This window comes from Psittacula echo (genome assembly GCF_963264785.1).
Source record: "Psittacula echo genome assembly, chromosome: 15".
Taxonomy (NCBI): Eukaryota; Metazoa; Chordata; class Aves; order Psittaciformes; family Psittacidae; genus Psittacula; species Psittacula echo.
The window spans coordinates 4,472,286-4,583,113 of NC_137751.1; the positions used below are offsets into that span (position 1 = coordinate 4,472,286).

Here is a 110,828-nt window from a genome sequence, read left to right on the forward strand (position 1 = left end):
TCTGACTTTCAAAACAGTTGGGAGGGTTTCTGCAATGTGTGAGAGAAAAACTTGTCTTGGAGATGTGATTCCAGGTTGTTTCAAGCTTTCCAGATCTGACAAGGAGAGGACTGGTCCTTTGGGCAGGAGTGAACGGTGGCCTTCCTGGAACTTCACTTGCACTTGGAAAACCTCAAAAGTCAAGCTGGATACCAAGATCTAGTCCACTGCTTTCCTTCAGGCAACATAAGCTGGACTTACAGCCCAAGAGATGTTTGTTCAACCTGTTCTTTACATGAAGATGGAGACTACAGATCACCCCTTCCAGATGGGGTTTGGTTTGGTTTTTATATAGCAAATTTTCTTGTATAGAGCAATTGACAGTGGCAGCTTGTGCCTGAGCTGAGCAAAGCCTGTGCTTGGGCTGCTGCTGGAGGCGTGAAGAGAAGGGAGTGTGTGATTCCTGCCAGGTGGTTATTGTTCCTCTGGGGGGTTCCCATCCCACACTGCCAGTGCCTGTGATATCTTGTTTTCTGCTGTTGGTATCCTTGTGAGCACTGTGATGCTCTTACAGCTCTGGAGGTGGTATCAGGAGTCTGAGAGATCAAACTGTAACCCAAATGAGTGGCCACTTCTCTTGCTGCTGGGAACACCAAGCCCAGCTTGCTTCTCAACACTACCTGCAATGTCCAGTGTTTCCACTGCAGTTGTGCTTGCAAGGCCTGGATTCCCTCCTTCTTCCCCTTGGTCACCTCTCCTTCTCCAGCCTTTTCCGTCTCCTGTCGCATTTTGATTTTTTCTTATTTTTGTGCATGTCATAGAATCATAGAATCACAGAGTGGTTTGTGTTGGAAGGGAACTTAAATCTCATCCAGTTCCAACCCCCTGGCACGGGCAGGGACACCTTCCACTAGAGCAGCTTGCTTCAAGCCCCTGTGTCCAACCTGGCCTTGAACACTGCCAGGGATGGGGCAGCCACAGCTTCTCTGGGCACCCTGTGCCAGCGCCTCAGCACCCTCACAGGGAAGAGCTTCTGCCTAAGAGCTCATTTAACATTCCCCTCTGTCGGTTTAAAGCCATTTCCCGTGTCCTGTCCTTTCACACACAGACCTCTGTATATGCATAGATCTGTCCCTTTCTGTAGTTTGATCCTGGATGCAGTTTTGGCCCTGCTTTTGCTATGCTACGCACTCCTCACTCTTAGCACCCAAAACCCCTGTGTGCCCCTGCAGCTCTTCACCCCATGGCAGCAGAGCTGAGCTGTGATACTGTGGCACCTGCCTGTGCCATCACCAACTTTCCAGGGTTCCCGGAACCCAGGGCTGAGCAAAACCACTCTGAGAATGGTACAAGGTGTGCAGGACAGGATGGGCTGGATGTGGTAGAACACACCAATGTGGACCATCCAAAACTGCAGCCAGTGGAGAGGCCCCGTGTGCACAGGGCACAGAGCTTCCCTTTTCCCACAGTAGTCAGGTGCCTTTCTGGGTGCATTGCCTCAAGCACCAGTAGTGCAGTGTCCCTTCCCTGCTAACATCATGTCCTTGCTTGCTGGTATCTCTGCTTGACTGGGGCTTGACTGGACTCCTGGACATGGGCAGTGTGGAGACAGGAGTCCTGTCCTTGGAAAAGCAATGGCGCAGCATCCTCTTGTCATTCGGGCAGTTGAGATTGTAGACAATACTGGCTTTTCAAGAGCAACTTTTTAATGACTACTGACATGAAGAGAAGCACTTGGAGTTATGGCTGTTGGCATCATCTCTTCTCCCCGAGCATGGGGAGAAGGAACATGTGGCTTGTTGACTGCCAGACATGCCACAGTCCTCCCCTTGCCAGCGTCTCCTGATGGGCATGGGCAGCATGGTCCATGAGTGCTGCGCTGAGGCTCCTGCACAGGGAGCTGGGGCAGAGGGGCTCATCTTAACCAGCTCATCCCTGCCTTGCCTCCAGGATCCTGCCTCTCCCATGGACAGGATTTAACCTGTGTTCTTGGCGCTGAGGAAGGCTCCCTCAGTGCTGCTGCACTCATTGCCTCCAGTCCTGGCTTTCCAGTCTATTCCTCGACATATTGCTTCTGACAGCTGCTTCAGGATCTCTGTCCTGTGCCTCCAAAGGGAGCAGTGTCCCTGAAGTGGTAGCAGTGGATGCAGAATGAGTTAACAACTCCAGGTGGTTTCTGAGCTGCAGCCAAGCTGCAGGTCTTGCTGCTCCACTCCCGTGTCACGGGGAGCCTGGCCAAGCTCTGGATTTCGGTTGTCCATGCTGTCAGCCTTGCTCAGGGCCAAGGGCTTGCTCTTCTCTGCATTGCTGGTGAGGATTAATGCTGTATCTCCTCACTGTGCATTGCTTGAGCTCTCCCAGCAGCAGTTGCAGTCCAGTGTCTCCTGATAGAGGCAAGCCCTCAGGAACAGCAGGGTCGCTCTTAGACCAGCTGCAGCATCCACCAGCACCTTCCTGCAACCTCTGCTCAAAATACCGTGGTAAACTTTCCTGTGTAAGGGGAGCACATGCGACTCCTCCAGCTGCTCTGCTGCATTTGCAGTTGCTGTCAGTTGCCTCACTCACCTGAAAGCTCAGCAGAACATCAGGTGCTGCAGACACAGGCGCTGCTCAAGCCAAGTGTGCCTCTGACTTCTATTTCTTTGCAGTCCCTGTGGCTTACAGCACAAAGGAAGAGCAGCCTGAGCCTCCTCCGCTTGGTCCCTCCATCTCCAGGGCTCTTGTGTGGCTGCTCTCCCAAGAGCCCTGGAGATGCCTATGTCTCAGTTCTTAGGGTCAGAGGCTACTCTGCCCACTGTGTCAGCTCTTGCCATACTTGAATCTCTTGCTGTTTTCATCCTCTAAGATGTCAGGGCCCCAGGCATCTTAGCTTTCCCTCAGAGACATTTAAACCCGCTTAGGGTTTGCTAAGGCCGTTTCTCATTGAGATACAGGCTTCTGGTTCCAGGGATTATGTGCACAGAGCATGAACCTGGAGGACCATGGGGAGAGGTCTTTCTCAAGACACTTGGATTTGGATGGCTGGATGTTTTGCAGGGAGCATGAGTAAGGTTTTCCTGGGACATTCCTGGCAGTGTTCAAGGCCACACTGGATGGGGCTTGGAGCAAGCTGCTCTAGTGGAAGGTGTCCCTGCCCGTGGCAGGGGGTTGGAACTGGATGAGCTTTAAGGTCCCTTCCAACCCAAACCAGTCTCATTCTACGATGCCATTTCTGCTTGACTCTCACCTGGTTTAGGACACAAGGGCTGCTCCTGTGCAAAGCCACCCCCTCAACTGCTGGCTCTGGAGCCTGTGCCAGGAGTGTTGGGAGGACGAGGCCCGACCCCCGCACCAGGAGCACCCCAGCAGTGGCCGCCCCGTTGATGCTGGGTACATCCAGGGCTCGATGCGACCGGTGGCGCCGAGGGTGGCCCAGGTGGACTCTCTCGCCGCCCCTCCCGACTCCGCCGCTGCCGCCGCCCCGGCTCCCCCGCCCCGGTCCCGGTGGCAGCCCCGCTCCGCGCACGCGCGGCTCCCGCCCCTCCCTCGCGCACGGCCGGGCGCAGCGGCAGGATGAAGGACCGGACCGGCGAGCTGCGCGCCGTGAGTGGGGGGGCGCGGGTGGCGGGGGAGCCGGGGGGGGGCTGGGGCTGGGGCTGGCACCCCCGAGCCTCACGGCGACGTCGGGGCCAGAGCGGGGTTTTCCCGGGCATCCCCCGGGCTCCTCCCGCTCCGGTTCTCCCCGGAGACGGGCGGTTCGAGCGGCGGGCGCTGGCGCGGGGGGGGCACATCTCCCCCTGGCACCGGCTGCTCGCGGGGGCCGAGCCCCGGGGGGCTGCGGGCGATAAAGGGGACGTTTATTATTGCAAGCGGCGGGAAGGCAGCGCCCGGCGTGGGGTTGTGGGGGGTGTGGGGCTGCGGAGGGAGCTCCCGCGGGCAGAGGGGCCGAGCAGTGCCGGAGCCCCCCCGTTACCCCCCGGGGCCGCTTCACGCCCCGGCCGCCCCCGTTTGCTTTTTCATTCTCCGGGCCCCGCTGATGTCATCCGGGCTGGGCAGAGCCGGGGCCGCTCCGCCCCCGGGGGGGCACCCGCATCGCGCGGGTCGGCCTCCGCAGCCCCCCGCTACCCGGGCCCGCCGCTGCCGACGTCCGCTCGGCTCCCGGTGCGGTGCCCGCGGGGTGCGCTGGGAGGCTGCAGCCTGTCCCGGGGGAGCGCCCGGTCCCGGTGTAACCGCGCAGTGCCCCAGGGGGGGACACTCGCACCCTTCGGGACCCCCCGAGGGCACGGGGCCGACCGCTGCAGCGTGTGCGGGCAGCGGGGATGCGCGGGAGGGTGGCAGAGCTCGCAGGGCCAGGGCGCTGCTCCAGCATCCTCCCGCCCGGTGCCATCGCCCGGCGCTCGCTTTGCTGCTTTCCGTGGTTTGTTTTGAATGACTTCAGGGTCTGCCATCGCGGGGGGGGGCCGTGTCGAGCCAGGGGTGGGGGGATGCCAATGGGTGCCCGGGTCTGTCCCCAGAGAGACCCTCATCAGAGAGTTGCTTCAGCCGGGAATTTGGCTCCATCTGGAAAAGCCCTGGAGGATGAAGCTGGGATGATGCCAGCACAGGGCTCAGCGGTGGCTGTTGGGGTGAGGGGTGGTTGTTGGTGCTGAGGGATGGCTGTCGGGGCTGGAGAAGGAAGGGGCTATATAAAGAACTGCACCCCCCGCTCAGCCTGGAAAGCATCCAAACAGGGGGCTCTTTCTCCACCAACAGCACAGGCTGTGTAATAGGATTTGGAAAATAGGCTTTTTAATAATAATAATAATAGTAAAGATGAGCCCCACGAATGTCCTCTTGGCAGCCGGCGCTGGCTGGGAAGTGATGCCGTGGGGTATTTTAAAATCTCTCCATTCCTTTAAATACATCTTGAGAAAAATAAGACATATTCTTGCCTCACTCCTGCTGCTGATCCATATTCGTCAGCCTAATGCTGAAGGGTGCAGCATCCTCCTGAGGGCTCCCTGCTGCATCCGGGGGCTCCTGGGGATGAATGGGTGGAGTCCAGTTTGGAGCATCCGGATGCCCCAGAGCTGAGCAGGTTCCCATGCTGGGGCAAAGCCTGTGGGAAATGTGGGTTTCCAGCCCCGGTGGTGGCAGTCACCTGAGAGGAGCCGGATGCTGCAGTTGACAGAGTATGGGGAGTGCTGGGGCTGGTTTGGTTTGTGCTGCCAGCAGCCAGCCTCATCCACAGCCTGGGCCACTTTCTTCCGGTTTTAATGCAGCTTCTAAAATACGGCAGGAATGATGAAAAAGCAGATTAAAGCCATTGCTGGAGCTGAGGAGGGGGTGCAGGGTGTCACCGCCGTGCAGAGCAAGAGCTTCATGTCTTAATGGGATGTTTAAAATGGTACTTGAAATTCAAAGCGCTCATCCTGTGTCTTTTCTGGACCTTGGGGCTTTGGTTGTGTTCAAACTCGCTCAAGCTTATCTTGTGCCCTGTGGGGTGGAGGGTCATGGTGGTGCCCCCAGCCCTGCACCAAGCCAGGGACAGGAAATTCAGCTTATGGCTGAAAACCTTGCTCCTGATGTGGAGGCAGCACAGCAAGGCCTGGCCGGGGAGGATGCCCGGGAGGAGAGCAGCAGAGCTTTGCTGTCAGCTGCATGCGGGTAGGTGCCACGGCTTTGGCCATGAATGGTGGTTTCAGCCCATCGGGAGTGGGGCTGGAGCTGGTCCCCTTCCCTGAAACCCACAAAAGCAGCCTTGCTGCTGCAGGTGTTGGTGAAGAGCAGGGATGGGACAAAAAATACCCAAAAAAGAATTCATTTTGCTTTTGGGACAGTCTCTAAGCTGCTTGTCCCTGTGCTCTGGGCACCTATAATGTCTTTATTTGGGCTCTGCTTGTGTTGTGTTCTTGGAAGCTTGAGGAGGGTGGTGCTGAGGGTGCTGCATGTAAAGAGCTGTCAGCAGCTGCAGATGGGGGAAGATCCAGAGCTCTGCTGCCTGGGCTCAGCCGGGCATCCCAGCTGGGTGCTTCAGGGCTGCGAGTGGCCTGTGCTGCTCCATCCTGCCTGGGCAGTGTCAGAACAGTCTGGGTGAGATGTCAGGATTTCAGGGTGTGAAACAGGTCCAGCTGGTGAAATAACAATGAATTATGTTTTGAGAGAGAGTGGGAGGAGGTGAAGTGTGCGAGTGTCATAGGATCACAGGGTGGTTTGTCTTGGAAGGAACCTTAAAGCTCATCCAGCTCCAACCCCTGCCACAGACAGGGACACCTTCCACTAGAGCAGGTTGGGCCAAGCCCCTGTGTCCAACCTGGCCTTGAACACTGCCAGGGATGGGGCAGCCACAGCTTCTCTGGGCACCCTGGGCCAGCACCTCAGCACCTTCATGGTACCACGTTTCTTCCCTATGTCCAACCTTATGCCACCCTTGTCCTGTCTATACAGGCCCTGGTCAAAAGTCTCCATCTAAGCCCCCTTGAAGTCCTGAGCAGCCACAGGAAGGTCTCCCTGGAGCCATCTCTTCCCTGGGCTGCAGAGCCCCAACTCTCTCCCGTTTCTCCACAGCAGAGCTGTCCCAGCCCTTGGGCCGTTTTGGAGGCTCCTCTGGACCCACCAGGTCCATGCGTGTCTTGTGCTGGGGACCCCTGAGCTGGATGCAGAGCTCCAGGGGGTCTCAGGAGAGCAGAGCAGAGGAGGAGCATCCCCTGCCTCGACCTGCTGGTCACACTGCTGGTGATCAGCCCAGGAGACACTTGGCTTTGTGGGCTGCAAGCGCACACTTCTGGGCCATGTCCTGTTTGTCACCCAACAGTATCCCTGCGTCCTTCTTCACAGGGCTGCTCTCCATCCATCCATCCATCCTTCCATCCATCCATCCATCCTTCCATCCATCCATTCATCCATCCTTCCATCCATCCATCCATCCATCCATCCATCCATCCATCCATCTATTCATCTGTCCATCCTTCCATCCATCCTTCCATCCATCCATCCATCCATTCATCCATCCTTCCATCCATCCATCCATCCATCCATCCATCCATCCATCCATCCATCCATCTATTCATCTGTCCATCCTTCCATCCATCCTTCCATCCATCCATCCATCCATTCATCCATCCTTCCATCCATCCTTCCATCCATCCTTCCATCCATCCATCCATTCATCCATCCTTCCTTCCATCCTTCCTTCCATCCTTCCTTCCATCCTTCCTTCCATCCTTCCTTCCATCCTTCCATCCATCCTTCCATCCATCCTTCCATCCATCCTTCCATCCTTCCATCCATCCTTCCATCCATCCTTCCATCCATCCTTCCATCCATCCTTCCATCCATCCTTCCATCCATCCTTCCATCCATCCATCCATCCATCCATCCATCCATCCATCCATCCATTCATCCATCCTTCCATCCATCCTTCCATCCATCCATCCATCCATTCATCCATCCTTCCTTCCATCCTTCCTTCCATCCTTCCTTCCATCCTTCCATCCATCCTTCCATCCATCCATCCATCCATCCATTCATCCTTCCATCCTTCCATCCATTCATCCTTCCATCCTTCCATCCTTCCATCCTTCCATCCTTCCATCCTTCCATCCTTCCATCCTTCCATCCTTCCATCCTTCCATCCTTCCATCCATCCATCCCCAGTCCATGCTGGTACTGGGGATTGCCCTGAGCCAGGCACTGGACCTTGCCCTTGGCCTGGTTGAACTTCATGATGGTCACACAGACCCACTCTTCCAGCCTGCCCAGGTCCCTCTGATGCCACTCTGCCCTCCAGCCTATCGACTGCACCACTGCTCTGTGTCAGCTGCAAAGGTGCTGAGAGTGCTCCTCATCCTGCTCTGTCAGTGGTGAAGATGTCAGGCCGGCTGTGGAAGTTGCATTTGGCAGTTCCTGGTTCCAGAGTCCCCTCTTTCCAGCAACACTCAATTCCTTGTGCTTGCTCCCCAGTGCTGAAGGGAGAGGATGCCAAAGTACTACAGGCTGCTGTGAGATGTCTGCCTGGGCCAGGACAGGGTGTTTCAAGGGGACACAGGAGCTGCAGGGCTGTGGGGCTTGGTGGCTGCGTGGACCTGGATGGTTTGGGTCAGGGTTGCTGTCGCTTGAGGAGCTCCATGCACTTGGTGTTGCTGGTTGTTAGAAACACGTGGCTGGTGATTTCGGGAGAATGGGCTCTGCTGTCGGCAGTTCACACAGCCAGTGAGCAGAATTACCAATAGTTCTCGAGTTCTGGTGTCTGCAGCAGTCACTGGGCTCTGCTTGGGTGAGGAAAGACCATTTATCAGTTGGCAGATCCTCTCCCCATTCCCTACCAGACAGTGCTCACCTGATGTTTTATCTCGCAGTTGCATGGTGGAAGTGTTCCTTGAGATGGACACTGCCCACATCGTGGGTTTGGGTGCTGTAGGGAGAGGTTTGGCAAGGCCAGTGTCCAGGCCTGGTGGGTTTCAGTGGTGGCGGAAGCTCCTCCAGTGTGAGAAGGACTTTCCCCACAAAGGTGACAGGAGAACAAGGACAGTTTGGCCTGGAGGCCCCCTCTTGGGCCCCCAGCACAGACCTTGTGTGATGGGACTGGTCATCTGCCTAAGACTGGGTGGCTGCAGAAGTATTTGTAGGACTGAAGCCGTAGCAGTTGCTTGCCACAAAGCATGGCAAAGTGATGGTCACATTCCTGGTCACCTTCCATTTGGGTCTGAGGACTTGCCTTGCTCAAATGAGTGTTGACTGAGAACAATCCCTCTGGGATTTAAAGAGTTGCCCTTTATTTCATGTCTACCTTCTGTTCCTCATCATACCTAGCTTTTGAGTAGGGAGCTGGTTCCCAGCCCATGCCAACAGGAGAGGCATGAGCACAAACCCAGACCCACTGTTGCACGTCTCCAGCTTCAAAATGATTTCCTGGGCCCCTTTCCTCCTGCGCCCGTTCTCCTCTCTGCTGGCCATTTCCAAGGGCCTTTCTCCAGCAGTGTCCATGTCTGTGTGCTGTGCTGTTCCTCCCAGTGACTGACCCCATCCCCACTCCTGCCTCCACGTTCCAGGTTCAAGCACTGCCTCCTGCCCATGAGAGCTGTGGGGAGGTGTGCGTTCGAAACAGAAGGGTGCAGGAAGCAAGGCTTGCTCTGGGTCCGGCTCTGTGGATCCACCTCTTCCCTCCTGCAGGAGCTGAGATCTGCAGCGCGGGCACTGAGGACTTGCAGCCAGAGCTTGCTCCATCCCCTGCTATCAATAATCCCCACTGACGATTCCTCTCCTGGGGGCACAGATGTGAAGTGAAGCAAGGTTGCTGTTTGCAGCAGGAGTCAAGTCTCCTTGATCTCCATCTGGGCAGTGGGGCTTTGCCAGAGCCACCCTCTGGTGCACAAGTCCCTGCTGACCTCCAGAGACAGATACATTTGCTTATTTAAACTGCTATCTTCTTCCCTCTTTTAACCCTCTCGATTGCCTGGTGTGTTCTCAAGCTCTTCTGTTCAACTAAAAGGGTCACGTAAGTAGTTCAGCTGGTGCATGGTGGCCGGTGGCTCCATGTTTTGTGTGTCCGCAGCCCGCACAGCCGCCCAGACCAGCTCTGCTTTGACATCACTACGATGCTGAAAAGTGGTTTTTCTGGGGGCTGAAAGGAACAAAGCTGCTGGGGAAGGCTCTGACCACTGAACCGAGCCTGGCCCGACTGTGTCCGTGCCACAAGCATGTTTCTCTGGGATAGAGGAGCTGCTTCACTGGCTCCCCCATGCTTGTGGATAGCGGGATGGGGTGAGGTACGGCGAGACCTTGCTCCTGGGGTCTGCTGGGCCTGTCAGCTGGGCATGGATGAACAACCTGGGGGGTTCAGTCTGGAGAAGAGAAGGCTCAAGGGGGACCTGATCGCTCCCTACAACTGCCTGAGAGGAAGATGGAGCCAGGAGGGGCTGGGCTCTGCTCCCAAGGAACAAGGGATGGGACAAGAGGAACCGGCCTCAAGCTGCACCAGGGCAGGTTTAGATGGAGCTGAGGAACAATTCCTGCCCCAGAGGGTGCTCAGGCATTGGAACAGGCTGCCCAGGGCAGGGCTGCAGTCACCGTCCCTGCAAGTGTTCACAGCCCATGGAGACGAGGCCTCAGTGCCATGGGTTAGTGGTGGCCTTGGCAGTGCTGGGATAAAGGTTGGATTGATGATCTTGAAAGTCTTTTCCAACCTGACTGATTCTATGATCCTGTGGTGGGAGGTAACAGAGGTGATGTGCACTGAGTCTGCAACAACTGCCTTGATGCTTTTTGTCTGAGATGTTTCTCTGCTCCCCAGCACTTGTGGGGTCCCTGGTGTCTGCTGAGGAGCTCCAGGTCTAGTGCGCTGGGGGCTTGGTGCTCACACTGAAGTCAACCTGAATGCAGAAACACTCTTTGCCTCCCGAAACCTGGTGCCATGCTGGGGATGCCAGAGAGTAATTGAGAGGTTGGGTTCACAAGCCGTGCGTGTTGGCTGAGTGCTGGATGTCTAAAAGCGCTCGAGCCAAAGGGGCTCAGGCCAGTACCCGTTGGTTTAATTGCAGGTGTCTTTGTGCAGGCTGCTTGGGAGCTGTACAAATGTTTGTTTTGCTGTTTATCTCCCCGTTAACAAGATTTCTCAGGAAATATGCAAAGTGATCACTACAGGCAGAACATGTACAGTCAGGCTCATTAGGCTAAGTACTGTGATAAATTGCTACTTCCAGAAAATTACGTGGATTAGCAAAGAGGAGGAGAGTGAGCCCAAGTGGAAGATCCGGGAAGATGAAGTGTGCAGCAATGCCCTGGCTCCAGGCGGCTGCGGGGTGACCTGAACAAACTTGCAGCAGGGGATGGCTGGATGTCCTTGGAGCGCAGCACCTGCAGGGTTATCCTTGGAGGAGATCATGGAGGGGGAGGCAGGCAGGAAAGGACGCTGCGGGAAACTGATGCTGTGTCAGGAGCAGAGCAGGCACAGAGCCAGCGGGACCGGCCTGGGGACATTTAAAAGGAGGCAACTTTGGAAGCACAAGGAGCAGAAACTTTTGCTGAGCTGGAAGGCAGGGGGAGAGGGCAGGCCTGGTGTGCCTCAGGGCTGTGCCTCTGCCTTTGGTGGCTAATGCAGGGCTGGTGTTGGGAATAGGGGTGCTGCCTTGCCCCCCAAACAGGGGAGCAGACTGATGGCTGCAAGCAGAGGATAGGCTGTGGCATGTGGTGTGTCAGGGGCTCAAAGGATGGTTTGTGTTGGAAGGAGCCTTCAAAGATGACCAGTTCCAACCCCTGCCATGGGCAGGGACAGCTTCCACTAGAGCAGCTTGCTCCAAGCCCCTGTGTCCAACCTGGCCTTGAACACTGCCAGGGATGGGGCAACCACAGCTTCTCTGGGCATCTTCTGTCAGCGCCTCACCACCCTCATGGTACCACGTTTCTTCCCTATGTCCAACCTCACCCCACCCTCGTCCAGTTTAAACCCATTGCCCCTTGTCCTGTCCCTGCAGGCCCTGGTCAAAAGTCTCCATCTTTCCTCTAAGCCCCCTTGAAGTCCTGAGTGGCCACAGAAAGTCTCCCATTGTGCAGTACTTCTGCTGTGATGTTTATTGTGGATTTTCTTGTTTTAAGTCTTCCTTTTACATGCCATTGCTGTCGGGTTTTCCATCAAGTCCTGTCAGACTTTCAGTTTGTGGTGTGTGAAATGACTGCTCATTTCATTTTTCCAGAAGACGTGCCTCCTGGGAGGATTGGTGTCTCACCTGCATGGTGCTGAGGTTCCTTTATATGACCTAGGCAAGAGCACCAAGGCAATGTCATTCCCACTGAAGCATACATAGCCATTTGAGCAACTTGGTCTAGTGGAAGATGTCTCTGCCGATGGCAGGAGGGTTGGAATGGTGGATCTCTGATGATCCCTTCAAAACCAACATGTTCCGTAAGTGTTTGTATGCAGTGCAGCCTGGTTTGAAGGAGAACCATTTTATGAACTACCTTGATTTTCATATGTTGATCCTCTCCTGGTGACAAGGGCCATGTGATCTGTGGTGCCACTTGTGTTGCCTCCTCTGCCCAAGGCTTTCCTTCTCCTTTTGCCAGCAGCTTCCAGTTAGTGGGAAGTATAGTACAGACCCCGTGGTCACCACTGGGCATCATCAGGGCTTGGTAGTCAATTATAGAGTGCTTGGTAGATACAAAAGCATTGTGGTGATCCTGGCAAAAACCTCTCTTGAGTGCTGACCCTTGTGAATACGTGACAGAGTGGAGAGGAGAGTATTGTGGCTGCCACTGCTTCTGCTGCCCACGTGGAGCTCTGGTCTGAGCAGAAGCCATAACAAGGAGGGTGCCACTGTCAGAAGGGTGTTAGGATAAGTTTTAGATGAGCTAAGAGTCTGTGTGCTGGTGTTCACCCCATTTGCCCTTTAGCCACGATTGCAAATCTGTAAAGTGTTGGCTGTAAAGTAATGATGTTTTTCTAGTAGATCATAGTCCATGTTCTAGAGCTATGGGAGGAGGCCGGTGATGTCAGCCTTGCCCTCTGCAGGGCTGGTGGCGCGTCATTCACCTCTGTCATTTGTTTTCAATAGTTCAGTGGAATTTTACCTGCCTGCTTCTGAAGCTGAGCTTAAGAGTTGACCATGGCTCTGACAAGAGGGTTGGGCTGTGAGCCAGAGGGCGGGAGCGTAATTCTGCAGCAGTGAAAGCCAACACCTAAGGACAAAACTCTTGGAAATCTTGCTCTCCCTTGCACTGCTGGTGTTGGGAATTGGAAATGCCTGCTGGCTCATGCAGGTGTTGCTGAATGCTGAAGTCATTTGTGCCTTGAACTTTTATTCATCAGGAAGTTGTCAGTGGGAGGTATGGGCTGCTTTGGTGATTATTAGGATCATAGAATTATTCACTTTGGAAAAGACCTTTAGGATCATAGAGTCCAACTGCTAATCCAGCACTGCCAAGTCCACAGAACTGCTGCTCAGTGGCTGAGCCCATTGCTCCTCTGCCCTGGTGCAGCTCTGCTGCCTGTACCCCCTCCACAGATGGATCTGGATGCGGTCACATTCATCTGCAGCGCTAACAGAAGAGGGCAGGAGCTACAGCCTGCGCACAGCCATTGCTGAGCTAATAGAGAGCTCATTGCGCCCTGCTGCAGCTCGCCCTGCCTGAGCCTCCTGCTTTTTGGAAGAGAGCAGGCTCTGAGTCTATTCAGTTGGTTTGTGTTCTCTGCTGTCTTCCAGAAAGCGCCTGCAGAGGGAACAGGGCTGGTTTGAACCAGAGGGTTGGAATCTGCTCAATAAGTAATTTATTAGCAGTGTGCTTGTTGCAAAACCCACAGGAAACCCCTGGGCTCTGGACCATCTTCCCATTCACTGGTCTGTTCTGCAGGGCGGGTAGAGGAGGGTATGGCACTTCTGCTCGGCCTCCTCTTGGGATTTCAGCCCTTGTGAAAACACCTTCAACCCTGCGAGGCCCTGACAGAGGCTTTAGCAGCTCTGGCTGACCTGCCCTCCCCATCCCACTCCCTGTGCTCTGCAGCACTGGAGGCACCAGGGAGGCAGTGGCTCCCCGAGCCTGGCGTGCTGCCTGTGCTGCCTGCTGCTGCCTGGCCCCTGCAGCCTCAAGAAGTCAGCCCCACAAAAGAAGGGTTATCCTCACCTACACTGTGTGTGGGGTGAAAGCCCAGGGACCCTGAGTCCCCAGTGCTGCCTGAGAGTGCCCAAGGCAGGAGTGAGTGTCATAGAATCACAGCCTAGTTTGGGCTGGAAGGCACCTTAAAGCTCATCCAGTTCCAACCCCCTGCCATGGGCTCACACACCTTCCACTAGAGCAGGGTTGCTCTAGGCCCTGTTGATCAAACCCCTCTTGCTCTTCTGCTCTGGACATGCTGGTGGTAGAGCACCCGTCCCCAGTACCAGTGAAGTGGGGGTGATCAGCACTGCCATGTGGTACCTATATCAAAGTGGTCAACACCAGTGACCCACCAAAGCTGCAGGGCTTGTTACCTGCTGTAAGCTGGTTTTAGAGCTGGGCTCTAGAAAGGTGCTTAGACTTGCAGCTTTTTGCTGTGGCTCTGTTTCCTCTCCACCTTCAAGGAGTCTTGGTGCAGTCTTTGCTGCCTGAGGTTGCAGCATGTGTACCTGGCAGATGCAGAGATGGGGGATGCAGAGATGGAGGATGGCCATTTCGGCAGCTGGGGAGCACTGGGAGGATGATGCGCCTTGTGTGCTTATGTGGCATTGGGACTGCATGCTGCTTGCCTGTCACTGGCAAGCAAGCCTGGGCTTTTGAAGGCTGTGAATTATTTGCTGCTTGTGTTAAGCAGCACCAGAGGGTAGCTGTGACCTAGATCGGAGCTTTCCATGTGGCTTTGAAAACCTGGGATGCTCACAGCTGGGATGCAGGAAGCCAAAACACTGTCAGCTGAGTGGACATTTTAGGTGTCCTTAGGAAGGGTATTTTGGTTTTGTTTCTGCTTTGGCAGCAGTGTATGTGAAAACACTTCAAGCCAGGGTGAGAATGCCTGTGAGGGCTGGCAGTGTGCCTGGGCTGAGCTGCGGGATGGACAGAGATGCTGGGAGCAGGTGATCCTTCAGTGCCTGCAGCCTGGTGGCATCTCCTCCCCCTCGAGTCCTGCTCAGCCAATGCTGCTGCTCTCCTGCGCAGGGTATGTTGTTGGGGGTGGTGGGGCCCTGCGACCAGCCTGACGCTGTGTGTTGCAGGTGGCGGTGGCATGGAGGGTGTTTCCAGTGACGTGGGTTGGACAGATGGTGCCCGGAGTGACACGTGCCCTCCCGAGCAGCCGGCTCCATCTCTGTCATTTCCTCTTTGCAGGGCTTCCAGCTGGGCTTTTGTGCTCCTCGTGCTGTGCACAGTGGGGCAGTGCCAGGTCCTGCCCTACATAGCCACCACCGGGCTGTGCATCAGCATGCTGCTGTGCCCCAGGGGCCAGCTGCCTTCGAATGAGCAGAGCACTGAGACAAGGTGTGCTGTCATCCTGGCAATGCCAGAGATGGACAACTCGCTGCAGTGTCATGGAGTTTGGCCCATGCCTACAGAGCCCTGCTCTGTGAGGAGCAGGAGAAAGATGTCTCTGGATCTGATGGCAAAGCAACAGACAACACCGCTACTCAAACCCCAGCAACAGGCACTGCAGCCACTCCAACCACATTGAAAGACACTGCAGCTGCTCCAACCCCAGTGACAGACACTGTGAGTGTCGTTCACTCAGCTGAAGTTGTCTTTCACTCAAGACCTCAGGTTAGTGTTGCTGAGGTCCATCAAAATCTAAATGCGCCAACCCTTTTCTTGGCTGGTGACTTCTGCCTTGTCCCTGCCTTACTGGGCAGGCAGCTCCTGCCTGCTGACCCTGGTGTGGGGGCCTGGTTGTGGTCAAAATGGTCAAATTCTGAACTCCTGGTTTCTTTGTGTTCACAGAGCAGTGGGGTGAGGGCAGCACTGCTCCTGCTAATGCTTGTTGGGCTGAGGTTTTCATTTGAATCATGGTAGCTCTCCAATCTTGGTATCTTTGGTTAAGCATTTCACTTAGTGGTTACCAAAGGGTGCCATGAGCAGTGGTAAGGCTGAAAGCTGTGATCTCCCCTGGGTGACTCCCCAGATCAGTCACCCTAAGTTGAAAAGACAATTTAAGGGGGAAGGATAGATATTTCATCTGACTGATCTCAAGGTGAGCGGCATCTCTCTGGAGACCACACTGACGAGCTCTCTGCAAAGTGTGAAGGGGCTACAGGGTGACGTGTAACCAGCTGCAAAACATGGTACAGTTACGAGATGAGCAGAGACAGTTCTCTCTCTTAAATCTTCTGCATTCCACTGGTTCCTTCTCTAGTGAAGGTGGAGTAAAGGGAAACTTTTCCGACCCTTTCCCTCCATCATGTATCTGTTTTGGATAATACTCTTTTAAATGTCACCTTATACAGAGGACTGTAATTTTTCTTTCCCCTGTGAGCTTGTGTCCTCTGCCTTGCTGGGACAGGAGGCGTTTTCATTTCTGGTGACAATGACACACATGCTTCAGCAGACAACCCCTCATTTGCCTGCTGTGGCTTTACTAGTTCTATTGTATTCTCTGTTCTCCTACCTCTTCTGCACTCTGCAGCATCCCTTGTGCTTTCTCCTTGCAGCATCCTTCACATTCTTCCATTGCAGCATTCCTTGTTTCCCAACACTGCTGTTTGCAGAGGCCTTGTGCTCACGCACAGCCAAGGATAGCTTATAACATTACCCAGCTCTGTAAATGCATGGGTGTCACTAGCAGTGGTGTTTTGCATTGTGCCTTTATTGATGGAGCTGGCCATCTGCTGCTTTCTTGTTGTCCATAAGTGCTCTGGTGCCTGAGGTGTCCCATGCTGTGACTGGCATTTGCCCCAGCTCCTGGGAGCAAGTGAGCAGAGGAGAAAGGGGAAGGTGCCCCTGAGGGGCTCCTGAAATGGAGTTGCAAACTTGGCAGGAAGCACTTGTTGATGCCTCTGTCCGTGTCATTGCAGGCAAAGGACAGTGACGATGATGATGAAGTCACTGTCAGTGTGGACCGGGACCGCTTCATGGACGAGTTCTTCGAGCAGGTGAGAGGGTTTATTTTTTCTCCAGTGTAGCTCTAAAGTGAGCTCAGACCTCTCTGTTAGCACTGGAGGAGGCTGTGGGGCTGTGGTCCAGGCTCCCACCGCCAGCAGGGAGCAGCAGTAGAGGTGGGGAAAGGTCCCTGCCCTGGCTGATGCTGCTCAGCTGATGCTGGGGGTCCTTGGGGGTTACACTCAGCATGCCACTTAGCAGAAACCAGGCTTCCGCGCAGACCTGAGGCTGTCTTGGGCTCACCTGGCCCTATGGATGCTTTGCTGCTCCATGTGCTCTTCCAGACACCAGTTGGGGCAGTGGAGCCCGGCAGCCTTGAGCTGCCCAACCTCCAGCCTGCTGCTGAAGCTGACCGGCTCCCAGACTGCTCCTGGAGGCATCTCTGCAGAGTAGCAGTGTCTGCATGGGATTGGTTTAATTTTGTGCCTCTCGTTACCAAACAAGAGGTTGTCTTCTGGCATGTGGGTGGCTGTAAGATCTGCATGCAGATTTTTAGCACACCCTTAGCATGGCATGTGTGTAGGGGGTGTTAAAATGTATCTGTGCAGGCAATGAAGTGGGGAATGAAAAAATCTCATATGCAGGTGGAGGAAAATGAGCAAAGTTGTGGTGTGAGTCGAAGGAGAAGACAGAGCTGGAAGGTGGGCAGCCCAGCAGGCAGAGGGCACAAGTAGATGTTCCCCTCTCAGCCATACTGGCATGTCTCCTGGTTGAGAAGTGCAGGGAAGATGCCGGCATGGACTTGCTGGCAAACGTGGCCTCCCTGGCCTGTGGGATGAGGGTCAAACTGAGCTTCTCAACCCCTGGAGCAGAGAGCCATGGGGGACTGAGTCTGTCTTGTGCAGCCTCAGTAGTGCTCTCCGTGCAGAGGTGCAGTGCCTGGGCATCCATAGATCTGATGCTAATTTAAATAAGCCCCAAATGTTTCTCACTGCATCAAAAAGAATATAGGACACAGAGTCTGTATGACATTGCTGTGACTTCAGAGCTGCTGCTGTGATGTGGAAGGTCTGTTTTCACAGTGGTCCTACAGTTTGAGAATCCAACTGGAAAATACTTGTCCAGGAGGCTGTTTGCTGTGGTTCAGATGTGTCATGGTTGCTTTGGGATAGGGGTTAATAATCCCTCCCCTTCCTAAAGGCGCAGGTATCTCACAGAAGACCTCTCTGGTTGTCCCATCTCCACAGGTGGAAGAAATTCGAGGGTTCATCGATAAGATTTCAGAGAACGTGGAGGAAGTGAAGAGGAAGCACAGTGCCATCCTTGCCTCGCCTAACCCCGATGAGAGTGAGTGAGCTGTGAGCTCCGTGTCCCCGTGGGCACATGGCTGCATGGGGCTGGGCCATTTGTGGGGTGGACAGAGTGAGGCAGAAGTCCTCGTCTTCAGTGGCCATAACTGGAAAGCCACCAGCTGCCAAGGTGGTGATGGCCAGGGTGAGGAAGGGCTTGGACCTGTGTGGGGAGTTTGAGGGATGGCTGGTGACTCTGGTGTTGAGAGGTGGTGAGGGTTCGGAGAGGCTGCTGGAGGGAATTGCTGAAGGGTGAAGAATGAAAGGAGAACGGCTGGTTTTGTGCTGCTTGACCATTGTCTTGCCCCAGGTTGCCTGGGGAGGGGATGGGGAAGAGGCAGCAGTTAGAGAACAGGCTGAGCATCGCCTGCTTGGCCCAGGAATGGCGCAGCTCACCTGTGAGTGTGCACTTGTGACCCGACCTTCCTTGTCTTGAAGGACATTTTGTTACTGGCTGCCCAGAGTCTGTCCCCTCCAGGGCACTTGTCTCTAACTGTGAGTTGTTTCTGGAGCTCCCAGGAGGCTGCTGTGCACACATTTTCTTGTGTCCAGCCCTGGGACAAATCAATAGGTATTGAAAATTGCTTGGAAGAACTTGGCGCTTGCAAAATTATCTCATCCTCCCGTCTCCTGGCAGCTGCTCCTCAGCTAAAATTTACTTGGCCAAGCCTGGAAATGAGGGATCTTCTCAAGGAAATTCATGTGTCTCAGATGGCTGACAATGATCCTCCAGGCTCTGTTAGACTGCACTCGCACTGTAAGGTTTTGCAGTGTCTGTTTGTGTGTTTTCAGAGAAGAGCTGTCACTGCTTTGCCTCTGGCTGCTGGGCTCATACGGCATGCACTGGTGCAGGGACTGCTCAGGGCTGAGCCCCAGCTCAGGCTGCAAAGGGCATTTGTGGCCTAAAAGCATAATAATCTATTTAAAAGTCTGAGATCTGCAGTGAACAGGATACAGTGACATTGGCATGACTTCCAGAAGTATCCAGGACGTTGGGAGTGCTCATGGGTTTTTTTTATGGTGTTACCTTGCCTTGGTATCATAGAAAATTCAGTTTATAATGCCCAAACCTGTTTGGACAGCGAAATAAGAGCCTACACCTTGTTTACAGATAAGTGTTTTGTACTATTGTGGTGTGTCCAGGAGGTGCTGGGTCTGATGTATCAGGTGCTCAGTGGTAGGTACGCTTGTGGAATTGCAAAAACACGGCACTGCACCAGCTACTAAGAAGGAGAAAAGTAACTGTTGCATCTGAACCCACCGTGTAAGTGGACAATACCTGTGATGACAGTCAAGGCAAGACATTGCTCTGTACAGGGGGAAATTTTGTGCAGGATTTGGAGTGCTGCTTCTCCGCCCTGGAACAGCACCTTAGTTACTTATTAGTGATCTTTGTGCACTGTAGCATCATGTGAAACCTTCACTACAAGACGATGACTAGTCATCCTTCAGGGTATCAACAGAAAGGCACAGACTTCTCATTCTTGTCTGGAGGCAAATGTGCTCTGTGTGGTGCAGCTCAGTTTGGTGTGAGGTTGTAGCTTCTCCTTAAGCACCACTGGCAGGTCCCTCCTACAGCTGGAGGACCTTGGAGTGAGGCTTCAGAAGATCAGGGCAGAGCTGGGCTGGTAATTTGGGAAACAGATGAACAGTGGTTGGAGTTGCTCTTGGAGCACTGAGTGGAGAGAGGGAGGGAGAGAAGGATGTATGTACAATGTCTGCTGTCTGAATTCATCACTGCTTTTTCAGGGTCACTGACAGACTCCACAGGTACAATCCTACTGGAATCTGTTTCTTAAATGACTGTGTGCTAAGGCAGATGTAAGCTCTTGATGCTCTCCTGCACGTGTTCTTGCGTAAGAAGGTGAGGTCCAGGTGTCTGTGTGAGACCTAGATCTACCCACCTGCCCGACACAAGGCAAAGGTGTTGGGCTGGATCCATGTTGCACAGAGAGCTCACCCCTCCTCTCCCGTCCCCTCCCTTCCTGCCGATCCCTGTTGTGGCTGCACAGACTGTTCCTGGATCCATGCTGCCACTGCTGCCGAGGCTTATTTTGGTGCCTGGTGGGTGGGCAGCTGGCTGGCTTTGCTATCATGCCGGTGGGGTGACAGCCCCTGCCTGCCTGTCTGTGCTTGCAGCTCCAAGTTGGGCAGCATCATGTCCGGACTTGGATGGGCTCAGAGTGGCCAAGGAGCTGTATTCCTCCTTGACTGCTGCTACTTCTGACTTGAATTGCAGTCTTGGTAAACCTGTTCCTGAAGTCCTTCCTGGTGAGCTGCTGCATCTGTTGTTGCTCCTGGCACTTGCGGCAGGCTGTTCATCCTCAGTCCTTCGTCTGAGCCACTTCCCAGGGGAGGTGGCTTTGAGTGGCAAGTCGCCAGCTGGAGAGGAATGAAGTAATGGTTTTGTTGGGTTTTTTTCCTGGGGTGGTCGGGAAGGACTTCTCTGCCATTCGCCTCCTCTCTGTGTTGCATCCGCCCTGTGCCCTCATCGCTGTGTTACATGATGGATGCTGTTCGCTGAATAAATTGTCTCTGAGAATGTAAATCTTCAAATCAAAGTCATGTCTTTCAGCCTGTCAGCTCAGCCCATCTCCACAGGCTTCAGAAGACCCAATAAATATTTCAGATCTGGAAGCAGTCCCATTATGGCTCTGTGCCAGGATGGATGGGGGGCTCAGTTCCATGTACACTCGACCTCCAGTTTCATATTTTAAGCTGTGCAGACTCAAGGTGGTGGCTTTAGGCCCAGGTCCTGGGTGACTTTGTTCAGGCTCTCCATCTGCTGGAGGTTTGAGTTATTCAGAGAGTGGTTTCTGTAATTCCTAGCAGAGACATGTGCCCTCACCTTGGGGCTGGTGCACCATGAGAGACTGGAGGTGCTACTTGTACAGGCAGGAGAGGAGTGTCTTGGAACTGGTCCCATCACCATAAAACCTCTCTCCCAGCACTGGCTACCCTGGCTGCCAGCTCTCCTCCAGTTTCTCCTCCACATCGTTATCAGTTGGGGCACATCGTTCTCAAATGTGGACACCCAGACTGGCTGCAGCACTCGAATCTGTTCGCTCCAGAGGACAACACGGCAGAACCTGGGATTCTGCATTCTGACCTGCTCCTGGGGATGCAGCACAATGCTCTCCAGCAGACCTCATGCAATCCCAGCTTTGCAGCTAGATCTCAGCCTTCTCTTGCTAAATCTCCATTGTCTCGGTGTTGACGCGGGGGGATAATCTGTTATTTGCAGAAATGAGTTTAGGAGGGCTGATATGAGCAAGCCGTAAATCCTGTTACTGTGCTTTGCAGGATTACTTTGGCACTGCTGCATGCTGTGGCATGGGGAAGGCTTTGTGCTTTCTAGGCATGCCAAAAGCAGGGGGACAGCCAGCAGAGAAGGGCAGGGGTGTGGGTGGGAGGTAGAGGAGGGTGACCAGAAGTCCTGTCATTTCCTGGGTCCGCAGCATCATTCTGTGGGCACTGCTGCAACAAGGGGCTCCTGTTGTTTTGGGGGAGCAGTGTCCAAATCTATAGCTAACTTACTGGTAGTTGAAGATGTCAGGGGTGGTGTGCACAGCTGTGTTCCAGGTGGAAGGAAGGGGAGGAGAAGGATTTGATTAAACTGCAGATTTTAGGCAGGTGGTGGGAGCAAGCAAGAGGATGGAGCAGGAAATGCAAGTGCTGAAGGACCCTGAGAGATTTTACAGTGTGGAGAAACAGGAGCACAGCAAGAAGTGAGGTGAGCTGAGTCTGCTGGAGGAGGAAGGGCAGGTACCTGGCATGGGTGCTGTTGGCTGGGCTTGTTTGGTATGCAGTCACAGGCCGAGGAGTGGAGGCTGTGGCTTCAGCACAGGAGACTTTATGCTAGACCAGGCTGGAGTTTGTTAGAAGTGGCTGCTCTTACCCATTGGGTTGTGTCGTGTCCAGGCTGTGACAGTTGGAAACACAGAGCCCTGGTTCTGCTCTGTTGTCCTCTGGAGTGAACAGATGCTAGTGCTGCGGCCAGTTGGGGTGTCTGCAGTTTGAGAACGATGTATCTCAACTGATAAAGATGTGGAGGAGAATCTAGATGAGCAACCGAAGGGCTGGCAGCCAGGGTAACCCAGTGCTGGGAGAGGAGGTGCAGGTAGCAGAGCCCTGACTGTGTCAGCAGCACCCTGCTGAGCAAGCCCAGCAGGAGAATGGGTTTGATGTCAGGCTCGCCGCTGGGATGGGGTGCCTGTTGCATCCCTGACAACTTCAGTGGAGTCACCGTCCATGGAAGCATTCACAAACTGTGCAGACAAGCCCCTCAGTGCCATGGGTTAGTGGTAGACTTGGCAGTGCTGGGGAACAGTTGGACTGGATGAGCTTAAAGGGCTTTTCCAACCTGATTGATACTGTGATTCTATGACAGTGTGGCTGGAAGTTTGTGAGATACCTACAACCTTTTTACTTCTGCATAATGACCAAATAAAGACACCTAGAATCAGATTGTAGGATAGTGCAGGCCAGTTGTGCTGGCCCTTTGCATGGCAGCAGGTCTGTGGGGCGTGTGTATTTGCACCAAGAGGGGCAGAAACCACCACGCTCAAAGAGCGGCAAATCAAGGAGAATGCTGAAAATAGAGAGAATCTCCACTTTTGGCTTGGAGACCCAAACCGGTATCTTACCCAGTACTCAAAAATAGTGTACAGGAGCGTGGCCTAATATTGCAATGCAGTAAGGCAAAAAATATTCTTGGGGGAAGGTTTGGAATAGAATCCTGTTCCTTTTTTAAAAGGCAGTTAGCAGCGTGCTGCTGTACATTTAAATTGCTGCAATAATCAAGTGCTTGAATCATAGAATGTTGCTCCAAAACTTTTCAACACTCGTTTTAGGAGAAAATACTCAGACAGAAAGTATCTCCTGTTTTCCCACAAGCTCCCCCCATAATCCCAGTGTTTTATGCCTCACAACACCGCCCACCGTCACCATGTAGCTCCTGCCTACTCTCTTGACAGGACACGTCGTGCCAGCCCCCTCTGCCTGGTCTCTGCCCACCACACTCCTCCTGCTCCCCTGGTTTGCTCCCCGGGGCTGCTGCCCGCCTGCCCGCCCCTCAGCGCTGCACATCCTGCTCGGTGCGTGGGTGCAGCACCAGCGGCACACGGGTAGATGCCAATAGCGGTTTCTCTGTACCCAGGGAGATGATGGATCCCCGCAGGGGGTGCTGCTGCCCATTTGCCCTTACCTGGGAGCCCCACAGAGAGCAGGGTGGCCGGGGTCTGCCTTCTAACAAGTGCCTGGGCGCTGCCAGCTCCAGCCTGTGCAGGCAGAGCCGTGCTGCCTGCCCAGAGCTGGCTGCCTGTCTGGGAAGGGCTGATCAGCTCCATTGGCAGTCATGAGGAACATAAACATGTATACTTCACCAAATACACTTTGACAAAAACATATACTTTGTTATGTCTCTCAATCATGTGAGGGAATTAACTGTCAGCTAGGTTCCTATCTGTTGCACTCAGTCCTTTGATTCCTGATCATGACGGAGACACACCAGACACGATGTCTCATGATTGGTACCATAGACAGCAGTTCCATATTGTTAATAAAATAACAACTGTTATGCACACTGAGGGATGCTAGAGTTTTATTCTCACTACTGCTACTCATGTTGTATACATTCTCAGTACTATTAGCAAACAGATGATGAGCACTAAAAGGGTTACATTTGATAGGAGCAATACTAGCATTGGCTATAGTTACTACATCTTACTCCATTTGATGTTACACAAACAATCGTTTGTAGCATTTTCCTGACAAACTGGTTGTCCACAGATGTACTCCTGGGGAAAACGTTGAATTAGCTAGGAAGGCAAGGTTCATTCAGTTCATCCACATCTCAGGTGTAATTATCTTGTCTGGTGCTGCTTTTCCACCTCCAGCTCACAAGCGAGATGTCAGTCCTTTTCAGATACCTTCCTGGGGTAATGGCATCACCCAAAGTGGCCATAAGACATGCGGATGGCTAGGATCTGTAGTGTCTGTAAAACACAAAACTAAAGCATAATAATAGCATTCTCTCAAATAGCATTTATTCACAGGGACATAGTCCCATTTTTCTTGTCTGGATTTAATCACTAATACCGCATTGTCTTTTCCAGTGGCAATAATTTCAGCCAGCTAGGGTGGGCTGTTGGGTGTTTGGACCCAAACTTTAGCTCCACTATTCAATTGGTCAGTGGACCCAAATCCACAGTTCTCTTGAGCCATACTTTTCTGTGAGGCTTCCCCCTTACTCGTGCTTTCAACACAGGCAAAATTGACATTTGGGCAACACGTTTTCATGGCTGAATGAAGATATCTTAATCTCCACTAGTCAACAAAATCACCTTGATCTCCCCTTGATAATCTGAATCAATGATGCCCTCAAGTATCTGAATACTTTTGATGGCTAAAGCGGACTTTTTTTTTTATCAAACCACTTTTTTTTTATCAAAGTAACTTGATGGAATATATACTCCAATACCAGTATCAATGACACAGATGCCTCAGGTATTCAGTCTATGCATTTGTAAAACTTACAAATCTCATCTGGAGTTGCTTAATAAGGTGCCAAAGCTCTCTCCTTTATTTCCCAGTATGTGAGGGTCTCTGCTATTGTTAATGGTTTTATTTGTAAATTAGGAGTAGTGGCCCTCATTCAAGGGTTTCCGTTTCCCCAGTGGGTCTGTTGTTCACTGTATGTAGTGCTTCGCACAGACAATCTCTCCATGTGTTTAATTTGCCTCCCCCCTGTAGCAGCTTGGCTTTCGCTGCAGAATCATGGACTCAGAGTGGTTTGAGTTGGAAAGGACCTTCAAAGATCATCCAGTCCAGCCCCCCTGCCATGGGGGCAGGTTGCTCAAAGCCCTGTCCAACATCACCTTGAACACTTCCAGTGATGGGGATCCAGTGAGTGGGAACCAGATGTGTGTGACCAACAGGGGCTTCAGTTTGATGTTGAAAGCAGCCCTTATGTGGTGCTGGGTGTTGAAATTATGGTTCTCACAGGAGTCCCCATTAGAGTCTGGGGGGTGCTGGAAGTATTGGCTTCATGCCCCACTTCCTGAGTGGGATCATGGTGCTTGCTATTCAATGAGGACTTTGGGTACATTGTGAGGTTTCGTTGCCCATGGTTTTGCCCCCAGGAGAGGAGTGCTGGATGGCAGTGCTCCAGGAGAGCAGGGAGTGACGGCAGCTGCGTTTGGGATGGAACCGTGGCTGTACCATGTGAGGAAAGCTGTCATGTGTCCAGGGGTCACCCTGTGTAGGGCTTGGCTGGGGGCTTGACTGGAAGCTTCTCTTCAAGCAGCTGCAGAACCTCCAATCATGTGAAGGGACTGCTGTGATGGATGGTGATTGCCAGATGATGTCTCTGTCTCTTTTGGCTCTTATTTCTTACAATCCCAGTGTTAGGAGGTTGGACCATGGGTTCTCCCAGCACAGCCTCGAATTAAGCGTAAATGAGAACTCCTCTGACAAAAGAGGAGTATCAGAATATCTGCAAGTACCAGTGGAGTTAAACAGCAATGGAGAACCTGCACATTGCTTATGAATGCTGATGGGAAGCAAAGTGATGACGAGCTACGGTGTTGCAGCAGAAACACCCTAACCTGAGACCTTAGGGATTTGAGAGGTGTTCAGTTTGCATTTGGCTGGGGGAATGGGGAAAACTATTGCGGTTTCAGGCAGGATGGCTGCAGAGGCTCCAGCTGGGCAGCACTGGATTTGGAGGCTTTCAGAGGATAGACATGGCCCTGGTGCTTCCCCTGTGGTGACATTTCTGTATCCATGGCCTTGCTGACCTGCCCGCTGATCCTGCTTCAGTTCCTCTGGGTCCACTGGGGAGAAATGTCATCTGATGACAGGCAGCGTACACCCTGAGCTTGCTTTGAATGCCATCAGAGCCGGCTTAATAGGTTTAAGCTTCTTGCAGTCTCTTAGCACTGTTACTGAGCTCCCAGGCCCCACAGAGGTGGAGCATAACTGTATTTCCCTAACTGAGTTATCAGATTATTAGCAAAAAATGCAAATAAAAGAGCTGCTTTGATTGCAAGTAAGAAAACGTGTGTCTGGGGAAGCATTCTGCTGTGAGCACCATGTGGCAGAAAATGAAAGGGCAGCCAAGGCCAAATAATTGTCAGGGAAAGAAGATAAAATGCAGCTGGGATGTGGCTTCCTCTGATTTCTGTCCTGGGGCTCTCCCATGAACGATTTTTCTTAATCGTGTGAAGTTGTAGCTGTTAGAAGCATTCACTGAGTCACTTCCTGAGGCTACCTTCTTGTAGAAGAGCTCACAAAGAGTTAATGGATGATTAATTAGTTTTAAGGTAAATAATTAATAACTGGTGTAGGATCTAACTTGGCTTCTGATCTGTAAATACTGATGTCTGCACAGCTGAAGCGCATGAGTCTGGTCAACTGAAGACCATCTTGTGTAGATACTATTTATTACTTGCCTCCAGCACTTTGCAAACCACTTCTTTTACAGTTCTAATGAGAAGAGTAATCCATCATTCCTGGCTCAGATAACTGGCAGAGGTTGTCATGGCTGGTAATGGCATTTAGCTAGTAGTGGGTTTGACCTGGAAATCTACAATAACTGTGCATGGGAAGGGAAGTACAGCTCATGTGCCACATACAAGCTTGGCACTGAGGAACAGAGGAGATGAAGACCTTCCTGGTGTCCCCATCCTGATGGCAGTGCCCAGGGGCAGGCTGTGGAAATGGGAGCAAGATGTGTGTGGTGCTGATGGTTGAACACTTGGTCATCAGCAAGAGAAGTTGTACAGCACAGAGGGGAGATGCGAAATGGCACCAAGATGTTGCACCTTGTGTTGGAAAGGGGGTAAGCATCTCTGCTCTTGTGTTTTGAGCTCTCTCATGCTCCTGTTAGTGTGGCTGAGTGGGGTTGCTTGGTTCTGAGTACAGCCATGTTGTGACAATATGGATGAGAAGACTCTTACCTGGGATAAGGTGAAACCATTTATCCATGCCAAAATAAAACCTCATATCCTGGAAAAGGTGAAAGCTGCGAGGAGAAGCGCGGGATGAGTGAGAATTCTGCTCATTTGTTAACTAGCATTATTCCACTTTTTCTCTGTGGTGAGGGATCTCTGTACCAGGTTCACCCTCTGCCTTAGAGAAGAGCACTGGTATTCTGTCCCTGTGGTAAAACATGGTGTTCCTTAATTCAAGCAGCCTGCTTCTGGAAGGCTTCGTATGTACCCAGTTGTCCTTAGAGCCCTTCTGTTTTCTCCATGTGCCCCCCAGTTAGAGCTGGAGGCCATCAGGAGACGCATTGACCTGATAATTCCCTATAGCAGTTGCTACCCAGACCCAGCTGGGTAGTGTCTGTCCTCCCTGCCACAAAGTGCACTGGTGAGTCAGAGAGCTAGGTTGTCCCATGGTGGATCCCATGTCAGTGTTCTGGGAGGTTGTTGGTAATACATGCTACTGTCCCCACACAGGAGACCCACCCTGTGGGCACCCTACCCATTTCCTGATACTGTGTGAGACTGGTCAGATCAGAGATGTTGGTTTCAGTGCCCTTGATGTTGTTTTAGCCTTGTTTTGATGGAAGCTATCTCCAAAGCAGCTGTTGAGCGGGAGTCTGAGGGCATGGCATGACACTTCCTACAACAAGGCTTCTTTGCTGGCATTCTTATAGCTGTCACCTCCTTGCTCCCAGTCTGAGACTGTGGGAAGCCTTTTCCTCTTGGGTCTGCTCAGAAGTGGTGGGTACAAGTGTTGAAACTTCTTCCTGTGTCCCTGGAAGCAGAGCCATGAACAGGAACAGCTCCTGAGGAAAGTTTTAGTGGGAAGTTATCAAATGCTGACATGCCCACATGCAGAGCCTGTGTGATTTCCAGCCTTTCCCATGTGTCACGACATCACTCATTCCATGCCTGTGGTTGATGCTTTGAATATTGCTCAGCTTTTTCCTGCAGAATGAAAAGGTTTAGAGCTGGTTTTGTTTTTAAGGATGCTACTGAGCAGTTGGTCTGCGGCACTGGATGGGTTGTGTTGTGTTGTGTTGTAGGTTTCATGTTCACTGTTTTTATCTTCAGGTCTTACTTCCCACTTCAAAAAATGACTGCTCTTTAATGTCTTAAATTAAGTAAGTGCTGCCTGAACAGGTGTAATCATGAAAAGGTTCAGCAGAAAGACCTCTACCTCGGATAAAGAGCACGTGGGCTCAAGAAGGAGCTGACCCCTGGGAGTCTCTGGAGCTCTGAGAGTGGCTGCGGCAGTTCAGTGTGCATTAGTGCTTGCTCGGAGCCAAGCAGCAGAGCTGGGCAGACAGTGCAGTTTGTTTCTGTGGTTACTTCAATTAATCAGGGGATAGAAAACTGCAAGTTTCTCCTAAAAAGTTTCTGGGTCAAAAGCAGAGCAAGGGCAGACTTGCTGGAAGTGTTTTTCTGTGCTCCCTTTGCCTTTGGCTCCTTGGAAGAACTCTGATGCTGCCTTGCTCTTCCCAGCTGCTGGTGCTGCTGTTCCCAGGTAGCCAGGTCTTCTCTGAGTATTTTCGATAGAAGAAACAAAGTTCTTTTCTAGCAGAAAGGTTTTGGGAAGACGTGGCAACGGTAAGACTTTGGAGGCAGCCTTTTTTTAAAGGAGGAACAGTGGAGAGACCCCAACCCTAAATCTGCTCTCTGAATGCAGGCAGTAAAGCCCTGTCATTGTGTGCTGGAGAACATCTCCCCTGTTGTACCTCAGCTTGGAGGGAGCCCTGGTGTCTCTGTGTCAGTTCTTTTCACCTCATATACTGTTTGTTTTGAGGAAAGACAATTCAAACCTCATGCTGAGTCCTAAATTTTAGGAGTGAAGGCCCGCCTGAGCAAAAGCATGTGGTGATGGTAGGAGATGACACTATGTGTGTGGCATCCTAAGCTGAGGGGTACTCTTTGCAAAGTGTTCGGAAATGATGGGTGTAGTAATGTTTTTTCCATTGAGAGCTTAAAGGTTTTGAATAATGAAGAAAAACCTGTCATGTCTATGTCTTTGTAATGCCCTTTTTGCTAAGCAGGTTGGGTGTGTGACAGCGAAGTTGGGAATTTTCTGTACAGGTCAAGGCTTTTAGAAGAATGCAGCTGAGTGACTCATATGTGTTCAGTCCAAGTCAAAAATCAGGACACTTTTATGCAAGGCATGTTAACTTCTGTTGCAAATGCTACAGCTATAAGAAGTGCCTTATTCTTGGCATCCATCTGGATTCTTGCAGAGATGGTGCTTAGAGTGGGTAATGTGTGGATTATCTATCTCACCATGACCAAAAGGAATCTGGAGCTCCCAATCTGGAAGGTAATTCTGTGCCTTGACAGTACTGCAAGGGCTTTTAATAGCTTATAGTGCTACAGGAAGGCAGCCTGGTGGGAAAGTGATTTGAAGAATGTAAGCAGAACATCACCCACCTTATTTTCTTCTGAGTTTTAAGAATATCCTGTTTAGCAGTTCCACTTCTGCAGTGGTGGAGCCACATCAAATGCAGCAGCTCTCGAGAATTAGCTGTGAAAGGATGTGTAATTTTGTCCTGGGTTCAGCAGTAGCAGTCATTTTTCTCCTTCTTAGTAGCTGGTGCAGTGCTGTGTTTTTGACTTTCGGCCTGGGAGCAGTGCTGATAACACTGATGTTTTTAGTTGTTGCTAAGTCGTGTTTACTCTGACCAAGGACTTTCTGAGTCTCACACTCTGCCAGGGAGGAGGAGAAGCTGGGAGGAAGCAGAGACAGGACACCTGACCCACACTAGGCAAAGAGGTATTCCATACCACAGCACATCATGCCCAGTATATAAACTGGGGGCAGTTACCCGGAATGGTTAGATCACTGCTCAGTCAGGCTGGGTATCGGTCGGCGGGTGGTGAGCGGTTGTATTCTCTTCCCTTGTTATTTCCCTTATCATTATTATTATTGGAAAAAAGCCTACAGCACCCTGGATTCCCAGGCGGTCTCCCATCCAAATTTTTGCTCTTAATTGCAAATAAAATGATTCATAGAATCATAGAATCCCAGACTGGTTTGGGTTGGAAGGGACCTTAAAGCTCATCCAGTTCCAACCCCTGCCACAGGCAGGGACACCTTCCACTAGAGCAGGTTGCTCCAAGCCCCTGTGTCCAACCTGGCCTTGAACACTGCCAGGGATGGGGCAGCCACAGCTTCTCTGGGCACCCTGTGCCAGCGCCTCAGCACCCTCACAGGGAAGAGCTTCTGCCTAAGAGCTCATCTCAGTTTCTCCTCTGGCAGGTTAAAGCCATTCCCCTTGGCCTGTCCCTACAGACCCTTGCCCAAAGCCCCTCTCCAGGTTTCCTGTAGCTCCTTTAGGCACCGGGAGCTGCTCTAAGGTCTCCCCTTAAGGAGCCTTCTCTTCTCCAGGCTGAACCAGCCCAGCTCTCTCAGCCTGGCTCCAGAGCAGAGCTGCTCCAGTCCTTTGGTGAAATCCTGCTTTCTAGCCTCTGCTTCATTTAATTTTCTCTTTGTACATCTTTTTTGTACATCCCCATCTGGGAAATGTGGAAGTGCTTTTGGGACACAGGGTCAATGTAGTGTTTGGAGGTGGAATCACAGCCCCCTTTCGTGTGCCCTGCCCATCCTCAGCACAGAGCTGTATTGAGCTTAGGGAGGCAGTTGTCTGCCTGGTTCTTGGTCAGATTTGCCCTTCCCAAGAAGAAAATAGCTTCGTTCCCTGCATGAACTGTCTGGCTGTCGGTTGCTGCCTTACTTGCTAGCTGTCCTCCCAAGTCTGCAAGTGGATACAAGGACCTGGAGGTGTATTTGGCTGTTGGGTTATTGCTGTCCGTAGGAACCAGCTGAGATTTGTCCTTTTTCAGTATCTCTGTAGTTGCTTTTTAGGCTGGTTTTGTCATTAATCAGGTGTGCCTTTAAATCAGATAGGTGAAGCAAGCACAGTTCTCTGTGCTGCCTCTGCAAGCTGGTGAATGGATTTCCCTCCAGCCTGCAAGCTCTTATTGAAACTACTGAATTGATGAGTGACCCCTGCATGGCACTCATTCATCCGTTTTCCCCAATCTGACTCTGCTTCTTTAATCATCTGGTCCCTGTGTCCAGCCTGATGGCATGGGTGTGATAAACTTGTACATCCCTGCTTAGTCCCTGCCTGCTCCATACTGCAGGCAATGCCAAGATACCCTCCTTGCTGCTTTTCCTTTATTGCACGTTTTTCTTTAGTTTAGACCTTCCCCTCTCTTGACCCCAGCTTTGCTTCTGAGCTGTGTTGGACGCACCCCTCTGAAGCATGCTCAGCAGTGGTGCCCTTTGCACATCTGCAACAGCTGGAGTTTTCTGCTGTCTTTCCTGAGCATCCCCTGCATTTGGTAAAGCTGGTGTACACTGAGAGTTAGAGTTAGGGTTTGGCCTTGGAGGGAAACACTGCCGTCCCTGCAAGAGCTGCAGTGGAACTGCAGTGTATGTCTTGATGCAAGTGCAGGACCTGGCTATGTGTTTGTGTGAAGCAGCCCCTGCATGTGAATACTTTGGGTTGGGATCCACGGGCCAGAAATGTAGAAAAGGGTAACTTGGGAAGAAGGCAGTTAATGAAGAAAAGCCTCTGTTTATTAGGGTTTGGTGAGGAGGAGCAGAATGCACCATGACTGTAGTGCACAGGGTTGGGGACACAGCTGTGTTTTGTGACCCAGCATACCCTGAGCATGGCCACAGACATTTAGAAGACACCCCAGTATGAGGTGTCTGTGCCCCTGTAACAGGGGAGGTTGAGACGAGCTCTTAGGCAGAAGCTCTTCCCTGTGAGGGTGCTGAGGCGCTGGCCCAGGGTGCCCAGAGAAGCTGTGGCTGCCCCATCCCTGGCAGTGTTCAAGGCCAGGTTGGACACAGGGGCTTGGAGCAAGCTGCTCTAGTGGAAGGTGTCCCTGCCTGTGGCAGGGGTTGGAACTGGATGAGCTTTAAGGTCCCTTCCAACCCAAACCATTCTATGAGTCTGTGATTTCCCCGAGGATTCCACCTGGGAATATAAAACGTGCTGTCTAAAAGGCAGAAATACCACCCTGCAGGGAGAGAGATGTCTTTTCCTTGGCAAGTTGGGGAGCAGAAGGGCTCCTGTGGCCACGTCAGGGTTGCTGAGGTCCTGGGGAGGTTAAGTTCTGGGCTGTGCTCTTGCATGAGGGCCTGCTTCTGCCAGTGGTATGGCAGCAAGGAGGTGCAGCAGGGACTGCCTGCGGATGCCTTCACTTGCACTGGAGTTAAACTTTAAAGAGATTTTGTTTTAAGTATGCAAATGATTTGGCAGGTAACAGTGCTTGGCCAGGGAGGTGCCAACAGCAGATGCTTGGGGCAAAGCATGTGAGCTGGCAGGGCAGAGCCCGCTGTCTTGCTGGACAATTAGCTTAAGAGCTAAGAAGGGCAGTGGTGCAAATGCTGAAGGCAAATCCTGGCAAAAAAAGGAGTCTGGAGAGTGAAGTGGGAGAGGAGGGTGGAATCCAGCATGGGGAGGGAGGGAACACACAAGGGAATCTGTAATTAAGTGAGACAGATGAGGCCAAGGTAGTGAAGGAAGGCTGCAGAGATGAGGGGCCAGGAGGGAACGGGTGAGCCAAGGAGGAAATGTGCAGGCACAGACAGTGCCAGACAGTGCACAGAACTATATCCCTATTTCCTGTGTGAGACATGAAGAGGGTGAATGGGTACTTTGCAGTTGGTGTGTGCAGTCCCAGACCTGCATCCATTCTATTTCCCCCTTCCTTTCTGAACAGCCCAAATGCATCCTTGCGCTGTTTTGAGGTAATTTTGTAGGGTCTCTGTAGTTTTTTGTTAATTCAAACTGTGTTGTTTCATCTTTTTTGTTAAGTTGGTTTTCCTCCCTTCCTACCACCATTCCTAGTTTTCTCTGGCTTTATTTCAAGCAGTCAGAGGTAACCTGCCTTAATCTGAGGAGCACTGAGCAAGGACAACGAGGGAAGGTGAGAGGGGTGGAGCAGAGCACAAGCATGGTTTGCTTTTAGGGTTCCCTGTGCCTTCCTCCACCAGAGGTTTCCCCTCCAATGAATTAATGAGAGCCACGGGGAAGGCAGCTGGTGACAGGCGAGTGACGCCGTGCTGGGGAGGAGCGGGCGGCTGCAGTGAGCGTGCCGGGGAGCACGTCGGCACTGCCTGGCGCGGCGCGGCTCCCGGCCCTGAGCACGGCTCGGGCAGTGTGAGGCAGGAGGGGCACAGGCAGCGGTGCCTGCAGAAGCACAGGGGCCATCGATGGGGAGATGCTGGAGTGAGCGGGGTGGTGGTGGCAGGAGGACTGGTCCCTTCCGACCCAAACCCTGCTGTGAGTCCATGGCTCTATACTTGAGCAAGTGCCCATAGCTGTGAGGTGTTGTTTTTCCCTTTTTGACATTTTCCATACCTTTCCTGCTGCCTCTTGTGACGCTCTGTGCCCTGGGCTGCTGCTAAAGCCTTCCAATGACCAAAGCCCTTTGTTGATTAAATGCATTATGATTATTGCTTGTGAGTTGTTGCGGAGATGCAGCAGGCTGCTGTGCAGTGGATAGCTCTTAGGGACCTTCCTGGCCTTATGCCCAAGCCATTTGCTCTGACACCCAACATAGCTGCAGGTTGCAACAACTGCTTGACCTGGTCAGGGTGTTGCCCTGCCAAATCTGCTAATGGAAGCTCCGTCTGAGGTTGGGAGCTATCAGATGGCCACTGCCCTGCTCAGGGCCCAGGGTGAGGAGAATGGGGTGAGGGGGACTGAGACTCACAACAGTGGCATAACCAGGCAGCCAGCCTGGGGATCGGCCGTGGGCAGCGCATGTCACAGAACCATAGAATCCCCATTTTGTCTTAGCAGATAATGGGAAACCGAAGACAAGACAAAAAGTGAGGACCTTTAGTTCATGATGATCCAGATGATCACGACTTGCTCCTTTGTATCATGTGTGCACACAATAAATTTAAAGCATTATATCCTCGATGCATCCTTACGCATTTCTTACAACTTTTCTGTAATTCCTCCTTTTGGAGTTTTACTTGCCATTCATCTCCCATTTTCCCATACGTAGTGGGAAGGAGGAGAATATTTTCTCACTTTCTCCCAGTGGCACAGAAGGTAGAGATGGGAGTGGCAGGCACCTGGAAAACCCAGCAAGCAGCAGCCCAAAGTATGGGCTGAATTGTTGTAAAGTGCCTGCATTCATGAAGGAGAATGGGAGAATAATGCAGAAAGGACAGAAGCATAGGGGAAAGCACATGATGTATCTTATGATGGTTAAATTCTTACGTTCCAGCAGTAATTCTGGTTGTTGCTAAACAGTCAGTACCGAAAATAGACACTGCTGGGTCCAGTCTGAAGTTATCGATTGGGAAGTTTTCCAAGAGCTGAGTAAGATGGTGCCTCAGTGTTCATTTCCAGCAAGTCTCCACATACTTTATGAGCATCAGGAGCTTGGAAGGTAGCACAGCGTTGGATTTTGAAAGGAAGAGATGGGAAATGAGCTGAGTAATTACTGATTAACCCAACCTTCCTTCTGGGGAAAATAATGGAGTATTTGAAGTGGAATTCAATTGAGAGGATGAAAAGAGGGTAATACTATTAATGCAACCTGGTGTTGTAAAATATCTTTACTTGAGACCTCTGCCTGCTGCTTGCTTGCAGGAGAGTCAGGTCAGCGTTGCTGCCTGTGAGCCCTGGCCCTGTCATCCCACTGCACCTTGCATCCCTCCTGCAGCTCCTCAGAAAGATGCATGGGGCCCCAGGTGGGGTGGGAGCAGCTGGTTAAGGGGCAAGGTGCTCATGCAAGAAAGGTCCTGAAGGCATGGAGTGCCACCCTGGAGCTAAAGGAGGTGGATGGAGAGGCTTGAGGAGAGCCGTGGGGAGGACAGGGAGGAAAGCAAGCTGTTTGCTCATCATCCAGCTAAGTATTGCTCTCGGAGAGGTGGACACCCGAAAACTTTGTGAAAGAAGCTGCGAGACACCCAGGGCTGGAGATCTCTGACGGATGGGCACATCTGCAGCTGGTGGAGGCAGCCACTCAAAGCTGCTCATTCACAGACATTTTGAGGTCTCAGTTGGGTGCCCCTCGTGGAGGCAGCTCGCTGGTGGGCCATGGGGAGTTCCCAGGGCTGCTGGCTGCAGCCGCTGCCCTCACCCACCCAGCACCCACCATCGGTTTGTGGGAAGCTACTGTGCCTTCATCAGGCCTATTTTTCGCTTTGAGCTGTGTTTTAGTAGGACCTTACTGCTGTGCAAAGAGATCTATGCTCTTCAGCTGGCATTGTAAGTCAGGGTACATCATTATTGTTGAGAAATTAATTAAAAGATATCCTAAGCCCCCTGCTTTGAGCTATCACTACTTGCTGTTTCCTGACAGCTTAGCAACCTCTCGCTGTGAGCTGGAGCACAGCATGGCTGGGGATGCTAGAGGCAAGCTGCAGGTCCCACAAGGTTTGCTGCTGCATACGAACTGTTCCCCCCATGGCTGTGATGGCAGGCGGCTCTGTGAGCAGATCTTGGGAGCCGTGTGGTTGCACAAATTGGATTTGAGCTCACGTGAATGTGTCCAGGCAGGGTTACAGGGCTCCCCTTCATCCCTAGCTCTTTATGACCAACACTTGCTCTGAAAGGGAGGAACCGGGAGGAGGCACTGTGCTGCGCCGCCTGTCTCCATCTTTTGCACAGATTCATCACCAAAATGCTTTGTTATGAACAAACTTTGATCCCCTCATTTCTACTGATGGGGTTATAAGCAGCCAACAAGTATGGCTGCAGGAGAAGCAGTTAATGCATAGCACAGCTCTCCCTTCATCCTGAGGTTTGTTTCCCAGGGGGTTTCTGGCTCTGGGGCCAGCCTGGAGCAGCAGGAGCAGCTGGAGGAGGACGGCTGTGGGATGAGAACACCCAAGGGGGAAGCTCAGCTGCTGCCCAGCTCAGCAACAGGCTGTGAAAGGGCTACTCCATTGCTGCAGGGCTCTCAGTGTCCAACCGCTGGACTTATTCTCCATGTTTCTTGGTGACCACAGCAGCTCAGCACCTTTGCCCAGCTGGACCGGCAGCTGTGAGGAGCACACTGGGTTCCTAGGGTGTGTGAAACAGGACCCATCACTGCTACTACAGAATGGTGTTTTATAAGTGCAGTCCCACTGATGTTATCACCTTTTAATTATCTAAAAAGATGTCTCAGAAAACATCAGTTACTCACCTGCTGCCTTTTTTAGTAACCTGAAAAGTCAGGAGGTGCAATTTTAGTCTGATGCAGATCACCTCCAGATGCAGCCAGGTGGTGCAGGTGATGTGTTTTAGTGAGCACCTTTAGTCCCAGAGGGTCTGTAAGAGCTTCTCACACCCTTCAAGGCATGATCTCTGTTCTGCACCTGTGTGAAAACCTTGTGATGTCTTGCACTGACATTGATCCCTGGCAGTGCCTCTCCTTGCTGCATGTCCGGCAGGATTTGTCCCTCTTGGCATGCTGGAAGCTACAAATCCCAGGGCTGCTAGCACTCCATGATGGCACCGGATGTCTCCTGTGCCCTCTCTCCTGGCAAAGGCAGATGGATAGCATCAGTGTGTCCTATTTCTGCAGCTCAGCAAGCAGCTGCAGCTCCTTGTGTTGCTTCTGTGTGGAAGGAACAGTCCTGGCTCTGCTCATGGTCACTCAGCTCTCTCCTGCCCACCCCTGTGTGTGCTCCTCCGTTCTGTCCCATTTTACTGAGCTTGAATAAATAAGTTGCAATGTTAGACTCTGAGCTCCATTTCCAGGAAGGGTCATCAGCCTTTGGGAACTGGAGGACTGCACAGAGGTCATTGATATCCCAAATCTCTTTTGGCAAATAGGACTTCAGCTGGAAAGTCCTCTGCAGGGCTGTTCTCCATCTATCCCTTCGTCCCTCCATCTGTCCATCCATCCGTCCATCTGCTGGTACTGGGGATTGTCCTGATCCAGGTGCAGGACCTTGCCCTTGGGCTGGTTGAACTTCACAATGGTTACACAGACCCACTCCTCCAGCCTGCCCAGGTCCCTCTGATGCCACCCTTCCCTCCAGTGTCACCCACAAATTTGCTGAGGGTGCCCTCAATTGTGCTGTCTGTGTTGTTGATGAAGATGCAAAATAGCATTGGTCAGAGTATGGACACCGCTTGTTACTGGTTTTCACTTGCACATTGAGCCATTGACTGCAACAGTTTGGATGTGGCCATCCCACCAATTCCTTATCCATCTATAGACCATCCATGAAATCTGTAAATCTCCAAATAAGACGCAAGAAGATTATGGGGGACCATATGAAGGGCCTTATAGAAGTTGAGGTAAATGGCATCTGTAGCTCTTCCCTTGTTCACTGTTGCAGTCACTCCATTGTAGAAGAGCACCAGCTAAGGCATGATTTGCCCTTGGTGAAGCTATGTTGGCCGTCTCCCATTACCTCCCTGCCATCCGTATGTTTCAACATGTCTTCCAGGAGGAGATCATGCTCCATGATCTTACTGGGCTTGGAGGTGAGGCTGCCTGATCAGTAGTTCCCATCTTGGGGATGCAGCAGCCCTTCTAGCCAATCTCCTCCCTGATAATTTTAAGAACAGGTTTGATTTTTATTACTTTAAGGCCATGGAACACCATCGAAAATATTCCAACCCACGCTGTATATTCCTAGGAAGGATTCCTTATGGTTTATTCCCAGAGACCAGATAGCTCGTGGGGCTGCCAGGTCTGTGCTTCCTCTTCGCATTCGCCTTCAGAAGATAGCCTACGTTCTGTAAACGGCCACATCCATGGCAACCTGCAAGAGACAGAAGAAAAGTTGTAAGGTTTATTTTTGTTCCATTTCCTTCGAGGAGCTGTGGTCAGGACTTTCTTTCATTTTGAATTCAAAGAAGTAACTGTTTGGCAAAAAGATCCCTCTTCCAGCTTTGCCAGGTAACTCAATTATGAATGAGGTTGAAATTGTACTTCTCTGGATTATGTAGGTTGATTGTTGGCAGTAAAGAATTGCAGGTCACGAATGGGTGGACGTTCATTAGTGTGAACAATAAGTGAGTGAGGAAGCTTTGACAGCAGAGAACTGTATCGAGTGTGCAAAATCACTGTCACTGGGATGATCAGACATGCTGCGGAGAGGGGGGCATCAGTTGCTTCCCATTAGCTGTGAAGGGTGAGGGTCTGGTGCCTGCTGCTGCTGCCCTCCAGCTCTCTGCTGGGCACTTTGGAGGCTTTTTCCTTCCTTCTTTATGGATAATGGTGAACATCAGTGATGAGCATTGGGCTGCAGACGGGATTCTCCTCCCTGCCCTGAGGAGCATCTTGCATGGCAGTTCTGGGTGCCAGTTCCTTGTGTTTGCCTCTTTTCCTGTTGCTTGAGAGATACTTTTGGGAACTTGGAGAGACATGGGAAAGGTGACACAGGGGAATTGAGTTTTCCTCCTTCCCAAGTAGCTAAGGCTGTGATGGAGCTGAGAGGTGTTACAAGCCTGGGCTGGGCATTTGCAGGTGCCCCACTTGCTGTTGGCAGGAGGAGGAGAAAGAGCTTCCACTGCTGCCTGTTCCCCTGCTGCCTGCACCCCACCTCCCCTGTGCTTCCTGAGCTCCTCTCCAGGGCAGGTCACAGCCCAGGTCTCAGCCCCAGACCAAAGCCTCCTCCCCACTCCCAGGGAACCTCTGGGACATGGCCGCAGGTTCTGGTGACCATGGGAACATCCTTGCTCCTCTGCTGTACTCAATGCCGGCAGGCGTGGAGCAGACATCCCTGGTGAGCTGTGGGATGCGGGAGCCTGGCCTGGCTTCTTGACCATCACATCTTGCCCTTCAGTGCTGCTCTGCTCGCCGGGGTGACCGTAGCTGTGGTGATGATGTGGTACTTGAGCTTCCTGTTGCTGAATGTTACTTGCCGTGAACAGTTAAATAGATTTGAATGAGTCACTTAAACAGACGCTATGGATGTGAAAATAATTGTCTGGGAAATCTGTGCTGCCAGGTCGCCAAGTATTCCTCACACATCCCGTGACTCAAAGCCAGCCAGCAGTGTTTTCTCCTTGATGCTCAGTTGGAAATATTTTGAGGAAAGGCAGCCGAGCTCCCTGTCCTGTGTCCCCTCCATCTGTCCATGTGGTCCTGTCCCCTTCCTGAGCAGCCAGCTTGGGGACATTCTCACCTGTGCTCACCACTTGCCCTGTACATCTTCAGTGATGGCATCACTGCAGCAAATCCCTCAGCCCACATTGACAGGAAGAAGGGAAATGACATTGCAGTGAGTTATATGAAATTGTTTCTTAGGATCAAAAGTGGATATGGGTGGGAAGGGACCCTGGTGGTCCATGGTCCAGTACCCTCCGGCAAGTCAGGTTACTCAGGCCTTCACCCACAGCCACATGCTAAGATGTCCCTAAGGATGGACAGCTGACAGACTCCTTGGGTCCAGTATTTGACCTCATTCATGATGACATTTTCTTTTCCTAATGTCTAATTTGAATTTTCCTTATCCCAGCTTGGCCTATTGCTGGTTGTCCTGTCCCTATGCTCCTCCAGGCTTCGACAAGAAGCTGAAGGTCATCTCCAAGGATTCCAGGAAGCTCCAGCTTCTCTCCATCCTCCTGCTGGGTAGTCATAGGCTGCAGTAGGAGCCCCTTTGTCTTTCCCCTTTGCTGGTGAACAAGCCTGGCTCTTGGCCTGACTCTGTGTTTGTGGCAGCCTGTTGTCCTCCAGCACTCTTGGGTCTTTGCTTCCTTGTGAGCTGGCCCCAGCCTGTCTGGGTGCAGGCAGTTACCCAGCCGGGGCTGGTTTATTTCTTCATCAAACACAAGTTCTTTCAGGAATGGGGGAAAAAATAAATAATTAGTCAAATGAGAACTCCAGCTGGGGATGAGCTCTTCCTTCCCTGCCTTTGTGCTTATTCTCTAGCTCATACGTAATTGTACCGCTTTCCCTGGAAAGGTGCTGTGTTGGCTTGCTCAGAATACCTGGAGCCTGGGGTGAAGGTATCGACAGACGTATTCCCTTTTTCCTTTTCACAATAGCATCGAAGCTCTTAGCTCTGAGTCAGAGATGAATACAGCCATCCATAGGATGTGACCTTCACCCAGCACGTTCCCATCATGATGATTTTCTCATTATGCCTGTGACTGGCAGGTGGGAGCGTATGGCACAGAGCTACCACAGCCACTGGAATGACTCAGATAATGTGCCTAGAGTCTATTAAACAAAGTCTATTTAATTAAGTAAGTGTTGATCTCATCAAAATCAAGAGGAAGCATTGGGGTAGCAGCTTCTCTAGAAATCATATTTGAATGGCAGATGGTTTGTACATTCTTTTGTATCTGGATCTTGAAATATCGAAACATGCTGGTGTCAAGGCTGAGTTTTGGGATTGGCCAGTACCATGGTTGGGGCACGTTTACATTCCTGGCAAGCCAGCTACAAGCCCATGGGTGAACACTGGGCATTTGGTGCCACCACCCAGCCTTTCTGCAGTGCACAGCATCACGGTCTGCACAGGCAGGGCACAGTTGGGTACCAGTGTGCTGAGCCATCTTCCACTAGAGCAGGTTGGGCCAAGCCCCTGTGTCCAACCTGGCCTTGAACACTGCCGGGGATGGGGCAGCCACAGCTTCTCTGGGCACCCTGGGCCAGCGCCTCAGCACCCTCCTGGTACCACATTTCTTCCCTGTGTCCAACCTTACACCACCCTTGTCAAGTTTAAATCGATTGCCCCTTGTGAACCTGTCCCTGCGGGCCCTGGAAAAAGTCTCCATCTTTCCTCTAAGCCCCCTTGAAGTCCTGAGCAGCCACAGGAAGGTCTCCCTGGAGCCATCTCTTCCCTGGGCTGCAGAGCCCCAACTCTCTCCCGTTTCTCCACAGCAGAGCTGTCCCAGCCCTTGGGCCGTTTTGGAGGCTCCTCTGGACCCACCAGGTCCATGCGTGTCTTGTGCTGGGGACCCCTGAGCTGGATGCAGAGCTCCAGGGGGTCTCAGGAGAGCAGAGCAGAGGAGGAGCATCCCCTGCCTCAACCTGCTGGTCACACTGCTGGTGATCAGCCCAGGAGACACTTGGCTTTGTGGGCTGCAAGCGCACACTGCTGGGCCATGTCCTGTTTGTCACCCAACGGTATCCCTGAGTCCTTCCTCACAGGGCTGCATGCCTTGCTGAGCAGAAGGTTTTTGGTGACCAGCAGTGGTTTTCATTTCACTGCAGGAACCATCACTGTGGATTGTGTATCCATTCCCTTCCGCTTTCTGCAGAACACTGGAATACAAGGCAGGTTAGGGCTGTGCAAACAGGTGGTCCTGCAGGATGGCTTCCTGTCTCTCTCGTTGCCCAACCAGCCTGGTTATTTCCCGGCTCAGGACCATTAGGAGAGTCCAACAGCGTGCTTGGGGTGGAAGTGCTCCCAGTCCAGCTGGGAGTGCTTGCAGTACTTGTCTCCAGATGCTAAGGGACCAGGCAGCAGATTTTAGCAGTCTCCAAAACATCTGTGTTTCCTTTTTTCTCTTCAGAAACGAAGGAGGAGCTGGAAGAGCTGATGTCTGACATAAAGAAGACGGCAAACAAAGTACGCTCCAAGCTAAAGAGTGAGTATTTGCCTGTGATGCTGCTGTGGAGCTCTGCCCACTGCCCTCCACTGGGCAGGGGATGCAGCAGGCAGGGAGCATTGCTGCCATGTGTCCTGCTCCATGCCTCCACTGCCCAGCACTCACCATTCATCCCCCATGACCAGAAATGCCGTGTGGCCCTGGGCTGTCATCTCAGCCCTGTGCTGGCAGCACCTGGGGTGTGACGCGGGTCAAGACAGTTTTGTGGTGTTTGCTCTGGGTGAGAGACCCACAGCCCTGCCCCCTCTGTGCATTCTCTGGTGGCAGCTTGAGCTGGCGCTGGGAGCTGTTGCAGAGCGTGGGGAAGAGACATCTGCCATTACTTTGCTGGGATCACCTGGGGATGGATGTCACTTTCTGTCCCCCTAGCATCCTCCAGCTGCCTTTATTTGCCCTTTGTGATTTTGCCCCCTTGTGCCCCATTCCCAAGATGGAGGTGAGGGAGTGGGGCTGTGAGCGCTGGCAGGCTCTGGGCTCTCACAGTGAGCAAACCCCTAGCATGGCCAAAGGTTGGTTTGCCAGGGCTGAGTTGTTGAAGAGGTGCTGCTGGGGAACGTGCAAGCGTCCAAGAAGAGCTGGCCCTTCCCTGGTGAGCCATGTTGGCACAGGCAGCCTAAGCAGGTGCAGCACCAAGGGGTCCCATGCAGAGAGCCATGATCCATCTTCCCCATGCAGCTCTGGCCAGTGTGCTGGCATGGGGCATGCTGTCCTGGTGCCTGGGATTCTCACTGCCCCCATCCTGCTTCCTCCAGGCTGGTCTTGGTTTTCAGTCCCCAGTGCAGGCTGCACCATTGGTGGCTCTGCCCAAGGCAGCAGTGCCTCCTGTTCATCCCAGATACGTTCGCAGTGTAGCCAGGATGGGCAGGAGGCACCACTGCCCCAGACACAGGCTCTGTGGGGCAGGTGGTGGGGAAGAAACGGGCCGTTGGGGTTGCTGAAGGTTGTCGTGACTCATCAGCATGTCTTGGCATGCCTCCGCTTAGGCAGTGCAGGGAAAGAGCGTGGCCAGTGGGACTGTTGGTTTCCACCATCGAAGAGTCAATCAATGTCTTTGACAAGTGGACAGCGAGAACAATGTGACTGTCAGCCTGCTGGTGGCTGGGGCTGTGCTGCTGCACTTGGCCAAGCCCAAAGGCTCAAGATTAGATCCCAGGGAAGGCAGGTGGTCAGTGAGAATGGTAGCATCTTGACATAGGAGGCAGGTCATCCCAGCACAGCTCAGATTTGCCTTGGACATCAGCGTGGGATTTGATTGAGACCGTTGTAGGAGACCTGGCTGTGTCTGAAGAATCAGGGAGGAGCTGGTGCTTCCCCCATGGCAGCAACATTCTCCCTAATCCCAGAGTTTCGTGGGAGCACTGCAGTCATGGAGAACTTAGATATGGCTAGATCTGTTTGCTAGGTTTGTCACCACTGGTGTGGCCATGTCCCATGTATATGGCAGAAGGTGACTTGTACCTCCATTGTCCCCTTGCTACCCTCTGTCCTCCTCACACATGCTCTCACATAGACCCAGGAAGGAGAGCTAAGGGTCAGCTTATCCATTTCATAGACCAGGGGACCCCTTCCCATGGCCCAGAGCTCCACCAGCTATACTGGGGTCACTCCCTGGTGTCCAGATGGAGACAGGGTTTAGCCCATGCAAAACAATAATCCTTTTCCATAGGTGTCATCCCATAGGTGTTTGTTCTGTGTTTTTTAGGGTGCTTTGGGAGCCTGAAGGATTGCAGGACAGGCTCCAATTCCTGTTTACTTCTTCCAGAAAAGACTCACTGGTACCGTTTTTACCTGGAGCAACAGATACTAGGCCTTGTGCTTTGTCCCAAATCATGGCCAGCATGATCAGTGAAAGAAAACAGTCAGGACTGATCAAAACCACCATCTGCTGACAACAAATGAACTTCTTTAGGACAGACGTTGCTCATGCAGTGGCTCATTCTAATTACCAGCTTCTTGGGAAAATGTGAATTTATTAATGATCATAAATGCACAATGTTTGCCAATACTGCTCCTTGGGAACAGGGAACAGTTTGTGACAAACGTGGAGGAAGACCAGTTGCTGACAGAATATGTTGGGCAGGCAGCAGGCAGTGTGCTCACAGGCAGGGCCATGCACAGAGAAGTTCTGTGGCTATCAGGCTGTGTGAAACAGGGCCTTTCACATAAGCTGTAGGTCAGACGCTAGTTCCAAGAGAGAACAGGAGGGAGTGCAGAATTTGTGCTGATGTTCTCCAGCCCTTCCCCAGAGCAAGCTATGCTGCTGGACACCCTCTTCCAGCACCAGAAAGGGTTCCCCAGGCCCACAGTCCTCCTCACAGTGCTGCTGCTCTCCACAGGGTGCTGCTGTGGGGCCACCCATGCTAACCGGCACACAGCAGAAACAGATGCCCACCGTGTGGTGATGTCCCAAGCTCTACCTTGCCACTCTGGGTGGTGATGGGGAGATACTGGGCAGCTCCAGGCAATGGGGAGTCCCTGCTTCAGGTGAAACCTGCCCCACACTGGGCTCATGGGACCTGCTCCAGTGTGAAAGGTGTTGGGGACAGAGGGCTGTGGGACATCTGTGTGGGGAAGGTATCATCAGCCAAACGCAAGGGACACCACCAGGTCACACCTGGTGGTCTACATGGCACCATGCATCTCTGCATGCTGGGCCAGCCTGCTCGTGGGAGCTTTCTGACAGGCTTTTGAAGTCCCTGAATTTCAGTTTTTGAATTAGTGTGTCCCAAGCTGGCCTCAAGGAGCAGATTTGCACTGCCTTGCTCTGTGCCAGACCTCCTGCCCTGCCTCCCCCTGCCCTCTCCCTGCCCAAACCATGATGGGATGCAGAGCAGGGCAGTGCTGCTGCCTGCTATCATTTATGGTTTTTGGACAAGAGAAGAATTCATCTCACTTAGTTGCATTACTGGGCATAATTTAAAGGGCAAAGCTATGCTTTGCTGCAGAGGACTGTGCAGCAGGGTGAAGCACGCTCTCACCATCCTGCTGGGTCCTGCCTGTGCAGGAATGGGCAGCTGGGACACCTTTTAGGGTCCCTGGAGAAGTCGAGCTCTGGTATTTTGCAGAGACATTTTAGCTGTGATTCCTCCTCCTGCCTAGCAGGGGGAGAACAGCACTCCGTAGAATCATGGAATCAACCAGCTTGGAAAAGACCTTTAAGATCATCAATTCAGCCTTTACCTTAGCACTGCCAAGGGCACCACTAACCTGTGTCACTGAGGCCTCATCTTCATGGTGTGTGAACACTTGCAGGGACGGTGACTGCAGCCCTGCCCTGGGCAGCCTGTTCCAATGCCTGAGCACCCTCTAGGGAGGAAATTTGTCCTAATCTCCAGTCTAACCCTCCCCTGGTGCAGCTTGAGGCCATTTCCTCCTGTCCTGTCTCTTGCTACTTAAGAGCAGAGCCCAGCGCCCTCCTGGCTCCATCCTCCTGTGATGCAGTTGTAGGGAGCGATAAGGTCCCCCCAGTTGTTTGTGTATTGTAAAGTGTGGAGATCAGACCCAAGCGTTCCATCAATTTTGCATTTAAATCCTCACTTACCAGGCTGGGGGACGAAGGTGCTGCCCTCCACAGCACCAAGCCTCAGCTGGTGACCAGGCACCTAGTGCTTTGCAGTAATGGAACGGGGCTTTGCTGCCAGGCCAGGCTAAATTGCTGGCTAGGGTCAGGAGCTGGGGACTGCTCAGTGCCAGGTGCTTCTTGGTTCACAGACATCAATCTTTTAGAGTCCCTTTGCCAAACAATTCATTTTCCTTCTCCAAACAGCATGAAATAACCTATGCCCTTCTACCCTGACCAGGTATTGAGCAGAGCATTGAACAAGAGGAAGGACTGAACAGATCATCTGCTGACTTGCGGATAAGGAAAACTCAGGTCAGTCTCTGCCCTGTGGCACTGGGATGGGGAGGACAGGAAGCGGCTGGAGGTAGCTGGGGGGTCTTCAATGTAAAGAACTTCTTTCCACTGAGGGTGGACGAGCCCTGGAACAGGCTCCCCAGGAGGGGCTGGAGTCTCCCTCTGGAGACATTCAAACCCAACCTGTATCTGTTCCTGTGTGACCTGCTCTGAGTGGCAACGGGGTTGGACTGGATGATCTCTAGAGGTCGCTTCCAACCCTAACAGTTCTGGGATTCTGTGATCCCAGAGGTGATGGGAGAGCAGGGCTTGGCTTTAGAGCAGTCAAGTTATGATGTGCAAATACTGGGCAGAGGAATGCAGGATGCTGCCAAATAGGTGAGTGCAAAAGCCAGCCTGAAGGACCCGTGACATAAGTATGTGAAAAGGCAGCTGTGGAGGGGAGAGCAGTGTGCTTTGTCCTTGTGTGCAAGTCTGGATGTCTGCGTGGATGAGCACTCGGGTGAACTTCTTCACATCCACATTAAGCATCTCACTGAAGGTGATTTTGACTGGAGCACATGTACCCTCTGAAGTTCCAGCTTTGGGGGGAGAATGTTTGCCCTCAGTGTGTTCAGAAACCTGAAGTCTCTGTGTGTTTCTGGAAAGATGCTTGAGCAGCTCTTAAATGAGCCCAAGGCTCACTGGTGCAGCTGGGCTACTCACCTAAAATTTCACTTAGTCTTAGAAGAGGGGTGGTCTTTCAGAGAGCACGGTGCAGGCCTGCTGGGCTGAAGTTTCGTCTTGTGCCTCACCATGGAGGGTTGATGTGTGTAGTTTTTACTGCGGGTTGGCCAACCTTCTGGTGATCCTTTAGTGAGAGAGCACCTGGCAAGACAAGAGAGACCTGGCAATTGCTCTATCAGTGGAATCTGGCTCTACATCACTGCAAGGCAGGCTACAGGGTCTTGTCCTTGATGGTTCTACTGGAGGGTGTGGATGAAAGCGAGGTGTCTCAGAGCAGAGCAGCAAGGCATTGTTCTGCATCAAAGATGGTGTTTTAGCAAACCATTAAACTGCTAAAGGTGCCAGGAGCTGCCAGCGTAGCTCTTCAGCACCCAGGGGTGATGATCTGGGCATGGAGCTGCTGCTCTTGCTTAGGGTTTATGCACAAATACAGCTCAGTAACAATCCTATTTTCTTCAGGCTCTCTGCAGTGAAGCCAGAGGAGTTTTGGCATTTCCCATTTATCTCCTTTTCAGTGTGGGAAGCCACTTGTGTTACCTGCCCTGGGCTGCAGTAGGTGCTGGATCATTACCACGGTGATGATAAATGCCCACCCCTGCAGAGGCAGCTTCCAGCTTGGAGCTCAGCATCTTCCTGGGCCTGCACCAGAGGCTGTCACAGCTGAGCCTGAGTCTGTGGAGAACCAGTCCTCTGAAACTGTGGGGCGAGAGAAAGGCTTGTCTCAAAAACAAGTGGGAAGGAGAATTGCTGGGGCACAGCAAAAGCAAAGCAAAAGGTGGCTCAACAGCACACAGTGGAGCAGCATCTCTGCATTTGCCACTCTGGAGACACTGCAGTGTGCTGACAGCAGTGCTGTGAAACCCCCACTGGGCTTTCTGCTCTGCTGAGTTCTCCACTGTGCCCTTCAGGAGCTGTTTGCCATCTCAAATGAAGGTGTTGAATGGCAGTGGCAAGGAGAGGAGAGCAGGGAGGTGGCAGTGGATGGTGGCTGTCCTACGGTGTGCCCATGTTTCCCAGGGAAAGGTATTACTGCTGCAGTGTCTGAGGAAACTAGGGGTGGCCACAGACTGGTGCTGTGTAGCCTAGGGCCGTGAATTTGAGCAGGGTTTATACTTGCTCCAAGTTGAAATGCTGCAGTTGGGACATCATCCTGGCATGTAGAAGAGTGGGGTTCAGGGCTCTGCTCCACCACAGAGTCCCAGACTGGTTTGGGTTGGAAGGGACCTTAAAGCTCATTGAGTTCCAACCCCTGCCACGGGCAGGGACACCTTTCACTAGAGCAGCTTGCTCCAAGCCCCTGTGTCCAACCTGGCCTTGAACACTGCCAGGGATGGGGCAGCCACAGCTTCTCTGGGCATCCTCTGCCAGTGCCTCAGCACCCTCATGGTACCACATTTCTTCCCGATGTTCAACCTCAGTCAACCCTCATTCAGCTTAAAACCATCACCCCTTGTTCTGTCCCTGTAGGCCCTGGTCAAAAGTCTTTCTTCATCTTTCCTGTAAGCTGCCTTTATAAATTGAACAGCTGCAGTGAGGTCCCCGCAAAGCTGTCTCTTCTGACAGCTGAGCAACCCAAGCCATGCACTATTCAGTTAAGGAAGTGGGAGATTTTCTTGTAATTTGGGCATTTCTGAGCATTTCTTTAGGCTCTGCAGGTAATGAGGGAGAGGAGCTCCTCTGCTCAGTGTTGGAGCCACTGTGTTGGGAGTCTGAGGTGGGTGATGTAGCACACTGCTCCGCTTTGGGGCTTTGGCTTCCAGCCTGGGTAGTTTGACTCCGGGCTCCTGCAGCTGCTCGTTCTCTCAGGAATGCTGACCCCTTGCTGGGACCCCATGACTAGTGGTTTCTGTGCCCAGTTTGCGCACTCGTGCGCAGGATGAGCTCATGCTGAGCTGGGCACAAGCGCCGTGTTGTCTCAGAGTTCTGTTACTGTCTTTGCCTCTCACCATGCAGTGTGGGTTAGAGGGGCGGACAGCTCCGGTCAGTGGGTGACCTGGACCAATGCACCGGCTGGAGCTGTCATGTGGGAAACAGTACGGAGTGAGTTTGCGTTAAGAAACAGCATATAGTACTGAATTGCCAGAGGTCCTAGCTACTTTTAGGCAGTGGAACTTGGCCATCATTCCCCAAAGTACACCCAAACAGGTAGATAGTACTTGCTGTCCAGTTTCTGCCAGGGCGCAGCAAGAGCTGGTTATTATGTTCTTAATTCATTACATTTAAACTACTCTGTTTGTCCCCGTTTCACAGCAGCAGTTTGAATAAAGCACCCTGTCTTGTTCAGCTCACCAGCAGCAGAAGGGGGGCGGGCGGGGGCTTTGGGGACACAGCTCTCAAGGGCATCCCCAGCCCAGAAACGTTGCCAATGATGCAGGTTCCCAGGCTTCTCAACAGTATTTACTGTGTTTCTATAGTTATCAAATCTTGAGTTCATAACAGAGCAAATAGCGGTAGTTTGGGTCCTTGTTACTCAGAGCAGCTTTTGCTCTAGTTGCTTTTGTGCTTGGTTTATCTGGCTGGTGTGGGACTCAACCCTGAAACAAACACAAGTGTGGGAGCTCAGGGGTGGGATCTCTGCTGCTGCTGTGACCCACAGTGGGCTCAGGAGGGAGGCTGGCATCCCCCGGCTCCCCCACAGGATGAGCACTTTAGAAATGTCTTTCTCTTCATTAGAAACCTTGAAGGCCAAGGTTCCAGGTTTCATTGGATGCTTTGTGGGGGTGTCAAAGCCCTGTGAGGGTATCCAGAGCTGTGTGAGCTCTTTGGAAATCCAGCAATTGGGCTGCTTTTCCCGTGCTTGGGAAGTGAAGAGTTGCTGGACCCAGGTGCAACAACCCCATTTCCTAACTTCAGTAAATATTTTCCATTTAGTGAGTTTCTTTCAAATGCAAGGTACGTTTTGATATGCTTTTTATTTACCCTGAATATTCAAGTAGTTTTATTTAATGACTGAAAGCCATTTAAAATGCTTTTTCCAGCCCATTTTGCATGAAACTCTGTGTTCCTTCAAAAATCAAATGCATTTTTCAGACATGTGGGATGCCTGTGGGAACATAAAATAACAATCTGACAAGAGAAACCCTAAATTAAATAACTTCTTAAGTAAAAGAGGCATGGTGGGGTATACTGATCAGCAGAAAGGGCTGTCATGTAACACCCAGGCTATACTTGGCTGCAGATAAACAATATGTTGATTCTCTTTAGCTTAATAAGAATGAGCTGGATTTTAGGAAGATGATGGGGAGAAGGCAGAAGAAGAGTCGCTTGGATGGCACCTCACGTCTTTGCTGGATTTCAAGCCATGATGCTCAGGAGCTGGTTTAACCCTGCTTTGGGCCAGGCACCCCTTGAGCAGAGGCTGCCTGTGGAAGCTGGAGCTGCTGGGGGCTTTTGTGTGAGGTTTGCCAGCACAGGAGGAATACGATGAGCTGCCTCTGAGTCTCTGCCATAAATACCGAGCTGCTGCTTGCTCGGAGTAACTGCAAAGCAAACACAAGTATATCTTCGAGAAGTCTCCAGTGCTGTCGCATGGAGAAGGGGCTGCTCTGGGTGTACTGACATCTGAATGCTGGTGTGCCCTGGGCATGTCTGACACTACAGAGATGCTGCGTTGCACTGGTCTCCCTGATCCAGAGAAGCCTCCAAAATGGTCCAAGGGCTGGGACAGCTCTGCTGTGGAGAAACGGGAGAGAGTTGGGGCTCTGTAGCCCAAGGAAGAGATGGCTCCAGGGAGACCTTCCTGTGGCTGCTCAGGACTTCAAGGGGGCTTAGAGGAAAGATGGAGACTTTTGACCAGGGCCCGCAGGAACAGGACAAGGGGCAATGGGTTTAAACCCATGAGGGTGGGGTGAGGTTGGACATAGGGAAGAAACGTCGTACCATGAGGGTGCTGAGGCACTGGCACAGGGTGCCCAGAGGAGCTGTGCCTGCTCCATCCCTGGCAGTGTTCAAGGCCAGGCTGGACACAGGGGCTTGGAGCAAGCTGCTCCAGTGGAAGCTGTCCCTGCCCGTGGCAGGGGTTGGAGCTGAGTCGTCTCTGAAGGTCCCTTCTGATCCAAATGATTCTGTGAGTCCATGATCCTGTCATGAATACCCCTCATGCCCTGAGAAGCTGCTGCTTTGCAGCAGGAGAACAGCCTGAGCCCTGTCTGTGCCCTGTGTGAGCTCACAGCTGCCGGTGAGGGCTGAGCTCTGCCAGTCTGTGCGCTCACAGCTCTAATGAGCGGCACAGTGCCAGCATCCCCTTGGGTCATCACCCTCTCCACTCTCCCCCAGCACTGGGAAGGGTCCACAGCCCGTTTCCAGCCACCATTACATGTTTCAGGATGACATAACGTCAGTCTCACCAAGGGTGACCTGTGACACCCCCTTGCCAGCCTTTCCTGCTGGGACAGCTGAGGGGACAGAAACATGCTGTTTGGAACGCTGCTGCCAGCAGCCATGGAGGGCAAGGAGCTTGGCATGATGTGAGGGCAGCCAGCACCAGCAGAGCTGCATGGCTGAGCCCCATGTCCCACTGCTGGTGGTTCTTCATGTTGCGCAAGTGTCATTGGTCAGAATGAAGCTCCCAATGGTGGGATGGGTTTTTCTGCATCTTTATAAACAGCCCAACCACTATCAAGAACAAGAAATGCATCCCTTTTTTAATTGCAAGGAAAACTACCTCCAAACAAAGCCTTCCACAGCCCTGAAGAGCAGTCCAAAGGCTTTAATGTTCCCACAAGCTGATCTAGTGGAAGATGCCCCTGCTTACTTTGGGGGGAGAGGGAGCGTTGGACTGAATCTTTGAAGATCCCTTCCAACCTCAACTGTCCATGATACTGTGAAACTCAATTTCTGGCATATCGGGGAAAGGGCTAATTCAAGAGATGTGTTTGGATGAAGGATGCATGTGATGCTCTGTCCTGCCCTTCCTGACCATCTGCAGGGCTGTTTGTAGAGCTCATCCTGACAGCTGGGTCAGACAGCAAGGTGGGCCCCAGCGTGGGTGCTCCCCAGGTGCAGCAGCCAGCTCGGGGGGAGCCAATGCTCAGCAGCACCCTGGTCAAGTGTAATTCTAAGGTTTACTGGTGCATTTCCTGGAGGAGGGAAAGCAGCCTCGCAAGGTGAGCATGCTCTGCATGCAGGGCTGGCAGCTCGCTCAGCCTGGGCCGGGCGGTCATCCACTGTGTCCCTGTGGGGCTGGTGCCCGGAGGAGCCTTCCAGTGTGAGGAGGAAAAGTGGGACCACACTTCTGGAGTGAGGACAGCTGCCCCGGACAAGCCCTGGCCAAGTCTGTGTGCCCCAGTCCTGGGCTTCCTCCACCAGCTGTGTGCAGACAGGTCAGGGGTTTGATGCTCAAGGCATAGGGTTCCCCCAGGACCTCCCCGCCCAACCCTGGCACCACAGAGTGACTGCTGCATGCCCATCCTGTGCCTGTGCCAGGTCCAGCACATCCTGGCAGTGTGGCAAGGTCAGTACGGCTAGACCCAGGACACCGCTGTGGCCTCAGCTCCGGGCTGCTTGGCCACAAGCTGTGCTATGGGTGAGGAGGGTGGTGCCAACCATGACTCCCAGGTCTGCTGCCACCACCAGGTTGTCTTCTGGGGGCTGAAGGTTGTGCTTGGGTTGGGCTTGGGTGAGGAGTGCATCTGGTCCATGCCCCTGGGGCCACATCACCTGCTGCCCCTTGCACTTCGTCACACTCCTTGGACCAGCTTTTGGGCTCAAAATGCTTTTTGGGCTGCTAGAGGTGCAGGGAGTGCCCAGGGCTGAGCCTGCCCCAGCTCGGGGGTGGCAAGACCCCTTCCTGCAGGACCCTCACCCCACTCTCCCTTCCTCTCCCCTCCGCAGCACTCAACGCTGTCACGCAAGTTTGTGGAGGTGATGTCCGAGTACAACGCCACGCAGACTGACTACCGGGAGCGCTGCAAGGGCAGGATCCAGAGGCAGCTGGAGATCAGTGAGTAAACCTGGAGGGGGAATGCAGCCAGGCTGTGGGGTCATGTCCTACTGGGGCTCCCACAGATCCAAGCAGCTCCTACCACTGTGCAGAGCTCCCTTTTGGAAACCCACAGTGCGTGGGGGCTGCGTTCTCACCCATGGGAGCAACCAGGACACAGCTCCTGCTGGCAGATAGTCAGAATCACAGAGTCATAGAATGGTTTGAGTTGGAAGGGGCCTTCAAAGGTCATCTCTTTCAACCCCCCTGCAATGAGCGGGGACTTCATGTGGTGGTATTTGCATTTCAGTGTCAGACTGTATCCAGCAAAGCACAAAAAAATCTCCCCTCAGGTTTTCCTAACTGCTGGGTAGAGAGCGCAAAGAGCACAGGGAGGATAATTTCTTCCTTGGTTACAGCTAATTTTGAATTCAGAGAAGCTAGCGGGGATTCCTGACTCCCATGTCTTGCCTTGCCTTTCCTCTGGGTGATTGTCATTGCCAGTGAACTGAACTAAATGTAAAACCAGAGAACAGACCTCTCGAAATGGGGGCACTCAGTGCTCCCAGCAGTTTCCCTTGCTGGACAAGGAGCACAAGCCTCAATGCCTGTTCCAGGCATCTCCCAGGACCCTGGTGTCTCCTGACAGCAGTAGTGGTGTCTTCCGGTGTCCAAAGGTGGATGCCAGGTGACACCTCCAAGGATGTCACCAGCATGCACTGAGATCAGGAGAAGCCTGGTCCTGCCTGTCCACAAAACCTGCTGTCCTGGTGGTTCTCCATGGCCATCAGTGACACTGAGTTTAGTTTTAATCATCTGCCAGCAAAGAAGAACCACACCACCACTGTAATCAAGGGAATAAGCAAGCAAGCAAGGGAGAAGTCAGGGTATGCAGAGATTAAAAGAGATTTTTGCAAATAATCTCCTTTTCCGATGTATTCATGGGTCTGGGGGCTCAAATGAAAGGGTCTCAATCCTAGTCCAGGGTTGAGTTTTTTCTCACAAGCAAATGTGTGGTTTTCTTCCCTTTCACAACTCACAGTGAATAACAAGGTAGGAGATTTTTGGGTCAGAATGGTGTCCTTGATAGTCACCTGTGGGAATGTCCTTCAGGAGCTGCAGATGCCCAGGAATCTGCATGCTAGTAGCACGTGGTAGTTTCTTTGAAGGGCTAGAAGGAGGCTTGGCTATGCAAGCCTGTTAAGATTAGTCTTTATGAACTATAATAATAAGGGAAATGATTCACACTGGCTGAATGAAAAGATTGGCTGACACGAAGCTCAGCAATGCCTTCATGTAAAGCAGGATGATGAGTGTGTCACTGCTCCAGCTGACCGGCTCACTTGTCAGCTAACACCAGGCTGTCACGCCTCCAGCCGGAGGAATGGCTTGGAATGGAAACAGGAATTGAGGTATCCCTCTTCTAAGAGAGAAAGTTTGAAAGGGCTTACTTAGGTCCTTATTGTCTGCAGACCTGAAAAAAACCTTCTTCTTGTTTTTCTGCTCCTGGATTTTGGAAGGACTCTGATGCTTTGCTTAAATTATGGAGCTATATTAAATGATCCCTTTCTTTGCTCTGTTTATCCTGTGGGGCTGTCAGTGCCTGGCAGTCTGAGGAGGTGCAAGGAAAAGGCTGCTCAGGACATGCTATGGTGCAGTGGCTGGGTGCAGAGGAGGTGTCCTAGTTAGTGATGGTGAGGGACCAGCTTCCCCTTTGCGGGGAGGTGTGAAGCAAATGCAGAGGCAGGATGGTGCTGGGAAGGGACACAATCCTGTGCACAGTCCTTTGCAAGAGCTGGCTTCCTCTGTCAGGACACTGGGAAGTCCCTTCTGACAAAAGGGCTCATCAAAAGCCACAAGATTATTGAGGTTTTATCAGGAGTGCTTCCTGGGCTGAGGGCTCTGTTTGTCCTGGTGTATCCCAGTGGGGACCTTCAGTCCCTGCTGCTCTGGGGGCTCTTGGACATGTTAGTTGGAATGGAGCTCAGCTGGAATGTGGTGACTGCAGGAAGCTCTATGAAATCCTCAGCTCTCTTTTCAGCTGATGAATCCAAAGATAGAAAGAGCCGGGAGCTCTGACATTGAAGCCAGCGAATCACTCCGGCTTTGAAAGTGTGAGAGCAGGGACTTCTCAGCTGCCCTGGGGAGGCCTCCCCATACCTGGCGAGCTTCTCCAGCCTGCTGGGATCTGCTTCTTGCTCTGGAAGTAGGACAGTCACAGAAGAAATGGTGGTGTAGAGTCACTGCCCCAGGCCATAGCCACCCCCTGGGGCACCCCACAGCCCTCCCAGGGTCTGCCCTGAAGATGCCATGGGGGGATCCCAGGATGTGCTGTGCCCCAGGGTTGGTGATGGCAGCACAGCAGCTCGGTGGCTGTCCTCTGCCTGGACCGTGCCTCCCTCAGCCGTGTCCCCACGTCTGCTGCTGGAAGCCGTGCTCCGCCAGCACAAGCCTCTGTGCTGCCTGTGGTGGGAAGTGTTGCTGCTTTGCTTTTTCCCTCGCTGTTTTGTCCATTATGATAAATCTAATGAGGTTTTGCTCTGGAAAAATTGGATTTGAAGCTTAGAGGAGCTTTCTCTGGTGGGTGTGGAGGTGCTGCACAGACACTACTTGTGTTTATGAACAGTTTTGTTAAATGCAAGACCAAGGAGCCAAAAATAAGGCATCTGCTGTCTTCAAAGGCCCTGTGAGAATTAATCAGCCTCTGCCTCACTCTGCAAGACCAGGTTAACTGATGTGCAGAGAGGCAAGCTGTGCATGTATCCCAGGCTGCCCTTCAGCCAGGAAGGTCTCGGGGCTGCTCTGGCCCTGGCAGCTCAGCAGGGCAGCTCACGTGGTGCTGAGATGGGTGATTTAGGATTCCTGTGACACTTTCATGTCAGGAATGACCAGTGTTTGTCTGAGCTGGAAGTGTCTCACTGGATGGAAATGCCAGCACAGCGCGGGAGTGGGCCCCTGCAGCCAGCTGAGCAGGAGGGTCCGGAGAGATGGGGAGGCTGGTGGCAGTTTGTGACATGCTGGGCTGAAGTCAGCTCACGCCAACCGCCCTGCAGGCAGTGTCAGCCTGTCCGAGCTGCAGGACAGCACTGGGTAACACTGCCCCGACCACCCATGCGTGTAGAGCTGCATCTTCTTACAGCTTTGGGGGCACTAACAGGTCTTCACTGTTTAGACCAGCATCACACAGGACATCCACCTCTGCCCATGGGTCCAAGAGCTGTATAAGATTAGGCCTGGGCCACCTAGCCCTTATCTGAGCCATGCTGCAGAGGTTATGTCTTCAGCCCTGACTCTGGCCTTGTTCCTGTGGTAGACTCAGGTCTACGTTCAAGATAACTTGTTTCCAGCCCTTTCTACTGAGACTTTGGATCTTTGTTGTACTCATGTCGTAGGATCATGGACTCACAGAGTGGTTTGGGTTGAAAAGGGCCTTAGAGCTCATCGAGCTCCAACCGCTGCCACGAGCAGGGACACCTTCCACTGGAGCAGCTTGCTCCAAGCCCCTGTGTCCAACCTGGCCTTGAACACTGCCAGGGATGGGGCAGCCACAGCTTCTCTGGGCACCCTGTGCCAGCGCCTCAGCACCCTCATGGTACCACATTTTTTCCCTATGTTCAACCTCACCCTACCCTTGATCAGTTTAAAACCGTTGTCTTATGCTGGGGACCCCTGAGCTGGATGCAGAGCTCCAGGGGGTCTCAGGAGAGCAGAGCAGAGGAGGAGCATCCCCTGCCTCGACCTGCTGGTCACACTGCTGGTGATCAGCCCAGGAGACACTTGGCTTTGTGGGCTGCAAGCGCACACTGCTGGGCCATGTCCTGTTTGTCACCCAACGGTATCCCTGAGTCCTTCTTCACAGGGCTTCTCTCCATCCATCCATCCATCCATCCATCCATCCATCCATCCATCCTTCCATCCATCCATCCATCCATCCATCCATCCATCCATCCATCCTTCCTTCCTTCCTTCCTTCCTTCCTTCCTTCCTTCCATCCATCCATCCATCCATCCATCCTTCCTTCCTTCCTTCCTTCCTTCCATCCATCCATCCATCCTTCCATCCATCCATCCATCCATCCATCCATCCATCCTTTTTCTCTCTTCCTCCCTCCTTGCCTTCTTCCCTTCCTCTTTCTCTCCCCCAGTCTCTGCTGGTACTGGAGATTGCCCTGCCTCAGGTGCAGGACCTTGCATAGAAAGAGACATGTAGTGAAGCGTGAAGATGTCCCTGTTTAAGGAACTCCCCATACAAGGTGGCAGTGTGCACCATGCCTGTGGGGTGGTGGCCAGGCACGGCTGGGTAGGCAGGTCCCTGCATGATGCTCCCTGGGCAGTGACACGTTTGTGGTGAAGGTTTGGACCAGGGTCAAGGTTTCTGGCGTCTCCCCAAGTCCCTGGTGCAGCAGCAATGGAAGCAGGAGCACTGTCCTGTGGGCTGTCCCTGCACTCTGCCACATCTCCTCCATCCCCCTTTCAGAGGTGCCCTGAACTCATCCTGGAGGATGACAGCACTGACAGAGCCTGCAGGCAGTGTGTTGCAGGGGAGCTGCTCCTGCCTGTCTTCCTCCATTTGCTCCTTATCGGCCTGCCCAGCGCTGGCATCTCTGCAGAGCGCTGGAATTTCACCTGGAATTAACCTTGCTGTTAGCCTGAAGAACATGTTGAAATTCATGCTGGAGGATCAGTGTAACCCACAGAGCGAGTAATCTCCCTGTGCTGTGTAGGAGTGTGGAGTGTGTCCATGAGGAAGGAAAGGCAACCATGCACAATGGTTGAATTGCTCCCAAAGGAGGAGGGCTGTGTTGCAGGGGGAAGGACAGAGCCTGGTTTCTCATAGGCAGCTGCAGCGCTAAAACTCAGGCAGCCCAGCAATTGCAGCAGCACCTGCTCAGCCAGCAAGCCCTGCTGAGCCCAGTGTCCTCATCATCTTCAGCTAGCCCAGGATCTGCAACATCCCTGCTCATGGCTTGCTGCTCTCAATCCCTCCTCCTTCTGAGCCCACCAACGGGGTCCTGGTGGCTGCTGGTCCTTTGGCACCACTCGCTGCCCTGCAGGAACAGGTAGTGGCAGACGGGCTTTCTGGGTGAGCTGGGCCAAGCTGACTGCTTGACTCCCCTAAAAAGAGGGTCAGAGGGCTGGTACAGGGTCAGGCTATGGGATGGCAGCTCCCTGAACCACCTGGTGCACTCTCCAGGCTGAAAGCTTTGCTGCACTCCACTCTAGGGAGATGCCATGGAAACAGGAGCTCCCTGCAGTAGGGCCGCAGGACTTGTGGCTGTAGCAAGGGCTCATGGCTGACCTGTGTTGTGTCACTTCCAGCTGGGAGGACCACCACCAGCGAGGAGCTGGAGGACATGCTGGAGAGCGGCAACCCAGCCATCTTCTCCTCTGGGGTAAGCACTGGCTCGTCCTGGGAAGGGGCTGGGTGGTGAATGTGCTGACACAGTGGAGAGCTGAGCACAGCCCTGTGCAGCAGGGCTCTTGGGTCTCGCCTGAGGATGCTGCCTGAGCAGGGGCCAGAAGATGGAGTGGGGTGCCCCCCTCTTGATGCCCAGCATCTGAGGGGCTAAGCACACTGCTCAGTGGCCCTGTCTTCTTGCAGATCATCATGGATTCAAACATCACCAAGCAGGCACTGAATGAGATTGAGACACGGCACAGCGAGATCATCAAACTGGAGAACAGCATCCGAGAGCTGCATGACATGTTCATGGACATGGCCATGCTGGTGGAGAGCCAGGTAGGGAGACACTGCGGTCCTGTGGCTGGCTCGCCTGGGGAGATTGAAGGATGATGGGGCTGCCTGGGTGGGTGCTGAGAGGAAAAACTGTATCTGGGACTCATGTGGGTACCACTGGGGCTGAACTGGGCTCCTCAGGGCCTGAGTCACCCAGAGTCAGGGGTGCGGCATGCCCAGGGTGAGAGGTTCGGTGATGGGATCAGGAGGAGGGTAGCAGGTGGCTGCCATGCAGATGGAGAGTCTCCATCTCCTCTGGAGCACTGGGCCCTGCTGGGTGAGCTTGGGGTGCCGCCAGACGTGGTGGTCCTGCCAGGCTGCCCCTGCCGTGCCGCCAGCCCGCAGTGCTCAGCCCCTGAGCTGGGCACGTGTATGGTGTCTCTGCTCACCCCACTTCTTGCCCGCCATGCTGCCATGGCCCGAGGAGACATCAGTGGCAGGTAAAGCCCCGCTGAGCCCCTGCCGGTGCTGCATGCTCTGCTGTGCATGGCCATGCCCTGCATGCCTGCGGCTCTCGTGTGGTGCTAGGGCCTGCCTGTCGTGGGCAGGCAGGGGTGGTTGTGGTGAGGCAGCATTGGTGCCTGTTCTGTCTGCCCTGGGGGACAGATGTGGGGGGTTTGCAGTTCCCTGACCCGCTCGAAGGGCTGCCACTGTGCCAGCACCCTGCACTGCCCTGTGGGGTGGGAGGCTGGCACCAGGAGCAGAAGAGTGCCGGGCTGGCAGTGGTGCTGGCATGGGATGTGCGGGCATGGCACAGGTGGGAAGGAGAAGCAGCAGCTTTAGGCAAGGCAGGGAGCAGCAGAAGCCTGGTGGGAGTCAGTGCCTTGGGGTAACACCCAATGCTCTGCATTAGGCCAAGAAATGAGCATTGCAGAGCTGTTGGCCAGAACCCTCCGGCTCTGCAGCCCCTCTGTGCCATGCAGGAGAGCACTGGGCTTCAAGCCACCACCCCCCTGTCAACCCTGTCTGTGACATGAATTGTCAGGCTCTGTCTCCAGCTGCTGCAGGACCTGCTGGTTGCTTCCCTGTGTGTTCAGGGCGGGGAGCTCACACCAGCCTGTGTCCCCATGTCCACAGCAGTCTGCATTCCCTGCCCAGCCCTGCAGCCGGCAGAGCAGGGCAGGAGCTCTGGCAGGGCCCTGCAGTCCTTGCCAGCCTCACTGTGGGGCCCTGCACCTTCAGCAGGGTGCTGGTGCAGATGAGAGCAGTTGGGTGTCCCTGCATGTGCATGGTTTTGTGAGCATCCCACGTGGCACTGCTGATGCGGTCCCTGCTCCCCTGCCATGCCTCTGGTTTCAGCAGTGTGTGTCAGTGTAGATCCTGTTGTGGCTTTGATGTCACCTGAGATACTGGATAGGGCAGCTACCAGGCCAAGACTGGGCTGGAGACCCCTTGACCCTCACCCTTTCTTGCCTCCCTGCTAGGATGTGCACAGAGGTCCCAGCCCTTCTGGGACAGAGCCCCGACTCCAGGGCACTATGGGGCATCCACTGCCTGCTTCAACTGAGGGTCCCTCTCTCGCTCACAGGGCTGCTGGGCAGGGCAACATCCACATGGTGCTGGGGAGCAGAGCAGAAAGGAGCTCACGTCTGCGTGTGTGCGGGCCTGTGGGCTCTGTCCGCGTTCTGCAGGGTGAGATGATTGACCGCATCGAGTACAACGTGGAGCACTCAGTGGACTACGTGGAGCGAGCTGTGTCTGACACCAAAAAAGCAGTGAAGTACCAGAGCAAAGCCAGACGGGTGAGTCACGGCACTGGCTGACTCCTCTGCCCCGGGACAGGCCCCTGCCTGCCCCACTGCCTGCCCCACTGCCTGTCCCACTGCCTGCCCCAAGGATCGGGCAGCATGGCACAGACTCACAGGTGCCTGGACTCTGCTTTACCCGACACCACTGGGGTGCAGCACAGGTCTCACGGGTGTCACCAACTGAGGCAGAGCTCCCTGGCACAAGCTGTGTGAACAGTGCCGATGAGCCATGGGCTGAGGTGCTGCTTGGGGGGGGGGAGAAAAGGGGACAGGGTGGATGGATCCTGTGGGCCAGGCCTGCTGTGAGAGCCACATCCCTTGACAAAAACCACAGTAAACAGGCATGGTCCAGCTCTGACCCTGAGTGCAGAGGCAGCTGCCTGGTCCTGTATCAGCTCAGGGACCTAGGAGCTACCAGCTCAGCTTTGCCAGCCCAGGGCTGAAGGGAGAGCTGGAGTGCCCATCCCTGCCCCTCTGGCTCCCAGGGGGCTGCTCATATCCTGCCACGAGGAAACAGGAATGAGGCAGAGTGCAGCCTGGAGCTCTCAGTTTGCAGACCTCCAAACTCACAGTCCCCTCTCTCCTCTCTCGCTGCCGATGCTGGGACACCTGAGCAGAAGAAGATCATGATCATTATCTGCTGCGTGATCCTGGGCATCGTCATCGCCTCCACCTTCGGTGGCATTTTCGGCTAGACTCACCCCGCGGGACTGTTTGCGTGCGATGGACGGAGCTGCGTGTGCCGTGGGGCCGCAGCCGCACCGGAGCAAACCACGCAGCCCCGGAGCCTCCCAGCAGCATTTCAGTTTCTAATGCATGGTTGTTTGTGACGCTGTGTGTGCGGTGCGGTGCGTCTGTATGGAGGGAGCGCCAGCCCCGGGGCGTAGGCAGGGTGCAGGGGATGGTGATGGGCAGGAGGGGGACCCTGGGAGGGAACCCAAGTTCTCATCACTGCTCCAGCCTACATGGCTGGCTGGGGACAGGGGTGCCCTTGGGCACTGCTGCTCCTCCTGTGCTGGGCAGTCTGCATTAGTGACAACCAAGGATGCAGGGTGTCAGGGCTACTCAGGAGCACAGTGCCCAGTCAACCTCCCCCAGCTTCCCCATTACCTCCAGCCAGAGCTCTCATGTCAGCTGTGTCTGTGCTTACAAACACCTTTCCTTGGGCTGCTTCTCTCACGGGACCCTTCCCCAGGGGTGTGTGCTCAGACGGACCCTGCCTGCTCCTGTCCCTGCCTGTCCTGTGGCCATGCCTGGCTGCAGGGCTCTATCCCTGCTGCCCCTCCAAGGCAAGCCCTCGCCCCAGTGTGGGTGCCAGGGGCTGGATGTTCCGCTGCTGACAGTGGGTGCCTGATGGAGCGGTGTAGGATAAGGGGCTGCTGCTTTGGGCCATCAGTTGCCTGGGGATGGGGACAGGCCACGTGGGGACACGTGCTGCATGCTGATGTTGGCCTGGTGGTACTTTAAGGCCAGCACATTTCACTGGTTGCTCTGCCTGCACCAAAGCCTCATTATTCTCTGTCAGCCGTGGCACACAGTGGCCCTGGCTCCTTCTGCCCGCAGGCCTGGGCTCTGTCTGCTGGGGTTTGGGGCTGGCTCTGATGCCCACAGTCCCTGGCAGCACTTGCCTGGGATCAGGGCTGCATCCAGCCTCACTTCTCCACGTAGGCACCTATGGCTGGGGCTGGAGGCAGCCAAGCTTTCTCCTGTTGTGGTCCCTGGAGCAGCCCTTGTTGCATCCACACCCCTGCTAGCTAAGAGGAGCAGCCTTCCTCCTCCTTGGTCCTACAAGTTCCTGAGCAGGGCAGTGCCTGACTCCCCCTTCCATCTCTCTGCCACCTCTTGGCACCCGCCTGCTCCTTCCAGTCTTGGCACAAGGCCCTTGTGCCTGCTTGTCCCCTGGGCCATCCAGAGAGGACCCACACGTGGCAGGATGCTGTGGAGGCACCTGGGTACCCTCTGCTTCACCCACTGTGTGGACACAGCCACTGTGGTGGCCTGAGCCTCCCGGCAGCTCCGAAGAACCCTGTGATGCCACTGTCTGTTTTCCTCAGGCTGGGAGCAGGGCTCTGCCCTTACATTCCTCTGTAGATTCCAGGGCTGCAGCTGACTCATGCACATGCCAAAGCACCAGTGAGGAACCCAGAGCAGGGCAGGCACTTGGAGCCACACGCTGGGACAGGGTCTGGATGTAAGCCTAGATGGTGGTAGCAGAAAAAGGGCAGCTGATGTCAGTGAGTACTCCAGCTGCAGCTGCGTTTCACCTCTCTGCTCCGACCAGGGTCCCTGTGCTCCTCCGCCCTGGCTGGGTGCTGTAGCACAGGAGCTGGCCCTATGCATGGTGCCCATGGCTGGGGGGCAAGGAAGTGGGCTGTAGCCAAGACACAACACTACCTTCCTCAGACACAGCCCTGCCCAGCAGCAACCCAGACGTGGCTCTTTCCCTGCCACTGTTACCCAAGGTCCCACTGTACAACCGCTGGTTGCATTCAGCTGCCCTTGGGAAGCGTGTCCAGCCCAGTCCCCTGCCCAGCACAGGGGTGCGACCATGGGAACAGCCAACTCTGGAGCTCTCTTCTTTCACATTCCAACAACGGATGTGAGCTACAGCACTGCAGCCTGTGTGTACGAAAGGGCTTGGGGCACAGGGAGCCCCGCAAGAGGGAGCAGGCCAGCTCTGGAGCTCCTCCAGGGCGGGAGACAGGCATGGGCAGGGTCCTTGATCTAAGGGGAGGGAGCTGGAAGTGATGTACGAACGCCTGCTGCTCCTGCCCCAGTACAGTTCCCTGTCACCATACTCTGCTGTGCTGAGCCAGCAAGAACGCTGGGCCCCCTCCTCTGGGAAGCAATAACACTGCTGGCAGGGCTGCTCCTGGGTGGGCAGGCAGAAAAGCTCCTCTCAGGCTCTTCCCTGCAGCGATGCCCACTGCTAGCTCAAGGTGATCTTTTTATCTTCCAAGCAGCGGCTTTTGTGGCACAAGCTCATGTGACATCAGGGCTGTGGCCCATCCCCGTCAAGGCACAAGGCTAAGAACAGCACGAGGGGGCTCTGGCACTTGCTCCTTCCTCGTTGGTACCACCACCACCAGCAGCCCGCCAGCAGCAGGAGCTGGATGGGGCCACAGTCAGCAGCTCCGCCACTGGCACTTTGCTGGGATCCTGCAGGCAGTGGTGGTGCCAGGCTCCAGAACATGGGAGGCAGAGGAACAGGCTGCCACTGCTGCCCCACAGGCAGGTTCACACTGTCCTCGCTGTGAGGGGAGGGTGTTTTGGTGCAATAATTACCCCTGCACTATGGGAAGCCCCGCTCAGTTCCTTTTTACCTACCTGTTGTTGCATGTACAGACCAAATCACCAACAATATGGTTGTGCTTTGGGGAGACATTTCACTTTTTCTTTCCAGCCCCTGACCTCAGACCGCTTGTCCTCTGGGTTACCCCGCCTCTGTTCCAAGTGCCACCTGCCCTCCCAGCACCGGGAGCGTGTCAATGCAGTATTCCACGAACAGTGTGGGGCACGCACAGCTTGCACTTGAACTGGGGATTATTTTGGGGTTTTTTTAGTGATTATATGTACTTGAAAGGTTTCCAAGTCCCCTCTCCCCGTGGAGTTGTACTGTTGCTGTACTGTGAGCTAAGTGTCCTTGTTTTCTATGTGGATCTTGACCCTGGCTTGCTCTGTCTCACTGGGCTGGATGACACTGTATGTTGCCTCTTTTCTCCTTCACCCTTTCTCTTCCTGCTAGCCTCCCTTTTTCCCAAAGCTTTGGGTGCAAAACAGCTTCCCATTTTGTGGAATTTTTATGTAGAATAAACATTTGTAACTGTAAAGCTCTGGCTGGCACCTCTGTTTCAGGGGAAGGGAGGAGATGATGAGGAACAAGGGCTGGAGTGCAGACAGCCCTGGGAGAACTAAAGCATACAAGCTGGGCCTGATGCAAAGTGCTCACAGGACTGATTGCCACAGGAATAAAACTTCTGCCAGGAGGCAGACTTGCCTTCATGGGACACACCTTTATGGTGTCTGGGAAGCTGGCAAGGAACTAGGTGCTATGTTCCTACCTCAGTACTCCCCTACAATGAGCGCAAGATACAGGAGACCAGCGATAGTTCTGCCTCATGGACTGTTTAGTGGAGGGTGAACATAATGTTCTGCCTCATCTGGAGCTTCAGATGGTTCAGTGCACTCTCACGAACATAAACAATGGCATTGCAGGCACCAAGGGGCCTGAGCACTGCCTGCCTTCACCAGGAAAACAGGGCTGGAAGCTTCACAGTCAGCTGTTGGACAGCACTGGAGCCAGTTTATACCTTCAAGAGCCACAAAGATCTGTCCCAGCAAGTCCCAGGCCTGAAGTGTCCACTTATGCCATCCATGAGAGGCTTGCTGGAGACATCAGCACACTATATTCCACGTCAGCAGTGTCCAAAGGAATTCAGAAGCGAGGGCGGCGCTTTCGACCCGTGTATTTTGTGTCTGCTCGCACTTCCCTGTGGAGAAAATCAGAAAGCAACTAAGCACAATCGTTCTGGGAGGGGAAGGAAAGTGGGTTTATGGCAGGAGTTTGACCAGGTGACAGTAGGCCAGACCAGCACAGTCAGCCTCAGCTGAAGCAGCTGAACTTACTTGCCCTGTCGTCGTCTACGTTCCTTCTTCTCAAGGATCCAGTCCCGGCTTTTCTTCACAGACTTGCCCTTGGCATTTCTGAACCGTGTCCTGCAGAGAAAGCAGACAGCAGCTGGAGAGGAACTGATGTCCAGGGGCACAGTCTTCTGCCCTGGAGGATTGCCACCCAGAACTGGGCATGCCCTCTGCTTCATAAAACCAGTGAGTACCTCTCCTATGACCCTTGGGGTGAAGAGGGGTAGGTGGTCAAACAGTCCAGCTCCAGACGCACTGAGGAAGAGGCTGCTTCCAGCCCTGGCTCTGAACTGAGGGATACCCACCCTCCATGGGCTACAGCAGGCCAGCACTCCTCTGTGCCATTTCGACACATCAGCAATATGCTGGGCAGTGGGACCTTGAGGGAATACAGACTCAAGCACAAGCACCTTCCCCTTGTCTGCTCTACTCCAAAGAAAGCAGACAAAGCTCTGGCTTCCCAGCAAACTGCCAGTTCTGCTATTACCTTCCAACACAAGGTACCCCCTGGACTAAGCGAGCATAGAAGTGCAGTGTAAGAGGCAGGAAAACAAGCCAGCCACAAGCTCCTGGCAGCCATGACGACTTTCCTCTGTTTTCTGTTCTCTGTCTCTCCCACTGGCTGCAGGAGGAGCTTCTCCCTGCACCACTACCATGGGAGGAGACCTGGACAGCAGGAGAAACCCACCAGGCCACAGTTAAGCAGAGTTAAGCAAACAATTTGACAACAAAAGAAAGGCAACACCAGGCTTTAGGCACAGCAGCCTGCCTCCCCAACAGAAACCACTACGGTTGCTATCAGCAGCACTGTAAATAGCCCCCCTCACATCACCACTGGCCTACACTACAGCACTGAGCTGGAGAGCCAGGAGCTGGACAGAAAGTGCTAGGGTAAGCATCAACCACAGCAAAGCCCTCCAAACTAACCTGTTGTGTTCCTTGTGTCTGGCCCCCTTCAAGAAGATAAAAGTAGTGCCCATGTGGGTTGCCAAGGGTCTTCCCATTCTCCTCTCTTCAGTTACTTCTCACATGGCAGCACTGTGGCCCTCAGTCAGCAAAACCCAGTCCTTATAAGCCACCCCACCCCTTGCTTTAAAAACTCAGCCCTTATAAGGCCCCCCTGCTTGAGGAGAACTTCACCTCCTACATGATACCTCTCATTGGTGAACTTTGCCTGGTGCATCTCTTCTTCATCAGCACACTCGGTACCAAGGCCCTGAAAAGCAAATTTGGGAAGTTTTGCTCTCCTCTGGAACAAACAGAGCTAACAGTCATGTCACCTAAATTAAGGAGAACCCAGGGCTCTCTAAGAGAAAGGACCAGAGCAGGAACAAACTGGTCTTCCAGAAATTGTGGCAAAGAAACCGTATCTCAGGGAGAGCAGGAGCTGGTGAGACTGACAGCAAATGTATAAATGAAATCACTCTGCATGTGCAGAGCTGCCTGGCTCCCATTCTTGCCCACATTACCCAGCAGCCAGGAAGGCAACTCTGCTGCATTGTGGAGCTTCTCACCTTTGGTAACATGCCAGATGCCCCAACAAAGAGACAAAGGAAGAACCTAAAAGAACAAGAATAAGGAGCATGAAGCTGTAATTCAGCATGTAATTCCCAGTCCCCAAGCAAGACTCAGATTTTTGTTTGTAACAGTCTGTTTGTAACAGAGTCGGTTCTAATCTGTGACCTCTGTCCAGGACTATCACTGGAAGTGTTTAAGGCCAGGCTGGACAGGACTTCAAGCAACCCTGCTGTGGCAGACGCTTGGAACTGGATGAGCTTTAAGGTGTCTTCTAACTCCAACTGTTCTATGATTCAAAGAATAGCTTGGGGAAAAGAAAATCACTGCTAAACCCAGGCCTCACCCCCAAACACCCACATACACAGATGCACAAGACTCACTTCTTGGCTTTGGTGCTGTTTGGGTAATCTACCACCATTCCCCCAGTAAAGCCAGCTCTCATGGCCTGGGCAGTAATGAGCTCCAGCTGGAAAAAGAAGCACGTGCAAGAGTTATTTAGTAGTCATCCACCAGCAATGCCCAACAGACCTCTTGGCTCAGCCACAGCTAACTGTGTGTGCCAAAGATGGGTTGTTCCTGCTCCTGTTCAGCTCTGCACCACACTCCCAGCTCTGCAGTACCATCAGGACACCAGTTCCACTGCCTTCATTTGGTTCTCCCTGCTGCTCAGTCTAACCTGAGTTAATTGGCACAGCACACTTACTAGGAGAGGGATACTGGGCTGGATTTCCCAGCTGTAGGGAGTTACAGGACAGTGCTGATGACTGCAGGCCAGACTTCAATCCCAGTCACAGAGCAGAAAATCCAGGACAGCAGATTCAGATTCTGTCCTGCCAATTTCTTTAATTTTAAGGCTCACCTCAAAACAACCTGTGAAGCCACAGAAATAGCATTCTTCTTATAGGTTTCTTTTTAGGGCTCTTGAAGAGCTTTACAGAGGGTGGGAAGGACAGAGAAACAGATCTCATGTGGAGAAATTCAGAGCCCCAAAGAGCACACAGCTTCATTGCCTTGCTCTGCCTGTCCCTCTTCCCCACTGAGTGATGTCCTGTACCTGTTCTGAGTTCTCAGGGTACAGCTGCAGGACAGCTCGGGATCCTCGGGCCTATAGGAAATAGTGTCAGTGAGTCAGTGCAGGCAACCCCTCTGGTCACTCAATTCCCAGCCTAGACATTAGCACCCTCCTCCCCAAAGCCTCCTGGAGAAGTCTCCCAGGAGAGCTGTTCAGACTGCAGAGCCTGCTCCTCCACAGCACAACAAGGCACAGATTAACAGCAGGGCTCAGAGAAGCATGAGAGACCATACAGGCAGGCAAGGAGATAGGAAATGGGTGCTCCTGCCAGTCCCCCACTTCAGAGCAGCGTTTACTTAAAATACCTGACTTAAAATATCTTGCTAAAATGCACCAGTGAGGATGTAAAAGTAGTCAAGAGGCCTGACTAGGAAAGCAGGACACTCACCAAGGCAGTATAAAGAGTTGAGAAGAATCGATAAAGGCGTTTTGGAGGGCTGTGCGATTTCTTATCAGCATTACAAAGCCACTGCACTGCAGAAATACTGGGAAAGAAAACAAGACACCTGGGACACTCAGCCATTGCTTCTTTTGCACAGCCTGTCACCTCCTTTAGTACTTCCAGCACTAATTCTCTCCATGTAGCTTTGTCTTCTGTTTTGCAGTTACACAAATCCCTCTGGAGATTCACTATTCCAAAACCCAGCAAGGTGCAGTAGTTATTCAAGCACAGAAGAATTGCCAAGCATCCCCTTTAGGCCAGGTATTCAAATAATCCACTCAAGTACACAAACTGACCTGATACAGCCATCAAACATGCCAGGCCTGAAAGGAATGCCATCACCCACGTCTGCAAGGAGAAGGTCTCCTTCCACCTCCCTCTCCACGGCCACATCTGCACAGGACAGAGCACAGCTCAGGCAACCACCTCACACCTTTGGGACCTCCCTGAGGCAAGGCAAGGGTGGCAGGGGAGGAGAACCGGCTCACCGAGCATGGCAGGACTGATGTCCATGCCAATCCAGTAGTGACCCTCCTCAGAGATGTAATCCCCGCTCAGCCCAGAGCCGCAGCTGAAGGGAGGGACAGCAGGGCGGTTATGGGCCTGCGCTGAGGGCGATGCTGGCAGCCACACGGCTGCGGCAGCCCGGTTCTCTCCATCCCACAACTGACAGACGCCGGTGCCCTAGGGCCGGGGTGCCCCCACCCCGTGTCCAGTGCCAGCGCTGTCCCAGCCGCCCCACGTGCCACCGCGCTCACCCGACGTCCAGGAGGAGGCATGGCCGGTCCTGTGGCAGTCCCAGCAGCTCCACGGCCCGCTCCGACATCTGCGACTGGATCTCCACCACCCGGGAGCTGTAAGGCACGGCCGGGGCGCGGGCAGCCGGGGGCAGCCGCCGCCTCCTCGCAGGGCTTCGTTCCCCACACCGGTCTCACGGCAGGACCCCCCCCCACCCCGGCGGGTCGCCCCACTGCCCCAAAGCAAGACACTCCGCCCCGCTCCCCACGACAAGCTCCGCAGCTATCACCCCCACCGTACTTCTGCGTGTACTTCCGCGCCTCGGCCTCATCGTAGAACTGCAAGGAGAAAGAGACGGAGCCGATGAGACCAGACCAGACCTGACCTGACCTGACCCGACTCGGCTCGGCTCGGCTCGCCGCAGCCGGGTCTCCTCTCCACTCCCCACCTCCTGCCGCTCACCAGCTCGGGCGGACCCCGGTGCTCGGGCCGGCGCCCACTGCCCGCCATGCTATCGCGTGACGTCGCTGCCTCGTGATGTCACTTCCCCCCGCCGGCCGCGGAGGGCGCCGTCCCGGCCAAGATGGCAGCGGGAGGCCGTTGAGGCAGCTCTGCCTGATGGAGCCGGCAGCGCTCGGGCGCCTGCAGCGGCTCCTGCCCGCCGGCCCAGGAGTGCTGCGGCTCGGCCGCGCCCTGGCGCCGTCCCGCGGGGCGCAGGCGCGTGCCGGTGGACCTCCGCGGGGGCACCACGACCTGTACGAGGTGCTGGGAGTCTCGGCGACAGCGACAGCAGCTCAGATCAAGACGGCATACTACCAACAGTCGTTCCGCTATCATCCCGACCGCAACGCCGGTAGCGCCGCCGCCGCCGCTCGCTTTGCCGCCGTCAGCGAGGCCTACCGGGTGCTGGGTAGCGCCACCCTGCGCCGCAAGTACGACCGCGGGCTCCTCAGCGCCGAGGACCTGCGCGGCGCCCCTCAGCCCTCGGGCCGCCCGACCGCTCCATCCCCGGCGCCGCCCCGCGCCCCCGCAGCCGCCCGCCGCGGGCCCGTCACAACGCCCTTCGACTTTGACGCCTTCTACCGGGCGCACTACGGGGAGCAGCTGGAGCGGGAGCGGGTGCTGCGGGCGCGGCGGGAGCAGCTGCGCCTCCACCGGGAGGGGGTCGCTGCCCGAGGACGCTTTCAGCTCCTCTCTGACCTCTCAGTCGGCCTCTTCTTACTTCTGGGTATTGCTCTCCTCTATGGCCTCAAGTGACAGCGGGGCCACGCCGGGCTGGATGGCTGCCAGGTGACACAGAGTAGCTGGGGGCATGCCCTGCGTTCTCACAGTCGGCAGGCATTGTGTGCAGGGGCTGCCGCCCAGGCTGTGACACTTCCCCTCTGCTGGTGCAACCTTCAAACCCAGTACATGACCAGACATGCTGATACGGCCTACACACGGTGCCTGACAAGTGAATGCGGTTCATGGACTCTGATTTGTGGACTGTGACATTGACCTTGCTGGGAGCCACATGCCTTTCCTAAACCACAGCAGAGATTAAATGGCTGTTAGTGGTGTTTGCGTGTGGTGTGTGTTCATGGGGGTGCTCTCACTGATGCTGATTTATGGCTCGCTGTGGTTTTCTGTTAATCCAAGAGATTAACTCTCTGTGCTGTCACACCTACATCTTTGGAGAATTTTAGGAGTGTTGGTTTCCACACTGCATCATTGCCCTTGTTTGTCCCTCTTCAGGGCTTGCACTGAAAGGAAGTCTTGGCATTGGCAGCCTGGAAGAAAGAAATCTGGGCTCGTGGCAGCTTGTGTCCTGGTCAATGTGTGACATCACCTGGAGGTGCTGCTCAAAACACTTCTGTGTTCAGAAGAACCTGTCCTGTCTAGGGCTTGCCAGGAACTTTGCACAAGCCCATTCCACATGGGCCTTTGTGGCTGGGAGTGGTACACTTCTGAGCACTGAGTGGCACTGCTTGTGTTTTACATGCATCTAAGCATCATTTGCACATAAAAGTATTTGCCTGTTTAAGTACTGGAGTGTTGTAAGAACTATAGGTTTTGTCTCTCAGAGCTGCTGCCTTTCCTCAGATGAAAGCTTCACCTGTGCTATGCTGGTACTACATGAAGTTAGTGAAGCTTCATGGTATTGAACTCTGAGTGTCCAAAGACTTCATCTGCATTACTTTGCACTGGATTTGCCAGGCCCAGCTGGCAGCAGTCTGTGCAGGAGCCAAGCCCTCGCCTGTCACCACAGTGCTCCTGGGTTATGTATTCTCCCAACACAAAAGTGTTAAAAGCAAATGCCCTGTGTTCTCCAGTTGTGGAGTTGTGTGGAACTGAGCCTGCGGCAGTAGCGTGACAGGGACTGTAATGTCTGATGGTACAGGGTATGTGCTGTACAGGAGAGCTTTCTGCCTTCTCTGGGAAGCATTGTACCACTTCCAGCTGCAGGCTGTGGAAACTGGTGTGTGTTTGGAGCAAATTCAGCCCAGGAACAGAGAGAGGTTTCCAGTATCCTCTCTGGTTGTCAGAGCATTGGTTACAGAGTGAAAGTCTCCGGAGCTGTGGCTCTGTGTCAAATGCTGGTGCATTTTCATGGTATAAACCAAGTCACTTGAAGGACTAGAGGCAGCTTCTCTGGCTAAGTTTGGCAGGAAACGTTCTTTTCCAGGCTGGATTGATCTTTCTTGAATCTGTGTAGTGCTGAAGCCTGGGGCTGTTCCTACAGGTAGATTCTGAACCAGCTTCCTGGCAGAGAGAGGCTCTGGTGTGGTCCAGCGTGGAGCAGGAGGAGCAGGCTAGGTGGTCTACTGCCTGAATCATTCTGCCCCGTAACACTGGGACAGAGAAGAGCTGCTCCAGTAAGCCAGCTGCTCTGTGTCTGATGCTTGGGTCTGAGGTTGGGAGGTGAAGTACCAAGGCACCATGAGTGAGCTAATCCACATGACTTTGGGCAGTTTATACTACTGGTTCTTCATTTCTCCATAAGGTCTCTTGAACATTAAAGATACCCAGCCGTGACAAAATGACATTTTTTTTTTTGGTGGGCTTGGGTGGCAAATATTCCTTGTACTTGCTGGAAAATAGACTATTGTTCAAGGTGGTGTTCCACATGGTGTCTGCAGCAGGCAGAGGAAGAGGGTGGGGAGAGGGGGTCCTGTTTCCCTGAGGTCATGCTGGGAGGGGTAGGTATGCAGCCTGCAGTCAGTGGGGAATGGGTAGGATGGCCTTCCTAAGCCACTCTGGACTTCAGTCCTGCCCTGTGTAGCCCTGTTCTGTGCTGCCTCTGACACAGTACTTGCTGTGTACGTGTGATGTATCCTCTGGAGAGGAACCAGAGAAGGGCCACAAAAATGATCCAAGGGCTGAGCATGCATGAGGAAAGCCTGAGAGAATGGGATTTGTTCAGCCTTGGGAGAGGAAAGGTCAGGGGAGACCTTGCCATCATCCTCCAATATTTAAAGGGTGGCTACAAAGAAGACGGAGACTTCCTTTTTACAAGGGAAATGAAAAGATGAGGGGTGATGGGCACAGGTTACCCCTGGGAAGATTCTGACTGGACACAAGAGCATGATTTTTCACATAATCTCCCCAGGGAAGCGGTGACTCCCCAGAGTTGGATGCTTACTTAAGATTGGGCTGGACAGGGTGCTGGGACATCTAGTCTAGGCCATGCGTTGCCTAGAAAGGTTGGACAGATGATCCTTGATGTCCCTTCCAACCTGGGATTCTCTGATTCTTTCCCCTCCAGCTGGAGAAGCTGGGCTGCTCTTTGGAAAGGAAGGGGTTAAGCTGGGCTCCTGGCAGGTCTCTGTGGGTGCCAGGTGGACAGTGAGCTGCAGGCTGTATGAGCAGGGTCCTGAGCAGCACTGGGGGGGGCAGCTCCCCCTCCTTTCGACAGCATCCCCTGCAGCGACTTCTGTTATTGGAGTTAATGGTTAATAGAGTTAATGGTTTTCTCTGTTAACTGGGGTGCTGCCACAGCCGGGGCCCAGCCCGGGGGTTTACAGCCCTGGGGCTGTGGCTCAAAGGATCTCCTGAGGCTGGCCGTGCTGGGACACCCCTTCTCCCCCAGGAGGCCTGTTCCTCCTGCGCTGGAGGCTGCTGCCAGGCCCAGCGAGGGGCTGGGGAGGCCAGGTCCCTGCTTGCCCTGCTGGGCCTTGGCTGTGCATTGGGGCTGAGCTGCCCCCAGGCTGCTGCCAGGGCCATGCAGAAATGAATGCAGGTGCATGCCTGAAGGCAACACTTCCTCCTCCTTGCCGAGGTGAGTGGGGACACATTGACTCCTCTTGAGGTGGCCCTGCAGGACAGGCAGCACTTGGTGCAAGCAGGGAGGAGCACAGAGGTCACCTCCTGCCTGTTATCCAGTGCTTCTGTCTGCAGCTTGCAGAGCTTTGTCCACAGCCTGGGCCCTGCTGAAGAGACTGTTGCTGCCGTATGTGAGGTGCTGACTGCACACTCTTAGGAGTGAAGAGGCAGATGCCCAATGCTGCCAGGTTCCCCAGAGGCACTGGATGCACGAATGCTGCACCTACACTCACTGCCAGAACCACTGCTCTGGGGCAGTACGTGCTCCAAACTGGATAAGGACCAACACCAGGGTTGGAGAACCCGTTTTCTAAGCAATCTACATACCAGTGCCAAGCTGCAGGGTGGGTAGGCATGTGGGAAATAGGAAAAAAAATGCTATAACCAGATGGGCTGAAAGCATGAGAAGGACGTGAAGCCAAATCAAAAGCTAGAAACAGCATAAGGGACGCTGCAGGGCATTGATGGGCTGAGCCAAGTGCAGGTCCAGCACCTGGGGGCTCCCCAGGCTGGAGGATCCTGCTAGATTTTCAGTCTATATTTTCAGCAAGCCTGGCAAGTATCCCCCTGGAACCACTTCCCCCCTGCCTGTCCCATTCCTCTGTTCATAGCCAAAGCCAGAGTAACACAGAGCATTGAAAAGAGCCTTTATTTAGAAAGCACATGGTGCCCAGTGCTCCCGTGTCCCTGCCTACCTCCCACCTGACTGAGCCCACTGACATCCCCACAAACTACCAGCCCCCACCTCCTGTCACTGCTCCTCTTGTTGTGGATGCAGAGACCTCCCCCAGGCAGCTTCCCAAGTGCAGAACCCACTGCCCAACCACAGCACCCGCCCCATCCCACCCCCTGCCAAGCACTTCCATCCTTCTGTGAGCACCCACCCTGTGCCTGCCCAACAGGCTCCGCAGCCCCTCAGAACTGACAGGGACATCCCCCATCCCTGCCCAGCTACCGGTGCGGAAGCTCCTGCTTCTGCTCTTGCTGTCTGCAGGAGGGCTGGGGGCTGAGCAGGGGGATGTGTCCAACGAGGTGCAGGGGCGAACCGAGGCTGGGAGTTTTGGAGCAGGGAGATGCTGGCTGGTGTCCCAGGGCTGGGAGATGGTGCCTGGGAGGTGCAGTTGGCATGGCAAAGGGTAGAACAGCCTCTGAGGGGATGAGAAAGGTGGGCACAAAGCCATAGGAGAGGTTGAAGGCTTTGGGGACTACTCCATTCTGCAATGGGGCCAGGCGGGCTGGTGCTAGGCTAGGTAGGGCCCCTCGGCACCCTGTGGGGCCCTCAGGGTCCCTGCCCACCCAGTCCTTCTGCAGCAGCTCCCGCAGTTTCTCCAGCTGTGTTCGGCAGATATGGGAGCGTGTGCGACTCTGGCAGAAGGACTCCAGAAAAGAATCAAGGGGCAGGTCCTGGGCCAGGAACTGCTCTACCTGTGCCTGTGGGACACCAAGCCAAGAGAGCTGTGGGACCACAGAAGGAGCCCAGATGGCTGAGCACCCCCAGACTCTGGGCTCTTCTTCAGGGCCTGGCATGTGGGAGGGCACAAAGAGTAACCAGGGCCCAGATGAGGAAGAGGCAGCATCACAGGGGTCTTGCCTGACTCACCTCTGACTCTGCCTCGGAGGCATCGAGCTTGGCTTGGAGCTTGCCCAGGGCACTCTGTGGGCTCCAGTTCTCCAGGTACGCCTCTGTGTCAGGAAGGGATGGGGCTGCCAACAAACCTTCACCAGGACATCCCTGTTTCTGGGACTGAGGTCTTTCCCATCCCCAAGCATCAACTCCCTCCCTCCCCGAACTGAAACACCCCCAAACACATCCCTGGAGCCACCTGCATCCCACCATGGCATCCATCCCATTGCAAGCAGCATCACCCCCCACTGCTCCCAAGTGGGCTGTTTCCCTGGAGCAGGTTTGAGGATGCTGAGCCTTGGGGATTCTCTGCCTCATCCCATCAACTGTGCTCCACTCACCCAGGCGCTGCTGCTTGTCCCAACATGCCTCTCGTATCTCCTGCAGCTCCTGGTACTTGATGGCCAGGGCAGCCTTCCCGTCTTCCAGCTGCGGGCGCAGGGACAGATTCACTTTGGCCTGGGTGCAGTTTGAAGCCAAACACATCTCCCGCTCCAACTGCAGACTCTGGAACTGTGGGCATGGGAGCAGGGGTTGTGTGTCAGCATCGGGAGAAACGGGCAGGACCAGTGAGAGTGTCTGGGGGGATGAACGGCCCCAGGCAGCTTGCCATGAATGGGGCAAACCTAATGGCTGGCTGCCAAGGATGTTAGGAGAGGGCCGCGCACCGCCCGGGCTGTGCACACACCTTCATCCCGGGCAAGGGCTGGAGTGGAGCTGGGCTGCGCTTTGCCAGGATTTTCTATTTTATTCCCTTTGCTTTTGCCCAGGGCTGAGGAGGATCCCGAGAGCCCTGACCCTGCTCCCGCGGGGGGCTGTGGGCACCGAGGAGCACTCGGGCGGGGAGGGCACAGCGAGAGACAAGGGCCTCCTCAGCATCTGGGCAGCGGTTCTGCTGGCCCAAGGCTGCCCGCCCGGCGATGGCCGCCGAACTCCCCCGAGGCAGCCACCGCCCGGGACTCCCAAGCTGAGGTTTCCCCGCAAGGCAGCCGATGGGTTCTGCTGCTCCAGAGCCCCGGGGCGGATTCCAGGGATCGAGGGAGGATCAGCGACCCCCAGGGCGCGGCGGATGCTGTCCGGATCCGCAGCCCCCGGTGCCGAGGCTGCGGGCGGCTCCTTCCCCCGCACTGGGCGCGCCCCCGCGGCAGCAGGGCACGGGTCCCCCGGCCAGGGTCGTGTGTTGCCCCCCTCCCATCCCCGCCGTGCTTCCCCCGGCCTCCTCCACCAGTTACCTTCCTGCTGAGGCGGGCGGCGCGCTGCAGCCGGGGCTCGTCCTGCAGCAGGGCGCGGAGCTGCGCGGTGCTGAGCGCGCCGAGGCGGCGCGGGGAACCGGGCGGCACCGGGGGCCGGGACATGAGCCGGGACATGGGCCGGGGACCCCCCCGCCACCGGGAGCCAGGCGCGCCCCGCGCCCGCCGCGCGCCGCCGGTCTTAAAGGAGCCGTAGCTGAGAACAAGGTGTTGCGGTTCTGCACCGCGCCGCCCCCGGCTGGGGAGTGGGGAAACTGGCACCGCACCCCCGTGTGTGCACAGAATTATCATAGAGTCATCACAGAAACGTACAATCCCAGACGGGTTTGGGTTGGAAGGGACCTTAAAGCTCATCCAGTTCCAACCCCTGCCACGGGCAGGGACACCTTCCACTGGAGCAGCTTGATCCAAGCCCCTGTGTCCAACCTGGCCTTGAACACTGGCAGGGATGGGGCAGCCACAGCTTCTCTGGGCACCCTGTGCCAGCGCCTCAGCACCCTCACAGGGAAGAGCTTCTGCCTAAGAGCTCATCTCAGTCTCCCCTCTGGCAGGTTAAAGCCATTCCCCTTGTCCTGTCCCTACAGGCCCTTGTCCCAAGCCTCTCTCCAGGTTTCCTGCAGCCCCTTTAGGCACTGGAGCTGCTCTAAGGTCTCCCCTTCAGGAGCCTTCTCTTCTCCAGGCTGCCCCAGCCCAGCTCTCTCAGCCTGGCTCCAGAGCAGAGCTGCTCCAGCCCTTGCAGCATCTCCATGGCTGTCTGGACTTGCTCCAACAGCTCCATGTCCATCTTGTGCTGTTGCATCCAGAGCTGGATGCAGAACTGCAGGGCGGGGGGGGGTCTCCCCAGAGCAGAATAGAGTGAGAGAATCCTGCACTTCACCCAGCTCTGTGCATCCTCTGCCTGCATGCTGCTGTGTGCATCCTGCATTGCATCACACTATGTGCATCCCTCGCTGCACAGTCCAGCATCCTGCACTGCACTGTGTGTGCCCTGTGCTGCACCACACTCTGTGCATCCCACTTGTCACTTCAGTGCCATCACCCCTTACACTGCACTTGAGCATCCTGTGGACATCCTGATACTGCTGTGCCCAGCTGCATCAGGAGCCATGAGATGCTAGCTCTGGGCAGGTCCCCTTCATCCCCTGGGAGATGGGAAATGTGGGGTGATGCTGCCCCACTCATGATGGGGAGCTGCTTGCAGCAGAATATTGAGGTCACTAAATGTTTGTAGGGATTCAGAGACCTTAAAAGATACACTCAGCAGAAACTTGCCTGAAAGCTCAGCTCCGTTACAGGACATCTCTGCTGGAAACTCACCTTGTATCTTTGCCTATCTAAATTGGTCTTGGAAACTTGGATATGGTGAACCTATTCCTGTAGTGATCTCTTCCCTCTGTAGTGCCTCCTAATACCTAACCTACTTCTCTTTTGCTTTTATCTAAGTTCACAACTTCTTGGTCACAGCAGACAGATCTACTGATAACTTTAAAATCATGTTTCTGCAGGATCAAGGCATGACTCTGCAAACAGGAAGCAAGGAACAAATCCTGACAGATGCAGCATCATGGCAGGAGTGGAACCTTGGTACCAGGACACTGGCACAGCTCTTGCCCCTGGACTGTGACTGTACTAATGATGTGGGAAGAGTTCTCTGCCATGCCACATTCATTCTGAATCCTGCTGTGCAGATCACAGGTGGTTTAGATCAGGGTAACTGGATGTAACTTTCTTACATCCATTTTGTGAGAGCCACTCAAGGCTTTTTTCCCCTCCATAAGCTCCAAGACTTCAGTCCTAGCACCCGGCTTGGGTCCTAGCACCCTTGGGTCTCAGTGAGAGCACGTCAGAGATACAGGACAGATGTTCATTAATGGCGAATGAGCTCAAGGAAGCACATTTATTGGGATGCTTTACCAGCCAATGCAGAGCAGTACAGAGCATATGGAAAATTGTGGCATGTAGCTTGTTTTGCTTTCTGTGAGTTATGGAGGCAGCTAAGAAACTCTGATGAAAAGTCACTTCAGGGCTGAGTGTTTTCCTCCCGCAGGGAAGGTGCATGTGGAATCCACGCATTTCACAAGTAATTGTTTATTCTTGATTATGAACGTACTAACAAGGAATCATTGACAAGCGTAGGGGAAAATAGCTGAGCAGAGGGGGAGCCTGCACTCAGAGAGGGCAATTGGAAAGTGACATTTCAATACAACCCTACTACCCTTGGGCTCCTCTCTCCACTCCAGAAAGGCTTGAACTCTTTGGCCATGCAGAGCCTTTGCAGACTGTCCAGTATGGACAGGTGGGGGAAGAAGCACTAACAATATGAGGCTGGTTTGATGAGGATAAGGGAGGATTTGCAGTTCCCTTTGCACAGGCTGCCCCATGTCATGCCACCCTTGAAATTCAGCCGTACAGAATAACAGGCTGAGAACCACCACCCACCCTCATAGCTGTAGGCACAATTCTTACTGTAAGTGTCCTGATCTCGATCCTTTGTGGAGAACTTCATGTTGTCGTGCATGGTCTTGGGATTGTCTGAGGTCATGGCATCCCCTGCTGTCCCTGCGTAGGAGCCCAGCCTCAGCCGGTAGCCGTGGGACTCATCTTCTACACTGAAGAGGTTGTAGTCTGCAAAATGGATGTTGTCTGAGGAGTCCTGGATGACAAATCTGACCTGGTAAACCTTCTGCTTGGCGATCTGATGGATGTACTCAGTGCCCAGCCAGTACTCAGTGCGCACGTTCCCAAAGCCGTACTTGTAGGTGCTCCAGGACTCAGCCCAGGTGACTGGTGTGTCTTTCTGGTTCCTCTGGATGACTGTCCAGCCCCCATGTGTCACATTCATTTCGCAGTACACCACGATGTGGTGGAGCCCTTTCGGCTGGATGATGTAGACCCCACTGCGGCTGCCAGCGGGAATCTCACTGCAGTCTTTGGGCCAGCCTGGGGCAGGAAGCAGAGATGGTTATTAAATCCCACACAACGAGACACTGAAAGCATCTGGTATTTCTTTTGTTCCTATGTCCTTTTGCACACACATTCTTGGGCTATATTCCTGCCATGTGCTTGCAGGAGTAAATTGAAATCTTGAAATGATCAATATAAGACTTGGGCTTTATATCTCTCCAAGATGGAATTCAAACTGATGGGAGCACACTGCCAAAATGTCTTGGCCTGGTGAGACCAAGGCAGACGTTGCCTTCACACAGCAGACAGTGCACTTAGGCCAGGTTGGATTCAGTCTTACAGTGCTGTGGGTACTTATCTGTAGCATGCAGATGATGTATCACTGCACAGACAAGTGCAAGCCTGGGTTATAAAGCCATTTGCTGTTTACAGCATGGAGGCTTTAGTGCTTTATATTACTTTATAGTAGTCTCAGAAACCCTGGAGTGTGATCAAGACAACCATATTGCTAATGATTAAATCAGCCCTTGTGATGTCATTAGGGGAAATCCATCAGTTTTCTGTGGGCTTACCTGACCAGCTCTTTAGTGACTTCCTGACATTTGATTTTGTTATGGCCTTTCAATGCTCCAAAGCGTCAGTACCTTATGCAGCAAACAGCTGAATGCACCTACACACTTCTGGGAAGAGACCTGCTCTGCTTCCAGTACCCAGGGGAATACTGGGAGAATGCTGATTATTCCTACCCAGAGAGCACCTATCTTGTGGTCCTATGGGCTACTGTTGACTTCAGTCAGTTCAGTAACACAGTCAGTCCCTGTCTTACCCAGTCTTCTATCAACTGTTTAGTGAAAAGAGAAAAATAACCCACCACAACTTCCCAGAGGCCAATAATGAATCATCACTTTCCATTTTGGATCTTCAGGTGGAAAATTCCCCCTGCTAAAGATCCTCACAGCTACTGAGTGCAAGACATGGTTTGTACTAGGGTCCCCCCCAAGGTGATGAGCTGTGGCGCTTCTGCAGCCTATCAGTAAACCCACATTTTTCCTGGGAGAAGCTGGTGTGCACGCAGGACATGGGCTAAGGTGGCTGAGAGCTCCTCATGAGCCCAGCAATGATGAAACCTGTTAAGCAGATGTACTCCTTGAGAAGAGACTTACCATGACCTGCTGGTGGGCGGGGGGCGACGTCTCTGACCTGTCGAACATGTTGGGTATCATTATCTGAATTAACAAGAACAGAGGAGACAGGAGTGAGTGCTGGGAGTACATATCTCAAATACCTGCTGGGAGAGCATGTTATTCTCCAGATGATATTCCTGTTGTGCTGTTGTTGCTCCTAATTCCATAGGGACTTTACCACTTCAGATATCAGCCAGTCGGTAGTTAGCGGGATTTATGTGTTAAAATGGGGCAGATGCTTCCTTGGTGAGAAGTACTTGGACACACTCTGTTTGGAAAAGACTTAAGGGATCTGGAAAAAAACTGGAAAGATGGCTGCTAAAGTGCAGTAGAAACACTCATGTAATGTGGTATTTACTTTTACTCACAATCATATGAAGGTAATCACTCCTGTTCGTTTTGTAAGCGACAGTCTGCCCCTGCTCCTTTCTGCCTTCACTTCCCATCCATTTGGAAGTGCTCCTCCACAAGTCAAACCTGTCTTCTCTGGCATGCCTCCCTCCTTACCCATCTTGAATTTATGCTGCTCACATTTTCAGAGTGATCTGAGTGAGAGATGAGTGTGAAGCCCAGAGCACCCCCCCTTTCCCTGCTTCAGTTCTTGATGAAGCCCAAGCTCTTGTCACAGCCATGGCTGCTCCCTGTATTGGCAGTTCCCCTAACAGCTGACCTTTGCAATGAAGGCTGATGTGAAACCAGCATCAAACACTTGAGCTCTTCTGGCAAGAATTCTTCCTCCTCTCTTGGAAGGGAACCAGCCATTTCTGCTGAGCCATGTCCCACCCACAACCCTCAGTTTTATTGCATAACCATTTCTTGGAGGCTTCCTCATTGCTCCTGTATGACCTGATATTTGTGGGTTACTTTGTGCCATCATCTGGCTGCTTGCTCTGTGTCAGTGTCACTGCTTAGACTCTTCGTATTAACTTCATTTAGTTCCTCTTTGTATTCACACTCTCTTGAATTCAGTCCTCCACTGGCCTTGTATTTTCAGGAGGCAGCTACTGTTCTTCATGTCCTCAAAACACACTGTGATTATTTGCCTTAACATCTTCAATACTGCTTCTCTAAGGAAGAGCCCATGCCCACAACACCCTTGGCTTGGTATTGCTGCCAATGAGACCAAGCCTGTCCCTTCTCCTGGGATCCTGAGAACTCTGGGCTTTGGGCTGTTGAACTCACTTATGGACAGAAGAGCTTCATGCCAGACAGGAGAAGAGACAAGCAAAAAGCAGAGGAGGACTCTGAGGTGTCTCTTGCTCCAGTAAGACTGTCTATATTACATTGGCATTGCACACACATAGTATTTAGTCCTTCCTCCATGTTACAGGGGTCTGGTTAGGCTGGTGAGGAGGTCTGTGTAGGATCTGACTGAATGTGACCTTGTTTGCCCCTCCCTTCTAAGTGGTATACTTACCGAACTGAGAGGGCTCTGGGGGAACATTCATGATTTCATCCAGCGTGCCATTGAGGAGATGCAAGTTTCTTATGTCCAAGGCAGGCAGACATGCTGCCAGGGCCAGCAGGCAGGTGAAAATCAGGGGACAAAGGTGCTGGGAAGCTGAAATGGGAAGAGATTTGAAAAAGCAGAAAGTGATCATAACCTTTCCATTGGAGAGCCATGAATCCCATTTGACTCCCTGACTTGCAGAATAAAATAGGAAAATCAACTTCTTCATGTGTAGAGCTCCCTCTTGGAGCTCTAAGCCCCAATTCACTATTGAGATGAGCTAACACGCACTCATTGACAGGAGTCATCAGCGATGTCATCTGCCATTGGTGGGCTTTGAGACAGAAGAAGGGTGAAAACCTTGTCCACACTCAAGGTGACTGTAAATCAGAAAGCCCTATAAACCCAAGTCTTTGGGCTGGAGATAACAAGCAGGGTGAACGTGGAGGGAGGAATTCCCTTTCCTCCCAGCTCCCATCACGCATTCGTAACACACTCACATGATGTAAGCTGGGACCATGCCTGCCTCCAGGCCAGGTTTGCAGCCAGTAAGAACCCCGATGTGTGGGTGGCAACAAGCCCCAGGAAGGGCTGTGTGCATTTCCCTGCTCTGTGTGAAAGCAGCACGACCCAGAGGAGCAGCATGAACTTTCATGAATTTCTGCCTGGCTGATGCAAATTGTGTCTTTTATATGGTTATAAGGATCCTTCAGAATTTCCAGATGTAGCCAGATGCTCTGGTTTGTTCTAGTTCAGAGCGATATGAGCACACTTTCTAAAGTATTACGTCTAAGCAAGATAACTGAAAGTTTATACTGACCCACAGAGAGCGGGGCATTGTGGAGACAGCTGCCCATGGGAATATCTGTTCACAGTTTAAGAGATGTAGAACCCTGGCAGATTATCAATGTAAATCCCTCCACTGCTCAGAAAGCACCAGAGGCAAACCTATTACGGTGCGGTAGGTTTGGCAGTGATTTGCTTCTCAATTTCTACATAACATTTAGTGTCTTCATACACTTGTGTTTAGAGGCATGTTTAAAGGCATCTCTTCTTTAAGCCCCAGAGAGGCAATGGACACTCCACTGCTTGCCCATTCCCTCATGAATGGTCATGAAAAGTCTGAGTAGGAGGAAGATGCAGGGAAGAGTATCAGCCTCTCCTGGCTGTTCTTCTGGGAACAGTATGCTTTCAAGCATCTAACCTCCAGATCTTGATACCTGTTCAATATTGCTTCTTAAGCAAGAATATCTAAAACCTTAGTTTTCTATTCTAGGGTATTCAATACTTTCCTTGGAGAACTGAAAATTATGAAGGATGTTTGATAAATATGAGGCTTTTAAAATGGGCTGACAATCTGGATACACTGATACAGCCTGAAAGCATCAGAACCTGCAGACTCTGGCTCCAGTTCCCAGCCTGGGGCACAGCGAGCCCCAACAATGTAATGGATTCAGTGCTGGGATGGCCAGGGGGTGGAGAGAAGGGAGCCCTGCAGAAGACAAAGTGCCAGGATGCTACATGCAGCAGTGCTGCCCCCCCCATCCCATCCCACACTCACCCATGCTGTCACTGCACGGACTCTGTGGAGCGGGAAGCTGAGTGGCTTTGGCCTGGCTGGAGGGGTGTCCAGCCTGAAAGTTATAGGGCTCAGTAGGTGAGGGGGTGGAGGCACAAGACGCAACCACTTGTCCTCTGGTTGGCAACAGAACTAATGGTTTAAAGGCTTATTTGCTCTGCATCATGAAGTGGTACGTCCTCAGAGAATGGAGGCTGCATCTCACAAAGGTGAAGAGCTTTCTTCAGAGGCAAAGCAAATAATTTGATGCCAATAAGCAAATGCCTTAAACCAAACCTGTGATTTACAGTGCCCGGCTGCCCCCTCCACTGGCAGGGTTTCCCCAGGGAACGGCATCCTCTGGGCACCTCTGCACATTTCAACTCGTAAGTAAATACCCAAATGACATTCCCCCTCCTGGGTGGAAATCAAACATCAGGTGTAGATCACTCTCCAGAGCAGGCGTGGGGCCACTGGGGACCCCATTAGACTCTTCAGAGAAGAGGTACTCTAGTGTTCCTGGGAAACTGCGCACCTAGCTTCAGAAAGCGCCACTCCATGTGCCTGCTGACGTGCCTGGCTGACCATCACCATGCTGCCTCTTGCGCAATGCCTGGTGCGGTCTCCCCCCGGCACATGGCCCTCACAGCCATCACAAGGGAGTTTTGGGAATTGTGGTGTGACACTGGTGTAAAATGGTTTCACTTCAAGTCCCTCTCTGCTATAGGACTGCTTACAGCATGGAATTAGAATCAGAGAACCACTTTGGTTGGAAAAGACCTTTCAGATCATCCAGTCCAACCTTTATCCCAGCACTGCCAAGGCCACCACTAACCCATGGCACTGAGGCCTCGTCTCCACGGTGTGTGAACACTTGCAGGGACGGTGACTGCAGCCCTGCCCTGGGCAGCCTGTTCCAATGCCTGAGCACCTTTTGGGGCAGGAATTGTTCCTCAGCTCCATCTAAACCTGCCCTGGTGCAGCTTGAGGCCGGTTCCTCTTGTCCTGTCCCTTGTTCCTTGGGAGCAGGCAGAGTGAAGCTTCTTAGAGCACTGTGTCTCATTTTAGACCCCTCATTTCAAGAAACATACTGACATACTGGAGCACATCCAGTGGAGGCAACCAGGCTGGTCAAGGGCTTGGAACTCAGGATGTGTCAGAATAATCTGGGAGAGCTGGGCCTGCTCCACCCGAAGAAAAGCAGGCAGCAGGGAAGTCTTATTGATGACTACCTCTCCCTCACAGGAGCATGCAGACAGCACAGGGCCAAACTGTTCAAGGATGTGCATGGTGATGGGATGAGAAGCAATGGGTCTAAACTGGAACACGGAAATTCCAGTTAGAATTAGGGACTTCTTTTTTAACATGAAGTTGGTCAAATACTGGAACATGGTCCCAGAGAGAGGCTGTGGGATTTTTACCCTTAGAGGTATTCAAGAGTTGACTGGACAAGGACCTGGTTTTTTAGATCTGCTTTGAGCATGGATTGAACTCTCAGAGATTTCTCCCAAGTTAAATTATTCTCTCACTCTGTGATTCCTGTGATTCCATGGTTCTCCTTGGAGGTGCACAGGGATGAGATGGGAGGCAATGGACATGAAGGAAGGGAGGGAAATCAGAGAAAAGAAAAAAATCAGCCTAAGGGTGTTCGAAGACTGGGGTATGCGGAGAGAAAGAGAAGTTGTGGGAACTCCATTCCTTGACAGTTTCACTATTGAGCCAGACGTGACCCTAAGCAATCCGTTCTAAGTTGGCACTGCTTTGGCCTTGAGATCAGCTCAGAGGCATTTGGTGGTCCTCCTGGTCTCTGTGCTTCTCTGGTTCTTTGAAAAGCTCCCTCCCCAGTCCTTATGCCTCTGCATATCTGCAGGAGCAAAGCCATGACACCAGGCCTTGTGCTAGATGCAAAGCTGCCTGCACCAGAACGTGCTTTGAGAAGCCACTTGGTAAGCCCAGAGGGCTGCAGCAAAAGCCAGAGGGCCCATGAGGCATGAGATAAGCCAGCCAGGCTGGTGGGATTTGCTCTTTCATGATTAACTGCTACTGTCATCACCCTGTGTGCACCAGCAGGATGTAATTGCCAGTGACCAGACCAAATTGGACCTTCACACAGAATCACAGAACATTAGGAATTGGAAGGCATCTCAAAAGATCATCTAGTCCAATCCCCCCGCTGGAGCAGGAACACTTGGATGAGGTTACACAGGAAGGCTTCCAGGCGAGTTTTGAATGTCTCCAGAGAAGGAGACTCCACAACCCCCCTGGGCAGCCTGTTCCAGTGTTCTGTCACCCTCACTGAGAAGAAGTTTCTTCTCAAGTTTAAGTGGAACCTCTTGTGTTCCAGTTTATACCCATTACCCCTTGTCCTATCATTGTTTGCCATTGAGAAGAGCCTGGCTCCATCCTCATGACACTCCCCTTTTATATATTTATATACACTAATAAGGTCCCCCCGCAGTCTCCTCTTCTCCAAACTATAGAGACCCAGCTCCCTCAGCCTTTCCTCATAAGGGAGATGCTCCACTCCCTTAATCATCTTCTTTGCCCTGCGCTGGACTCTCCCCAGCAGGTCCCTGTCCTTCTTGAACTGAGGGGCCCAGAACTGGACACAATATTCCAGATGCGGTCTCACCAGGGCAGAGTAGAGGGGAAGGAGAACCTCTCTGGACCTACTGACCACCTCCCTTCTAATACACCCCAGGATGCCATTGGCCTTCTTGGCCACAAGGGCACAGTGCTGGCTCATGGTCATCCTCCTGTCAACCAGGACCCCCAGGTCCCTTTCCCCTTCACTGCTCTCTAATAGGTTATTCCCCAACCTGTACTGGAACCTGGGGTTGTTCCTACCCAGATGTAACACTCTACACTTCCCCTTGTTATATTTCATCACATTTTTCACAGCCCAACTCTCCAGCCTGTCCAGGTCTCGCTGGATGGCAGCACAGCCTTCTGGCATGTCAACCACTCCTCCCAGCTTAGTGTCATCAGCAAACTTGCTGACAGTACACTCAATTCCCTCATCCAGGTCATTGATGAAGATATTGAATAATACTGGTCCCAGTACTGACCCCTGAGGCACCCCACTAGATACCGGCCTCCAACTGGACTCCGCCCCACTGACCACAACTCTCTGGCTTCTGTCCTTCAGCCAGTTCGCAGTCCACCTCACCACCCGACCATCCAGACCACACTTCCTCAGTTTAGCTGTGAGGATGCTGTGGGAGACTGTGTCAAATGCTTTACTGAAGTCAAGGTAGACCACATCCACTGCTCACCTAGGCCCATGGTGCCTGCTCAGCACTGGGCTGTCAGTACTGGTCTCCAGTTTCCTCTCTGGCCTTGTTTTCTGGATGGATCTTAGACATACACTGTAGATAGCTTGTTTCCTGGATGGATAGATTCATGGTGTAGATTTATCTCCAGCCCTGCCTTTTGCATTGTGTCCTTTTGTCTGGGATCTCAGACCCAGTTGGCCACTTGCCTTGCCTGGAGCTGTTGCCAACACTCAGCTCTGCTTGCTCTTCTCAGACCTGTTAGGATGGAGCTCTGCCAATGCGGGCATTGCCTCCATGGGGTGCATCTTTGGTTTCTGACTTCCTTGCCCATTGGGAGCAGCCAGCCTTTGCTGCTCCCAGAGAGCTTGCCTGTACCTTCATCCTCCTCCCTTGAGCCCGTGGTGCCCTTTGTTCTGCCTCTCTGGAGCGCAACCACTGGTAATTGGGCTTAGCTCTGCTTCCAGCCTGTATCTTCTCAGAAGTCCTTTTGCAGCTGCCTTCTTAGAAAGAGGTCCAACATTAGCCTGAATCAAAAAACCTGTGACAACTTTGAAGACCATCCACTGGAATATGAGAAATAAATGAGGTTGCAGACAAGGGCTCCCAACCTCTAGCTGAGCAAGCAGGGGTGTCATGTAAGCATTCAGATGTAAGTTGATCCACGGATCCCTTACCTTGGAGAGGTCTGGATGCTGCTGCCCATCCAGACCTGCAAGTTGCATTGCCTGATGTGGGCTCCTGCAGTACAGAGGTTTGGTGGGAGCCTCAGCTGGAGACTGGCTTGCCATAAAGAAGACATCTGATCAGCAAGCTACTGAAACCAACACAGGAGAAGAAAGTACATCTTTGTCCTCTTGAACAAACATCTTTATGCAAACATCTTTATCCTCTTGACATTGGCTTGACAAAGTGCTGGAGCTGTCTGTACAGTCCTCCCAGACAACCAATCCTGAGATTTTATTCCTGCAAAGGGAACAACCTCTGGTCAACATTTCTGGGGATCTGCAGGGTCTCACCAGGCCAAAGACAGAGATTGGAAAGGAGAGTGGTGAAGGTGAAGGGACCTACAGTCATCTGCTTGTTACCTGGAGCCCTTGCCCTCTACTCAAAGCATGCAGATTGGGGTGCCAGAGGACACTGACTTCTGGCTGCTGCACCCTGGTTCCAACCCAATGACTTAACTCGTCGATACTGAAACCTGCCAATGGTTAGTTGGCACCAGTTAGTGAGCAGGCATGTCTCTTGAGGACCTGCCCTCATCTTTCCAAGGTCACCTTTGGGACTGCACACATAGGAGACTTAATATTTCCTTCTTTGCTAATTACTGTGTGTATGTCCTTAAAAAAGCTGGGTCTCACCACTTCAGTTTGATCATGGCTCTCCAAAATTTGCTCCAAGTGAGCAATTCACGTGTAGTGTTTGTGTAACTGGGCCAGTCAATAATTGAAATCCCTCATCAGGGAGGGTATTACTTTATACTTCTCTGGCTGGAAGGGCATGCCTCTCTGTCCTCAAGGGGTTTAGCTGCGCTGCTGTCATGAGATCTGAAAACTGCTCGAGTCACAGTCTGCAAGTGCCTCCTTGTGCCTTTACAAATAACAAGTGTGAACACAAGTGGGTGTGTGCAGTGCCTATAAAGCCACTGTGGATAACTCAGCATGGGAGGGTGCACCACTGGGTTCCGGCTCTCCGCTCAGCTGTGCTGTTGTGATGGGTGAGTTATCTTCCCAGCAGCACACTTAATTCATGTGTGGTGCTGGGCTCAAACAAGACCTGACTGGGGTGAGTATACAGAGGCACAAGGTGGCAAGCAGGACAGCAGCCATGATCTTGCCTGGGTGATGCATGCTGTGAGGCACTATGGTAGCAGAAGGGACACAAGGTGAAAGCACCAAATGACACACATGCTTGGTGCTAGCCTATGCTTTCCCCATGCTACCTGTGCCCTGTATTCTCATGTCCTGTCAAGGGAGGTTAATGTGGAGACCTAGATTTCCGCATGGTCATTTCCCTTTCTGACCAATGCATGTGGCACATGTGGTTGCATAGGGCTCCTTCCCCAGGTGTGACGGCATCTGCCCCAGTAACTGAGCTAGTGCAAGTGGTAGGAGTCTGCTGGTGGCCAGCACAGAGGGTTTGGGCTTGTGTCACTGTAAGACTTCCTCCTGTCTGCTTGGGAGCTGGTATCTGTGCAACAGGACCCATCTGTTGGCTCTGGTTTCTCACTAGCTGTCATTGGGCTGGAGTGGTTTGTATAACAGGCTTAAGCATGATTACTCCAGATAGAACTTTTTTTGCAATCCTCCTCCCCAGCAGACTACTCTCCCCAGATCTAGCTGTGTCACTGTCCTCTTAGGTACTCCTGGGCTGTAGGTTTCAAGAACAGATCTGCAGGTTACTGTACGGTACAGGGAAGGGATTGACTGGAAAAGTGACAAAGCCATTTCTCACCTTGCTTCAGCCCTGCAGGGGCTGAGCCTGCACTGAAGCTGCAGCTCCCATCACCCCTGGGAGCTCCCTGCTCCTGCCTGTGCCCCATGGCTCTGCCTTCCCTCATCCCAGCTCCACGGGGGCTGTTGGCAGGAGCAGAGGGGGCTGCTCAGGGATCCTAACGGTGCTGGGCCCTTTCCTTCCCTTCCCAGGGCTCCAGGCTAGAACTAGTTTGCTCCATGGGGACCTTTTCCTCCTACCCACAGTGGTGGCGATGCTTCTCCTTGGTGCAAGTGCTGGCCCAGCGGCACCCACTGCCAGCTCCCGGAGTGGTGAGTATGGAGTGTGTGTGGGGAACACTGGCTGGGCATCAAGATGCGGAGCAGGACAGTGTCTCCTCAGCTCAGCACTGACTCTCAGGTCTTCTAAGTGCTAGGAAGGCCATCATGCACCCAGGCTGATGCATACACAGAAACCCCTGGGCCATGGTTTGTAAGGTAAGCAGTGTGACACCATCCTCACCTCCTTGGTGGCTTCATGCTGAAACCAAGGGGTTTCTGTCCAAACACCATAACTTGGCAGGATTGCTCTGTGATGCTTGTGTCATTTTATACTTCAGTTCTAGGAGATCCTCCCAGCATCTTCTTTTATTTATTTTAGTCGGATTAGGCGTATTCCCTGCCTCCCCGCAAGGGGGGGGTTGCACTCCCTGCAAGAGCAGTGTGCCCAAGGGAAACAGAAATTCCTGTGCTGAATTGGAACTGCCCACACCAAATTGTCCCTCATCAGATACAAACCAAGAAAATCACATTGGACAGCAAATTAGTTTGGCAAGTAAGTCATGACAGATCAGTCCTGCCAGCAGATAAACTGCAACAAGCTGATGGAAGAGGCCCCTATGAAGGAGAAACTTGGCCTTCTTTTGCAATGCCATGATTCTAGAGAAAACATCAATTTTAATTACATATCCTCATCCAGTGGAGCATTTTTGGGCACTTATGATCATTTCAAGAACTGCAGCTCAATATATCAAGGGCCTTGTGTGAGGGCTAGATGTACTTGGAGGACATCACTGGCATCAGGAAGACTTTTTTCCCCTTTTTCTTGGCCAGATGCATCAGAAGGCTCCAAATGAAATAGAAAGTCATGATAGATAGATCCTAGGTCTCTTACCAGGACCATTGTCTTAGAGACCTTTGGTTGCCCTATGGATAAACCAGTGGAAACGCCACTCTATGCTATCGAATAGACCACGGATAAACCAGCCCTTTTTGTCCTGGGCCCTCATTCCCTGCAGGAGTTTCTTGTTACGCTGAAAGACTCACATGACCCTTCTCTCTCCCACCCCAACCTGTGTTTGCTACTGCTGCTGCCGCAGGGTTCCCCGCAGACTGCAGCCATCTTCGCAAGAACAGCCCCAGTGGGGTGTACGTCATCCAGCCAGCACGGTCCCCCCCACGCGTGGTGTGGTGTGACATGGACACCGAAGGCAAGGGCTGGACTGTTGTCCAGAGAAACTCTCATGACACTGAGCTCACATGGAAGCAATCCTGGACCACCTACAAGTATGGCTTTGGGAATGTGCAGGGCGATCACTGGATGGGCACTGAGTACCTGCACCTGCTGACACAGCAGGGCACCTATAAGGTCCGCTTCATCGTGCGGAATAAAGCCAACATCACCCATTTTGCTGAGTACGACATCTTCAGGGTGGAGAGTGAGGCCAGTGGGTACCCACTGAGGCTGGGCCGGTATTCTGGTGAAGGGGATGACTATCTGACCCTCTATCACCCGAAGAAGGGGGGCATCCATGACAACATGAAGTTCAGCACAACTGACAAGGACCAGGACCAGTACAGTGGGAACTGCGCCAGCAGCTACGGGGGCTGGTGGTACGACAGATGCCAGAATGTCCTGCTCAATGCCAAAAACCGCATCCTTTGGCCAGGATTCTGCGATAATGGCGACTGCGCATCCTCCCTCATCCTGGTCAAACCCACAGATGTGTGCTGACCGTGCCGCAGTGCCCAGCCTCCCGGGAGTTTGGGAGAGTGCCACCGTCCCCAGCTCAGCACCCCATTCCTGTGCCTGCCAGCAGCTCTGTGCCAGTCCCAGTGTGTGTCCTGCTCTGCCCATAGCCTCTGCACCAGCACCAGCTGAAACACAGTGGCTCTGGGGCTCAAGAGCAATTGCCTGGAGCAGCTTCACTCAGTGCCGTGGTGTTGGCCTGCGCTGGGGTGCAGGCATTGGTTTGGGGTGGGTGCACCCGCTCCTGTCCTGGGCAGAGGGAAACAGTGCAAGTTCCCTTCCCTGTGCAATCGGTGTATCCCTGCTTTGCTCAGGCCCTGCTCCCTCCCTGGGCCTCCTACACCCCACAGCTCTGCTACCCGCGGTGGGAGAAGTCAGCTGCAATAAACCCTGGAGCCAGACTTGGCTGCCTTGTGCCTACCTGCCACAGTGTCACTGCACACACACAGGAGCAGTCAAGGTCCTGGGGCAATGGAGGATGCTGAGGGGGCATCATGTTCATGGTGGGGGGATGCTATTTGGGGCATCCCCTCTCTGAGACTCACTGTCTCCTTGCACTGCTCCGTGCCATGGCTGGGGGAGCTGGAGTCCCAGCTCCATCCTGGAGCAAGGGGGTGGTGGGATCAGGAAGCCCCTGAGGGGTTTCAAGTCACCAGGAGGGGGGTTCCTGCCATGGGGTGGGTGTGATGCTTTGAGACAACACAGGGTGGGGAGAGGGGGTCTTGGGGCAGCCCCATGGAACTCAGTCTGGGCTTCCTGCAGTGGAGACAAGGGGCTGTGGGGCTCCTGGGGGCGGCAGCACATTGATTGCTGCATGGCCAGAGCTTCCCCACCCTGGAGCCGGTGATGTTGGGTGGCCATGGGTGATCCATGCCTGTGTTTTGGCCAGGGAGCACGTGGGCTTGGGGATGGCACCTCATTCCCCATTAGCTGGACCCACGTTCACACAACCTGCCCAGTGGCCATGGTGCAAGCCTGCTGAGGTGGGACTGTGCTGGGAAGGGCATGTGGGAGTGGCATGAGCCTTATGAAAAGAATTCCCTTTGGAAGTCTTATTGTAGCAGGAGCCTCAGGTCTGCTCCTGGCATGAAACTGGCAGGGAGAAGCTGCCAAACAGAGAAGAACATTTGTTATGTCTGTGCAGGTTCTGAAAGCAATTTTATTCTGCAGGATGAACAGAGACCACGGCAGGGATACGGTGTGTACATGGCCTGCCTGGGCTCAGAGCATCCTACAGCAGGTTAGCTAGTGATGACTGATAGTTTTCTGCTGAAGTTATCTATACCCACAAAGCAAAAAGAGAATAAGTCCTGGCTGGATCAGGAGGGTTTTAGGTTTCAGAGCACAGTTTTCTCCCCAAAGGAACATGCTTGGAAACCACAGCATTTCTAAAGACTTGTCCTATCAATGATCCCTACAAACCCACCACAGGTGAAAGGCCAGAGACAAAACATGGAACTTTGGTACTTTTCAAGAGAACAGGAAAAGAAAACAGCTTTTTATATACAGGAAAAAGCCTGTTCACCCCAAGCCAGCAAAATGGCCCCCCATGTCTGCCCAATGCAGAGAGGAGGGGGAAAGAGTACTAATGGTACAGAGCTGGTTTGATGAGGATGGCAGAAGCTTTACAGTTCCCTTTGCACAGGCTGCCCCATGTTATGCCCCCCTTGACATTCAGCCGTACAGAATAACAGGCTGAATACCACCACCCACCCCCATAGCGGGAGGCACAGTTCCCTCTGTAAGTGTCCTGATCCCGATCTTTAGTGGAGAACTTCATGTTGTTGTGCACCTTCCTGGGATTGTCTGAGTCCATGGCATCCCCTGCTGTCCCTGCGTAGGAGCCCAGCCTCAGCCGGTAGCCGTGGGACTCATCTTCTACACTGAAGAGGTTGTAGTCTGCAAAATGGATGTTGTCTGAGGAGTCCTGGATGACAAATCTGACCTGGTAAACCTTCTGCTTGGTGATGTGATGGATGTACTCAGTGCCCAGCCAGTACTCGGTGTGCACATCCCCAAAGCCGTACTTGTAGGTACTCCAGGACTCAGCCCAGGTGATCTCTGTGCTCTGCCGGTTCCTCTGGATGACTGTCCAGCCCCCATGTGTCATATTCATTTCGCAGTACACCACGATGGGGTCCAGTCCTGTGGGCTGGATGATGTAGACACTACTGGGGCTGCCAGCAGAGACCTCACTGCAGTCCTTAGGCCAACCTGGGGCAGGAGAGAGGGTGATTTAACAAGACCCTATGCAACAAAACAAGACCATGTTTCACCCTGTGGCAGGATACAGGGACATCTGGCCAGCGTACCTGGCGGATAACCAGCTGTCCCAGCCTAGAGAGGTCAATGTGCTTAGCCGGAGGTGAGAGTATGTTAGCCTCAGCCTCTGTTCCTCTGCCATCTGGGACACCTAACAGGAGGCAGCCCCAGTGAAAGATCCCAGACACACGGGGCTATGCTGGTATCAAGCCAGGACACCAGTGGACACTAGCGGGCAGCTTTGGGTCTCCCGAAAATGGGGTTGTGTCACTAAAACAGCGTCACATTGTGGGGAAGGTGAAGAGGACCTTGCCCCTGCGTGTGACCAAGGGAACAGGCGACAAGTAACCCTTCAAGCACACAGACACCCTTAACCAGTCTGCAAAGTGCACACACACACATCACACATACACAGCACTGCAGCCTGCATTGGGTACACCTCCTCATATCTACCATCGTGGAGCAGGGCCAGGGCTGGGGATGGTGTAGGCCCCTTCCCCACCTGGAGCTGGCTGTATGTGAGCACACAACACTGGGTTCCCCCATGTACTTGCAGGTGTGGTGTCCCCATGCCTTCAGCTTGCTGACTGCAGGACCTCCCACTGCAGTTAACATCATCCTGCCAGATAGGCAGAGCTCCTCTTTCCAGCTGAGCAAAGCCTGGGGTTGATGCCACTTCTCTCCAGCCTTCCTGCTTGTATACATTATGGAGGTGGTTTTTGGATCTGAGGCATCATAGCACACCCTCTCCCAGGTAGGAGTTCCACTTTATCAAGCCTCCACTGGCCCGAAGCATGGGCTGAGGCTTTTCATCAGCCAGGGCTGACCCAGACCAAGGCACTGAAAGGGGTTGGTGAGAGCACTGCTATGCCTACAGAATGCTACATACTGGTTTTCTTCAGAGCACTGGCCGAAGTGTTGGAGGGAGGTTTCTTGAAGACGTTTAGGGTTTGTGCAAGCATGGAGTGGCCTGGGGCAGCCAAGACCAGCACACAAGCAAGGAGTAGAAGGCACTGGACTGCTAGGAAGGGAAAACATAGAGACAAGATGAGATGTGACCCTCCCTCTAGAGAGGCAGGAAATCCCATGGCTTCAGCATCACACCGTGTAACAGGACCAAGTGTACCAAGCATGCAGGCAGCATCAGACTGGTCTGTGCAAGCTGGAAAGCTTGCCTAAAGGCCTCTACTCTTTTGCTCAAGGAGTAGACAACCTTGCCTCTTCCCCTTGACCAGCTTCCAGAAGGTCCTGTGTGAGATATTTGTTGGTGGAGCAAAGGACCCAACAACTGGCAGAGCCAAGTTTCATTCCTGGCCCCTAAAGCAGGGGACTGGCTGGGGTGAGCCAGAAGGCAGGGCACAAGCTGCTAGTGTTTGAAGGGGTGGCAGGTCAGGATGCCCTCAGAGGGCACCAGTGCCATTGCTCCCCATCCATATGTGAGTCTCTCTTGCTGAGCTGCCCAAACTGTGCTCCTCCCATTGCTAGCAAGGAGCACCCCGCTTCCCAGCCCTGTACTCACCCATGGTGTCCATGCGGGAATGCCGTCTGGAGCCCAAAGCTGTGGAATGGCACGGCTCACAGAGGCATTTGTAGTGCTCTCTGCTGTGGGTGGAGTGAGTGTGTCCTACACCCACTCCTGGCTTCCTTTGTCCTGAAGGAGCAAATCAGGCTGGGTTTTCTTTGTGCCCTTATAAAACACAAGCAGAGTCGAAGGTGCCTGTGGTTCTAGGTGCACGGCTTCCTGAGCTGCGAAGAAAATAACCCCCTTGCCTGCAAGAGTCCTTGGAATGGTCTCTTCTGTGAGTGCTTAGCTCCTTGGATGGAATTTCCCCTGGGAACAGCATATCTGGGAGCTTTGAAGAGTGCAGCTTAGTCAATAAACACTTGAATGCCAGTCATCAACCAGCGTGGAGAACAGATGGGTGCTGCCAGGTCAATTGGTTCTTGTTTAAGGTGCTTTTGACAATCTCAGCCTAGTTCTTGGTGGGTAAGTCAGAGCAGCCCCGAGGCTCCCAGAGAGACTGACTGGTGTGGGACAGTGTTTGGAGCAGCTGGTGGAGGGGAATTGAGGGTGCACAGAGGGACTGGAAGGGATCTGACAGTGGAGCCCATAGGAACTGAGCACGCACAGAAGGGATGGGCAGGATCTGGGTGTTGGTGGGGATCTGAGTGGTGCTTGTCATGGGAAAGAGTGATGTAAGTATGCACAGAGGGGAGAAGTCAGCCCTATGCGGACACTGAAAGGAACAGAGGAGATCTAAGTATTTGAGGAGGGATCAGAGGAGATCTGGGTGCATACAGAGGGAAATGGAGGACACTTGAAAATGTAAGGGGGAACTGAGGGGATCTATTTGTGCAGGGAGCACAACGGAGTAGTTCCAAGAGAGAACCATAAGGGGAACAGAGAGGATATGAAAGCAGCTGGAGAGGACTGGAGAGCATCTGAGAGTGCTTTGAAGTGAACAGAATGAGTTCAAGTTGATCTAGAAGCACCCAAAAGGGAATTTGAAAGCATGTAGCAGGGACATAGTTTGGATGTAAGGCACTCAGAAAGGATGGCAGGGACTGGGGGGTGCACAAAGGGAGGTAGAGGAGATATGAGCATGCATGCATGAGAATTATGGGGTTCCAAGGCACAGGTAGGGGAGCAGAGTGGACCTACAAACACTCACAAGGGAATGGAGAGTAATTGAGAGTCCACAGAAGGGAACAGAGAGATCCTGAGCATGCCTAGAGAAGAATGGAAGGGACCGCAGTGGCACATGAGGGAATGGAGAGTACATGGAGGGGAATGAAAAGGCCAGAGGACAGAGTCTCTGTGCCAACCAGAGCCCCCCCTTTTGTTTGCAGTATATCCCAGTGTCTTACATTCGCTTTCATTTTCATGCCAGAGCCCTCTGAATGCCCTCAGGTGCTCCCCAAGCCCTCCACTGCCTTCTTGGGCACTCTTTGTTTCATATAGACATCTGCCAAGCCTGTGACTGCTAGGACTGTGATTTCCACCCTACCACCCCACCAGTCCACTTGTTCTCAGCAGAAGAAATAGGCAGAGATCACAAAACCACAGTGTGTTCCTAATGGGAAATGTTGTTCTTACTTGGATGAGAAACGTGAGCTGCAGCCTCCAGCAGGAGCCCGCAGTGGCTCTGCTGTGCTAAGATGACTGCAGGTCCGGTCAGGACTGGCCTTTGTGGGATAGGGGGGTACAGGCTGGGGCTTCAGCGCCGAGGCTGCAGCTCAGGTTCCTCAGCCATAACCAGCACTGGCAGCACCGCAGATTTAAATGCAGCTGGAATGTCAACCCCAGGGACAGAAGCATTGGACCAATTGCTTGGGACTGGATGCGCTGATGTGTGTATCCTGTGCGTTTGCAGCCTGGGTTTTCATACATATAGTTGGTTTTTTTCAACCCTAACTATTCTATGAATGACTCTAGTTAAATCTAGGTACATTTAAAGGCAACATAGAGCACTGGAGATGATACAGTGGTCATAGTCAAGATGGTTTTTGTGTGTTTAGGGTTTCTTTTAAATCTCTTCTTCAAGGAGCAGTACAGCATTCTTCCTCTGCTGTCCAGCCATTTCGTTACAGACATAATGGCTAAAACATCTGTAGAAACGTGTGATAAAATGCTTTTAGGCATACAATCAGAGAAGAAAGTAGCTTGACGTTTGTAGTGCTCATGACATATAAAGGTATATTATACATTAGTTTCTTTGATACTGGCATCAAGACAAAGCTTTCCTACAAGTAGCAGTCTGACCTTCCCTTAGCGCTAGCTTTGAAATGCAGTGTCAGGAACATCAGACTTGTATTTTGGACTGCTCACGCACTGCCCAGTACCCAGTTTTCTGTCTGCAAACCCACAGACACCTGTTTGCAAGGCCAAGAACCCCAGATCCTTATCTCCAACATAATCCGGATTTTTAAGACTCTGTGTTTCTGGTTTTAGACTGTTTGAATTTGCACATGCCAGCCCCAGTGCAAGAAGAGCCACTTCAGAGCCTGGTCCTCGGGGGGGGAACCATGTGTCAAGCCTTCCTAGGGTGAATCCGGGTATCCAGAAGCCCCTGGGGGATCCTGTTGTCCAGGTCTGTGGGATGTCTGGTGGTCACTGACGGCTGGGGGGGCTCCAGCATCGACGGGTGCCCCTGGGAGACAGAAGGAGGAATGGAGAAAGGAAGGGGGAGAATATCTCCATCCGGGGTGGGGGGAGTATCAGGGGGCATCTGGGGGGGAGCAAGGGGAAAGTAGGGGGTCATGGGAGTGAAGGGTGAAGGTATGGGTATGGGGGCAGGCAACTGGGTCAACTGACTGTAACCCCAAAGGGGCATTGGGGGTTATAGGAAAAATGGGGGAAAGTGGCAGGATCTCAGGGGCAATTAGGGAATCAGGGGGAAGCAAGGCAGCCTGGAGTGGTGCTGGGTGCAAAGGACTGGTTCTGGAATGGGCCAGAAGACAATGGGAGTCCTGGGGGAAACGGGGCCCTGTGAGTTTAGGAGTCCTGGCAGGCTATGGACACCCTTGGACACCCGGCTGTCGTGTGTCCCCCCCAGTTTGTAGGGAATCTCAAGGGACTGAGGGTCCAACAGGGTTTGGGGGTCCCAACGTGATCTGTGGGCAGCCTCAAAAGCATAGGGATTTGGAGGGTAAGGTTTACCAAGTCAGGAGGACTCGCACCAGCAGCAGCACAAGCACCATGGAACCAAGTGCCAGCCCCAGTCCCAGTAATGCCATGTGGTTAGAGGTCCTGTCATGGGGCCAGTGCAGCACAGCTCTGAACTGAGCCTGGAGTCCCTGCTCTGCCTCCACACTTCTCCCTGATACTGCGGGGACCCACATACCTTGGGTCATGGGGCACTGCCCCCAGGGCCCAGGTGTCCCCACCGCCACAGACCTCACTGCCCCCAGAGACCCAGGCGTCAGGGGTGTCTGCTCCCCCCCCACATGTCCCACTGCCCCCAGAGGAGCCAGGCATCCGGGAACACCCACTCCACCATGGATCCACTCTGCTCATGCTCCCCACGCACTCCCCCGCCATGGGATTGAGCTCTCCAGGGCCCCACTCCACCCCACACCGCTCACTGTCCCCAGGGCACTCAGGTGTCTGGGCGCACCGTTGAGGTAGAAGTACTTGCGGACCAAGGGCTCAGAACGGACACCCAGGTGACAGGCGATGGTTCCTGGAGTGGGGTCCTGGATGGTCAGGATGAAAAGTCCCTCCACACCCACCTTCAGCTCCTCAAACAGTGCCAGATCCTGTGTGTGCAGCTGAGGCATGGAGGAACATGTCAGCATAGCCTGGTCTACCAGGTACCTGAAACAGCACAAATGTGCATGCAAAGGCACTCATGTCCCACTTGTCATGTCCCCTTCACACTTCTGGTACTCTTTGCTCATGCATGTGCATGCAACTCATGTTCCACATGTGCTTGTCATGCCCTGTGTGTCTTCACACACGGATGCACAGGCAGAGCACACGAGCACACGTAAGCCAATGGTCACATTGATGAGAAGCTCCCCATGTCCTTGCCATGTGCACTTGAGGCGAGACCCCCCGTGTGTGCTGGGCTGCACCCCCAGAGTGAGCAGCAGGTCAAGGGAGGGAATTCTGCCCCTCTGCTGTGCTCTGGGGAGACTCCTGCAGTCCTGATCCAGCTCTGGGGCCACAACACAAGAGGGACGTGGAGCTGCTGGAGCGAGTACAGAGGAGGCCATGGAGATGCTGCGAGGGCTGGAGCAGCTCTGCTCTGGAGCCAGGCTGAGAGAGCTGGGCTGGGTCAGCCTGGAGAAGAGAAGGCTCCTTAAGGGGAGACCTTAGAGCAGCTCCAGTGCCTAAAGGGGCTGCAGGAAACCTGGAGAGGGGCTTGGGACAAGGGCCTGTAGGGACAGGCCAAGGGGAATGGCTTTAACCTGCCAGAGGGGAGACTGAGATGAGCTCTTGGGCAGAAGCTCTTCCCTGTGAGGGTGCTGAGGCGCTGGCACAGGGTGCCCAGAGAAGCTGTGGCTGCCCCATCCCTGGCAGTGTTCAAAGCCAGGTTGGACACAGGGGCTTGGAGCAAGCTGCTCCAGTGGAAGGTGTCCCTGCCCGTGGCAGGGGTTGGAACTCAATGAGCTTTAAGGTCCCTTCCAACCGAAACCAATCTGTGACTTTATGATCCTATAAAAAGTCACTTCCTTCACATATGTGGGCATGCAAGTTTATGTGAATATGCAACCACAAGTGACCTCTCTACTGCTTGCATGCACCCTTCACATGAGTGAGCATTTGCTTGCATCCTGTGCATGCTTACACACATGCTACTTATAGCACACCTATCTACTGTTAGGCAATACCTGTAGCTCCTCACACCAAGAGAACAACTGTGTGCATGCCCAGTCCCCTTTTGAATGTCTGCGTACATGCATGTGCAACTCACATCCTTGGCAAACATCCAGGTAATGGGCAGGTTGGGTGGGGTGGCAAAGGGTGCATCGCAGAGCAGTGTGATGGCTTCATCTGTGTGGACCTGCACATCCTGCACTGGGAGCATTGACAGGCATGTGAGGCACATCTGCTCATGCACTTGCAGAATATGCTCCTCTGCAACTGCACATGCTCAAGTGCTTGCAGCAGGCTTGCACCTTGGCATGCTCTTGTGCACTCATGGGCCCAACAGGCATGCCCACATGTCGGAAAGGAGGCACCTAGATGTGTGCGGGGGCCTCAGCCTGGGTGCCTGGGTCCTTTGCCCCATACCTGGGCAGTCCCGGGGGAGCTGGCAGTCCATGAGGCGGCAGGTAGCACACTGGAAGAAGCCGGCATCAGGCTGATATCCTGGGATGGAAAGACATAGTGGTCGTAGAGGGATGGGAGATGTACTTGGGAATGGGGTGGCAAGACAGAGAAATGCACACTCACCACAGGGGGGGATGCAGGCTGGAGCTAGTGGGGAGGAAGCAGCATTAGACTGGGGATCACTGGGCATCCACATCCCTGTGATGAGCTGTCAGGGCTCAGCCCTTGTTCAGCCCTGATGGGGTCCCTGGGGGCTTCTCCACCAGTGCGGGGACCCAGGAACGTAGACGTCCAGGATGGGTGTCCTTGTGATAGCCCCTTTCATGGGGTCCCAAGGGTTCTCCAGGGTGGGATTCCCACTTGTGTGTCCCCACTGGCCCCATACCTTCCTCCAGCTTGCTCAGCTTCACCCAGATTGTGTTGACGGCTTCCTGCAGAGACACCTCAAAAGACTCTGGGATGTCCCAGATAACCAGGTGAGATGACTCCCCACCACCACTTTTGATGCCCATAAACCTTCTCCAGACCTCAACAGATCTCCTGTACAGCTCACCTCAACCCTGTGCATCCATCCTGGAGGCCCATATATCCCTAAATACTCCTCTCAGAAACCCACAGAAGCTGTATACTTTGAAGCCCATACACTCTCAGGATTCCCTAAATATCCCCTTACAGCCCACAGACCTCCATATACACTGTATTTCATCACACTCCCCATTCAAGGCCTCCACGTTCCATCCCCCGGGCCCCAGCCCTACCCCCTCACACGTCCCATGTCCCAGGCTCACTCTTGCCCTTCTCCTTCTCCAGAAAATTCAGGGCATCCATTACAATCTTCTGAAGTGCCTCATGCTGCCGCGACCCTGGGACCAGTACAGGGATGTTTGGACCAGTACAGGGACACTGGCACGAGTACATGATCGGGGTTGCAGGTTCAGGGATGGGAGGGTCCAGTAAGGGCTGGGGGTTTCTGGGGCTTCTGGAGACCTGATCAGGGTTTAGGGATAGTGGAAGGGGTCAGATATCCCTCAGGATTCTTGAGGTCCTAGGTAGGGCCAGGAGTCTCCACTGTGTTCCTGATTCTCAGGGTCTCAGGCAGGATTGGGGTTCCCAGAGGTCCCTGGGGTCCAGGTCAGGACTGGGGGGACATTGGCATGGCTGGGAGTTCTGAGGGTGCTCGTCTGGGGAGGGTCCCTAGGGTTCCTGTTTAGGAAAGAGGTCCCCAGCTTCCCCAGATCCTGGCCAGTGTCAGTGTGAATGCCTTGATTGAGGTAGGGGAACCCAGAGGGCTCTGGGCTTCTGTCCGGGGTGGAGGTCCCTGGCGGGCTGGAGGTGGCAGTCAGGACCGGGGGTGGGTGTCCTTGGGGTCTTGTCACACACCTACAGTGACAGAGGCGAGTGACACAGCAGCCCGGTCAAGAGCCTCAAGGCAGTGGCGATGTCGGGGGTCGTTCAGAGGGGCCCCAGTAATGTCACGGCAGAGGCGTGCCCGCTGAATGCGGGTCGAGAAGCAGAGCAGACAGGGCTGCACCCCAGGGAGCCAGAACACCAGGGCCACCCACTGCCACAAGCCAGGTCCCCTTGGCTGGGTGCCTGGGTTTCCAGGGAGCCAGGGGGCCATCACCAGCAGCAGGGGCACCCACCACCACCACCCCATGGCCCCAGAGCGTAGCACCCAGATGCCTGGGTCTCCAGGGAACAGCAGGGTTCCCAGGCGGAACCTGGGTGCCTGGGTCTCCAGGGAACAGCAGGGTTCCTAGGCGGAACCTGGGTGCCTGGGTCTCCAGGGAACAGCAGGGTTCCTAGGCAGGTCCCAAACACCTAGGTGCCCTTTCGACAATGGTGGGGTTACATGGGTTCCCTTGAGTGTGTGGTTCTGGAGAAGGAGCTTCAGTCCCTTAATTTGGTTTCCCCAAATCCTCATTACTTGGTGTCCCCATGTTAGGGGAGTCATGACCTGCTGGTCAAACTGAAGGGCAAGAAGGAAATGTACTGGCAGTGGAAGCAGGGGCAGGTATCCTGGGAAGAGTACAGGAACATATTCTGGTTGTGTAGGGACAAGGACAGGAAGGCCAAGGCACAGTGAAGCTGAACTTGGCAATGGATGTAAAGAAGAGTAATAATACAGGCTTTTAGAGGTAATGTCAGCCAGAAAAGGAAGGCCAAAGACAAAATGCCCTCTGGTAAACAGGACTGACAAAGTGGTGACAGTGGAGGAGGCTGAAGAAAAGCAGACATAGTCATGTTAAACTGTTCTTTTCTGACTGGTAACGACTGAGCTGGCTCTCCAGAACACTGCCAAGCAATGACACAGCACAGACTTTCTGTGCTGCATTGGCATTTCTCAGTTTAGACTGCAGCATTTGGAGCCACATTGTCAGGGGAAATTACAAAAAGCTGAACTCAAAAAGTACTGAGCCCTTTCAGTAGCCCTCAAGGATGTCAAACATCGTTCATCCAGTTCCCAGGTGCACACTGACATGTCTACAAACTGGTGGTTTGGTCAGAGCAGCCAGCTGAAGTCCTCATGGGCTTTCAGAGCACAGTGTCAGTGCTTAGCTCCAAGTGTGCAGGAGCTAGCACACAAATACAGGCTCCATCTGCTCCCACATAGAAGGTGCCAGGACACAAAGCTGTTGCTGGACCTCACCTTCCCTTGGCAAGCACTGGAACAGTCCCAGCAACACTGGGAACCTGTGCTTGCTCAGCTAATTTATGGTCCTTTAAGCTTGTTCACTCTTCCCAGAGCCCAGCTCCCAAATGGAAAATATCCAGTGACTGCTCCCACATATAAGGTGCCAGGACTGAAAGCTGTTGCTGGGCTGTCCTGGGTTTGGCTGAAGAGAGTTCATTTTCTTCTTAGTAGATGGTACAGTTCTGTTCTCTGGATTTATGATGAGAATTATGTTGATAAACACACTGATGTTTCAGCTGGTTTTAAAGAGGGCTTGTTCGGCTTGAGTCAGTCGGAGACAGTTCCAGCCAGTTCCAAAGCAGGTGTGAGCAGCCATGGCCTGCCAAAGGTCTGCCAGTCAAGAGGGGTCTGCCACTCCCCACCGCAGACATGTTAGGTAAGAGAGGCAGGAAGAAGCAGGGAAGGGTAGAAGGTGTTCCATAGAACCACAGAACATTTTGGGTTGGAAGGGATCTTAAAGCTCATCCAGTTCCAACCCCTGCCACAGTTCCACACCTTCCACTAGAGCAGCTTGCTCCAAGCCCCGTCCAACCTGGCCTTGAGCACTGCCAGGGATGGGGCATCCTATGTGGGCACATGGCCGGGGTGAGCCCCAGCCTGGAGAAGTGCCCTCCTGGGCAGGAGGCAGTGAGGTGGGGGCAGCTCCCTGCAGACCCTGCCCACTGCAGAGCCTCCCCTGGCAGGGTCTGCGTGCAGCCCCTCTGTGAAACAGGCTGGGGTTACAGTGGACAGCCCCACACCGCAGAGGTGACCAGCCCCTTACCTGCATTGTGACGAGCATCTGCCACACAAACCCCGGTAAGGCCACGGGGACTCCTGCTGGGGGCTGTGCTTGCCAATGCTCTGCCCCAGAGGAGTTGCTCTGCAGCGAGCAGAAGACAAAAAGAGGGAGCAACACAGCAGTGGGACTGGTGAAAGGCACAAGAGGAGAAAGAGAAGGAAGAGAAGGGGAAGAACAGAGAGGAGGAGGCTTTTTGCAGGAAGAAAGCAAGCTGCTGGGCAGCCTATTGCTGCAGCTGTTGACCTGGAACAAGGGCCCAGCTATGATGGCAAAAGAGCGCTTCTTGCAGCCTCACTTGTCTCCAACAACTAAGAAGCTCAAGAGTTCTGGTAAGGCCTTCAGTGCCAATTCCATGAGTGCTGCCGGGTCAAGGCCATCTCTGAAAAGAGGCATGGCAACCCGGAGGGCTGTGGGGTGGCTGCTCAGGACTGGTGACTGCAAGGAGGGACCTGCTTGATCATCCCTAAGGGCTGAGGGGCTGATTTGGCAGCCAGGACTCCTGGTTCTCTTCCTGACATGGCCCCTGCCTCCTGGCACACCCCAGGCAGAAGCCCCTGGCCCCAAAAGGCTGCTCCTTGCCTGCTGGTGCTCATCGCCCGCCCTGAGCTCATGTCTGAGTGGAAGAGCTGAAGGCGCTCGTGGGCCATGCAAAGTCTGTGCATTCAGAGATGCAACACAGGGAAACTGGCCCTGCTGGGGAGACAGCAGGGCTCAGCCTGAGCCTCTGAGACTTCCGTGGAGCACAGCACCATGCCCGCTCTGGCATGGCCATCAACTGCCAGGTCCTGTGGGACTGCGTCAGGCTGAGGTGTCCTTTGGCTCCTGATGGGCTTTAGTGAGACCAGCTGGAAAATGGGTGTTAGAAACGCATGGATCCTTGGACAGGGGTGGGCTGAAGGGTTCTGTGCCTCCGAGGATGACTTGTCTTCCCCTTGTTTTCGCAGAGTTCGCTAAGATTTGGGCCAGTGCATCATGTTACCTCAGCCAACAGCTGGCTCTGCACCAGGTGGGACCGACCTCCTCCTCCTGCCCTCACATCCTGGTGAAGGTTGATGAAGCCCTTTGCTATGGAGTACGATTGTTCTCCCCCTCCTTTGAAAGCAGGAATGCCCCAGCTCGATGCTGCAAGGCACAGATGTGCACAGACTACCTCCTGTGTCCATTCAGGTCTACAGTAAGGTCCAGGAGCAGTGTCAGAAAAAGAGCTGGGCTTTTTCTGGGGCTTCTGGAGTCCCCACAGTCAGAGATGCATGACAAAACTTGGAAGACTGGGGCACGTTAGGCTTTATTCCAAGTGTGGGACAGCCAAAGGATGGTTTTCAGCTTGTCAGCACTTCCTTTCAGTTTCTTCATGGATGAAGGGGAGCGAGAGGGAAAAGCAAAGGCCCTGTTTGTCTTCTCCCAAGGTTTCCAAAGACCCCTCTTGCCCCTTTGTACCTCAGGTCTGGGCAGGACACTAAGTACCATCACCATTCTCTGAAGAGTCTTCCCTCTGTCCCTCAAAGTCTTCTTCTGATCCACCATCTCCTCTGTTTCAGGATGTCCACATTCCTGGACTTGGGACTTTTGCGGTTGTCAGAGAGCAAGTAGCTAGCAAGAAGAAGGACCTGGTAGTGGTGAGACCTGTGTTTCATCTTGCAAACACTGTTATGCAGGACCATGGCCTCCGATACAGTCACACCGACATTCCTGGTGAGCAGACAGGCTGGGAGCAGTGCTTGTCCTTGAGCAGAGCGGGGAGGTGTGCTCTGCTGTCCAGAGCAGAGCGCCAGCCTCCTGCTGCAGTCTGAAAACAGCTCCAGCTCGACAAAACCAGCCTGCTAAGGAAAGGAGCCTGCCTACTGATTTGGTTTAAATAGTCACCAGAAGACAATACAGCCTAACAGCACATGCTCTTTGGCCTGCTTCCTCCAATGGTTTCCTTCCCATTCTATTGATGCCGTGTCACAGAACCACAGAATCCCGAGGGTTGGAAGGGACCTCAAAAGATCATCTAGTCTACATTTCAGCCCTTGCTCCCCCTTTCTGCTTTACTAGGCCTCAAACAGGCAAATGCCAGGGTTCTTCCTCGCAGCCTTAAAGCCAGGGGGGAAAGATGATTCATTCCAAATCCCAGTGACCACAATGCCTGTTGCTATCTGGTTGCTGCTGCCATTGCAGCAGGACCCTGGGAGCACCAAGAGCTTGGATCTGTGTTTGGGGTTGGTTTCTCTCTAATGACAAAGAGAGCACAGATAGCAGGGCTCTAATGGCCTGGCTGCCTGCAGCGTGCTGTGGCACCTGGGGCTTTTCTCCCCTCCTTGTCCTGCAGTCGTGGCGCTCCTTCCTACCAAACACCAAAGACTATTTGCCTTTCTGTATCAGACAACCATAGCTGTCCACTGCGCACCTCACTTTCCACTTCTTAACAGCGAGGGACAGCCCAGGCTTCTCCTGAGAGGCGCTGCACCAGCTGGACCACTCAGGAGCAATGTATTGCCTGAAGGCCTGGAAGCTGCAGACCTTTGACTGTAACCTGCTCAGCAGCTCTGCAAGTTTGTGGGTTCCCCTTCTCTTGTTTTTCAGGTCATCAACATGTTGAGCAGCTGCCGTGTGCTCAGATAGCCTCAGACAATGCTGTCTCCGAAAGCACAGTGCGGCTTTGCATGGAAAGGACCATACGTCTTTTCCGAGTCTGCCTGGAGAACAGGCAGAACGTTGCCCTCGTTTGGAGGGACGTGGGCATGGTGATCGTCCAGGGCAAAGACATCCACACGAAATTTTACACGGACTTTTTGCAGCGGCTGAACGGGACGGACAAGATGTTGCAAGCTCTTCTCGAGGTAGGATATTCATTTTCACAGCACCACTCCTGCTGCTTCTGAAATGCGTTCTGAGGGCTGCTTCCTCCTGGCCTGCCATGCTCTCTACAGCCACTTGGGCTCCTCACGGCCCACAGAACAGCAGGCTCTCTGCAGAGCATTTCCCTTGTCGGCGGTGGTCTGGCTTTGCAAGAGGTAACCCCCGGAGGCGCCTCACTTTGTGACGAAAAGCCGGCATTGGTGGTGGGGAGCGCTGCTTGCCCCACTCTCAGGGTAGGGAGCAGAGGAACAGGCAGAGCAAGGCTTGCTGAGGCCAGAGCCCTTTGTCTGCTCTGGCTTTTGGCTTGTGTTGGTATAAGGTGGACTGAGCAGCCAGCCTTTCCCAGTGTCCCCATGTCCCATCATCTGTCTCCATCCTCATTGCAGATGCCAGAGATGAGGGACTTGGTCATCTCGTCCCATGACACTGCTGCCTCCCAGACCTCTTCGGGGCATATTATTCTACCAGGGTATGTTTGCAGCTGCAGCCCTTGACTGAGGCAGTGAGCACCTCCTGAGCTCATGCTGGGAGAACTGCCTTGCCAGGGGCCAAGAACTGCACTCGGGATGGTATTGAGGACAGAGTGTTTCAGAGTGTTGGCAGGGACTTCCCTGCTTGCTCTTGTTCAGTTTGATTTTGTTTGGAGGAACAGGGGACAGTGACAATACTTTATGCATCTGTCCTACTAGGGACCTAAAGAGGCATTTAGGCAATATTTTCCACCACATTTCTCCTGCTCTTTTTCCTTCCTGTGCATGAGGCTGCCTTCTGCTTGGGAGCAAGGTATAGAGGTGTGATTTCTGTTCCAAAGAGGAGCTTGCATCTGGTGGAGTTCTGTAGAGCTCTGCCTTGTGCCTACATTACTGTGCCGTGCCATCAACAACTGAGGAGAAGGAGGTGACTCCTTAATGCTTATAGATGCATTAACCTGTGAGGCTCTACAAGCAACTTTGGAGGACAAGATCAGAACTCAGAAGGGTGCTGGATAATCAGAGCACTCGGGATTAGACTGCTCTCCATGTGCACTCTGCGCTCTGAGGAAGAGAGGAATCAGTTTCCCCAGAAGCAGCGAGGGGGTTTTGTGGGAGGATGCCTGTTCTCACAGAAAGGATGGAAAAACAACTGGCACAGGGAGGCGGGGCCTTGCCTGCCCCTCCGGGCGCTGCAGTCCCTGCTGTGGTCCTCTGGGATGGGTGCCCTGGGAAACAACGCAGCGACGTTTCTTCAGCCTGGTGCCTTCTTCCTTTGTCCAGGTACAAGCTTGAGACCGTCCCTAAAATGCCAAGGGTGAAAGCTGACCTGAGAGGACATGTGAATGCCACCCCAGAAGGCAGGGGAAAAGGTTACAGTAGTGGAAAAAAAGGTGAGAGACCAGAGGGTTGCTAGCAGGGGGCTGCAGGTTTTCCTTCCTCCGCGTCTGGAGGCGATTAGAGCTGAGGTTACCCCAGGATGCCTGGAAGAGGGGGAGGCACCTCCTTTGACTCTCTGCACCCGTTATGGGAAAGCTCCAGTGACCCCTTGTGGAACAAGGTCTGAAGACAGCCCTGCCCCACAAATAGCCACTGGGGCTGCTGAAGGACATCTTCCAGGGGCTTCCACTCCCCAGCCTGTGCTGCAAACACTGTAAAGTTCTTCCCTGCTTCTTTCCATCATATTCTCAGGTGTCTTGGAAGTAATGCCTTTTGTGTGGACCTGCACCAGCAGCAAACCTGTGTGCATAGGACGGATCCAGAAATCCAGGAGCTGGCAGCTCTTGTGCTAAATGATTCCCCTCTCCAGAATGACTCTTGGAGACCACCAGCATCTCCCAGAGAGACCCCCCACCTCAGCACATGGATGAGAGAAAGCCATCAAAATAGGGTTTCCCCAGGGAATAATGGTGCACTGTAGGCCTGAGGAGCTGAATGGAAAGACAATGTTGGAAGAGGCCTAAGACCTCCTAGGAAACAGGACTTTCATCCAACAGGATGGAAAGGGTCACCTTCATCAGTGTTACCAAAGGCTTAGTAAAACTGCATGTCACTCATGTTGGAACTGGGACACAACAGGCACGCCGTTCCCAGAACACCACCAAGATAACTGTCTCCTTTCCTGTTTTCTAGAGGATCTTGCCAAGAAGCAGCTGCTTCATCAAGCAAAGCTTGCTCCAAATCGGTTATCTGCAATAACTGTAAAGTCAAAGCAGGCTCAGAAAGCTGAGGGGAGTGAGCCCCCTGCCAGGTGAGACACTTGCATCCATGGGTGAGGGGGATCCTGTGCTGGGAGTGAGGTGTTTCTTCTGGACACAGAGGCTAGACAAACTCAGAGTGGGGTTTATCCCACGTCCCACTAGCTAATGTTTTCTTGGTCTACGGCAAGTGCCTCATAGCTTCTTGGGACACTGCGGGCAGCATTTCTTTCTTTGCTTCTGGCGTGCAGATGTGCTGAGTAAGTGGCTGCCAATGCCCATTCCAGGAGCAGAAGGTCTTTCTGGCTTTCCTTTCAGAATGGAATGACCCTGACTTTTCTGTTTACTGACAACAGTGTTCTGCAGTGAGTTACCGCAGAGGATTCCTCTGCTTAACAAGAAGCCTCTTCTATGGTGATGCCTGCCTTATGGCTGGCAAAAGAGAAGGTCCAAAGAGAGCTCAATGGCAGGATGGCTTTTCTCATGGGGTCTTGTCCTCTGTCTTTTGAGGCTGTGTCTCCAGTGCCCAACCTGCTCCTAGGGCCCGTGAGCACTCTGTAGTTCAGAGCACTGAGCAGACTTCAGTGCACTGACCTGGGGGTATCTCTGGGCATAGGACCCTGCTCCTCTCATTGCTCTGGCAAGAAAAGGCCTAGGCCTGGGCATCTTGAGATTTAGTGGGGCTGTTGGGCACATTGGAGCCTGAGAGCTTGGGGTCTTCTCTGTCCCTGAGGACTTGATCCCACGAAGGTAAGTAGAGCACATTCTGCTGCAGAAGCACAAGATGCCAGAACCAGCTCCTCCTGCACTCCTGCCAATACACCCTGTTGTGTCTTTGCAGGCAGCTGCTGGCCACCCAGGGAACCATCTTGAAGGAGGAGGAGGAGAAAGAGAAACTATTTCCTGGGGGCGCAATCAGAACAGTGGACTTCATTGCCAGAGCGATTGAGAAGAATGAAAAGGTACTTGGCACGGGCTGCTGCAGTGGCTGTGCTGCACTGGACTGTAGAGAAGCATCACTCTGTGCATATCAACTCTCACAAGATGCCTCACAGTGTGTTAGCAACTGACTACTTGCTTTGAGGCTTGCATGAAGAGAGGCAGGTTACTGTGTCGTTTGAGAATATCCTTTTCATTTTTTCACTTCCCTTAGCCTCACAAAGCATCCCAAAGACCTTACTTGTGGATGTTTCTGTTGGCAGTGTTGCCAGGCTTGGCTGGGATAGCCAGATGCCAGGTGGTTTCTAGCCTGGTGGTCACTTAGCTCCCTGGTCATTACAGACGGGGTCTTAGATGGGGCCTGCAGGAACCTGGGAGAAAACCAGTGTGGACAGAAAGGCAGAAGAGAAGGGGCAGAGAGTGGGTAGGAATGAAAACAGCTCAGCTCTCTAGAGGGCAGACTAATGCTGCCTGCTGTTGCATTTTGGTCACCCTCCAGGATAAACAGTTAAAGAGGAAGCAGAAGCTTCCAAAACACATCCAGAAATACTTTCCTGAGGAGGAAAAGAAGAAAAAAGAGCCGATGGAAGAGAGAAAAAGAAAATGTCAAACTGTGCCAGCAACCAAAGTGAAGCCTGAGAGAGAAAAGGGGACACTAAAAAGCCAGGTACTTTGAATTCCTGCAGAAAAAGAGCACGTTCTCCTTCAGGGAGACTGAGATTGCGCTGTACCTCTAGCACCCAAGCCATCATAGTAGCGTTGCTGCAGCAAAGCTGAGCGGGTGACTGCTGCCTTTCTTGAGCAAGAGGGGTGACAGTAGTAGTGAAACCCTGGTGACCCTCAGGCGTCACCCCAAGGGTGTGCTGAGGTTGCTCTCCTGGTGTTTCCTGTCCCACTAGTGATCTGAAGTGATCTGCGGGTCTGCATGCTGGGAAGTGATACCCTGGGGGTGTGGGGCTGTTGTCTGAGAGTCTTTTCCTGTGCAGGAATTCAGTATCTCTGAGCGATCATCAATCATCTCCCTGACTGGCTGGGAGATGGGGGAGTCGAGCACCAACTTCATGGAGATGATGATGATGGATTGGGAAGATGCCGGGGAAGAGCCACCCACAGTTCCCGAGGAAGACCCTGTTCCCCCTAAGAGGTAGTGTACCAGGTCCAGCCGAGGCAGTGGGGCAGTGGGGTGGTTGTGTGCCATAGGTGGTTGGTGAAGGAAGCCAACCGCTGGGGCATGGGGCCGCATGGAGGGCCTGGGAATTTCTTCAGCCATGGGGATGAGCTGGGTTAAAGCCTGATGGCAGGGGCCAGAGCAGGCGCCTAAAAGTCCTCGTGCCTCAAATGGGACTGCGTATGTGTGGGGCTGGGTGAAGGAAGAGGCAGGAGGGTCAGCGCTGAAGGGCCAGAGAGACTTTGTCCTTGCTGTTGCAGAAGCCTTTCCCCATGGACACAGCGGGCCCTGCGGGAGGTGGTGACGTGCATTCTGAGGCAGGTCGCCCGCAAGCGCAGGGGGCAGAGGGATGAGCAGGCAGATCTGCAGGACAAGCTCAAGTGGTAAATCTCTCTAGGCACGGGCAGTGCTTCCTCTCCTGCAGTGCCCGTCCTCCCCGTGCCCGCAGCAGCGGGGGACAGGGGCACTGCTCTGGGCCTCTGGGCAGAGCCGCCTGTTGCAGCTGCGGCAGGCGCCAGCCTGGGAGCCCCGGCTGGAGCGCGGCTCCGTGTGCTCACACCTTCTCCTCCCTTCCCGTCCGCAGCGAGCTGGCGGTGCTGCAGTGGCAGCATTCGGAGAGAGAGGCACGCAGCAGCCAGCTGTGGGAAGCTGGACCCCAACCTGCACCCCCTGCTTGGCCAGGGAAGAGGAGGGGAGGACCGGTACGTGCCATGGGCTTGTGCAGGGACTCTGGCGTATCCACCTGTACAAGAGCACAGTGCCATGGATCTCGTGTCTAACAAGGGCACTCACCGTGGGCTCAGCTGAAAACTGAAGCACTCCTCAGAAGTTTCTAGGTTGTTTGTCCATTCAGAAGACAGTCTTCACTCTTGCCACCTCCAGAAACACCCAAAGACTTGATCAGATATGTCTTAATGGCAGTGGCCCTGCCAGGCTTGGCCAGTACAGGAAGCAGCTACGTTGCTTTCAGCCCCGTGGTCACTTGGCTCTGGGATCATTGCAGAAAGACTATGCACTCAGGCCTGTGTGGACTACACCTACTTAACAGCAGTGCCTGGGAGTATTGGTGGGTGACAAGTTGACCGTGAGCCACAGTGTGCCCTTGCAGCCAGAAGGGCCAATAGTATCCTGGGGTGTACTGGGAGCAGTGTGGCCAGCAGATTGAGGGAGGAGATCCTCTTCCCTTTACTCGACCCTGGTGTGGCCACATCTGGAGTGCTGTGTCCAGTTCTGAGCTCCGCAGTACAAGAAAGTCAAGGAGCTACTGAAGAGTGTCCATCAGAGGGGCACAGAGATCATTATAGGTCTGGAGCATCTCTTATGAGAAGAGATTGCGGGAGCTGGGTCTGTTTAGTCTGGGTCTGGGGAAAAGAAGGCTGAGGGTGGATCTCATTAATTCATATCAATAGCTCAAAGGTGGGTGCCAGGAGGATGGTGCCAGACTCTTTTCCGTGGTGCCCAGCAACAGGATGAGGAGTGATGGCCATAAACTAAAAC

The 110,828-nt window shown here is 53.4% G+C and overlaps 6 protein-coding genes and 1 pseudogene across 10 annotated transcripts; 3 read left to right on the forward strand and 4 right to left on the reverse strand.

The window, feature by feature from the left end:
- Window positions 1-3,531: 3,531 nt before the first annotated feature.
- Window positions 3,532-59,990, forward strand: STX1A (syntaxin 1A; the record flags this gene model as incomplete). Its single annotated transcript, XM_080629983.1, has 10 exons — window positions 3,532-3,561; window positions 16,401-16,478; window positions 17,673-17,772; window positions 41,203-41,277; window positions 45,099-45,172; window positions 51,713-51,821; window positions 57,119-57,192; window positions 57,402-57,539; window positions 59,168-59,278; window positions 59,902-59,990. 10 exons carry the CDS (start codon window positions 3,532-3,534, stop codon window positions 59,977-59,979), a joined length of 867 nt encoding a protein of 288 aa, XP_080486109.1. The 3' UTR covers window positions 59,980-59,990.
- Window positions 59,991-63,388: 3,398 nt separating this feature from the next.
- On the reverse strand, window positions 63,389-68,351 carry BUD23 (BUD23 rRNA methyltransferase and ribosome maturation factor). Of its 4 annotated transcripts, XM_080630076.1 has the most exons (12): window positions 68,158-68,351; window positions 67,996-68,033; window positions 67,716-67,811; window positions 67,446-67,528; window positions 67,254-67,350; window positions 66,904-67,000; window positions 66,498-66,548; window positions 65,824-65,909; window positions 65,440-65,485; window positions 65,080-65,141; window positions 63,911-64,000; window positions 63,389-63,774 (listed from the first exon to the last, which is right to left on the reverse strand). In XM_080630076.1, the coding sequence occupies exons 1-12, from the start codon at window positions 68,203-68,205 to the stop codon at window positions 63,720-63,722; spliced, it is 849 nt and encodes a 282-aa protein (XP_080486202.1). In that variant the 5' UTR covers window positions 68,206-68,351; the 3' UTR covers window positions 63,389-63,719. The 4 variants fall into 4 exon arrangements, 2 of the variants coding, with proteins under 2 accessions (XP_080486202.1, XP_080486203.1); XM_080630077.1 differs by lacking the exon at window positions 67,716-67,811; XR_013958071.1 differs by lacking the exon at window positions 63,389-63,774 and having other exon boundaries at window positions 63,905-64,000; window positions 64,120-65,141.
- DNAJC30 (DnaJ heat shock protein family (Hsp40) member C30) lies at window positions 68,200-69,463 on the forward strand. Its single transcript, XM_080629753.1, has one exon. It carries the CDS (start codon window positions 68,233-68,235, stop codon window positions 68,950-68,952), a length of 720 nt encoding a protein of 239 aa, XP_080485879.1. The 5' UTR covers window positions 68,200-68,232; the 3' UTR covers window positions 68,953-69,463.
- Window positions 69,464-72,948: 3,485 nt separating this feature from the next.
- On the reverse strand, window positions 72,949-75,104 carry VPS37D (VPS37D subunit of ESCRT-I; the record flags this gene model as incomplete). The annotated part of the gene is made up of 4 exons (XM_080630092.1): window positions 74,854-75,104; window positions 73,963-74,134; window positions 73,598-73,680; window positions 72,949-73,428 (listed from the first exon to the last, which is right to left on the reverse strand). The coding sequence occupies exons 1-4, from the start codon at window positions 74,986-74,988 to the stop codon at window positions 72,949-72,951; spliced, it is 870 nt and encodes a 289-aa protein (XP_080486218.1). The 5' UTR covers window positions 74,989-75,104.
- A 2,078-nt stretch (window positions 75,105-77,182) lies between these two features.
- LOC308227579 (fibrinogen-like protein 1-like protein) lies at window positions 77,183-81,974 on the reverse strand (the record flags this gene model as incomplete). Its single annotated transcript, XM_080630265.1, has 4 exons — window positions 77,183-77,811; window positions 78,939-79,001; window positions 80,377-80,520; window positions 81,971-81,974. The coding sequence occupies 4 exons, from the start codon at window positions 81,972-81,974 to the stop codon at window positions 77,183-77,185; spliced, it is 840 nt and encodes a 279-aa protein (XP_080486391.1).
- A 178-nt stretch (window positions 81,975-82,152) lies between these two features.
- On the forward strand, window positions 82,153-89,685 carry LOC308227580 (fibrinogen-like protein 1-like protein; the record flags this gene model as incomplete). Its single annotated transcript, XM_080630266.1, has 4 exons — window positions 82,153-82,160; window positions 86,871-86,956; window positions 87,885-88,004; window positions 89,051-89,685. 4 exons carry the CDS (start codon window positions 82,153-82,155, stop codon window positions 89,683-89,685), a joined length of 849 nt encoding a protein of 282 aa, XP_080486392.1.
- Window positions 89,686-91,285: 1,600 nt separating this feature from the next.
- Window positions 91,286-93,494, reverse strand: LOC308227581 (fibrinogen-like protein 1-like protein pseudogene; annotated as a pseudogene). The gene is made up of 3 exons: window positions 93,482-93,494; window positions 92,852-92,983; window positions 91,286-91,914 (listed from the first exon to the last, which is right to left on the reverse strand). The product of its transcript is annotated as a fibrinogen-like protein 1-like protein pseudogene (transcript).
- Window positions 93,495-110,828: the final 17,334 nt, after the last annotated feature.

Excerpts from the sequence above, each read along its gene's own strand:
- BUD23 (XM_080630076.1), bottom strand. The coding sequence starts at position 68,205 with ATGGCGGGCAGTGGGCGCCGGCCCGAGCACCGGGGTCCGCCCGAGCTG. Across the intron at positions 68,034-68,157 it reads ACCGGGGTCCGCCCGAGCTG|TTCTACGATGAGGCCGAGGC; the intron begins GTGAGCGGCAGG and ends TTCTCCTTGCAG. Across the intron at positions 65,910-66,497 it reads ACCCTGAGAACTCAGAACAG|CTGGAGCTCATTACTGCCCA; the intron begins GTACAGGACATC and ends TTCTTTTTCCAG.
- DNAJC30 (XM_080629753.1), top strand. The coding sequence starts at position 68,233 with ATGTCACTTCCCCCCGCCGGCCGCGGAGGGCGCCGTCCCGGCCAAGAT.